We start from the raw sequence: 142,007 nt of genomic DNA on the forward strand, positions 1-142,007 counted from the left end.
GAAGAAAAAAAAGTCCCTTCTTCTGTGTTCCCTGGAAAACACAGCGGTGGGGTAGCTCCGGTCAGGCAGCCCTGGTTGGGCACCTCTGGCACGGCAGCCCCAGAACCTCCCAGGTGGCACAGGAGTGGGGAGAGCTGAACCAGCAGGAGAGAAGGGGGCCACGGCAGAGTGGATATTTAATGTCCTCTTAGGCACATTTTAAAAAATAAATTTTTTTTTTCACCTGGGGAGTAATATGCACATCGTATAAAACATCAGAGGACAGCAAAGGCCTGTGGTGAGCAACAGCAGGCCCGACCTCAGTCACCGCTGCCCTCAGTGCCCTCTGCTGAAGCGACCACTCTCCTCCCTTTTGGCCATTTACCTCCGTGGTTCTGAATTACGTCTATATTGCTCTTTTCTTTAGTCATATCAGATGTTATTGGCAGACTGTTGTGAGACGTGAGCATGCGGCTCACACGCCTCCTGGCCCTCACATGTAGTGTAGACATGTCACAAATTGTTAAGTCCCTATCTAATGCTTGCATTGACATACAAATGCCCTTCTTTGCTAAGCCTTATTGGTGATACTATGATGGCATTTTCTTTGAGTTTTTTCTCCCCGCTGGAAATAACTACCTTGGTTTTTTTTTCATTCATTTATTCAGTTAGTTATTTATTTAGAGGCAGGGTCTCACTCTGTTGCCCAGGCTGGAGTGCAGTGGCGTCATCATAGCTCACTGCAACCTCCAGCTCCTGGCCTCAAGTGATCTTCCTGCCTTGGCCTCCGAAAGTGCTAGGAGGATTATAGGCCACTGCTCCTGGCCCCTGATTTTGTGGATTTCTAGCTTTTAATATTCCTTTACTAAGAATTTGGCAGGATTTCTGGAGGTGAAGTATGTGTGTGTGATCCACCCACTATGTTCAACTAGGAGTCTGACTACTTCATTGTTTCTTTCAGATAGAATTTAATGAGCAGATTCATTATTTTTGTTCAGCACTTAGCTCTTTTACTTGTTTGTCCTCAACAGTATCGATCCTTCCCATTAGTTCCGAGCAGCTTGCTGATGGGTGTCCGGGGAGTGCATTGTCAAGAACATGTGAAATGTCCTGGGAGGCCTGTTTGTGGTACTAAGTCCTTCAGTGTCTCCTCTGAAGAAGAGCATTTATTCTTTAAGCACCTCCCAAACCTAAAACCGACTGCAGATGGACCCCATGCCAAGACATCTTCCAGGTGGGCAGCTGGTGAGCAGAGGCGCTGGGGGCCCTGTCCCACCCAACTGCCTCTGCAGCTGTTGGCAGTAGTCGCTTCCTCAGCAAGCAGGGAGCCCCTAGCAGGACAAGACCATTCCTGCCAAGGATGACCATGTGGTATGAGACTACTAGACATCTAAGTGTCTACTTTTGTGATAGTTAGGTTTTAATAAACACAGCAAAGGCAGAGAAATCCTAAGAAATGTTGCCCTTAAATGCTTTTGATATCTCAGTTGCACAGTGAGAAATCCTAACTTTCACTCAAAACACACCCCTGCCGTACAGCCTTTGGTTTTCTTTCCTTCCCTTGGAAGCACTTGTTCCTAGGACCCTAGAACTTCAGTTTCATACAGCTATACCCCATTATCACATAGCATGAAATTTCTTAGATTTCTTTTCCTGGGGAGCTATAGTAGAATTAAACACTATTGCATGTGTTGTACTACAACTGTCTGCCTTCCTGGTCCCAAAGTCTCTAGCGGATTTTATGTCTCATTTTTTTTTTGAGTCCCTAGTTCTGAGCACATGGCTGAGCATACAGTAGGTAAATGCTTGGCAGAAAAATAAGGAAAATAGAGGCTGGGGGCTATACCTATGTTCTCGGTAAATCAGGGTGGACTAAGAGAAAGCAAATCTGGGGACTGCCATTTAGTAGCACATAACTCAGACAACTCCGTGCCTGACTAGGGGCCTCTGTTTTTTTTTTTATTTTAACTGTTTTTGTTCTGCTCTCTAAGGAAGAAAAGGGACCTCTGTTTTCTCATCTGTAAAAGAACACAGCAGGTGTTGGAGATAGTAGGTATCTGAGGTCCTCCTGGCTATAAAAGTTAAAATAGTCTTGATAAACTTAGGTAAGTAGTATTTTAGTAAATATAAAAAAATCTAAATGAGGCTGGGCATGGTGGCTCATGCTTGTAATCCCAGAACTTTGGGAAGCTGAGGTGGGAGACTTGCTTGAGCCTAGGAGTTTGAGACCAGCCTGGGTAACATGGTGAGACCTGGTCTCTACCAAAAAAAAAAAAAAAATCAGCCAGGCATGGTGGCACCCGCCTGTAGTCCCAGCTACTCGGGAGACTGAAGTGGGAGGATCACTTGAGCCCAGGAGTTGGAAGTTGCTGTGAGCTAATGATGACCCCACCCCGTTGCACTCTATCTGGGGCAACAGAGCAAGACTCTGTCTCAAAAAAAAAAACAAAACCCCAAAGAACTAAGTATCACTATACACAGTCCCATGAAATATAAATAATTTGGGCCCAGAGAATTTATAAAAAGGCAAACATAGATGAAGAAAACATACAACAAGTAATGTAACAGAAAATAATAATAGTTTAAAGTAAGCTTTGGGGACCCCACTAGTTTTTGGCCAGCCCTCTCAGTCTGTTTCACACTGCCACCTTTTCCTTATTCTAACCGAATACATTACCATGGAAATGGCTGTAAACCTCGCCAGACTAGAGGAATCGTGTCAGAGTGACGCAGAAGGTATTTACCTGGCCCGTTGTATCCTCAGTAGGCAAGCAGTGGCTGTTTTTTTTTAAGGTATTTTCCATTTCCATGATATCAAACTTTACTTAGTTAACTCTATGGGATTATAAACATTAGTTGTAATTACCAAAAACTAATAGAGTCTCATAAACATTTGAACAATGCAGACAGGTATAAAATGAAAATATCAAACCAGGGATTTTCTACACAAATGTAGTATGTAAGTACACCTAATTTACAGAAACCAGATCACTAAATCATTCTGTCCAGGAACTCATTTATTTCACCCAGAAGCACTCCCGAGGGACAGATTCACAGCAGGTGCAGACGAGGCTGACTGGCAGGCGGCAGCAGGCGGAGGCCGCCATGTCGTGAACATGCCTGGAGAAGCCATGGGAGCCAGGGACATGCTCCAGCCCGGAAGGCCCTGAAACGGCCGGTGGTTGTGTGATCCTGGGGTGCAGCCCTGGGCCCCACACGGGAAACTGTCCATCTGCAGAGATGGGGAAGAAGCCAGTGGCCCGAGCACGGAGGCCGAGCCCCAAGGGAAGCTGCTCTGGGAGGTCACAGTGCTCGGTGCCCCGTTTCGAGCAGCATGCTCTCCAGGTGCAGCTTGCTGTCACTCTCCACGTAGGGCTGGTGCAGCCACATGGACAAGTAGCTCAGGGTGAGGTCGTGGTCCGAGCAGTGTGCAAGCTCTTCAGCCACGGTGCGCTTCAGGAGCAGCTCCTTCCTGTACATGTCAGAGAGCTTGCGGGAAACCTCGTCTGGAACAGACATTAGTTTGCCCTTCATACGAATTCAAGAAAGTACTCGGATGAACCACATTTTTAAAAGCTCCTCATTAAAAACCAGAATCAGCTACAGGACCGAGAAGAAGAAGGATGAGATGGGTGTTTATCACTCTAGCTGGTGCAGATGAGTACAGTTGAATAACATGGTAAGTAGGATGAAATTAAAAAGTAGATGTAACCTTTTATACTTAACTCTTAAGTGACTTGCGGTGATTGTAAGTAGGAGATTCGCTTCAGACTGACAATACTTCATAAACACATTCCACTAGATTTTTCCCTTTTCTCCCTTATTTAAAAAGTGAAGTCTCAAATCAACATCAAACAGCTTAGCCTTTCTCTGAACCAGTAAAGCTACAAGTAACCCTTTAAGAAGTATCTCATAGAGCTTATTTAAGTAATGACTTTCACTTTTCCCAGGAGTCTTCTTCCATGAGGTTGGCTTCAGTGACCTCAATTTATTTTTTAATTAAAACAAAGCAAAAAAAAAAAAAAAAGCAACAACAAAGAAAACCTTTCTTCCTAAAAAAAAAAAATTATAGATTTCTGCCTCCACTGAGGAGTGGAATTCATTCCACTCATAGGTTTTAGGTGGCCAATAATGGTAACTTGCTTCCTGGGTCTCTAATTATGTTTAATATTCTCTGCTGATGATTAGGTAATTAAAGCCAAGATGAAATGCTTATTTTAAGATGTCCCTGCCTCCCTTCCTCTCAATGGATACTTCTGCATTGAATTTCAAAGCCTTGTCAGCTTCTTAAAGTACCAGATCTAGATGATATTAAATGCTCTTGTAACGTCTACCCTGAGAAAGAACTACTTACAGAAATGGGTTGTGGGCCACGTGTGAAACAGAGGGGGCCGTTTACTCTCCTCCCCATGATGGTAATTTTCTAGTTCACAAATTCCCTTGGTAGTTGAAGACAGCTTTTCCATTTTCACCTGTATTTTGGTCTGAAAAGATATTAATTTGGAATATTAAAATATTATTGGCAATCTCCAGTCTCAGATTCAATAACTATTAAGATTTCAAAGCTAAGAAATGTAAGTCTGTTGGGACTAAAATTCCAGTAACTAAACACTGTTAACTCCATGCACAGCAAATTCCTAGGGAGATGGAGGCAGACGGTTGCCATGATTTCATCAATCTGGGCTACTTTGGTAATAAACGCCGGATTTCCAGTTCTGCCGAGTCCCACTTCACTGAGATTTGTAAGTGGCACTCATATTTTAGCCCCAAAGGCCTGGAGGAATCCCAGGGCAAGCTCTTGCTGCTTTTACTGAGTGAAAGATAGTAGAAAAGGCATTAAATGAGCTCGTTTCTGACTCTCTTTTAGTAACTATCTTTGAGTTTACTGAAACGTCCTTGAGCCTCAGTTTCCTTATTTATAAAATGGTATTAATAATAATGAAGAGCAGCCTAGGACACTCTACACAGGAAGGGAACAATGAGAGCCTGATGTTGAGGGTGCCTCAGCACGTGCCAGCCTCCATCCTAAGCCCTCAAACCATCCCTTGCGGGAGATGCTAACACCCTCCCCAGTGTACACATGAGGCAGCACAGAATGGGGGAATAAAGTGCTTGCTTTCACAGGACGGTGACAGATACAGTGAGTGAGTATTTACAAAGTGCATCACTGCAGTTATATAAGGACATGTTAAATAAATGGATGAAGTAACTAGGGTTTCAGATTTAAGTAGCATAGGTCTCCTAAGACCAAATTTCTAATTCATAAGTACAGATGGTTTTGTCTTTTTCTTTTCTTTCTTTCTTTCTTTCTTTTTTTTTTTTTGAGACAGAGTCTCACTCTGTTGCCCAGGCTGGAGTGAGTGCCGTGGCGTCAGCCTAGCTCACAGCAACCTCAAACTCCTGAGCTCAAGCGATCCTCCTGCCTCAGCCTCCCGAGTAGCTGGGACTACAGGCATGCGCCACCATGCCTGGCTAATTTTTTCTATATATTTTTAGTTGTTCAGCTAATTTCTTTCTATTTTTAGTAGAGACAAGGTCTCGCTCTTGCTCAGGCTGGTCTCAAACTCCTGAGCTCAAACGATCCACCCACCTCGGCCTCCCAGAGTGTCAGGATTACAGGCGTGAGCCACCGCGCCCGGCCAGTACAGATGATTTTGTGTACATGGGAGGCAACAAGAAATGATCTGTAGATCGTTGAGATCTTCATTCCTTACATGGGTCTTTCCAACCACCCTCTGATTACAGCTGAAGTGGCACTAAATTTAGTTAACATTAATTTTTAAAGGACTTTACTCCTTTCTCAAATCTTTTTAGGTTTGATATTTCACTTGGCCCAACCCCAGAGGGAGGACTCATTATTTCCGCTTTCCAGCTGGGAAAACTGCTCAAGGTTAAGCTAGGGAAGGATGAGGCCAGAACTTGATACCATGCCTTCTGCTCTCCCCTCTGAATCCCCCAGCAGCTCCCTATTGCCACCTAATTTTAAGAAAAGCTTATAAAGATCAGGAGAGCAAGGAAAATTCTGGAGGCTGGAGCCTAGGCTAGAGGTGTCATGCTCAATTCTGGAGCTGAGCCATCAATAAGGAGGCAGAGTGACGTACACGTGTGCAGCCCTGAACTGCACACGTATGAACAGCAGCCCACACTGCCATTTCAGCATCAGCAGTCTCCTCCCACAGCTAACACAGCCCACACTGTGAAATGTTAGTCCAGTTTAGGGAAAGGGGTGCATCAGACCCCCCAGTAAGATCAAACTCATGAAAGATACTTAAAGCCAAGTCTGGAAACCATTCTCTCTAAAGGCTGGAGGAAAATAGGAAAAATGGTATCCTTATAACATCAACTTTTGGATAGAACATAGAATGAGAACTTATTTCCAAACCACTTTAAAATAGAATACATTCACTGGAGCAGAGAACTTCTAAGCTGACAGCTAGCATACAGATCTTGGTGTCTAATGGGATTCTCCAATAAAAGGAACCAGGGCTCCTTGGAGAATGGCTGATCCTCAGACTTTAAGAAGTATCTTAGGCAGCAAACACATAAGATGAGCAAGAAGCATCTTTTAAAGCCATAAAGTAAGGAAATGTTCAAAAACAAAACAAACAAAACTGCACAATGAAGAGACTATGTCCAAAGGACATAGGAGCCAACAGAACTCTCAATGGCCAAGGGGGAACAATTTGAACAACAAAATAAAGTACTATTGAATTATAACCTGAGGTATAAAATAAATATTCATGGCTGGGTGCAGTGGTTCATGCCTATAATTCTAGCACTCTGGGAGGCTGAGGTGGGGGTACTGCTTGAAGCCAGAAATTTGAGAGCAGCCTGAGCGCAAGACCCCGTCTCCACAAAAAATTAAAAAATCAGCTGGATGTGGAGGTGCACACCTGGAGTCCCAGCTACTCGGGAGGCTGACGTGGGAGGATCCCTTCAGCCTAAGAGTTGGAGGCTGCTGTGAGCTGTGCTCACACCACTGCACTGTAGCCAGGGTAACAGAGCGAGACCCTGTCTCAAAAAAAAAAAAAAAAACCAAACCGAAAACCCCCAAACATTTCAGTCTCTTATGTGCTGTATTAGGGGTAGGCAAACTACTGCCCATGGCCCAAATCTGGCCCATGGCCTATATTTTTATGGCCTTTGAGCTAAGAATAGTTTTTACATTTTTAAATGGTTGAAAAAAATCAAAAGTATAATAATATTTTGTGACACATGAAAATTACATAAAATTCAAATTTCAGTGTCCATAACTAAGGTTTTACCAGAACACAGCACATGCATTCTCTCCTGTCTGACCTACGGCTGCTTTAGCCCTAACGGCAGGGCCGAGCAGTCACAACAGAGACTGCCTGGCCCACAAAGCCCACAGTATTTACTGTGTGGAGCCCTGGATGTGGGTGAAATTGCCCTGGACAAGGCACAGGACAGGAAGAGCGAGTGTCTAGGACTGCATCCGGGGCAACGTCAGGATTTGTAGGGTAAGCAGAGGACAAGACCACCAGAGGAGGCTGAGGAGAAGGAAAGAACAGCCAACGGTGTCAGATGCGGCTGATGGTCAAGCAAACCCCAGACAATCTCCATCAGAGTCAGCACAGTGGACCACAGGTGGTATTTAGCTCTCACCAGACCAGCCAAGGTGGCCTGCAACTCCTCACACAGCACCTCCAGTTCTTCACTGTATTCCGGATACAACTTTTCTTCATTTTCATCATCAGTTGGGCTGCGGCTCTCCAATTGTGCCTTGTCCTTACTCCTGGACAAAATAGAAAATAATGGCTAATAAATATACTCTTAAAGCTTGCCTCATTTTGTTATAATACATTCCAGAAAACTCAACATCCACATAATTATGCCAGATATTTCACATAAGCATGTTGTTTTATGTCATCATAATACAAATTTAATTATTATGTATGTGCACAATGACTATGTCCATTAGTCACTCAATTTTGTACTAGAATAAGTCCATTAAATTCAGACATGTAAGACTGAGTGTGGTAGCTCACACCTGTAATCCCAGAACTTTGGGAGGTTGAGGTAGGAGGACTGCTTGAGGCCAGGAGTTCAAGACCAGCCTGGGCAACATAGAGAGACCTTGTCTCTACAAAAAGTAGAAAAATTAGCCAGGCATGGTGACAAGCGCCTGTAGTCCCAGCTGCTTAGGAGGCTGAGGCAGGAGGATCGCTTGAGCCCAGGAGTTTGAGGCTGCTGTGAGCTACGATGACACGACAGCACTCTAGCCCGGGCAACAGAGTGAGACTCTATCTCATAAAACAAAAACAAAACCCTCCAAAATAATAAAAAAATAAAAATCAGAATAGTGGTCATCTACCAGGAGAAGGCAGGTATGGACGAGGGGGCGAGACTGGAGCTTCCAAGGCAATGCTGCATTTCTCGAGGGGAGAAGTGACTAGCAGGGGAAACGAGTGGGGCTGCGGGGGCAGCGTTCCATTTCCTGATCCACAGAGCAGTTACTTGGGTGTGTTCACATTGTGAAAAATCAAAGGCAAGCTGGAGGACACACACATTTCTGCCAATTCTGATTGGTGGGTTGGCTTTATTAGTCTTTGTACTCCCCCCATATATATTTTCAATTTCTCAAAGTTATAATTAAAAAAGTATACATCATCCAGCTTTCCTTTGTCTGCAGGCCTGAGTCTTCACTCCCTGGCCCTGTCTCCTGACTCTCTTCAACTTGCTCTCCTGTGAAATTCCCTCAAACACATCATGTACTTTTGGCTTCTGCTGCCTTTTCCTGGTGGGATCCTGCTCAGGAAGTTCCATGAAACAATTCTTACCCTCACTACATAAGATGCTCTTCAATATTTTCTGTTCTATTTCCATGTTTCATTTTTTCCCTTCTGTGTTGATTGTGGCCCCACTAGATTAATTTCATGCCCCATGGGTCACAGCCTTTAGTTTAAAAAACATATCCCTAGATTGTGAGCTCTCTGAGGAAGAGATCCATGCTTATTTATCTTTGTATACCCAGCACTGTGCTCTATGCCAAGGATGCCGCATGGCTGAATTTAATTCTAAAGGCTCTTTCATAATTCCTTTGCCTTTTTTTAAGAAGTAAAATGCAGCAGCATGAAGATGAAGTCCCATTTGCCTGGCGCTCCAATACTCATTCTTCCTAAAAGATACCAGTATCACGGATTGAGCCTGTATCCTTCCAATCTATTTTTATAATTTTATATACAGATATAACCACGACCAATATGTAATATAATTTTGTATTTAAAATGTACATACACAGCTCATACTTGCATGTGTCATTTTACCATTTGCTGTTTTTGCTTAATATTTTATTTTTTAATTTATTCATGTCAATAAATTCCCACACTAAAAGACTCCCCTGAAATTTCTGCCCAATCATTAACAGTGAAAACTCAGAGCATGAAGAACCTATAGGTACTTACAATAAACTGATTTTCAGGTTGGCAATATTATTTGCAGTGGTAAAACCTGCATCATTGAGGGTTTCCCATTTCAAGATTAAATTATGCCAATCGGCTGCATTGTCCTTAATTTTTCTTGCACTGACAGATAAGGCAGGTTTTCTGGGTGTTGCAATTTCAAGAGTCTTTGCTGATAGGGAGTAAAAGAAACATAATTATTATGGAATACATAATCACAGTTGGAGGGCAAACGTTGTAACTTTCAATAGTAAAGTTATCTGAAATGCTATATCAACTGGACAAATAAATGCTATAGAGGCTCAGAAGTCTTAATGAATGTGAAAGTTCCTGGAATAAGACAAAAAAGAATTTTTTTTACATTTTAAGATTCTCCAGATATAGTTGCATCCTTTTTCAGCTTAATGGGGCCACAAAGTTTTTACCTTAAGCAGTCTGACTCCTTTCAAAGATTAGAAATCAGGTAAAGTTGTGACTTTCTGCTAAAACTCTTCAATGGCTTCTATTCCCTTTCCTACAGCATAATCTAGCCCTGACTCCTCAGTAACCCCACTATCAGTCTCGGGCACTCTGATATGTTAAATTTGTTCAGAGCTCTGTGGCTAACGAGTTGTTGTCATTCCAAGGCACCAGAGATGCAGACACGATCATGATGTTGCCACTGCCCTGCCTGGAACTCAGGAGGAAGTCCAGACTCCTTCTAGTTGTCCATTCTCAACCCACACCATAGGCCCCTCCTCAATCTCCAGTTAAAGTGAACTACTGGCAGCTCTTCAAAAGCTGAGTTGCCTGAAGGTCTTTGCACATGCAGTTCCCTCTCCTTCCTTCCTCAGGCTGATGCCACCCATCCTCAAAGATTCACCTAGATTCCACCACCCACAGGAAGCAACCCCCAGACCACCAAGCGTCAACTCAGGATGTTTGTTCTCCCCCAGCCTCCTTGTGTACTTATTCCTTCTCTACTTAGCACTCCACATAGGCTTCTCATGGCCCACAGGATAAAGTCCCCGTGAGGAATCCAGGACACATAACAGCTGTATGGTTTAGAGTCTAGACTGTGAAGACCACATTGCCTGGGTCTGAATACCAGCTCTGCCAGCCGTGAGATCTTGCGCAAGTTAGTGAACCCCTTGGAGCCTCAACATTCTCATCTGTAAAATGGGGATAAAAATGTTAGTAGTATCTACTTCATAAGGTTGTTGAAATTGGATAATACATATGAAGCCGTGTGGGCCTGGCACGTGGCAGGCATCCAATATTTTACCCGTTATCTCAAGGTCCTCTACGACCTAAGCTCTGCCCATCACTTCTACGGCTTCCTCCTCTCCCACTTGTTTTCTATGCCTCAGCACTGGCTCTGTACAAGTCCTGACTCTGACTTGGAATGTTTTTCCTATAAGCATTTGGTCCCACTCACCTGGTTAACTCCTAATATTCTTGAGGGCTCCACTTTAACATATCACATTGATTTTTCATTCATTCTGTACTTAAACAACTATTTGCTTACTGCCTACAATATGCCAGGCATAGGAGAATGAAGTGACTGAATGCGACAGACCAGAATCATTTTCAAGGAACTTTCTTTCTAAAGGGAAAGCAGATAATTAATAATTAAATGACCACAATTAGCTCATATAATATATAAGGAAAAGGAAATGGGGCCTGTGTTAGCGTGACCCCCTGAGAAGGCATTATTTAGGTTGAGACCTGAATGATGAGAAGCCAGGAAAAGGAAAGGAGAGTCAGCAACATGGCCTTTAACATGAGATTGAGCTTGGTGAGTTCAAAAAATAGAAAAAAACACCTAGTGTGGCTAGAATGAAATGGATTGGGGGGGGGGGAGTAATGGGTGAGTAGATGATCAGAAAACTAGAACCTTACAGGCCAAGATAAGAAGTTTGGACTTTATTCTAAGTACAAAGGAGAGCACGCAATAGGCTTTGAGTAGGGCAGTGACATGATCTGATTTAGCTTTTTAAAAAGTCATTTCCGCAAAGAAGTCTTCCTGGATCCCCCAGGTTGGGTTAGCACTGGATAGACTAGATATCTGGTGTGGAACATCCTATAATTCTGATATCAAGACACTCACCAGTATACCGTATTTGCTTTAATACGTACATTCCCTGCTAGACTGTAAGTTCCACCAGGGTAGGGACTATTTCTTATTCCTTTTCAGACCTTCAGCACATACTAGGTGCTCAGTAAAATGTGTTAAATGGAGGAATAGCTCTTACTACCTGTTCTATAATTGTCTCAAGGTTTCTCTCCCCCAATAGGGGTTCATAAGGGCAGGATCTCATCTGATTCATGGTCAGTCTGCCTCATACTCGGCACATATGTAGGAAACAAAAACATAGCTCTGATTTTGAGAAACTTACAGGCTACTGGAGAAAGAGAGACCAATAAAGAGAGTCACAGACAGGGTACAGTGATGTATAGCACAGTGGCTAAGTTACTCATCCCCTCCAAACCTTGGCTCCCCATCTGCCCAATAAGGTTGACATATATTACTTCATAGGATCGCTGTGAGGCTTAAATGGGCTGAACCACGTACTCAGAACACTACTCAGCACACAGTGAGCACTCCCTGAATACCAGCTTTCATTACAAGCAGAATGGTCTGTGGCCAAGTAATTCTGATTGAGCGAGGTTCAGGGAAGGGTGGAGGAAGTGGGCACGCAAGGCTTGGCACCCAGTGAGTTCCGTTAATGCTAATTTACAGTGACGACAATGACAATCTGGGTGTCAGATCTGCTGACACTCTTTTGCATACATTATCTTGTTCAGTTGTCACTTCACGTGAAAAAACAGGCTTGGCAAAACTTTCCCCCGAGCTGACTGCAGCAAAACCTGTGCGGGGCTAGCGCCCTGGGCTGGCGCAAGGCACAAACCCCCATTTACTCCGGAGGGCTCCTGGGCTTCTCATTCAGCCTGCGGCCCAAGCCGTAAAGCTCACAGCCTCCCCTACCCGAGGAACCCACCCCTCTCACTCACCTTCCATGCGGTCCGCAGAGATCCCTGGAAGGAGACCCGAAGCCCCGCCTACTCACGCCGGAAGCGCGATGACGCAACTTCCGGACGCCCCGCCCGCTGCCACTTGTGGCTCTGCCGCTCTAGCCCCCGGCGGAGCCAGCTGAGGCTCTCCGGTGCCGGCCCCGTTGCCCAGGGAACGGGCTCCCGGCAGCCCCCGCGGCCCAGAGTCCATCCCCGCCTCCTCCGGCCCCGCGGGGCCGACGAGTCCGGAGGGGCTGTCGCGGGAGGTGAGTCCAGCGACGCCGCAGGCGGCCCCGATGCCCGGCCCCGCGCCCCTTTCTCGGCTTCCCAGCCGCCGGTCACTCCTCCTTCTGGCCACCCTTCCCTCGCCTCAGCCCCTCAGGGTCTGCACTGCCCGTTTCGCCCCCTTCCCCCCGGCCTGCCGTCTCGCCCGCGCGGAGTGGCGGAGACCAAATGCCGTAACAGGGAAAAGCCTGGCTCGCCGCCTGGCAGAAGCCGGCGGTCCGCAGAGCGGAGCAGTTATCTCCCACCCCTCCCGGCGTCGCTGGGTCTTCCCACACCATCCTTTGGGCCGCCGCCTTGCGCGCCCCGGCTGCCCTCGCTCCTCCCCATCTGCCCCACCCTGGCATCCCTTCTGCCGCTGGCCCCGTGGCTTCGGGCCCCTTCGTTTTAAGGTCGACGTTCTGTCCCCGACCCTCTCAGCCCCTGTCTCTACATCTGCCCACCAGCTCCTGGCAGCAGGCCTTGATTTACCCAGTAGGTGTTCAATAAGAACTTGTTAAATGAATAAGTGAGTCCTCTCTCAACGCTATTGTAATGCCTGGGAGGCAGAGTAGGCAGTGAGGGTTAAAGAACGGGATGCCCTGGAGTCAGACCCCGGGTCAGGTCCCAGTGCTGCCCCCTCACAGCTGTGTGTTCGAGGCAAATGCCACCACTTCACTAGCCTTGTTTCCTCACCAGTAAAATGGAGATGATAATAGTTTCTACCTCTGGCTTCGTGGGAGGATTAAATGGGTCAGTGCATGTAAAGTTAAGCACAGTGCCGGGCGCGCGGTACGTTTCAGTACATGATAGCCCCTACCATGATCACCTACATCTGTGCTAGCCTGTCTTCTTTCTCATTCCTCTAGTCCCTTCTTACACGTCTCTAACTTCTCATTAGTTTTCCTTCTTTACTTCCATTTCTCTTCCCTGCTGTGTGTTCTTCCTCTCTCAATGGGATTCAAGAATTTTATTCTGTTCTGTTGCTTCTGTTCCATTTGTTGACAGAATGTGGGGATACCACCCTGGGTGCACCCTTTTCTCATCTACTGGAGTGATCAGTTGCAGCTGGGGTTGACTGCCTCCTGGCAGCCAAGGTCTTGTAAACTTTAAGGAAGGAAATTCAGGGAAATCCTCAAACCCAGATCTCAGGGATGGGCAGAATCTGGGAATGAAGCCACTGTAGCATCTTATGGTCACCGGTGACTCCTGGTCTTTTAAGGGGCAAGACTTTTTGTACTTTCTCACACTCTAATTTGCCTTAATAAGCCTCTGATGTTGCTGTTTTTGGTAACCTGACTTACATCCCATGTTTGTCCATTCAGCAGGTAGTTATTTGGGGTCCATTGTGTGCCAGCCACTGCACCAGGCTGTAGGGATGCTGTGGTGGGCCGGACAGACCCAGCTGCTGCCCTCAGGGAGCTAATAATCTGGCCTTTGAGCTTTCAAATTGTGAACCAAGTGCAGATGTAGAGGATACTTGAGTTTTCAGGACCGACTTGGAAACCAGTGGTGGGGAAGATGGAATAAGGATAGTCCTCTTCTGGAGTGACCAGTAAGTAGCTTTCGTTAGGTTTAAGTTGTTTTGTAGCCATATTGTCTTTTTCTTTTCTTTTCTTTTCTTTTCTTTTTTTTTTTTCAAAGCAGGAGAGATTTGGATATACTGTCTTTTTCAGTAGAAGACAAGCTCCTACTGGATTTTTTCCCTTAGAAAAGTTACACTTCAAGTTTAAAGAGGATCTCATTTCATATTAGCCTCTTAGTTAATTTGAACAAAATGGCTACTGGAACTTAGTGGGGGGAAAAGGAAGGAAACAGGCATCAGGCAGAGCAGTTGACTGAACTTGGAAAGATGAGGAATAGATAAGGAAACAGTTATACACATAACAAAAAGCTCTGGCATCAAGGATGGAGAGATTTCTAGATATAGTGATGCAGGGAGAGCTTGCTAGAATCAGGAGGGAGTAGGTGATAGCTTTGTGAATTGCTAAGGTAGAAGTGAGCTATGGTTCAAATGGCATGTTCAATTTAAAATGAATGTATTCTTTGGACCTGGACATAAGATTTCCAGTGGATTTTTGCCACTATCTCATGTTTAGGGCTGTCATACTTAGGGAAATCTTGCACAGTGTTTTGAGAGAGATTAGTTCAACAAACATTTGTTGAGCATTGATTGTACTCTTTATTGATTGGTCTTCTGAAGCGCCACAGAGTTTATAGACTAGAAGGACACAGGCAAAGACTAGAAAGAGTCCACTGAAGGAGACAGAAAACAATAATGGTGGTGCTGTGATAACTGCCCTCATGGAGTTCTGTGCAAGCAGAGAAGGGCCAGCCAAGTGTCTGAGGGATCTGAAGGCTTCCTGGTGGAGAACGAGTTCTTACAGGGTATGTCTGGGGGATGTGGAAGAGTGGAAGGGGACTTCGCTCTGCAAAGACATACGGATCATAGTGTTTTCAGGGACGGTGGCAGAAAGCTCACTGCACTGGAGCAGAGCGTGGACGGAAGAGTGGCTCGAGATGAAGTTAGATCCAGACCACTTTGTGGAAATGTCCAGTTTCCACGCTTGTGTTAGACTTTAGCTTGTGAGCACTGGGGATGGAAACAGGGAAGTGACAGAATTTCATGTGGAAGATAGATGACTGCCTCGACCTCATTATGTTCTGCCACAAGAATTTAACACTTAAAATTAAGAATTAATAGATGTTGTAGCCAGACTTTAAAAATAGATTGTACATTAGGGATACTGATTATTGCTTCCTAGAGATTTTGGAGAGAATCCTTAAACCATTAGTGTTTTTAGAGCACTCTGGTAACATATGATCGTTGTACCTCTAAGTGGGTGATTTAAACTGTATTAGTCCTAGCTCCAGTTTCCAAAAACTGTCCATCAAGATGGCAGTTGCGTGTTACCTGTCAACGATTCACCTATTAAGGCTAAATGCCACCTTCCAGGTTTATGGGATTGGTGTAACTAATGGGGGAAGGAAGCATAAGGACTTGAAGAAGAATGTCATAGAGCAGTGTTTTATATTTTTAACTGAAATTTCATGACCAAGGAAGCATATCAGTTTTAAAGATTGGATTGAGAATATTCTTTTGTGCTAAGACCTGAAGTTTATAAATCTTTATTGAGCATCTACTCTGTGCCAAACATATCATTAGGTACTAGGAGTTACTTTGGTAAGCAAGAGAGAATTTGTGTTGCTTACATTCTCGTGGGAGACATGATTCTTAAACTGTTTAGCAAATAGAGTAATTAGAGGTTGTGATGAGGATTATGAAGGACACATGCTAGAGGGAAGAGGACTTAGGTGATCTGGTCAGGGAAGGCCTTTCTATGGTGGTGACATTTAAGCTGAGTCCCCAGGGTTGAGAAGAAGCCAGATATGAGAAGATCCTTCTGAGATCCTTCAACAGTCAGTTGAAACCTGAGGGGGAAAGAGTGGACCAGTGGAGCTCGAGCTTGGAGGACAAGTACAGAGGGGTAGAAATTCAAAAGGGAGTTGGGAAGGGTTTAGATCACATGGGGCCTTGTGGGCCACAGACAGAAGGCATTTGGTTTTTATTCTTGGAGCACAGGGGAACAGTGAGGAATTTTGAGCATAGTGGGTGGTATGGTCTGATTTCTCTTAGAAAGTGCTGATTCTTTTTATTTTTGGTAACAGCTTTATTGAGATATAATTCACATACCATACAATTCACTTATTTAAAATATACAGTTCAGTGGTTTTGAGTATACTCACAGTTATGCAACCATCACTATAGTCAATTTTAGAACTTTTTCATCACTCTAAAAGGAAACCCTATATCCTTTAGCAATCCACCCCTACCCACTTCATTTCCTGGCTCTAGGCAACCACTGATCTACTTTCAGTCTGTAGGTTTGCGTCTATTCCGGACATTTCCTGTAAATGGAATCATGTAATATGTGGTCTTTGGTGTCTAGTTGCTTTCACTTGGTAGTGTGTTCAAGGTTCATCTGTGTCATAGCATGAATTAGCACTTCACTCCTTTTTATTGCCAAACAATATCCCATTGTGTGGTAGACCACGTTTTATTTGTCCATTCATCACTTGACAGACAGCTGGGTGGTTTTTACTTTTTGACTATTATGAATAGAGATGTTATGAACATTTGTGGATAAGTTTTTGTGTAGACGTATGTAGTCATTTCTATTGGGTATATGCCTAGGGGTGGAATTGCTGGGTCATGTGGTAACTCTGTGTTTAACCTTTTGAGGAGCTGCCAGCCCGTTTTCCACAGTGGCTGCACCTCTTTATTTTCCACTAGTGATGCATCCAGTTTTCTCCATACCCTTGCTAACACTTGTTATCTGTGGGTTTTTTTTTTTAATATAGCCATCCTACTAGGTGTTAAGTGGTATTTCATTGTGGTTTTGATTTGCATTTCCCTGATGCTTAATGATATTGAGTGTTTCTTCATGTACTTATTGGCCATTGTGTATCTTCCTTGGAGAAATATCTCTTAGATCCTTGTCCATTTTAAAATTGTCTTTTTTTTTTTTTTTTTTTTTTTTTTTTTTAAGAGATAGGGTCTCACTGTGTTGCTCAGTCTGGCCTCAAATTCTTGGGCTCAACAGATCCTCCCAAGTAGCTGAGACTATAGGCGCATGCCACTGCACCTGGCTTTTAGAGTTGTCTTTTTATTATTTAATTTTAAGAGTTCTTTATATATTCTAGATAAAATCTCTCATCAGATATATGATTAGCAAGTATTTTTTTCCATTCTGTGGGTTGTCTTTTCACTTTCTTGATGGTGTCCTTTAGAGCACAGAAGTTTTTAATTTCAGTGAGGTCAGAGAGCTCGTTCTGATGGCTTTGGATGAGTGTGGGTTCTAGAGGCAGGTGTAGAAGCAGCAGGCAGTCACTGGAAGACCATAGCAGTGCAGGTGAGAGATGTGATGGCTTCCACTACGGCACGGCCATACAGTTGGTGAAAAGGGGCCAGGTGTGAGGTTGGTTTGGAGATAGGGATTGTTGTAGGGGTGAGGGAGACAGAGGAATCCAGGACGAATACTAGGATTTCAGCTTGAACACTTTTGATTCAAGGTTTCATTATGCTATTACCTTCTGCAGAATTGTGACCTGCTGGCATTTTAATACCTGCTGGCATTATTAGTAGCCTGGCACGGTGAGTCCTGTGCTCCCTCCTTACACGTTTTGAAGTTGCTTTTGGTAGGATTATCACTGGTTGTGCCAAGGAGATGGTTCCGGGGATTCTGACCTTCCATGATATCCATTAAAACCTCCTAAGCCACCACAAATAAACACATAAGGTAAGCCAGAAGAGTGTGCCTGCTTTGCAAATGCACTTTTGAGGCAAGTCCCCCGACTCCCTTCTAGCCAGACTGCAGTGTCAAAGCCTTTTCTGTACAGAGGTGATGGAGCTGTCAGTGAATGGTAGCAAATGAAGTGGATGAATTTTGGAAAGATAAATCTCATAATTTGACAGAACTACTTTGAGGAAAAAGATTTTTAAAGGCGGAGGTAACATTGGCTGACATTTATTTGTGAAGTGCTTAGTATTTCCACTTGCTTCCAAGAAGATCTCATCGGCTTAAGCAGATAAGAAAGCCAGAGACGGGAGTAGTGTGAAGCCCAGGAGGTGAGGGGCCGAGGCATGTTGTGATTAGAAGTTCAGTGTGGCTGGAGGTCTGGTTAGAGGTCCTGGGACCACAGGGCCCAGGAGAGGCCAGATCAGCAAGGTTCTTGTAAGCCAGGGACACTTGGGCTTTAGCCCAAGCAGGATGGCGACCACTGGAGGGTGTTAAGCAAGGGTGTGACAAGGTCAGCTTTGCACACCAGGAAAATCCCTGTTTGCCAAGTGGGCAAGAGGGGAGTGGGAGGCAGGCAGATGAGCTGACACCAGGAAGAGCTCCAAGTGAGAGGCCGTGGTGGCCTGAGCTAGGGGGTGGGCAACGGGATGTGTGCGAAGTGAGTCAGGGAGGAAAATGGATGGGCTTGATAATTGAATGGAGAGCTGGGGACATGGAAAGGAGAGAAGGAGCAATCGGGGCAATGCCCCTCCTCTGGCTGGGACAGCATGGCCCAGGCAGCTGGGTAGAAGATACAAAGATATAAAGCTAAGTGTTTTTAGACATTGTTCATTTACTCTGTGTAATACATCCATGGTGTAGGTTTCACTAAACCCATTTCAGATGGGTAAATGGAGATCTAGAGAGGTTACATCATTTTCCCAGTGTCCCCCACAGGTAGTTTTAGGATAGCATTGGGATTTGAACCCAGGTCTTTTTTGCTCTGTCATTAACCACTCCACTGTGCTGCTTTTCCTCAGTGAAAAGAAGGTTACTTTTATGGCAGTGGGTCTGAGACCTGGGGTAGGCTGGGGTGGAGCATGTGGGCTTATGTGAAAATTGGGTAAGGAGAGGGAGCGAAAAAGTCTTAGCAGGAATGTTTGTTGAGTCTAAACAGTTTTTCCTAAACCTAGCGTAGGCGGACAGTAAGGCAGTGGCTCTAGACTTCTTCAACCCGTCCCTAGACACTCCCTCCCCCTGTGGTAGAGTTTTGCTGGGAGTTGGCATCAGCCTGCTCCTTCCAGCTGGATATGAGTGAGGGGCAGCAAGCGTGGTGCGGAGCCAACAACACAGGGGCCCCTAAATAGGGAGGAGCCGCATCATGTGTGCCTGCTGTGGGCTCCTGTGCCTGGCCCCAAACTTGGCTTTCCTGACTTGTCTGGGTGCTGTGACTTACTGGCCTCTGGACATGCTTTGGAAAAACATGTTTGAGGCATAAATCGACATGACCATTCTGGAGGGCAATTTGGCAATATATTTTTTTAATGCAATATTTTCACCTCTTGAAATATACTGCAAAAATATGTTTGGATATGTGTCTGTTCTTTATGATGGTAAAATTAAAACATTTTGGTTGAGGAAATTTTGGTTTATATATTGTGGTTTATATATTATGGTTTATATATTATCTATATATAGCTATAGATATGTGTATACACACATACACAGTTTTTCTTTATGGTCACTAAAAATCACATCCTAGGAGAATAGTAACATGGAAAATGAGATTTATTAAGTGAAAAATTGTGTATGTGTGTATACACATATCTATAGCTATCTATATGTATAGTATATCTCTATGATGGGATTGTGAGTGACTTCTGTTTACTTCTTTGTACCTTTCTCTATTAACAAATTTTTGATAGTGAACATTTATAACTGTTGTAAAAAGAAAATTTTATTTAAATGAATTATGGCACATCGTGCGTGTGTGTGCGTGTGTGTGTGTACATGCACGCGTACACATGTGTGGCAAGGACCTGATGGTGAAAAGGAACAAAAGCTTAGTGACACCTAGAGGAGGAATATTCTAGGTGGAGGGAACAGCCAAACAAGGGCCGCTGGGTGAGAACGAGCTGGATGAATTTGATGAGAAGGGGACTGGTAAGTCAGTCAGTCATTCAGCTTTATAGAACTAGAAAACCCACAGTTCAAAGAGATTATACAGCCACCAGGCAAGAAGCTTTTACTAGAGGAGCTTGAAAGTCTCAGTAGAACCTGAAAAGCTAAAATATCCCTTCAGGTCTAATCAGGTCCAGAGAGCATCTGCCTGTACCTGTTGACTGTCACAGCTGTGACTGTGGTGCTGGCGAGTGTCCAGGACTTGGAGGGAAAAGACCTAGGTTCAAGTCTCAGCTGTGTGGTCTTGAGTGAGTCTCGTGACCCTCTGGCCCTCAGTACCTTCTAAAAGTTGGGGATGATGCCACCTACCTTATAGGGCAGGGTAAGGGTTCAGTGAGTGAGTGGGCACTTTGTTAAATATGACGTGCTGAGTAGGGATTGAGTATCTTCATCAAAGGCAGCTTTGCATCCAAAGTGCAGAGAGGTGTGGGTCTCCATGCGGCAGCTGTGAGGTACTGAGGAGGCTGCAGGCATCCAGTGGCCTGTTCTTCATTGGCTCATTAACTGCATCTGGGATTGGTTCACTGTTTTCCTAGTGTCTGTCCTGTTTCTCTCTTCCATATTCTATCCAGCCTGATGGGCTTCATGGTTCAGGATGTTTTCAGTGACGCCTTCTCTACACTCACTGTAATCCACACTGATCTCTCCTCTCCCTCTTCTCAAGGAGACCCAGAAATTAGCAACTAAGTACTTGTGTGTTTGTGTCTTCTCACTGTTTCATCTGCCTCCCTGTCTAGATGGTAAGCTACTTGAGAGTAAGAACTCTGTTTTTGTATTCTTTCCACTCCTCCATGGCATAGTATTTGCTACAATGTGAATTATAGGGGCCAGTACATATTGAAGTACATTTTGAATTTAAATGCTCAGAAGTGATCTTAATGATACCTTGTTTACTTTGATTAATTAAGCTCTAGCTAAAATTTTTACCTCCCTAAAAGTTCCATGTTCCCATTATGAAACATTACTTCTCTTTGACATTCTCTAGGCATTGAAAGAATTGTAATGTTTTGTTCTGTAGCCCCCATGTTTCCCTAGATGACAGAAACATTCCTTTTCCTGCCTGAAATCATCTCTGGAAAGCGTGGCCATGGCATCCATATCAGAGCCTGTTACATTCAGAGAGTTCTGCCCATTGTACTATCTCCTCAATGCCATTCCCACAAAGATCCAGAAGGGTTTCCGCTCTATGGTGGTCTACCTCACAGCCCTCGACACCAATGGGGACTACATTGCGGTGGGCAGCAGCATCGGCATGCTCTATCTGTACTGCCGGCACTTCAACCGCATGAGGAAGTACAACTTTGAGGTGAGCCTTACTTTTCTTTATACTTTGGTATACATGCACCATGGCTGATGTTTAACATGCTTGTGTTCTAGGATGTGATGATTTACTTCTGAATTGCTAGAATGTGGCCTTAATACGTCACCCAAACAACACTTTAAAACCATCTTTAACTGAGATGAAATATAACTAAAAACATTGGTGCTTTTAACTTTTTTTCCTGCCTCCAGAAATCTAGCATCACTTTATTCTTTTTCTTTTTTTCTTTTCTTTTTTTTTTTTTTTCTTAGAGACAGGATCTTGCTCTATTGCCCAGGATAGAGTGCTTTAAAAGGGAATATTTTGTGTTTAACACTTACTATTGATAGAAAACTCTGGAAGTAGGTTTTTTTTTCCTAAATGTTTTGTTTCTCAGAGTATCTTGACTGACTGACTTGAATAATCTCTAGTTATTCTCTTGAAATTATTATGAAAAGGGCATTTATGTGAATATTGGTTAATTGCCAGAATATGCACATCTTTTTTTTAAGCCAAAACATTTATTGTGTAACTAATTATTGAAATTCTTAAGATGAACTGGATGCTGCACCAGCTGTCCTCTTAGGTTCAGCTGTTGTTCCTTCACAGAATCCATGCCTGAATCTGCGGTGTACAATTTTTAGGTGCCTCATCTGACCAGTCCTGGTGGTAGTTCGTCTTTGAGCCTGGCACTCCACTTATACTTTCTCTTGCACTTGGCAGAGTAGCCACATTTGCCACAGGTGGACTTCTGAAGGTGGTAGGCCTCAGATCCACATTGGTGGTACAGTGTGTGCGTCTTATTGTGGCACTTTCCAAATGATGACATTCCCTTCGTCATCTCACTTCTGCAGCCAAGACCAAAGAGCCAGAATATGCATATCTTAAATGAGATCACTTCTGTAGCATTGGGCCCCTCACCAGTCTGTGTTCTGCACTGTTGTTGACTTGGGCATCTCTGTGTATTGCAGATATTGGTGGAGTCATTGTTTGACCATGGTATGGCTGACACCAAGTATTGATGAATTGCAATCTGATTCAGCCATTTAGTCAAGTTCTGCAGTTTATTGAGTACATGGCTTTTGTGAGAGACTCAAAGGCGACTGAGTTGCTTCTACCTTCTGCCTGTGGTTACTGGGCTTTTATGGACCAAAACAGGGCTTTTGTATTTAAGAGATATGTTTACAAATACTTATGTTTTAATCACTATTCAATGTCTGAACTTTTTAATTTAAGTCAATATTCAATGTTTTAACATTTTAATTTAAAAAGTTTTTCTTAACAAACATGAATGAGCTTCAGTGCTCATTTTAAAATGACAAAAATGGTTAGCACACATACGGCCCTTACAGTATGTGAGGCATTATTCTAAACTTTTACATATATTAGCTCATTCTGTCCTCACAAAACCTATATGAGATAGATGTTATTATCATCCCCATTTTTTTTTTTACAAGTTTGGGGGGGTGTCTGGAAGGGAAAGAAGATATCCCCATTTATGAGGGAGACAGGTGAGACACAGAAAGGATAAATGATTTGTCTAAGGTTGACAATTAGTAAACAGCAGCACCATCATCTCAACTTGGGTGGGCTGTCTCTAGGGTTAGAGTTGAATTAATATTTCTTGTATAAAAATTAGAATTACTGCTATTCCCTTTCTTTGAGTAATAGCTCATGGATTTAACTGATCAAATTCTTCAAACAGGAGAAAGAGGTGGGGGAGGGAGAGGGAAAAAAATTTTTTAAAAATACCCCAAACATTTAAAGCCATTACATAGTTAATCTTTAAAACTGTACTTATGAATTTAATGTATCTGAAATCTCTGAAATACTTTAAACACCACTTAACAATGGAGATTTGTGAATCCCCAACAGGGTAAACCAAAAAAATCCATGCTCAGAGAAATCTTAAACTGCAAAAGACAAATAAAAATCTTAAAAATATCCAGAGAAAAATGACATATTACCTGTAGGGAAACAATGATTTCGATGACTACACATTTCTCATCAGAAACCATGGAGGCTAGAAGACAGTAGCACAGTATTTTTAAAGTGCTGAAAGAATCGTCAACTCAGAATTCTTTACTCAGTGAAAGTGTCTATCACGAAATGTGAAATAAAGGTATTTTGGGGTGAAGGAAAATTAAGAGGATTCATTGCCAGCAGCCCTGCTCTAAGGTCATTGCTTGAAGAAATTCTTCAGACAAAAGGGAAGTTGGTACCTCAGGAATGAAGGAGGAACAATAGTAAATACCTGGGTAAATATAGTAGATTATTTTCCTCCTAATGAGTTCTTTAAAATATATTTGACAGTTGAGAGCAAAAATTATAACTGTTCGAGTTTTCAGCGTGTATAGATGTAGTAATATATAAAGTGAGTATAATATAAGGCAGGGAGAGTAAATCAACTTATAAGTTTGTACATTCTACTTGAAACAAGTAAGATTCGAAGTAGATTTTGAAAAATTAAGTATACATATACTGTATTCCCTAGAGCAACCAACCTAAAATGATTTATGATAAGTCAAAATGAAATTTTGAAAAATTTTCACACAACTCTCAGGAAAGCAGCAAAGGAAAAACAAAGGAAGGAAAACAAAAGGAACAAACAGAAAACAAATAAAATCATAGGCCTAAATCCAAACATACTAATAGTTATATTAAATGGAAATGATCTAAATATATTGATTAAAAGAAATTATCAAGGTGGATTAAAAAAACATGAACTAACCATATGTTGTCTATAAGAAATTCAATTCAAATATAATGATATATGTAGGTTGAAATTAAAAAGATGGAAAAACATACACTGTAGAAACGCTAATCAATAGAAAGTTGGAGTGGCTATATTAATATCAAGGTTGTCTTTTGAGCAAAAAAATAACTTGGAATAAAGAGAGACATTACGTAATAATAACAGGCTCAGTTCACTAAGAAGACATAGCAGTCCTAAATGTGTGTGCCTCTTAACAACAAAGCTTCACAAAACACTAAGCAAAAACTGACATGACCTAGAGAAGTAATAGACAAATCCACAATTATAGTTGGAGATTTCAATATTCCTCTCTCAGTAATAGTGGTAGTAGACATGAATCAATAAAAGTACAGAAGAACTGAACAACACTATCAACCAACTTGATCTAATTGACATTTATAGAACATTCCACCCAACAATAGCTGAATACATGTTCTTTATAAGCACACATAGAACATTCAACAATATAGATTATATCCTGAGTTATGAAACATACCTCAACAAATTTAAATTAGACCAGGCTTTCCAAGCCCCTGTGTTTTACTTTGTTTTGTTTTTTGACTTTTTAATTGAAATATAGTTTACATAAAATATACAAATCTTAAATTTGCAACATGATGAATTTGTATGTATGCGCCTGTGTAATCACCCAGGTCAAGATATAGAACATTTCCAGCACTCCAGAAGATTCTCTTGTGCTACCTCCCAATCAGTACTCCTCCCCAAGATAACTACTCTTCTGACTTCTAACATTATAGAGTAGTTTAGCTAGCTTCTTTGGTTTTAATTCACTATTAGGTAACCTCTGACATTAAAGTTTACTGTGCATTAGTGGAGTGTGGACTCCTTACTCAGGTAGGAATTACAACCAACTTCTCTTTTATAAGCACATGTGTCTCACTGATCACCATTTTATTGTCTTTTTTCGGATGTTATTTATTTATTTAATTTTTTAGAGATGGGGTCTTCCTGTATATCCCAGGCTGGCCTCAATCTCCTGGGCTCAAGTGATCCCCCCGCCTCAGCCTCCCGAGTAGCTGAGATTATAGGTAGGCACCACTGCACCCGATATACTGTCTTTTTTAAAGAACTATACAACTATTTTAAAAATTTCAGCCCCCAAACTAAAAAAACCTAAAATTAAAGAAACAGAGTTTCATGCTTCCCAGAATGAAACTACAAATTACACCTGACTGCTAATTTTACAGTTTTAACTAGACTTAGTTTTCTATATTTATTGAATGTGTCTTAGTCCATCTTTTGTTCCTATAACAGAATACCTGAGGCTGGTAATTTCTAAAGAGGTTTATTTGGCTCACAATTATTTGGAAAGTCCAAGATTGGGCAGCGGCATCTGGTGAGGGTCTCATGCTGTTTCCACTTCTGGTGGAAACTGGAAGGAGAGTGGGCATATGCAAAGAGGTCACATAGTAAGAGAGGACTCAAGAGAGGGAAACCAAGGAAGGTAGACTCTCTTTAACAACTTGCTCTTGGGAACTAATCCAGTCCTGTGAGAGTGAGAACTCACTTACCCCCAAGGGAGGGAGTTAATTTATTCATGAGGAGTCTGCCCCCTGGACCCAAATACCTCTCACTAGGTCCCACCTCCAAATTGCAACCTGAGTTTTGGTGGGAGCAAACCACATCCAAACCAAAGTGTGTGTGATGAGCCCCATGAGCTTTGAAGAAATGTGGTGTGATAGGACAGCCTCCACAGGGTGAACCAGAGTTTGGGGGAAGCCAGTGCAAATTACTGGACCCAGCAGACTAGAAGAGGACTCTGGAAAAACCCCATATAAAGATTTTTAGCTAGTTTTTCTTTACTGAAGGACCTTAAAAAAATGTATTTTACTGGCACAAAAATCCACACTTAAGCATTTTTTGAGCCAGCCCATTGTGTATAGAATCCAAAACTTATGATTGTGGAGAATCAAAGGAAGTATAAAATTTCTGTTTTGGAAAGAACACAGAATTTAGAGTTAGAATAGTAAAGTTTGAAGACAAAGCTAAATATCTATGTAGGACACATAGGAAAAGATTGGAGGAAGTGTCATCATAATTACTTTAGGTGGAGATTGAGAATGGGATTGGGTAAGAGAGGAAGTATGGAAGGAAAGTATCTTTTGTTTTAAAACTCTAAATACTGTGGAATTACTGGATTTTTTTGGTAATAAGAATATATTCATATATTACATGTCTAAACACAACACCACAAAGATGTGTTTTGAACCTTGGCTTCAGTTAAATATTTATGTTGTCATTTTTGTCATCAGATTGGACTGTGTCTTAGAATCATTGGTACAATCCGCATGTTTTACAGGTGAAGAAACAGTAAAGTTCCTCCAACAAGCCACAGATCTGGTGGCCTAATCAGTACACTGACTTCCAATAAGAGGAGGCAGGTCTTCCACGGAAATCTGTGGATTTAGAGGAAAATAAAAACCAGATTCGTGGTCTCTATGGAATGTCCAACGGAAAAGTTAAAGATGAGTCGACTAGTTTAGGGAAAATCTAAGATTTTATGGGAAGGTAAATAAAAATATAAGTTAGTTTACCCTCATAAATTCATGTATGGTATAGTTGAGGGATCATGTTTTTAAATGAAGTTATGTTCCTAAAGAAGAAAGCAGACCTTTTATGTGGTAAATATAGCCTTGCATGTGTTTTCAAGAATAGAGCTTTTGGAAACATTTTTTCCACAGAAGTTAGTGGGAGGGGGCAGATGGAAACACAAGAAATTCTTCCTACCTAGTGCCAAAAGCACTAAGAAAATGTTGCAAGGCGCTAATAACAAGTACAAAAATGTTATAAACTTGTTAAATTTATGGGTGTGACATATGTAAGCATAGGCCAGAAAGATAGCTCGACCTGAGTTTCTAATTTTCTGTTTTGAAGTTAAATATGTATCCCTCCTCTTAGCATTCAGCAAATTGTTGAAATTTGCCCTAACCACAGCATGATACTTGATGGTGGGATGCCAGTTTGCATTTCTGCAGCTTTTCCACACTTGCTCTGCCAGTGAATTCATTCAGCAAGTATTTATCGAGTGCATAGTATGTGCTCGGCCCATTTTAGTTCCTGGAGATGGAGTAGAGAGCACAGTAGGCAGTCTCTGGACGTGTGGAGCTTTGGGTCTAACAGGGAGAATCAGAGAAATACAAAAGAGAAGTCAACCAGATAGATAAACAAATAAACCACCGCAGTGATGGGAAGTGCTAAGGGAAAAACCAGAGAAGAGAATGAGGAGTACCAAGAGCGGTGGCTGCAGTCTTAAACAGAACTCCAGGGAAGGTCTGACCAAGACGCTGACAGTTAAAGACCTAAAGAGAGTGACCAGCATGCCATGGTGATAATGTCTGGGGCAGAATATTCCAGGAGGAAGGAAGGAAGGCCTTGAGCCTGAAACATGTCTGGGATATGTTTTAAAGTGATACAGAAATGAGAGTTTTTGTCTCACCTTAGCAGCCAAGGTGCATTTGCCCAGTGCCTTCCCTTGTTTTTCCCTATGGAAAACCCTTAGATTTAGTGATTAGGAGCCTGTGATGCCTACATTCTGGTTTGTTGGTAGCATTACAACATAGGGCTTCACTGGTGTCCTTAGTGTGGATTGTTCCATTCATTGGTTGCTGGGCATTTAGCTTTTGAATATTTTTAAACAGCAACTCACAGTAAAAAAACAAACAAACAAAAAAAACCAAAAAAATAAAAACCATTTTATTAGATGTCCATTGTCCCTGAATTTACCTAAGTTCAATTTAATTCCAACAGTTTTTTTTTTTAATGGCAAATGATAAAGCTGGTTTTAAAATGTTTATGAAACTGTAATGGGTAGAATAGTCAAGATACTAGGCATAAAGCAGCACCAGCTGGAAGAAGTTGCGCTGTTGGAGAACAGCATTTACAAAGCCTCAGTAATCCAGGGAGTGTGGTATTAGCACGAGAAAAGATAAATAGGCCATTGGAACAGATTAGAGAAGTCAGAAGACCCACAAGTATGTGGATACTTGAGTGATTGCAAATGCAGCACTAGAGTTTTTTCTAATAAATGATGTGGCACAGTTGGATATGAGTATAGTAGGAAAAATGAAACTGGATCCCTTAAAGTCACTTTATATGGTTATTTTGTCTCAACACTTTAAGTATCATACCACTGTCTTTTGACTTCTGCTGGCAGTCTGATTGGTTTCCATCGTGGGTAATTTGCCCAATCTCTCTTTTTAAGGTCTTTCCTAGGCCTAGGCTCTCAGCTCCTCTCTTTAACTCCAGTGGACATTCCCTACTCCATTTTCATCTACGGAGTTAAGAAAATTATTCCAGAAAAGCAGATGCCTTTGTTTAGCTTTCAGATCATTAAAAAGTTATATGAATATTGAAACATTAAACATTTGTTCTTTGTTAGTAAAAGAAGGAAAATAGTGAAATAATTCTTAAGAATTGAATTAATTCATATCTTATTTGATCTTCTTAAATATTTCACATCTATTAGTTATTTGGTATTCTAGCAGTTTCTACTGAAGTTTAAACTTTGACCTACTAAAAGAAGCTCATAAAGAAAGCCTTGTCAGACTTCACAGTTCCCATGAACCTGCTTACAAAGAACACTTTTTCCTGATGTGGTTTTGTCCTGCGTACAAAGGGAAAACTGCCTGCCAAGGACCTAAGAAGATTAGCTGAATGTTATCCTAATGGTGAGGTATTTGCCAGAAAACCATTCCTGGAACCTTTCAAATCAAAAGCCTTTTTTTCCTTAAATTTTTTGATTATTGGGTATCTGTTCAAGGAAGTTATGTTGCTGTAATAAGGGCAACAATAAATGCCCCCTCGGAAGTTAAAAGAGGGAAATCGGAGAGTTAAACTCGCAATAGTTGACATCAGAGATGAGCAGAGTCATCTTAAAGAGACAGAAGAATCGCTACTCAGACAGAATAAGACTGAACTCTCCCCATATCAAAAAAGAAGAGAATGTGACAGAAGGAAGAGAGTGTATAGTCTGCTGTGTAACTTGGGAAAACAAGATCAGACTGAATTGCTTGTGCAGTGGGAGAGGTTGCTTTGAGTGCCGTGGTCCTCCCTGGTGTGGCTGGCTCTGGGCAGAGATCTGTGTTTAGGTGACTCATGCAGTCGGACGCTTCCTGCGATCTAACACTTAGAGTGGTTTGATCAGAAATTGTGCCATGTTTGCCAAGCAGCTTTTGGACTAAAACACATAGATTGACCAGTGGGGGAAGAATATATAGGTTGTACCTATCTAGCATTCATTGCAAAATAATAATTTGGCTTTTTGGCTTAAACTACGATCTCTTGTGCATTAAATGATCATGAGACAACCTCCCTGGGCTGATCAACAACAGGACCACTAAAAAGATTCAGGATTTGAGTCAAGAAGGCTGAGGGCCAGACCCTTCTTGTGCTAATTCACCAGTGTGAATCTGTGTGCTCGGTAAAACTGTACACGATCGAGTTTAAGGACATGCGCACATGTGGTAAAGCTATGAATAAAAGCAAGGGAATAATTCTACTTTCAGGAGAGTGGTTGGGTGGGGTATGCAGTCAGGAGAGGCACACAAGAACTTCACACGTGCTGTTAATGGCCCCTTTCCCATGCTAGATGGGGATTCCATGGGTGCTCATTTTATAATTCTTTAAGCTGTACATGTTTTGTGTAGTCATGTATGTATGATCATATTTCATTACTTTAAAAAATGAAAACAGAGAATACCATAAAATGAGGCACTTTGTGTTTAGCCAGTGGGCATCCTAAAGGCAGTAACTTTGCCTGCCCCTGACCCCTTCTGCACCTGGCAGAGCTGACCGTGTCCTCCCTGTGACCCGCCTGTACATGGATATCTTTTTCTGTTTTTTTTTTTTTTTTTTTTTTTTTTTCTAACCGACTGAGCTAGCTGGACATACATGGATGTCAGTGTCAGCAATGCTTTGTTCTTATATCTGCTGGTGAATCTTGCTCCTTTTCCCAGACTGAAAGCAGCACCCTTGTTTGTGTCCCCCACACAAAGCATAGTGAAGCCACCCGTAAGCACTTAACTGTTCAACCCTACTTGAGTGCACATCTCATTTTAAACTTTGACAATTCTTTTAATAGGCTATTTGATGTTATTAAAGTTTATCTCTGTGTGTGGACTTCTGTGGAAAACAATACTAGATATTTTAATGACAGTGCAGTAAAAACCCATTTTTAAGTATGTTAAATGAAGGATTAGTTTTATGAAATAGAAATACTGCTAAAAAAGATATTAATGGTGGCTGGGTGCAGTGGCTCACCCCTGTAATCCTAGCACTCTGAGAGGCTGAGACAGGAGGATCGCTTGAGGTCAGGAGTTTGAGACCAGCCTGAGCAAGAGTGAGACCCCTTCTCTACTAAAAACAGGAAAAAAAAAAAAAAAGTAGCTGGGCGTGGCGGCACACCTGTAGTCCCAGCTACTCAGGAGGCTGAGGCAGGAGGATCACTTGAGCCCAGGAGTTTGGGATTGCCATGAGCTAGGCTGATGCTATGGCACTCTAGCCTGGGCAACATAGCGAGACTCTCAGATATAAAAATTAAAAAAAGATATTAATGGTGAATTTGAGCTTTGAGTGCTTGAGTATCCTAAGAGAGGTTTTGTGTATCCTGATTCATTCATAATAAATAACCATTAGGCATGGTGGCTCATGCCTGTAATCTCAACTCTTTGGGAGGCCGAGGCAGAATTGCTTGGGGCCAAGTGTTTGAGGCCAGCCTGGGCAACATAGCAAGACCCTCATCTCTACAAAAAATGTTTAAAAAATTAACAGGGTGCGATGGTATGTGCCTGTGGTTGGAGTTAATAGGGAGGTTGAGGCAGGAGGGAGGATCGCTTGAGCCTAGGAGTTTGAGGCTACAGTGAGCTATGATCACACCATTGTACTCCAGCCTGGGCAACAGAGCAAGACTGTCTCAAAAAACAAATAAACAAAAAACATAGAGCAAAAACTGACAGAACTAAAAAAAAAAAAAAAAATGCAAAATTTCAGTTGGAGATTTCAACACAGGTGGAAAACACCTGTGAGGGGAAAAGGAGAAGTAGTTGGAGGAGGCAGGTGTTTTCCAACTAGATACTTTCCTTGTCTAATTCCATCTTTAGGGCCTGCTTTTCAGTGGACACAAACTAATGTAATAATATCATTCAAGTTTTTCAGGTCTTCTGTAGTTTTACTGATATTTTTGTCTACTTGTTCTGTCAATTACTATGACAGGAGTATTGAAATCTCCAACTGAAATTTTGCATTTTTTTTTCGTTCTGTCAGTTTTTGCTTTATGTTTTTTGTTTGTTTGTTTTTTGAGACAGTCTTGCTCTGTTTCCCAGGCTAGAGTGCAGTGGAGTCATCCTAGCTCACAGCAACCTCAAACTCCTGGGATCGAGCAATCCTCTTGCTTCAGCCTCCAAAGTAGCTGGGACTACAGGCATGCACCACCACACGGGCTAATTTTTTTCTATTTTTAGTAGAGATGGGGGTCTCACTTTTGCTCAGGCTGGTCTTGAACTCCTGACCTTAAGCCATCTTCCTGCATCAGCCTCCCAGAGTGCTAGGATTACAGGCGTGAGCCACCAGGCCCACATGCTTTATGTATTTTTAAAATTTTGATAAAATATACATAACATAAAATTTCCCATTTTAACCATTTTTAAGTGTACATTTCAATGACATTAAGTACATTCAATATTGTTGTATTGCATCATGTATTTTAAAGCTCTGTTATTAGGTACCTACACATTTAGGAGTCTTATGTCTTCTTGTTGAATTGATCCTTTTATCACTAGCAAATTTCTCTTTTTATCTCTGGTAATATTCCTTGTCTACTTTATCTTTGTCTGGTATTAATATAACCATTCCTGCTTGTTTTTGTTTTTGAGACAGGGTCTCGCTATGTTGCCCAGGCTGGTCTCGAACTCCTGGCCTCAAGCAATCCTCCCACCCCAGCCCACAAAGTGTTGAGATTATAGGCATGCACCACCATGCTTGGTTGCTTTGGTCTTTCTCCATTCTCTTATTTTTACCTTATCTGTCCTTTTATATCTAAAGTACATTTCTTATATATAGTATCAAGTTGGGTCTTAACTTTTTTATCCAATTTGACAATCTCTGCTTCCTAATTGGAGTCTTTAGACCATTTATATTTATTGTAATTATTCATATGTTTGGGTTTAAGTCACAGTTTATTGACCTCAACACCATTGACATTTTGGCCTGAGTGTGCTGCCTATATATTGTAAGATGTTTAGCTGCAGCCTTGGCTTTTACCTAGTAGATGTCAGTATTATCTCCCAAGTTGTAACAACCTCCAGACTCTGTCAGATGTCCCATGGGGCCTCTACATCTCTTAAATTCTTCCTATTTTTTCTTTTCATCTCTCTTTGTTGCATAGTAGATGATTTCCTCATGTCTGTCATTTAGTTCAATACTTTTTTTTTTCAGCCTGTGACTAATTTACTATTCATTCCATCCAGTGAGATTTTAAATTCTCTTGGTTCTTTTCATTTCTATTTCTGATAGTAGCTTGTTCGTTGCTTACATGTCCATTTCCTTTTTTATTTTCTTAAGCATTTTAAGCATATTTCTTTTATGGTCTGCATCTGTTCAATCTAAATGAAATACTTGGGGGTTGTCAATGCTATTATTGCTTGTTTTAGTTGACTGTTCTTCGTGGGGCCTATTTCCTTGTGGTGATTTCTAGTTGTGAGCTATTTAGCTGATCCTAACATGTGAGAATCCTGAGGGACCTAGGTGGAGACTGTGTTCCATGTATGGGGTGAATGTTGGCCAGTGCCAGGTACCTTGGAGTGGCACCAACATAGAAGCACTTCAGATTAACTGTCTAGGTGGAGCTTCCTTTGAGTGGAAAGGGAGAGTAAAAAATTCAAAGTGATGCTGAATAGGGCAGGCCTGTGATTACAGATTCTCCGCAAAGATTCTTTTTTGTTCGGTTAGTCAATGCCTGAGATAAGACATATTTCCTTGTCAGCTCCATTTGCCAGCAAATTGATTTTTCCCTGGCTTACTCTTAGGGCTAGGGCCTCTGGGGTTCTGGCTTTTGTTGAGAATACTAGTTCCAGCTCCCGACCTCATCCACTCAGCTTGGAAAACCAAGACTCCAGGTGTTTGCCAGATAGTAGCAGGGTAGGGTGTAGCTTCAGGGCTGACTTTTCTGATTTGGCAGCATTCTTTTGTTTTTGGCTCCTGTGAATTTTCCTTACTTCCCTGAAAACTCAGCTATGCATTTAAAAGGTTGTGTTACGTATTTTACTCAGCATCTCTAGGTGTTTGCAGAGAGTTGTTTTTGGAATAGACTATTGTACTGTGCAAAGTTGAAGCCTCATATTCTGTTTCTATCTGAACTATAGTTAAGTGTTGATAATCTGATTCTTGGGATGTTTTGGTTCTTAGATTAAGAACCATGACATTTATTAATAATCATATTAAATGACATTAACTCAAGCCTAGCACACTGGTTTATTAAAAAGCACATGTACAAGCACTGCATATAGATACAGAGGTTTGCGGCCCACCTAAGTGATTATTTTTATTTTGGAAGTATTCGTTCAAAAAAATTATACAACCGTTTTGAACTTATGCTGTGACATAGCAAGATCTCTAGTAAATCATTTTAATTCCTGATTTGATGATTTGTATAATTACAGATTCCTAGGGAAAATATTTGCTTTCCAACATCCTGCTACCATGTCAAGACTCTGTATATCTAAAACATATTATGTCACCTTCTCCCTTCAAAGCAATGCCAACGAATGCTGCTGATGGTACCATCGATCTCGTGTTAGCCAACTCCAAATCATAAAAGTCCTTTTTGTTCTCCTTCCTCTTCACAAACCTACCAAACTATCCGTCAACAAGCCCCTTGGATTCACTCACAGAAAAGCCTAGAGCACAGAGAGCAGGGCCTCTGGAGAGAGCCGTACTTGTGTGTGAATCCTGACTCTTGATTCTCACTGGCTGTGCAACCTTAGACAAATTACTTAACCTCTCTGGAGCTCAGCCCCTTATTTGTAAAATGAGGGTGACCATAGCACCCCCCTAAATTGTCTGAGGATTCAGTAAAGCATGTAAAGCACTTAACATGGTGCCTGCCACAGGAGAACAATAAAGAAGAGCTGCTGTGCTAGTTTCCGTGTTACTGTTTTAACAAGGTGTTGACGAACCCTTCTTCATCACGGTTTTCCTGCCTTCATGCACATTCTATTTACTATTTTTCTAGACTAGGCCCTTACTTAACTCCAGCCTGAACTCTTGCCAAAGGTTCCCAGCTGGTCTTCCTGCCTGGCCCCACTCCCTCCATTCTCCCTCCTGCTCCTAATCATGGTTATCAGACACCTCTGATTAAGACACTGACAAAATCAGGAATCTTCAAGAGATCCCCTTTTCCTTCCTGTAGCTTAAGGTCCAAATCTCTTACCTTATACCATGATCTGGCACTAGATATATTTATAGCCCGTGAAAATACCCTGAAAGCTATAAAGTGCCAGATGAAAATGAGCTCCATCACTACCACCCCCACTCCCCACTCGCTGTGGGCGGCTCTTCCTGTGCCTGTCTCTTTGCTACAGCTAAACTGTAAGAGGGCTGGGGCTGTGACCTACTTTAGCTTGTATTGCTACAGCAACTCACTGGGTAACACAGAATGAGGAGGGTACTCGTACGTATTTGGCAGGTTGATTACTATATAAATTACTACGTCAGAGATTTGAATGGTTTACTGGAGATATTGCCATAACTGTCAAACAGTTGTGTACTTTTTCTGAATGAATACTTTCGAAATAAAAAAGGTAACTCAGGCAAGAAGCCTGAATGTGAGCAATGCTTATAAATGTGCTTTTTAATGAACTGACATATTAAGCTTAAGTCAATGCTATTTAATATTATTGCTATCTAAGGACCAGAACACACCAGGAATCAGTTTATAAGTCAATTTTAGGTGTATCATTTCATTAATCCTTTCAGCAGACCTATGAGGCAGGTAGATTCTGAACAAGTATCACTTTGCAATGGTTGAATGACTTGTCCACATTGAGATAGGTAGAGTAATGTAGAAGTTGTGTCCAGGATAGTTCTTCTGACTCCAGATTCCTGGTGACTTTGTGGGGAGGGGCGGAAATACCTCTCTTGTCAAAGCACCTTAATAAGAATTCGGTGTATTAGTACTTGATTAATCAGCATTTCCCTCATTAGTAATGAGGGTTTTTCAATTGTTTTTGTCATTTCAAAGATTAAAAACCTAGAAAGGAAGGAGAGGATTCTGGGAAGATGGTGGACTTGGAAGTACCAGTAATTTCTCTCTATACTTAGACCTGGTCTGTACCAAAAATAGAAAAATTAGCCAGGCGTGGTGGTGCACACCTGTAGTTCCAGCTACTCAGGAGGCTGAGGCAGGAGGACTGCTTGAGCCCAGGAATTTGAGGTTGCTGTGAGCCAGGCTGACGCCACAACACTCTAGCCTGGGCAACAGAGTGAGACTCTGTCTCAAAAAAATAAATAGATAGATAGACAGACCTGCCCTGAAAGAAATACTCAAGAGAGTCCTGCAGGGGGAAATGAGAGGACATTAGACAGTAACTCAAAGCCATATGAAGAAATGAAGATCTCAATAAAAGTATGTGGACAATTATAACAGCTAATATTATTGTAAGAATGGTTTGTAACTGTGCATCTTGTTTTCTACATGATTTAAGAAACTAAAACATTTTTTTTAGTTAGCTAAAAACTAGTGTTATTGTAACTTTGATTTATAAGTCCTCCCTCACCCCTTCCTTCCCCCCACCTGAGACAGGGTCTCTCTCTGTTACCCAGACTGAAGTGCAGTGTCGTGATCATAGCTCACTGTAACCTCCAACTCCTCCCTAAGCTGCCTGAGTAGCTAGGACTACAGTTGTGGGCCACCACACTTGACTAATTTTTTTTTCTTTCTTTTTTCCCTTTTCTTAAGAGATGGGGTTTTTTACCAATCTCAAGTGTGTGTGGCAAAAAAAAAAAAAAAGAGAGATGGGGTCTTGCTATATTTCCCAGGCTGGTCTCGAACTCCTGGGCTCATTTAGTCCTCCTGCCTTGGCATCCCAAAGTGCTGGGATTACAGTTGTGAGCCACCAAGCCTGGCCTATAAAGCCCTGTTTTGTTTTCTACATAATTTAAAAGAATTTCCAAAGCATTTAAAAAGAATTATTTACTTTATATTTTGGGGCATACAATTTGTAAAGATATAATTTTGTGACATAAACAACAAAAAAAGTTGAGGACTGAGGTACAAAGGAGCAGAGTTTTTGTATGTTATTGAAGTTAAGCTGGTATAAATTCAAATTAGTGTTATAACTTTAGGATGTTAAATGTAATCCCCATGGTAATGAAAAAGAAAATCCCTGTAAAATACACACAAAAGAAATTTAAATGTTTCAGTACAAAAAGCTAAACACAGAAGAAGACAGTAATGCCAAAAAGAGACAAAAAAGCTATAAGGCATATACAAAACAAATAGTAAAATGATAGAAATACGTACTCTCCTTATGAGTACTTTAAATGCGAATGGATTAAACTCTAATCAAAAGACCAAGGTTGTCAAAATGGATAAAAAAATAATCTAACTTTATACTGGGTACATAAGGCTCACTTTAGATCCAGAGACACAAATAGGTTGCAGGTGAAAAGATGGAAAAAGATATTCCATGCAAATAGTAACCAAAATAGATTGAGGTGGCTATACTAATATCACACAAAAGAGACTTTAAATCAAAAAGATTACAAGAGGCAAAGAAGGACATCAAATATTAATAAAAGACTCAATGCAGCAAGAAGACATAACAATTACAAACATTTAAATATCTAATAATGAGACCATCGAAACATATAAAGGAAGAATTTACAGAATTACAGGCAGAAATAAATATTTCTACAATAAAAGAAACTTTTCATATCCCCCGCCTCTGAATAATAGGTAGAAAATCCAGACAGAAGATAAATAATAAACTTAACACAATAACCAACTAGCTCTAACAGACATGTACAGAACCCTCTACCCAACAACGGTAACATACACGTTTTTCTCAAATGCACATGGAACATTTTTCAGGAGAGACCATATTAGGCCACAAATTAAGTCTCAACAGATTTAAAAAGATAGATATCACACAAAGTATCTTCTTTTCACAACCATAACAGGGTAAAGTTAGAAACAATAACAGAAGGGAAACTGGAAAATTCACAAATTCGTGTAAATTAAACAACACCCTCTTTAGTCAATGAAGAAATCAGAAGGTAAATTAGAAAATACTTAGAGATGAATGAGAATGAAAATGTAACATGCCAAAATTTATGGGATGCAGCCAGTTCAGTGCTGAGGGGAAAATTTATAGCTTTAAATGCATACATTAAAAAAAAATAAGAAAAGCCTCAAATTAGCAACCTAACTTTACAACATAAGGCACTAGAAAAGGAAAAAAATGAAACCCAGAGCTTCCAGAAGGAAGGAAATAATAAAGATTAGAACAGACGTAAATGAAATAGAGACTGGAAAACAATAGAGAAAAACAATGAAACCAGAAGTTGGATCTTTGAAAAGATCAGCAAAATTGACAAACATAGCCAGATGGACTAAGAAAAAATGAGAGGCTGGGCGTTGTGGTTCACACCTATAATCCTAGCACTTTGGAAGACTGAGGCAGGAGGATCACTTGAGGCTAGGAGTTGAGCATGAAAAAGAATAAAATACTTAGGAATTAACCCAGGAAGTGAAAGACTTGTACAATAAAAACTATAAAATATTGCTGAAAGAAATTAAAGAAGATAAAAATAAATGGAAACATGTTCATGGATTGGAAGACTTAGTTAGTGTTGTTAGGATGCCCATACTATCCAAAGCAATCTACAGATTCAATGCAGTCTCTATCAAACTCCCAAGGCCGTTTTTGTTTTTGTTTTTTGAAGAAATGTAAAAACCCATTCTAAAATTCATGTGTAATTTCAAGAGACCCTGAAAAGCCAAACCAGTCTTGAGAAAGAATAAAGCTGGAGATCTCACACTTCCTGAATTCAAAATTTACTGCAAAGCTATAGTAATCAAAACGGTGTGGTACTAGGCCGGGCGCGGTGGCTCACGCCTGTAATCCTAGCACTCTGGGAGGCCGAGGTGGGCGGATCGTTTGAGCTCAGGAGTTCGAGACCAGCCTGAGCAATGAGCGAGACCCCACCTCTACTAAAAATAGAAAGAAATTATATGGACAGCTAAAAATATATATAGAAAAAATTAGCCGGGCATGGTGGCGCATGCCTGTAGTCCCAGCTACTCGGGAGGCTGAGACAGGAGGATCGCTTGAGCTCAGGAGTTTGAGGTTGCTGTGAGCTAGGCTGACGCCACGGCACTCACTCTAGCCTGGGCAACAGAGTGAGACTCTGTCTCAAAAAAAAAAAAAAAAAACGGTGTGGTACTGATATAAAGATAGACATATAAACCAATGAAATAAATAGCTCAGAAATAAACCCTCTCATATACAATCAAATGATTTATTTTATTTTTTTATTTTTAGAGATGGGATCTTACTGTGTTGCCCAGGCTGGTCCCAAACTCCTGGGCTCAGGCGATCTTCCTGCCTCAGCCTCCATAGTAGCTGTGACTACAGGTGCACCCCACTACACCTAGTAAAAAAGCAGCCCACAGAATGGGAGAAGATATTTGGAAATCATATATCTGATAAGGAATTAATATCTAGACTATAAAGAGAACTCCTAAAACTCAACAATAACCAGAAAACCCAATTCAAAAGTGGGCAAAGGACTTGAATAGACATTTCTCCAGAAAAGATAAACAAATGGCCAACAAACACATGAAAAGATGCTCAATATCACCGATTATTAAGGAAATGCAAATTAAAACTATATCTCCCACCCATTAGGGTGGCTATTATCAAAGCGACAGGAAAGAACACGTGTTAGTGAGGATGTGAAAAATTGGAACTCTTGTGCACTGTTGGTGGGAATGTAAGATGATGTAGCCACTATGGAAAACAGTATGGTGGTACCTCAAAAAAATTAAAAATAGACTTACCATATGATCCCACAATTTTACTTTTGGGTATATACCCAAAAGAATCGAAAGCAGTCCTGGAGAACATTTAGGGGATTATTTAAAAAAAAAAAAAGATTGAAAGCAGGATCTCAAAGAAATATTTTTATAGAATTATTCACAATAGCTAAAATGGGGAAGTAACCCAAGTGTCCATAGACAGATGAATGGACAAAATGTGGTAAATACATACAAGGGAGTATTAGTCTTAAATAGGAAGAAAATTCTAACATACGCTACACCATGGATGAACCTTGAGGACATTGTGTTAAGTGAAATAAGTCAGAAAAAAGACAAATGCTGTATGGTTCCACTTGTATGAGGTACTTAGAATAGTCAAAATCACAGAGAGAAAGTAGAACGGTGGTTGGCAGGGGTTAGGGGGAGAGATGAAGAGGGAATTACTGTCGAATGGGTATAGAGTTTCAGTTTTACAAGATTAAATGAGTCCTGGAGATGGATGGTGGTGAAGGTTGTACAACATCATAAATGTATTGAATACCACTGAAGTGTATACCTAAAAAATGGTAATTTTATGTTGTGTGTATTTTACAATAATAAAAAACTGGGGGATGGGGACTCTAGAAAGGAAAAGGAGTTTTGTGTTGTTTTCTTAAACAGATTTATCTTTCTGACTTGTATACATTTCTAATCAGGAATATATGTGTGGGCTGTAGCTTGATGAAGTTTTTCACTCCTTTGGTAATGTCTTTTTTGTTTTACATTTCAAAGCCCACCTATTCGCTGGTGTGTAATGTTCTAAAAAAAAAAAGAAAGAAAGCCTACCTGGTTACAGATTCATATGTTTGAGTGTTTCCTCCTGCAGGGGAGGACGGAGCCCATCACTGTGGTGAAGCTGCTGAGCTGCTTCGACGACCTTGTGGCGGCAGGTACAGCCTCGGGCAGGGTCGCAGTGTTTCAACTTGTGTCCTCCTTGCCAGGGAGAAATAAGCAGGTAAGAACTCATCATTTTAGCACTTTTTGACTTCTTGGCAAATTCCTTATGGATTTTAAAATGAGAAATCCTCATCTGCCTTGAAAATGTGTGCTCAGAAAAGCTTAACATTGTGCTGTTTATAATCAGATAACATTTTTGTTCCTGGTTGGACACTTGGCATAAAACACATATGGGTAATTTCAGTTTGGCTTAATACTCTCTTGGTGTGTTCTCTGTGGGTTTTGAGGGTGAATAAACAGATGGAACCTCATGCAGACTTCTGCATGGAAGGCAAGATTGGGAAAACCGGTTCTTCCTTAAATAGGAGTGATTGTGTATTACCTTGCCACATGCTCCAGCTCACAGCATTTATCCTTTTCTTTTCCATGTGTATATTTTTATCGTTTATTCATAGCTTCGGAGGTTTGATGTCACTGGTATTCACAAAAATAGCATTACAGCTCTGGCTTGGAGCCCCAATGGAATGAAATTATTCTCTGGAGATGACAAAGGGAAAATTGTTTATTCTTCTCTGGATCTGGACCAGGTAAAATTATTTTCAGAAATATTGTTGGCTCTTGCCTTCTTACATTTGGAAAAATCATATTCATAATTGTATTTTTAGTTAGCTTATATTCTCGATCATAGTCCCTTTATAATCTCAATTGTTATTTGTAACATTGTCTTTCTTTTTTAATCTTTTTAAATTTATTTTTATTTATTTATTTATTTATTTTTAGAGACGGGGTCTCGCTCTGTCACCCAGGCTGGAGTGCAGTGGCACGATCATAGCTCATGGTAGCCTCAAACTCCTGGGCTCAAGCAATCCTCCCCAGTAGTGAGGACTATAGGCACATGCCACTGTGCCCAGCTAACATTTTCTTTCAAGGACTTTTCTAATGTTTTGTAAGCTCCTACTTTTGTGACTAAAAAGTTGGCCTACTGGAACGTTTACTTTTTTCATTCTGTTGTATATTACTACTACTTTAAAAAGAAGCTGTAATTGTTCCTAATTCCTTGAAAGGTTAGTAGGAGTGATGCCAGGCATTTGCCAATCATAACTGTGGACAAAGGTCCGTGATTTCAGTGGATGGAGAACTCACCACTAGCCACACCAGGCCTGTGTGAGGTGATCCCGTGTGACAGTGACAAGGGAAAAGGTTAGCAGCAGCACGGTGCTCAGCCCCCACCTTGTAAGGATTTCATTCAATCCTTACCACAGCGCTTGGAGCTATGTGTTCTTATTCCCAAGCAGATGACAAAGAAACTGGAACTCCAAGAGCTCCCGTAACGAGCCAGCAGTGCAAGCTCACACCTGGCAGGGCTCACTTTCAAACCAAGGATCTGCTCCAAAGCCCACGCCTTTTGCACTGCATGTGTGGCTTTATGATTGCCTGTGTTTTCTTTGTTTTTTCATGTTTCTGCCAGCTGGACTGAACTCCTTGGTGGCATGATCCTTTCTTTTTCTCCTTTTTAGCCTTCATTCTTTGTGCATTGTAAGAATTCAGCAATTATTAGCTTAGTGAATTTCAGTGCTTCCAATCCAAGACTGACCTATTCAAATATTCTCTAGCAGTGGATCTCAAACTTTCTAGTCTCAGGACCCCTTTACGCTGTTAGAAAGAGGACCCCACAGAGCTTTTGTTTGTGTGGGTTATATCTAACAAGTACACTGTGTTAGAAATTAAAACTGTGGCCAGGCGCGGTGGCTCACGCCTGTAATCCTAGCACTCTGGTAGGCCAAGGCGGGTGGATTGCTCAAGGTCAGGAGTTCGAGACCAGCCTGAACAAGAGTGAGACCCTGTCTCTACTAAAAATAGAAAGAAATTATCTGGCCAACTAAAATATATATAGAAAAAATTAGCCGGGCATGGTGGCACATGCCTGTAGTCCCAGCTACTCAGAAGGCTGAGGCAGGAGGATCGCTTGAGCCCAGGAGTTTGAGGTTGCCGTGAGCTAGGCTGATGTCATGGCACTCGCTCTAGCCCGGGCAACAGAGCGAGACTCTGTCTCAAAAAAAAAAAAAAAGAAAAGAAAAAGAAAAAAGAAATTAAAACCGTGAGGTGGCTTTGTGGCATAATGGATAGCGCATTGGACTTCTAGAGGCTGGAGGCATTCAAAGAAATTAAAACTGAGAAATTTTAAAATATTAATTTTATTTTGAAATAATAACATACCCATTATATGTTAACATAAATAACATTTTTGTGAAAATATTTTCAAAACAAGTGAGATGAGTGGCATGGCTTTATATTTTTACAAATCTCTTTACTATTTGGCTTAATAGAAGACAATTGGATTCTGCCTTCAATCCGTTGAAATACATTGGTTTAAGTATATGAAGAAAATCTGTCTTCATACAGACATGTAGTTGGAAATGGGAGGAGTATTTTGATAGGCTTTTCAGATAATTGTGACTATTCTTGTTTAATAGTATCCTCAAGTTGACAAATGGTAGTTTCTTTAAAGGTCACAGTGTGGAATCTGAAACCATAGGGATGTATTTTTCATACTCTGTTACATTAAAATTAATTTTACCCATGCATGATTTTGTAGCATTTCTTATTGGCCATTTGGAAAATACTGGTTCACAGTGATGCAGTGCTTCCAAGTATTCACACATTTTATTATACAATATCAAAAAACCACCTTTGTCAATATCATCAGCATTCTGATCACAAAAGTCTTTAGCTATTGAGAATCTTTTTTTTTTTTTCTTCCCCCAAGGTAGAATCTCACTCTGTCATCCAGGCTAGAGGGCAATGGCGTCATCAGAGCTCACTGCAGCTTCAGACTTCTGGGCTCAAAATGATTCTCCTGCCTCAGCCTCCTGAGTAGCTGGGACTACAGGCGTGTACCATGCCGCCTGGCTAATTTTTCTATTTTTAGTAGAGACCAGGCCTTGCTCTTGCTCAGGCTGGTCTTGAACTCCTGAGCTCAAGTGATCCTCACACCTCGGCTTCCCAGAGTGCTGGGATTACAGGCGTGAGCCACTGCGCCTGGCCTGCTATTGAGGATCTTGTCAAGTTCACAGGGACAGATACAAGTTTTCAAAATTCTAATCTTCACTTGAAATCAGCAAATACTATCACTTGTTTTCCCTGAAGTGACAAGCTCGCTTTTTGGTTTTTTGGTTTTTTTCAGAAAATGCCTGCCAAATACCCAAGTTTGAATAATTATAGTATTTCAAGTAAAAATGGTGTTCTGTGAAACAAGCAGCTGGCTCAGCTCATAGTTCTAACAATTGCGTGTTTCTCCTTGAGAGACACGGTGTACTTCAGTGTGCAGCAGAAGGGCTGTGCGCCCTTGTGTCAACTTAGAGTACAAAAGTACCTGTCCGTAAGGGTCAAGATTTGGTGAAATTATAATTTTTCTGTGCCAAAGCCTGTCTCAGATATATGCATGTTTTTGCTGTGAATGCGTGGTGGCGAAGGGTACGATGACAGCTAGTAGAGTTTGGTGCTGCTGCCTCAATTTGGGCGAGATTCCAAGTAACTGTACCCACCTTGGCTCTTGCACCATCACTGCAAAAGTCAGCCCAGTGAGAAAGGCAGATAACGTCTTTGAAGTATTATGAAAATGGTTTTGACCTGGAAGATGACTTGAAAGGGTCTTAGGGACCCTCCCGGCTTGTGGACTTTGAGAACTGCTGCTCCTTAGGAAAATGTTTTGTTAAGGTTATTAAGGGTCCAAATGTCCTTGTATTTTCCTGCTGCCACAGATGTAGTTATTGCCACGCTTCTTCCCCCTCGCCCCACCCCCGCCCGACCCTGGGGGCAGGCTGGAGAGGAGACAGGGGGAAGGCTGCTCACGCACCACCCTCAGGAAACGGAGGAAAAATCAGAATCCGAAAACATTGTTCATAATTTTTTATCCAAATTGTCTGATAATTTTTTAAAAGACATAAGTACTTAATGAGATTTATCAAAAAGACATGGGATGATGCATATTTTTTGCAAAATATAGCATAATAAAATCCTGTCACGAGCTAAGTGAAAAACTGAAAAGCTACATTCTGAATAACTTCAGGTGAGGGGGGATCTGCGATGTTTTGGTGTAACGGAAATTTCTCCACGTTGATTGTGGTGGTGTGGTTACCTGACTACAGATTTGTCAAAATTCATAGAATTGTATACCTAAAAAAGGGTGAATTTTACTAAATATAAATTTTACCAATAAATCTGATAGATGCTCCTGCTTTCCCCCAAAAAAGGTCTGTAATGTTGTAGCAAATCTTAAAACCAATTGATGAAACTGCTTCAGGGGAAGAGTAAACTCAGATCAGATTTTTGACACTATGAAACATAGTTTGGGTTAGCAGTAAAATACCTTCCATAATTTTATTTTGTGTTTATATGTACAAAATACCATTTTGTATTAATACCATTTGAATTTCTTTGACCCTTTCAGTTGGCAAAGATGTAATATCCTCAAAACTGCTTTGAACTCTTTGTGAGGGGAGAGTATAATATGAACTTAGAGAGCTAATCATTGTCACAATAAGTTTACAGAAGGTCCCATTCAGTTGTGTTTTATAATAGAATAGATAATACACACAGAATGACATTTCTGTTTAGATCTTTATGGATTCTTCTTTAAACTATCTACTGAGAACATTTTAAAAGAAATTTTATAGATTTTTTTTGAGACACAGTCTCACTCTGTTGCCCGGGCTAGAGTGCCATGGCATCAGCCTAGCTCACAGCAACCTCAACCTCAAACTCCTGGGCTCAAGCGATCCTTCTGCCTCAGCCTCCCGAGTAGCTGGGACTACAGGTGTGTATCACCATGCCCGGCTAATTTTTTATATATATATATTTTTTAGTTGTCCAGCTAATTTCTTTGTATTTTTTTAGTAGAGACGAGGTCTCGCTCTTGCTTAGGCTGGTCTCGAACTCCTGAGCTCGAACGATCCACCTGCCTCGGCCTCCCAGAGTGCTAGGATTACAGGCATGAGCCACCGCGCCCGGCCAGTTTTACGGATTTTTAAATGTTTGTCAAACTGATATAGCATGAGATAGATTAACATCGACTGTTTTCTCATTAGTAAGGACTTTCCCAAATAATCTTATTGCAGTAAGTTGACACTGAATCTGAGGAGAATTAAAGCATACATTTTAAGGTGTGAGTTGACCTAGATACAACTAGCAGAAAGGATGCTCACTAGCCGTCCGGGCAGTCGTGTTCCTTTAACTGAGCGTTGATGTCGGGCATGACTGGACTCTCCCTGACAGGGCGTCTGTAACTCCCACTTGGTGTTAGAGGAGCCTTCTTCCATTGTGCAGCTGGATTATAGCCAGAAAGTGCTGCTCGTCTCTACTTTGCAGAGAAGTCTGCTTTTTTACACTGAAGAAAAATCTGTCAAGCAAATTGGAACACAACCAAGGAAAAGGTAAGCTTCGCAAGTCTTCCAGTTTGGCCTGAAGTTGGACCTTGTTGCAAAATGTGCCTTGAATTTTCCTGGATTTCCCATTTTCCAGATGCAGGCCCACAGCAGCTCTAAGCCGGGGGTCCTGGTGGGGTCCCGTGCCTGCTTTGGACACCTCCCAGCATCACACAGGAAGCGTGAGTTCCTCTGATTGAGGAGCTGCAGGAAGCTGCGGGTGCAGCCACTCTGCCTCAGAGCGCCCGTGGTCTGTGGAGAAGCCTGGGGGAGCTGGTCTTTGTCCTGCCCTGTGCAGGCACCCCCCCACATGGCCCTGGTGAGGAGTCAGGGTGTATGCTCGCTCCCTGTTCAGCGAGTGTTTACCAAGTGTCTCTGTGGACTGTGGCGGGCTCGGGGATGACGTGGTAAACACAGATCTGAGCCCTCCGTTGTGGAAACTGAAATGCAGACAGACCACTTGTTAACAGTTGCGTTAGCTGCTTGGAGCAGCACACAAGATGCTGTATGAGTTTAAACAGGCTTCTATCCAGCCGAGGGTTGGAGGAGACGGCCCGAAGGCATGGGGCCTGCAGGGTGAGTGGGATTAGCCAAGGAAGGGGACGGTTCCACTTGAGATTCTCCCTCCTTTGACCTCCTTTGACCACCATAGCAGCTGGGTGGAAAACGGCCACTGGAACACCTGGGTGACCTGTAATGCATGGTCTCCACCCCAGCCCATAAGACATGCCTGAGAACTCTGCAGGGGATGGGGTGAGGAAGGGGGTAGGTAGAGCGGTAGAGCTAACCTGTCCTTATCCTGAGAAGAGGGGACAAGGAGTGAAGATGGGGGTGGTGGGAGGCAGCGAGGGCAGCATCGGCACAGATCATTGGTTGATCAACCCGCAAGCATTGCTTATAGATTGGCGGGGGGAAGGGGAGGAGTTCCCATCTCATGTCTCCCGGTGAAGGGCACTGTTGCCTGCAGAGAATCCGTGCAGGGCAGCAGATGGTCAAGGCGCATGCAGAGGGTTTGAGGCTGGCTCTGGGGAGAGTGAGAGCAGGCGACTTGGAAACGTGGTGAGATTGGCAGGCATGGACGAGAGCCCGAGGCTGGTGGTGCCATCGGTGACAGGCCACTGGGGAGGGTTGGGGGAGGCCAGACGGGTGGAGACAGCTGCTGTGGTAGTACTCCCCACCCACTACTCTGTGTCCCGTGCTTTGCAGCAGCACAGTAGAAGTTTATTCTCTTGTCTGCATGGCAGCCCTTCAGCTGTTAAAAGACACTCTCATATCTCCCCTTCGGCTTCTGTTTTCCATGCTGAATACTTTCTTAATTCCATCAACAACCTGGCCTTTTTATAACAGTAATCTCCCCGTTGGCCCCTGGGCAACTCAGTGGGGTGTGTAGCTTGGGCATGGTGGTTCTGCAGAACTTAGTTCTGACGTTCCTTCTGCGATATCCTACTCTTCTGTCTGGCGTTTTGTCCTGGTTCGTCTGTCAGTGTCTTACTCCACTGTCTTTTTGGAAGGAAGGCAGAGTGTAAACAGAGAGACCTTTCATGTGGGTCACGCACCCAACAGTCCCTTAACTGGCTTCTGTTCATAATTTTTGCGTGGAGACCTGAGCAATTTCTGTGAACCTCTCCTGGTATGTTTGTGTGGTCAAGTGTTTTGGCAACATTGATTAAAAGCATGCTCTATGCTAGGAAACTGTCCCAGATACAGAAACAAATAAATATGACCCCTTTCTCAGAAGGAGGGTTATTTTATTGAGCCTTAGAGAAATGGGGGTTAACATGGAATAAATGGAAATCTTTTAAACTTTCCATTAAAGGCTTGCCTTTCTGCTGTTACTATGTTAGATGGTAGTTACACGTCTGGGCCTGGAAGCAGGGCTTCCCTCAGCGAGTGTTTCGTGAGCGGCTGCTAGGCAGGCACACGCAGGGGCACAGCAGCGAGCGAGAAGACCACCTGGGACGAGGCCCTGCCCTCAGACGTGATGGGAGAGGCAGTCCGTCAGCAAGATAAGTGGACAGGCCGCAATCAATGCTAAAAGGAGCCAGGGTGGGGCACTGGAAAGTTGCTAGGTTTGGGGGCAGGGCGTTTCTTTGGGAGGGAAGGTGAGGAAAGGCCTCCATGGGGCAGTGGTAGTTAAGCTGGAGCCTACAGCCTGGGGGAGCTGGTGGAAGGGCATTCCAGGCTCAGGGAGCTGCACATGCCAAGGCCCCAGGGTGGGCCAGCACCTGGATATTGAAGGAGCCAGAAGTGGGCTGGCGCACTGGTATAAAATGAGGTTGGAGAGGAAGGTATAGGCCAGCTTGGGAGGGGGTGCTGTGACTTGATTTATTTTAGGTGCCATGGAATGCTACTGTAGGGCTTCAGGCAGGAGAATAACAATCTGAACTTGGCCTGGCGCGGTGGCTCACACCTGTAATCCTAGCACTCTGGGAGGCCGAGGCGGGTGGATCGCTCGAGGTCAGGAGTTCGAGACCAGCCTGAGCAAGAGCGAGACCCCGTCTCTACTAAAAATAGAAAGAAATTATATGGACAACTAAAAATCTATATAGAAAAAATTAGCCGGGCATAGTGGCGCATGCCTGTAGTCCCAGCTACTCGGGAGGCTGAGGCAGTAGGATCGCTTAAGCTGAGGAGTCTGAGGTTGCTGTGAGCTAAGCTGACGCCACGGCATTCACTCTAGCCTGGGCAACAAAGTGAGACTCTGTCTCAAAAAAAAAAAAAAAAAACAATCTGAACTGTGTTCCAGAGCCTACCCTAGTTCTGTGTAGAAAATTAATTTTAGAGGGGCAAGAGGTGACCAGGAGGGGGCCATTGCGGGGGCCCAGGGGAGCAGGTCGGAGGCCGCACTAGGACATCATCCAAGAGGAGAGGGGTAGCTGGAGGGAGAAGCAGTTCGGAGATTGAAAGGACAGGGCTGGATAATGGATTGGATGTAGTGGACAGGGGGAAGGAAAGAATAGAATACGATTTCCGTGCTCTTGGCTAAAGCAGTTCGATAGATGGGGCAGCCATTGACTAAAACGGGAGAGACAGGCCAGGTCGGGGAGACCAAGGTGGGCGTCAGTTCTGATTTGGATGTGCTGAGTCTGAGAAGCCTGGTCGGCAGCCACGTGGGGATGGCAATAAGGAGTTACATGTGCAGATCTTGGCCAGAGAAGAAAGTTAGGTCATCAGACACAGGCGACGCTGACACCCCTGCACATGGCTGAGTCCACCTAGGCCGTGCGTGTTCATCCAGCACTGGATTCTCCGCAGCAAGTCTCTGCCCTTCACCTGGGAGACAGCTGCACAGCCGGCACCCTCTGCTCTGCGGGAGCGCATGAAACAGGCACAGCGTGTTCGGTAGTGACAAGCCAGGGGCCAGAGAGGAGGGAGCAGGGGACACAGAGGTCTCTTTCAATAGGAAAGCAGGTAAGGCTCCTGAGGGGTGGCCTGAGCTGATCCTGAAGAAGAGCTTGGAGAGAAGCCCTTGATGGGGAGGGACCCAAACACCGAGTGCCCGCGAGTCTGAGCAGCAGGGCCGGGTGAGTGGTGCAGAGGACGGGTTGGGGAGGCCCCTCCATAGGCTGTGTGGGCCCTGCTCAGGGGGCTGCTTTATTCTGGTGCTGTGGCCAGCCGCAAGAGGGTTTTGACCGGGGAAGGTCACTCTGGCTGCTGTTTGGAAACATGCCAGAGGGGCCAAGAGTGGCGGCTCAGGGGGCCAGTGTTGGGCTCCAGGTGATCAAGGTGAGAGATGGTGGGGTCCCTGTGAGGCAGGTGGGGTAGGTGGTGGGATTGTGTCCAAAACAGAGCAGACACGTTGGCTGCCACGTTGGCTCTGGGCAACGAGAGACATGAGTCTGAGGTGGTTCCTAGGTTGGTGACCTGCACAGCTGCATAAGTGGAGATGCTGTTTATTAACACGGAGAAGCCTGGGCAGGGGGAAGTTATTTGTTATGTGTTGGGGCGTGAGAGGGAGAAGGAGATAAAACAGTCTTCTGTGGACCCGTAAAATCCCCTTCCTCCCAGTGGAGAGCTGGCGTGGGCCGGTGGACGGCCAGTGTGGAGCTCGCTGCTCACTGGGGGCGCTGTGCCCTGGGCCGTCAGGGTGTGGACAGAGGGCACTGCTAGGGCAGGGGGGCGGGAGTTGGGTGGTTAGCGGAGTGAGGCGTCAGAGGCCACGGGGAGGGACAGAGTGGCTGTTGGGCCCTGAGGGACAGGATTAGACAGGCTTTTGGATTGGACAGCATGGAAGCCATTCATGATCTCCCTTGTGAAGAGCAGGGCCGAGGAATCAGAGGGGCTGAAAGAGGAGTGAACAGTGAATATAGACATCTTCTTGGAGGGATGTTTTTTGTACAAGGGAACACAGGAAGAGGTGGTGCCCAGAGGGGAACGTGTAGCCCTGTGGGAGTTTGGGAAGAGGACTGTGTGGCGCCACGTTGTGTGTCGCGGGCAGGACAGCAGAGGTGGTGCAGACTGCAGGTCATGGCCTCAGTGGAGCCCTCTCAGGGAGGAGTCAGCCTCTGGCCAGGATGTTCTTGCAGAGGAAGGGCGAGGCAGCAGAGCGTGGCAGGACAGGTGTGGGCAGGTAGGGAGACTTGGAGGTAGAAGATGAGAGGGTCTTCTTATCAAGTGTGTGAGCCTCCTTAGACCAGACAGTGTGTATGTTACTTCCGGAAAACCTCAAGGCCCGGGCCATCCCCACCTGTGCATTGTAAGGCTGCTCCCTGTGCTCTCCTCCGTGTTTGTGGGGCACTATTTCATGTGTCAGATCCCTCTCCACACCCATTACTGGGTCTCCTGCAGTCCTGTCCTCAGGGAAGTCCTCTGTGGCAGTAGCACATTGCACACTGCAGCCAGCGTAATAGGTGTGGAGCCTGCATCTGTGTCAGAGCTGGACCAAGTTCTGGAACAATGTCCCCGCCATGTCCATTTTGCTGGCCTGTGGGCACTTGACTATTGAGATCACTGTCAGGGCTTCTTTGAATCCTTCCTCTCGCCCGCCTTAGACTGTCATGCTCCCATTTTGGGCTCTGTATGTATCATACATTATGCATAAAATTAGAAAACACTATTTTATGGTTAGAATTTTCAGCCAGAAAACACTCATTTCATACTAATGTGGCCTACAAAAGGAATTAAAATTTTTTGTTTTTGTTCTTTGAGATAGGATCTCACTATGTTGGCAGGCTGACCTCAGACTCCTGGCCTTGTGCAGTCCTCCCACCTTAGCCTCCTAAAGAGCTGGGACCATAGGTGTGCATCACTGTACCTGGCTTTAAAGTATTTTCTTAAATCACGAATGATTTTTCTGGAAATCTTCTCCATCAAAATTAAGAAGCTATATTAATTTTTTTTATGATTTAAGAATCCTGAAAAGCTTAGACCTTAAAAGTTAGAGTTTTAGTGTCAAATTCAAATGATATTAGGAAGTGCTACCAAATCACACTGCAAGTAGACTGTGGCTGAGTTGGGCTCTAGGACAGTTTTCCCCTGGCTCTAGCAGGTTCTTCCCAGCTCAACTGCCTTCTCCCAACCCACTCACCAGCCATCCCAGGACCCTGCTCCTTCTGGCAACAGTCCAGTCATGTTCAAGGCCTCACCTTCTTCTCATGCCCAGTCTGATATATCACCTTGGCCTGAACTCCTTGAGCAGCTCTTTGTGCCTCAGATGTGGCACTTCCCAGATGATGTTACAATTGTTCATGTGCATGTCTGCTTTGCTGCGCTATAAGACAAGGCGAGGACCTCATCCTGTTTATATTTTATATTACCCACAGCACCAAACATGGTGTCTCACAGCATGTAGGAACTCAAACTTAAATGTTGGTTAAAATGAATGCTTTAGTTACATAAGGTGAACAAATCAAAGTGGAAGCAATAAGAGATTTTTAAGAAATCTTATAAATAGAAGGAGAACAGATTTAAAAATTGGATCACCAAAAGAAATTGATTTGACAGGAAAGGCAGGAGGAAGAGGTTATGGGCTGCCTTGCTAGAATCCTTTAAGTTGGACTTCTCCAGAACAGACCCACCAAAGGCAGCAATCAAATATGATGCTGATTATAGAGTTGTCCATGAAGATCTACAATGTCAAAACATTCTTGGTTAGACCTAACGATCTTTGTTTCAAAGCTGAATTTGATATATGATACCCTCCTTGGACTCTATCCAGAGGGATTTTGTTAGTGAGGTCCCAGAGGGACCTAGTGAGATGCTGACATGCAGAGAAACTCTCCAAATAACTATCTGCATGACCGTGTTGGGTGAGCCCTAGGGGTGGCCCTCGGGAGGGTTAGGTGTGCTGCTGTGTGCAGGGAGTTAAGAGAGAGGCACAGCACACGTTGTGTCAAGCATGTGGTGGTGACGTAGGTGAAGCTGCCTGTAGCCTTGTTCAGGGCAGTTGAGCATTTGTAGGGACTTACAGTGTCACAGGCATTGCTTTTTGTGCTTCAGTTCAGCCTTTGAGATGGGAGTTATTATGCTGGGTTTACAGATTAGGAAACTGACATCTAGAAAGGTTAAGTAACTCCATATACCACATACCTCTTCTTTTTTTTGAGATAGGGTCTTGCTTTATTGCCTGGGCTAGAGTGCCATGGCATCAGCCTAGCTCACAGCAACCTCAAACTCCTAGGCTCAAGCGATCCTCCTGCCTCAGCCTCCCAAGTAGCTGGGACTACAGGTGTGCAACACCATGCCTGGCTAATTTTTCTATTTTTAGTTTCCCAGCTAATTTCTTTCTATTTTTAGTAGAGACCGGATCTCACACTTGCTGAGGCTGGTCTTGAACTCCTGACCTCAAGCGATCCTCCTCCTCGGCCTCCCAAAGTGCTAGGATTATAGGCGTGAGCCGCCTGGCCCTGACCACATACCTCTTAAATGTCAAGACTGGACATCGAGCCAGGCCTCCCTCTAAAGCCAATACTCTTTCTACTGTTCACAGTCTGAGAAATATTTGGAAGAAAAAAATCAGCAAAGCTTAAGATTGAACTGAAACTCTTAAATTTGAACTCTGGTAGAAGTCTGAGAGTTGGCAAAGATATGTAATAAAGAGAACTCAGGTTGCTGATGGGAGTGTAGCTTGGCATAATCACATTAGAAAAAAGTTTGAATTTGTTTTCTAAACTTAAATATATTACTAACAACCCAAAAATTCTACTCCTGAAATATCCTTTGCAAATTTACATCTGTGTGCTGGGAGGTATGTACAACAATCCTCATAACACTATTGTTTAAAATAGTAAAAAAAAAAAAAAAAAAAAGGTAATAATTCAAATCCCACCCACAAGAAAATGAATAAATAAATTGTGGAGTATAGTAAGTCTTTACTTAATGTCATCAATAGGTTCTTGGAAACTGCGGCCTTAAGTGAAATGACATACAATGAAACTGATTTTTGTCCCCATCAGTGTAATATCGAAACAATGTTGAAGGAAACGATGTTATCCCAGGACCTGCTTTAGGTCATTTTACTTACAGTCACGGCTTCCAAGAACCTATGGACGACATTAAGTGAGGATGACATACTGTACTATAGAGCAGTGAAAATGAACAAGCACTGTAGTTTCTTTTTATCAACAAGGAAAAATCTGGCTGGGCGCAATGGCTCAAGCCTATAATCCTAGCACTCTGGGAGGCCGAGGCGGGTGGATTGTTTGAGCTCAGGAGTTCGAGACCAGCCTGAGCAAGAGCGAGACCCCATCTCTACCAAAAATAGAAAGAAATTAGCTGGACAACTAAAAATTTATAGAAAAAAAAATTAGCCGGGCATGGTGGCGCATGCCTGTAGTCCCAGCTACTCGGGAGGCTGAGGCAGGAGGATTGCCTGAGCCCAGGAGTTTGAGGTTGCTGTGAGCTAGGCTGACGCCACAGCACTCTAGCCTGGACAACAGAGTGAGACTCTGTCTCAAAAAAAGGGAAGGAAAAACAAGGAAAAATCTTAGAAACATAATGTTAAGGGCCAAAAAGCAAGTTGCAAAAGTATATACAATTAGCATCTTTTTTTTTAATAAAAACAAATGATAAACAATACTAAGTTATATAGTGTTTAGGGATACATAGCGTAATTTAACTGTGCGGAGTTCAATCCGGTAGTTACATGTGGGGCAGGAGGGGGCAGGAAGTACTAGGAGCAGGAGAGAGCATCAGTAGGGTGGCTAGTGATTTATTTCCTAAGTTGGGGGATGGATTCCTGGGTGTCTGTTTCATTATTAGGCTTCATAACTACATGTACATATATATATGTTTATACACAGTCATGCACTGTGTAACCATATACCAATCAACAGTGGGCCACATATACGACAATCCCATGAGATTATAATGGTTATAGTGGAGCTGAAAAATTCCTTTTGCCTATTGACATCATAGCTGTTATAATGTCCCAGCACCATGCATTACCTTTTCTGTGTTTAAATATGTGTAAATACACAAATGCCTCCTATTGTGTTACAGTTGCCTACAGTATTCAGTACAGCAACATGCTGCACAGGTTTGCAGCCTGGGAGCAACAGGCCACACCGTACGGGCTAGGTGTGTAGGAGGCTCTGCCAGCTAGGTTTGTGTAAGTGCACTCTGGGATTTCACAAAAGGATGAAATTGCCTAACGATGCATTTCTCAGAACATATCCTCACTGTTAAGTGAGCCTGACTCTTTATATAACATTCTTTTGCTCCTGTCAGATACTTCTTAATTTAAAAAAAAAATCAAGCTTGGGAACTGGAAGGGAAATTGGAGCCTTTGATGGTTTTAGAGAAATTCTGAATGGGCAACAACATAGATGGGTTGTTGTGACTCTGGACGTGAAGCTCATTCTTTCAGGACACTGGAGTGAGCACAGCAGTCAGATGTCAGAAGGAAGAGAACTTCAGAGCAGGGAGAGGATGGACAGACCTGGATTCATCACCTTCTCCGCAGTTTCCTCTGCTCTAAAATGGGAGTTGTAATATAGTCATGCAGCTTCATGCCTGGGATGTGTTCTGAGAAATGCATCGTTAGGTGATTTCATCACTGTGTGAACACCGTAGAGCAGCGGTCCCCAACCTTTTTGGGACCCAGGGACCAGTTTCATGGAAGACAGTGTTTGCACAGATGGGGCTGGGGGGGAGGCGGAGCTCAGGCAGTGATGCGATGATGCCAGTGATGGGGAGTGGCTGTAAATACAGATGCAGCTTCACCCACCTGCCCACCACTCACCTCCTGTGCGCCACCCCCATCCGCTAAGTTTCATGGAAGACAATTTTTCTGGGAGGCAGGGGTGACGGAGCTCTGTGGCCCGGTCCCTAACGGGCCGTGCACCAGTACTGGTCCGCAGCCCTGAGGTTGGAGACCGCAGCCGTGCATTTGTGCATTTACACAAACCTAGATGGCAGAGCCTGAGACACATCCATTGCTCCCAGGCTAACCTGCACCACATGTTACTATACTGAATGCTATAGGCAGTTGTAGCACAGTAGTATTTGTATTAATATATCTAAACATAGAAAAGGTACAGTGAAAATACGATATTCTAAGGTATTGGGACTGCCGTCGTATATGCAGTCTGTCCTTAACCAAAACATCATATGTGTCACATGACTACTTGCCCCATGTGCTTGTCTTGAGGGTTCACCGGGAGAGTGGAGATAAAGTGTCACATGCAGCACTTTGCTGCGGGTACTCAGTGAATGGTCCCCATGGAACCAAAGCATGTGCTCAGTGGGGTGCACACTTGTGAGGGTGTGCGAGGGCCTCTGTGGGTACAGCGATGACAGTGTGGTTTAATTACCAAAAACTCAAACACCGGAAAGGATGAAAAATCAGTTCCTTAGGTTTAGCCAAAAAATTCTTATCGTAGTTAATACCAGAGTTGGCAACTATATCACTTTAAATCAGTCCCTGTCTGTTTTTTTCTTTCTTTCTCTCTTCTAATTTTAGTACTGGGAAATTTGGTGCTTGTTTTATACCAGGACTCTGTAAGCAAAGTGATCTAACCTTGTACGCGTCACGGCCTGGTCTCCGTCTGTGGAAAGCTGATGTCCGTGGAACTGTTCAAGCCACATTTATCTTAAAAGATGTTTTTGCTGGAGGAATCAAACCTTTTGAACTGTACCCGCGTTTGGAACCCTCAGACAGAGGAGGTTGCAGTTTGCCTGAGAAGCACCTGGGGCTGGTTTCCTGTTTCTTTCAAGAAGGCTGGGTATTGAGTTGGAATGAATATAGTATCTACCTCCTAGACACCGTCAACCAGGTAAGTGAAGGGATCACACCACACTCTTGGTGTCTGTAGGCGAGAGAGCGTTCATCTACAGACTGTCCTGCCTCAGGGCTCTCAGAATGACGAAAGGAGCAGTTTTGATTCTAATGCTTTACTTTTTCTTTTGGTCCAGTCAAGGGAATCAAAGGAAGATTTGGTAATTTTTGTAGATTTGAAAAAATAATTTGGTTTTGTTCACAATCCTATCCTCTACCAAGAAATTATGTGTTCTTTAGAATCTGTTTGGGTCATGTTTTCTCTGACTATTCCTCCTTTTATGGAGCCATATCATTTTGCCTTTTTTGTTTCACTTTTACTTGATGACATATCTTGGGCAAGTTTCCAGCATCATTAAGTAAGCAACAATTTCTGCTTAAATCAGGATGATAGCAGATTACCATTAGAGAAGGATTTAGGAACTTTATTTATTTATTTTTAGGAGACAGGGTCTTGTTATGTTGCCCAGGCTGGGCTTCAACTCGTGGGCTCAGGTGATCCTCCTACCTCAGCCTCCCAAGCAGCTGGGACTACAGATGCACACCACTGGACCTAGCTCAGATTTAGGGACTTTATACAAAGCTGTTCAGTTCTAGTTTCTCCTTGTGTTAAGAGCAGAGCTTTTGCTCTTTTTAAAATAATCTCCCTGCCTCATCCTCCCCACTCCTCACTGCCAGACTCTGGACCAGCCCTGTCCTGCTCATGTTCCTCTCTCGAACTCAGCAGGCCTCTGACAGACACTCTCTTCTTTCATAAGAGAACCTGACTATAGAAAGTAAAGGGTTTTCTTATTTGGTATGTGTCAGCAGAAAAGAAATTTATATGCATTTCATTGAAGCCTTCTTAATTATTATTATCAGCCATGCCTAGTAATACTGGTTTGGTAGAAAGAAAAATGACCTGATAGAGCAGAACCAGACTAGACTCTTCTAGCCTAGTTCTGCCTTTAACTAGGACTCTCTGATCTGCCTGAACTTGATTTCCTTGTCTGTAAAGTAGGGTGAGGGTAGGGGAAAGTATTAGATTAGGGTATCACCAAGTGCCTTTTGGCCTTGAGTTTGTTTCTTTTATAAGGGATATTTTGAAAGACATTTTGTACTCTTTCCCCAGTACAGAGAACTTTTCTTCTTTCCCTGGATACTTTTTGAACTTATGTGTGCTTATTAATTAGTGATGTCAAGATACTTTGTAATTGTATATCAGTTCTTTCATCTGAACATTTACTTGATGCTTCACCCAGTAGGTGTAATTAACTTCATTTTATAGGCAGAGAAGTGGAGACAGAGGGACTGTCCAAGACCAGACATTGCCGACCATCATGAGAGTCTGGACTGCCCTCAGCAGCGTGATTGGCAGCTTTCAGAAACTAATCTCATGTTTCCAGCTATTCGTCAGGGTTTTTTAAAAATTAGCAATAAACTTAGATACTCTTTATCGTCTACATTGAACTGGTCTCTTATTTGCACTATTGACTGAAAAGCAAGAACTTCTTTAAGTCAGTGTGGGCTCAGGGTGTCCTGTGTGTTGTTGCCATTTGCTGTCATATGATGCTGGGGGATCCTCTCTCCCTTTATTATTCATGCAAAAACAACAAGTGGCAGCGCACACCGGCCTCTCCCGCAGGAGCACGTATGGCAGGGGAATCCAGACGTGTCCGCACGTTATTCTTGTCTGGGAGTGACGTGCCAAATGGAGGTTCAGATAAAGTGCTATGAGCTACTGGAGAGCCCTGGGCATTGCCATGAGGGCAAGCTTGTCAGGGACTGCTTCTCGAAGAGCTGGCACCTGGGCCTAACTGGAACTCCCCAGTGAACAGGTACAAGAAAGGAATTCAAGCAGAGAGAAAAGCACATGCCAGACACACGAGCATGGAGGACAGGACTGGGTTTGGCCTGTGTACCTGAAGCAGGGACAAGGACAAGGGTGACAGGGGGACTGCAGACAGCAGAGGTCCCACCCTACCAAGGGGGACTCTCAGACCCCCTACTCACCTGTCAGGTATTATCTAACGTTGGACTGATTTACTCCAAGAATTTTCCAAAAGTAGTTGTAACAAAGTACAGTTATCATTTGACTTATTTGGATTCTTACGCATCTTTTTTATGCTTTGAACTGTTACTATTGTCTGATTTTGTGATTTTATTTTTTGACAGGCCACAATTGCTGGTTTGGAAGGAGCAGGTGATATTGTGTCTGTTTCCTGCACAGAAAATGAAATATTTTTCTTAAAGGGAGATAGGAACATTATAAGAATTTCGAGCAGGCCTGAAGGATTAACATCAATAGGTTTGTATTCATTATGTGTGTGATGGGAATATTGCACTCCGTTGTATGTAAGTGCAGGTTTTAATTTGTAAAACTTACCGCTATTTTGCTAAACTATTGCAACTTTATTTAAACAAGGAAGATTTGGAGGGTTTCTTATGATTCTTACAATACATTTCTTGAAAATTACTGACTTTAAGGCTTTCATCAGACAGAGTCTCATATTTGGTGGAGTTGCTTTCATGGGTATGGAAGATGGGGAGGTTGGGAATCAGGAAGGAGAAATCAGAAACTGCTTTACTGATTCCTAATGCTGTGTCTGAGTAAATAGGACTAATACTCCAAAAGAGATAGATTTGTGTAAGATTTTAGAAGATTTAAATCTGTCATCTAGGATGCACTTTTTACCCTTAACACAGTTCTTGTAGGATTTTTTTCTGTGCCTTTTTTTTTTTTTTTTTTTAAGAGCTGGGGTCTAGCTGAGCAACACAACCAGACCCTGTCTTTAAAAAAAAAATTATCTGGGCATGGTGGAGCATGCCTGTAGTCCCAGCTACTTGGGAGGCTGAGGCAAGAAGATTGCTTGAGCCCAGGAGTTCAAGGCTGCAGTGGGATATGATTGTGCCACTGCACTCCAGCCTGAGTGACACAGTGAGACCCCATCTTTAAAAAAGAGAGAGAGAACTAAGGTCTGACGTGTTGCTCAGGCTGGTCTTGAAGTCCTGGGCTCACGGCATCCCCCCACCTTAGACTCCTGAGTATCGGGTGCATGCCACTGTACCCTATGAGATTCTCTATGCTTTTGACTTTTTTTTTTTTATAATTTGTAGAAGCTCAAACTTTAATGAGCAGAGAATCTTCGTAGGTATTCTTGCGTACACATCCATGGTACTGGCTCCTGATGGTGGTGACAACAGCTGCGCAGGCCCTTCATCCTTCTCCTTATTGATGCCATTTATCTCAACTTATGGAGGGCAAGTTGGGATGAATATTCCAAAATCATAGTTTTTATAACAAAAGAAAAGGCTCTGACTTTTGAATTTATGAGCGGGGACCCCTAAGGCAATGTGATCAAGAGGCAGTGTGAGTTGCAGAAAGAGGAGTGGCTTGGAGCCCCTGCGCTAAGCCCTCGGCCACTGCTGTCCAGTAGAGCCTCCGCGGTGCTGAAAGTGCTCTGCAGCTGCACTGTCTCGTGGGTGGTCACCGTCCACACGTGGCCTGGGTACTTGCAGTGTGGCAAGTGCTACTGAGGAACTGAATTGTAAATTGTCTTTAATTTCAATTAATGTGGATTTAAATAGCTATATATGGTTAGTGGCTGCCGAATTGGACAGCATACCTGTAGATGGCCACTAACTTGTGTAATCTTCAACAAGTCACTTCATAGCAGAGTCCTGCTCCCCCGCAGTCCCCGGTGCACGCTCTGGTAGCCCACAGTCTGTCCGTCATGGACAACCCCCCCAGAATGTGGGCACACAAGGGCAGGAATTCCTGTGTCTTACTGACTGCCATATCCCAGCACCTGGAACTGTGTCTGGCATACAGTGGGTATTCGGTAATGGAAGGACGGCTGAGTGGAGCAGAGTGGGCTACAGTCTTGTGCTGAGGGTACTGTAGCTGGACCTGTGCTGGCTGTAGTGACCTCATGGTGTTTGTTGAGAGAAGGGTGAGTCCACTGCCTTGGGAAACTCACCGGCTCTGTGTCTTGGGGACAGAGTGCAGGAACTCATGTTCCACAGCCTGATCCTTGCTCCACTCTGCTTGCATTGGTGCTGACTTTGTTAATGCACTTCTCTGCCTTGAGTTTGTTCTAGTGGAAAATTACCTTTCCCTCCTTGAATTTCAAGAAATTTAGTTATAGAAACACATCTATTTTTCAAATACCTTTTGAGTAATATTGAAGTATATTCAAGTCACAGTCTTAAGTATGCAGTATAACTAAACCTGCTTTTTATACACAGGCATCTGTCCTTTATAAAGAATTTGTAAATTAAAGTGAGAAATGATGTATTCTTGGTGGTATTCCCTTACTATTGAGTTATTTACATAAGACAGATGTGGCAAATTATTTTACTGATTTTGATACATGAGTTTCCTGGAGAACAAAAACTATTTATTTGAATCTTTTGTGCAGTTCTTTTAGTTTTGCAGGTTTCTATGAATTAGAATCATTCAGCTCTTTAGCAGGCTGGAGCCTCAGTTCGCTCTGTGACAGCTGGTATTCAGGGCTAGTAAACCTGAATAAGTGCACAGTGACTTTCTCTTGGATGACCAGTGGTAAAACTGAACTCTTCTTTCTCAGTGAGAGATGGCCTGGAAGTGTCCGGATGTTCAGATCAAGTCCACATGCAGAGTGTAGAGAAGCCGCCAGGGGCCACAGTTTCTGAGACAAGGCTCAGAGGCTCTTCTGTGACCAGCTCCGTGCCCAGCGAGCCACGGAGCAGGAGCAGCTCTCTCAACTCCACCGACAGCAGCTCCGGGCTCCAGGCACCCCCTGAGCCAGGCAAGGGCAGCCAGCCCTCCTCGCAGAGATTCAGCGTCATTAGCTCTGAAGACTTTGATCAGGAGCTTGTTGTGAAACCTATCAAAGTGAAAAAGAAGAAGAAAAAGAAGTCAGGTACGCTCTGTAGCTAAGCACACGCTGACTGGTGCGGCTCACTTGGGGGCAGTCTTGCCAAGTTCTCTGGGAGTGGTGCTTCTCACTGAGGCTGCTTCTCACTGAATTAGTGCTGGCCCATTGGTTAGAAAGCAGAGAAGGTCTTCAGAAAACAAATGCATTCCTTCCCCAAAGGAGTTGGGAATGCTGAGAAATAGTTCACACACTAACAGAAAATACATCCACACACACACCTCTGCAAGGTTTAAGCGATGACAGACCGTCCTCCTATGTACTCACTATACCTCCAAGTGCATCCTTCTGTGTACTCAGCACACCACTTAAAGGGACTGGGTTTTTTATTTTTCCATATTTAAATTAAAATGTTGGTTTGTCTATGCATACCATTTATTAAACCAGAGAGTCTGTGAACATGGGTGTAAAGTCATAGAAATACGAAGATAATTAGAGCTGGTATATACATGAGGTGAGATCTTTTACATTTAGTGTTGGCTATGTTTCCAAATACGGGATTTAATATTGAAATTTTTTTAACTTTTTACTTGTTGATGCCTATTATGCCTCTCTAGCTAAAGATCACTGCAATATTGAAGGAAGGTTTTATCAGATCCCTAAGCATTTTAATAATTTTAAAGAATTGGTCTGTAATCCAGTTGAGCGTCTCACTTTGTTCCATTGTTTTTCTTAGCATTTCTCGAGTGAGGCGTCAGAGCCCATTGGTGTGTACGATGTTTGCAGACATATAAACTATCTCTGTTTTGGAATAATTTGTACTTGAGAGTTTTATTCTTCACCCACAAAATATCCTTCATTTAAAATATTTTTTTAATTTGTTTTTAAGTTAATTTCTTACTGTTTATGTAGAGTCATACCTTATTTTGAATGTTCTTATTTTAAATTAGAAGGTGGAAGCAGGAGCACCTGTCACAGTTCCCTCGAATCAACTCCCTGCTCCGAGTTTCCTGGTGACAGTCCCCAGTTTCTGAGCACAGACCTGCTCTCCATGACCTCAAGCGTTCTGGGCAGTAGTGTGGACCAGTTGAGCACGGAGTCTCCCGACCAGGAAAGCAACTTCAGTGGTGAGGTGAATGGTATTTTGCAGGAAAATATTGACCCTGAAACATTTAGTGTCCTGGCGGTACCTGACTCTGCTCCTGACTTACTGGATGAAGAAGATCACGTTAGGATTGAAATTCCACGCTGTAACCACATACACGAGCTAGAGCCGCTCGATGGAATGTTGAGTTTACCCTTGCTCCCCAGGGGAGGTGTGGAAGGTAGTGATGTTACAGGCCTGGAAGAGGAGCCTTGTCCTGCGGATGACGGACCAAATAGCAAACAGTTACCCTTCCAAGAACAGGACCACTCTGCTCAGCAACATGAGGGTGAGGACATGGAGCCCAATGACCCCCAAAGCATTTTTTCAGAAGCCCCCCTCCTGGACTCACTCGTGGTGCCTTCCAGCCTCAGCTGGGTCCCAAGTGCTGAGCAGTGGCTGCCTGGGACCAGCGCTGACAAAGGCAGTGCCGAGGAGCCCATCCAAGAGCAGGATGTCCTAACCGAGGTGGGGGCCCCTGGCCACCTCAGCTCAAACCCCTGGCATACTGTCACTGACAGTGACACAGGTCAGAAAGAAACGTCCACTTCTGAGTGTGACTTGGGGAGAGTGGGAGGACAGTTGACTCCGATCTCTGCGTTGGCGGCCAGCACCCACGAGCCTTGGCTTGACCACCCCTCACGGGATCAGATGTTGACATCCAGTGACGAGGAGGACATCTACGCTCACGGGCTTCCTTCTTCAGCCTCAGAGACGAGTGTGACAGAGCTCGGAGCCAGTCGCTCCGCACAGGACCTGAGCCAGCCAGGTGCAGATGACACGGGGCTGCTCAAGTCAGACCAGGTATGTGGTCTCTGGCAGTGGGAATATGTCTAAGGCTTCTTTCTTAATTAAGGGGAATCATAGGCAAGACTGATTATTTTCCTTTTCATGGAAAGAAATTATATTCTCACTGCAAAAGCTATAGGCCAAATATGTTTTTTGTGTGTGTTTGGTTTTTATTTTTAGAGTCAGGGTCTCGTTCTGTTGCCCAGGCTAGAGTGCAATGGTGCAATCATAGCTCACTGCAGCCTTGAATTCCTGGGCTTGAGCAATCCTCCACTTCAGCCTCCCAAGTAGCTAGGAGTATAGGTGCACAGCACCACACCCAGCTAATTTTTTAAAAAATTTTTTGTGGAGACGGAGACCACTATCCACTTTACCAACAAAAGGAGCAGCTTGCTGTTTGTGCTGACCCCGCAAGTTCCGGCCAGTGTAGGTACTTAGCGCTAGTCATCTTAGGCAAGGGCTGACTTGGCCTGGGGCCATATCCGAAAAATCAGTGGCAGGGGACTGTCCACTGGTGGAGTGGAGAAATCACTGACCAGTTTGAAGGCAGAGACGCCTAGCTTTCTCCTCAGATGGACACTTCCAAGGAACTGTCAGCAAGAACAGGGCTATTTCCAGAACTGCTGTCTCCTCCACCTCCGAGCTGCAGCCCCACAGCTCCTCTGAAAGCTATGCAGGAGCCACGTTTGGGGTATCTGGTCTTCGCTGGGTCCACCCAGTCCATATCACTAGGAGACAATTATTGACTGTTCCTGGACATTTTATATTAAAGACAAATATTTTTTAAAGTGCTTAGTTTTCTTAGCAAGTAGTTATTATTAGATGTATTTGGCTTCAGAAGTATGTATTTTGACATTTCCTACTGGTCGTCGACGTGAGACGTGGATTATGACTGCCTCACCGCCAGATCTCTCTCCCCAGTGTCCCTCTGGGTTCTCTCAGGACTGACAGTGTATGAAACTCGGTCAGCTCTCACCATGTGCAGGTGCCTCGCTCAGCACTTCAAAAGTTCAACTCGTTTACTTCTCTAAAAACAACAACAAATCTATGAAACTATAGAGTGTTGTCCCCATTTTACAGAGAGGAAATTGAGGCTCAGAACATTTCAGTGCCTTGTGAAGGTCACTTAGCAAGCGAGGGGCAGAGCGGGCCCCAGACCCCCTCTCGTACTCTGTGCTGTTGTGCCTCAGAAGTGAAGCATACTGCTTGCTTCTTTTGAGACAAAATGCCAGGAGGGTGGGCTTTTTATTCAGTCATCCTGCATTCATCTTTTCAACCCAGTGGTTCTTGAGTGCACTCGGCTGTCAGGCTCTGTGCTTGTGCTGGGGATTCCACCCTGCACATGGCAGCCAGCTGTAGGTCCTGTCTTTGTGAGCCGTGGAGTCTCTCAGGAGGGCCAGATACATGTCCAGATCTCGCAGCTGAGTGGGACTCAGGCAAGGGTGCTGAGCAAAGTGAAGCTGATGACAGGCATCAGCCAGGCAGACTGTGAGGTGGGGTACTGGGATTCTAGGCCAGAAATTCAGAGAAGCCCTTACTCAAGGGGGAAGGGATTCTGGCCCTTTGAGGAGCTCCCCCCACCAAAAAAAAAAAAAAAACTTCTGGCCGGGCGCGGTGGCTCACGCCTGTAATCCTAGCACTCTGGGAGGCCGAGGTGGGCGGATCCTTTGAGCTCAGGAGTTCGAGACCAGCCTGAGCAAGAGCGAGACCCCATCTCTACTAAAAATAGAAAGAAATTATATGGACAGCTAAAAATATATATAGAAAAAATTAGCCGGGCATGGTGGTGCATGCCTGTAGTCCCAACTACTCGGGAGGCTGAGACAGGAGGATCCCTTGAGCTCAGGAGTTTGAGGTTGCTGTGAGCTGATGCCACGGCACTCACTCTAGCCTGGGCAACAAAGTGAGACTCTGTCTCAAAAAAAAAAAAAAAACTTCTTCCCCTCCTCACCCCCTCCAGAGAGCTAGAAAGCCAAGAAATTTTGTGGGATTTTTTTTTGAGGGTGGGGTAATAAGGCTTGCCATGGTGAGCAGGGCTGGATTGAGAAGGGTTGGACACCCTTCTCTTTGAAGCGGTTAACTTCTATATGGGTATTTGTGCAAATACATTGATTTCCTTTGCATTTTTAGAAAATTATTAAAGTACAAAGACTTTATTTAGCTTTGAATTTTAAAAGAATCCTAGCAACAAAACCTTAGTCTGCAAAATTCAGACAGTGTCTCAGCCAAACCTCCAGCAGCAGCCTTTCCCACACTCTGTGCCATGCGACTAATTGTAACAGTGCTCGAAAAATATGGTGAAAAAAGATAGTGGTAGTGCTGCTTCCCCAGTGAGTCGATAATGATCAGACTACAGAGCATTGACTTGCATGCAGATATTGAAGAGCACACCTCTTTGTGTAAAGTGAGGTATACCCATAGAATAAAACCAGATCCTGTGTAATGCAATACAGTGCTCCAAGTAATACTTTAGGAAGGGTGTTGTAATAGGACAGGTGTTATCCAGGGATGGTGTGGGGTCTTTACCAAGGGGACAGCAGCTCCCATTTCAGAATGTTTCTACAAGAGGGGTGTCCAAAGAAAGCAGGGGCGGGTTCAGCATGGCTTCCAAAAAGATTCTTTCAGCTGTATCATTTCATGATACTCTGGTCACTTCTCTTGTTGACAATGAATGTGGCTTGTCCACTGCCATAGAACTCACCAGGCTGTGTCCTTGTTAGTTTGCAGAAAGCTGGATGGGCTACTCGGGTCCCGGCTATGGCATACTCAGCTTGGCGGTCTCCGAGAAGTATATTTGGTGCCTGGACTACAAAGGTGGCCTGTTCTGCAGTGCACTGCCATGCGCTGGGCTGCGCTGGCAGAAGTTTGAAGATGCCGTCCAGCAGGTGGCAGTCTCACCTTCAGGTTGGCCTCCCGGCTCCTTGATTCCCAGCTCTAGGTGCAGACATCTTAGCACGTGACTTCCCTGCACCCTGGTTAGGTTTCCACGCTATGCATTTAGAAGACTTGGCTCTTGCCAGAGGTTTGAGGGGATTTTCTCCAAAGAACATGAATTGCTTCATTTGACATCAATTCATGGTGTAAATGAGTATTCAGTTTGAGTTTTTGTTTCTTTGTTAATTGCAGTGGTAACCCATGCACATACTTTTCTAAGCTATACAAAAAGTATGAATTTTGAGGGATTTTTTTAGGGCTATTAGTATACTAACTCCTTATAAAAATAAAAAGTGTTTCTGTCTCTCAGGGTTGCTTTATAGTAATAAACTAATGAAGATGTGCCCGTGGATATGTTGGATATATTCCAATTATCTGGCTTCCTTTTTAGAAATTCCTTTTTAATGAGCTGTCTGCTTTGAGTGAATAATCTACTCCCTGACTGTAAAAAGAAAGTCCACGCATTCTTTCATGCCATTTTTAGGCAATTGGAGCCGACATTTCCTGAATGAGGTTCTACTAGGCTGAAAGTCCTCCCTTATCTGCATGGAATCATTTGCTCATTTGTTTTGGCCACTTGTGTACCCATTCTGGTGGAGTTTTTGTTTTTTGTTGTTTTCCTTTGTTTTTTGCCTTGAGGTAACCTGGCTTATTGTAAGGAGCTTGGAGTAGAAGTCAGACGAAGCCAAGTCTATGCTTTGGACCTGTCCTCTATAACTTTACTGTGTTTCAGGATGAATTTCCCCTAACTCTCCCTGGTCTTTGTCATTATTGAAAATATTAGTTTGTTCAGAGTTGTTTTAACTCTTTTCTCGTTTCTGTCATGTGCCTTCGGGTTCCTCTCCCTAGCCATTTAGAAACATTGGTTCTTTCCTGATTGTATTAATTACTTTGTATTTCCAAACCATTCTGTCCCTTGTTGGGCTACTTGGAACTTTCCATCTCCATGAGGTTAATGTGCTCAGCTGAGACGTCCTTCAGGGCCCAGGGCCCATGTCTTTGTTGGGCATCAGAGCCCTGGTGCCTGGGTGCCTCGTGCATAGATGCTGACAGACGCTCTAGTCCAGCCCAGCTGCACTCTGGGGCTTCCCTGGTGGTTCCTCGCCCTTGCCCTTGGCAGCCTGGCCACAGCCTCTGTCTACAGTGCCTTCCTGTCTTCCTTTACTCCTTCCCTATGCTCCTTTCTGAGTGAAAACAGGCCCACCCAGCTCAAATGTGTCCTTTTCGTGCATCTTTTCCATTTAGCTGTCCAGAAATGCTCCCTCCTTTTGAGTCCCCAGAGGACTTTTCCAGCCTCTCCTAGGGCACTAGTTGTGCCTCAGAACGTTCATTTGGGTGCATATCTCACCACACCTGATAACGTCATCATTGCTCTTCTTCCCGAGTGAGAGTGCCGGTGGTGCCAGCTCCGTGTGCTGTGTCGCTGGTGTGTTCTCAGCTCCAGTCTGTGGAACAGCCTGTAAGGTAGAGATGGGCCCCACTTCACAGATGGGGAAAGTGAGGCTTGGAGACATTCAGTGATGTGATGCCCAAAGGTGGTGGCCTGGGCGTCAGATCAGTTGGGGGTTCAGCAACAGGTTGTGTCTTAGAAATCTCTGTTCCCACAGAGTGAAGCTTTTCCTGTAGATGATTCTAATATTTATTGGACAGTGAAGAGAATTTTTATTTCCACAGGAGCCCTTCTCTGGAAGATCGAACAGAAATCTAACCGAGCTTTTGCATGTGGAAAGGTCACCATCAAGGGGAAGCGGCACTGGTACGAGGCCCTGCCCCAGGCGGTGTTTGTGGCCCTGAGTGACGACACGGCCTGGATCATCAGGACGAGCGGGGACCTGTACCTGCAGACAGGTGAGAGGCTGCGCTCGCGGCCGCCAGCCCAGGTATCCCTGCCTCTGCTGCACCCTGCTTTGGCAGTGACATACTTACAGCAGTCACAACAGCTAAGAGGCGAAAAATCAATTTACATTAAAACACTTCTGGAAAGAGAGTATTTGCCGTTTGGAATGTGTTAGCAGTTTCCTGCTACTGACACAAATTTAACCTGGGACAAATGTGGGGCAAGAATTAACTGGATTAATCAGTGAGCTACAGAAACAGGATTTTATTATCCTGTGACTAACCATTGCATATCACTTACCCTGCAATATCAATCCTAAGAGGAAAGAATACAGAGAAGTGACATTAGAATCATTTCCTTCTTTAAGCTTAAGTGGCCACATTTTTTTCAACCAGGTCAAAGCCTAGTTCTTACACACTTATTTACATGTGGGTCAGGAAAAAACAAGAAGAAATAATTTTCTCTAAATAGCAGTTCAGCTTGTCCTAGGAAACTGCCCGTAGGGAAGTCTTTAGCTGCTGAAAGTGGCACAGTGGGACTTGTTTATTAAAAGTAAACTGTGATGAGAGTCAGTGTTCATGTACTGTCAGCAAAATGGAAAGTGGTTTTCCACCAGCAAAGTGATTTGTTAGTGCATGGACAGGATCGTGGGGCAGGAGTTCTTTTTGATTGATAAGAGGCCATGTTGGATTTATGCAAAGATGAATCTTCTAACCATTTCATGTTGCTGATTCTGAGAGAATGTTTTCATCTCTGTTATGAACTGTCAGCTGAGAATGATTCTGTTGATGAGACTGAAAGCCCGTGTACATCTGGCTCTCTCCCAAATGTGTGAGAACCTTGAGCCCTAAGGGGCCATGTGCTAGCCCAGGCCTCTCCATGCTAGCTCCTGTGTCTTCCTTTAAGTGAAAATGGCTCTGGTGAGGCATGTGCACATCTAGCCTCCAGGACATTTGGGTTTTGGTCATGGTGGGGAAAGGGTGCTTCTGGCCTCGGGGTGAGGAGTGGGTGACCTCTTAACCAGTGGTGTCAGAGGAATCACCAGGGTGGCGGTTTCAGATGAGCCCAGCCCCACCCAGACCTACTGGATTAGAGTCTCTGGGGATTGGCCCAGGAATTTATATTTAAGTCCTGCAGGTGAGCCCCTCCTAGTTTAGTGCAATGAAGTAGACCCCAAAGGCTGTGATACCATAGGGTGCTTTTGTCATTAGGGAGCAAATTTGAGTACTGAGACCTAATTACGGGCTAAGGAATACGGGGTTTTTGGTGACAGCTGCTCTGCCAGCTCCCTGAGGAGTGGCCTTCGAGCTCGTTTAGATGCATTTTACTGACAGGCCGCAAAGAGGCAAAGGGATGGAGAGTCGGGGACCCTGAGCTCTGGCCCTGCCACAGCCTTGCAGTGTGATGGACCTCAGACATCATCTGGGAAGTTCAGGGTTATCATTTTAGCAGCAGAAGCCTGCCCCAGGTCAGAGCAGATGGAAGGGTTGCTGTGTTGGAGCTCTCTCTACAGGGATGGCCGGAGGCCTCAAATCTCTCAGGTCTAGCAGTGGCTGAGACCCTCTGCTCTCTGAGGTTATGAGGGGCACCACCAAGGGCAGGAGAGTGGCTCTGGGGGCTGCGCTGCTCTGGCCTGCAACTGCTCTCCTACTCTTGGCTTTCGTCGTCTTCTGTCAGTACTAATCTACTCTGGGACAGCAGAGAATTCTAAATTGTTATGCCTTCAGCTTTCAGAGCGTCCGGAACTACTTCTGATGGATGTTATATTTAGGCAACATTTAACCATGTTATGTTGACTAAACTTTAAGAAGAAAAAACACTTATGAAAGAACATAAAATACCAAAAAAGAATAACAAGCCAACAACAGAGTCAAAATGAGGTGCAAAGTCCTGATTGTGTGTCTTTGGGGGGCTTCTTCCCACCTTCCTGGCAGGTCTCAGCGTGGATCGCCCCTGCGCCAGGGCCGTAAAGGTTGACTGTCCCTACCCGCTGTCCCAGATCACAGCCCGAAACAGCGTGGTGTGGGCGCTGACGGAGCAGAGGGCCCTCCTGTACCGGGAGGGCGTGAGCAGCTTCTGTCCAGAAGGGGAGCAGTGGAAGTGTGACATCGTCAGGTACCAGCCAGGGGGCAGGGACTTCCACGGCATCTTGTTTGTTCCTGTCATTGCTCTTGTCAGCTTGGCTCTCCGTAAGGCACAGTGTGAGCCCGGTCCTGGGCAAAGCCAGGCCCCTGAAGTTTCCGTGATAATAGTGCTCTCTTGAATTCAGAGCCGATTCCAGCAGCCTGATCTTGGAGACGCTCTGTCTGCCTCTCACCGCCAGCCTGGGTTTGGGGTCAGAGCTCAGTTTCAAAAAATGTTGCTGCCCTCCACGTGACCCAGGGCATCACAGAGTCATGAGTCTCTCCTGACAGGCTCTATTCAGAACTGCCCACTGTCAGATAGTTTCTGTTTAGAGTCTGCGGTGGCTTAGGTCCAAATATTTTTCTTTATTTTCATCCTAGTCAATTAAAATTGATCTCTAAACTGTAATATATTAGGCTACTTTTTACCATTCAATATTTTAGTTACAGAACTGCCATCAAATGATTTTACTAATGTGGAAGTATTAGTAATCCTTAGAAAAACTAGATTAGGATATTCTTGGTTTGAATTCAGCAACCCAGTAGACTTTTAGTGAATACCTATTGGAGCCAGCATGATACTAGGGGCTGGGTGTGCCAAGACGGGACTCAGTTCTGCCCTCATTATTCCCTAGTCTACAGGGAGCCACATGCACAGAGAGGCACCAGGTAGTATAGATGGTCCTAAATGAGAGTGTCTGGAGCACACAGCGCGGAGGGAGATGTGGACTCTGCTGCAGAGGTCGGGAAGGCAGCATGCAGAATGGACCCTCAGCAGAGCCTCGAGGCTGACGAGGACTTGGCCAGATGAAAGGAGGGGAAGGACATACCCAGCAGAGAGGGCAGCATCTGCACAACCCAGCCTGGCATGTTGGGGGAGTTTGCAGTTGCTCCCTTGGTGAAGGAGGAAGTAGAGCGATGGCACTCATAGGCCTTGGGTTCCTTTTGTGCCTTCTCACTTTTGTCTTAGGTTGTTTTCTCATGAGAGAGTTCCCTACCATTCTGGGTCATCACTGTGTCTTTCAGAAGCTACCACACATTTAGACAATTTATATTGCACAGTAATTTGACTCACACTCAAAATTCCTTTCTGGGCACTTGATGATCTGCTCCTTGTGAGTCAAGTTTCATTTCTTCTCCCACGCCACAGCCCCCAAGAGACGCTCAGTGCGGCCAATCTTAGACTCGCTGGGCACGCTGCGTGTGGGTGCTGACTCCCATGTTCTCTTCCTTGTTTTCAGTGAAAGGCAAGCGTTAGAGCCTGTCTGCATAACTCTTGGGGATCAGCAGACTCTCTGGGCCCTGGACATCCACGGAAACCTGTGGTTTAGAACTGGCATTGTTTCCAAGAAGCCCCAAGGAGATGACGACCATTGGTGGCAAGTAGGTGTTCAGCTCCGGGGCCACAGACCGGTGGTCTCCCTGACTTGGGGGTGGGGGTCAGCTCCCCCTTTTCACACCCTTCTCCTTTCTTTAAACACATTGAATTAAATCAACAGTATTCACTTTTACCACTTGATGGATTAGACTTTCCTGTGTTTGGGTACAATAGAAACATCAAAGACTTTTTAACGTAGGAAATAATTTGCAAAGCTCTCTTTGCTTAAGTAATACTGACTTTATTTATTTATTTATTTTGCTCTTGTTTAGAAATTTATCATTATAAGCTAAATAAATCTAGTGACATCCATTTGAAGATGTAGGTAATAATGATGTTTAATTCTGAACAAATGTGCTAAGAAAAGAAACTACACAATAGGTTTGAAAACCCAACCCACAATTAAAATTCAGCTGTCTCTGCGTGTTTGAAAGGCCTCTAAGTAAATGTTATTTCAGCAAAGAAAGGAGAATTTTCCCACATGCTCCCAGAAAAGGAAATGCTTTGAGAAATAAGAGGAGGGTATAATCAAGCTAACTTCATGTGATTTGGTCCCTGCCAGGGTGGCCTAGAGTGGATTTTCCGTGGTGTCTCTATTTTCCCCTCTGTGGTTCCATTAGTGTTAGCGTAGCCCCCACGATCTCCCACTGTGGCAGGTGAGGTTACACTGACAGTCAACAGTTGTGAAATATGTGATGTCTCTTGAGTATTATGTCTTTGTTGGTTCAGATTTTATTGTCACCTTGGACTTGCCTTGTTGAAAGTTTGTCTTGCATTGGCTATTCTTAGGTCTTTCAGACAAGAATGTGGAAAAATAAGTTGTATTTGCTTTTTTATGAATATGTATATTATATACATATGTCTCTAATTCGATATACTAGGTAACATTCGATAAAGTTATATAAATGATTTTAAAATACCTTTGTGGGCCGGGCGCGGTGGCTCACGCCTGTAATCCTAGCACTCTGGGAGGCCGAGGCGGGTGGATTGCTCAAGGTCAGGAGTTCGAGACCAGCCTGAGCGAGACCCCGTCTCTACTAAAAATAGAACGACATTATATGGACAACTAAAAATCTATATATAGAAAAAATTAGCCGGGCATAGTGGCGCATGCCTGTAGTCCCAGCTACTCGGGAGGCTGAGGCAGGAGGATCGCTTAAGCCGAGGAGTCTGAGGTTGCTGTGAGCTAAGCTGACGCCACGGCACTCACTCTAGCCTGGGCAACAAAGTGAGACTCTGTCTCAACAACAAAAAAAAAAATACCTTTGTGTATCTACAACCATATATATACATACACACATAGACATATACATCTATGTGTATATATGTACACTAAATTCTGTTTTTAAGTAGCATGAAGAAAACTAGATACCATTTTATCATAATATTCAGAACATTACCTTTGGAGAAATTTGACAGAACTATCTTTCAGGTACTTGGAAGCAGATTTATTTTAAATACAGGAAGATTGATTTATTTGTAGTGCTAAAGCCAGTGTTATGTTTGACTGCAAAAACCTTTCTTTTCTTTCTTTGTCTTAATTTTTGTCCTGCTTATCTGCACATCTTGGGTGCTCGGACTGAGTCTGTCACAGACTTTGTGACGGGCCTTGGCGGAGTCACAGCTCGGTCGCGGTGAGCTGCGTGCTGGGGTGGTGCATGGCCGAGGACATGCGGAGCTCCTGAGCTGGCTGTCGCATGTGGCATGCTGCAAGTCTCCAAGAGGCCCTGCAGTGTGCCCGAGTCCCCAGAGTTCATTTCTCTGGCACTCAGCCTGGCTGGGACCCCCATGAGAGTGCAAAACGGGCTCCAGGCTCTGCAGTGAGGTCTGGGGGCCCGATGAGGTCAAAGCCGTTGGCATGAACTTCAGTTAGGGCAGTGGCTCACAGTCACTGTGAATCCTTCCACAGTCAGCAGTGGTCAGGGCAGTGTTTGTACCCGTGATACAGTACTGACTTGTACAATACTTTCCTTTTTGTTTGTTTTTACTTATTATAAATTAGGTTCCCCATGATAAGGGATGTCACTTTCACTCAGCATTTCATCGTTTGGGACCTGGGAATACAGCCTGCATGGGGCTGTCCTAGGCATACAGCATTTATGCTAGTGATGTTCTCTACGATCAAATCCAGTAGTGCAGAAATGTGAGTGAAAGTCCTGCAGAATCAGATTTTTGACTCATCTTACAAGAACTTTCTTACCATCAGAGCTGCCCAACAAGGGAGAAGTTTACCTCAGGGGGAGGTGGTTGTCTGGAGAAATGTCTCCGGAGGTGTTTATGCAGATGCTTTTAAGTGATGTTATAAAGGCGGTTGATGCGTCTGAGCTAGGGTTAGATTCTAGATGCCCAGGATGGTCCTATTTTAATGCTGTTGGCCTGACATAATTATTGGTAGTCCCAGTTCAGATCATAAATTAGTTCATCACCCTATTTACCATACCTTTTTAAACCCATATTATGATTCTAAGTATTATATACTGTTGTCCATTGGAAATGCCTGAATTTAAAAGCAAAATTATTCCTACTCTGATTAGAATAAAAGACTTCTTTGAAGGGGCATAAGGGGGTGATATTTAGTCGCAAAAATAACACATGCTTTTGTAACAGGTCCATATAAGTATAAATACAAAAGTGTGTAAAGTAAAATGTTAACGTTTTCTTCCATTCCTTTAAATCCAACCCTCAGAAGGAGTTATAGTTTGCAATTTGGTGGTATCCTACTACACTTTTTTTTGGTCTTTTTGTAAACGCACCTGTGCACATTTGTGTTTGGGTATTTGGTCATCTTGTTACTAGACATTCAGAAGTATGGAGGTGAACTAGAACCCTCCCTCGAAGGCAGAGCGTAGGCACTTGCGACCACACTGACAGCAGGGTTTTTGTTCATCTCCTCCTTCCAGGTGAGCATCACAGACTATGTGGTGTTCGACCAGTGCAGCTTATTCCAGACAATAATCCACGCCACACACTCAGTGGCCACAGCGGCTCAAGCACCTGTAGAAAAGGTAGCAGATAAACTGCGCATGGCATTTTGGTCTCAGCAGCTTCAGTGCCAGCCGAGCCTTCTAGGAGTCAATAACAGCGGCGTCTGGATCTCCTCGGGCAAGAATGAATTCCATGTCGCTAAAGGAAGTCTCCTTGGTGGGTGAATTGCTTTAATTTTCACGTTGGCTTAATAGGCAGCTTCACTTTAAAGCCAACATTTAAAGAAAAGCTTTAAGATAACTTGAAAGGATAATTTAGCGTTCATGGTGTGAAGTGTCTATAATGGAGGTGCTCTGATGCTCTGTGATTAGTTTTTCCCTTTTTTGTTAATCTGTCATTCCTAAAACTTGGATCCCGTTGTCCAGGTAGTATGTTTCCCCTGGAAACCTATTATGATATAAGAAAAGCAAATGGAGCTCATTTTTGTGTTAATAATTTCACATTTTAAATGGAAAAATTCATCCAAACCTAAAGAGCCTAATAAGAGAGAACAGTCTATTTCCCAGAGGGAAAATTATTGCCACTGTTAAAAATACAAGGCTTTGCCCAGGTCTTTGAATGTAGGTGTGAATCCACATGTCCTGGGGGTTCCTTTCTGGGAGTGAACCCCTGCTCTGTGAATTCTCTCCAAACTCCCCTAACCCTGGGCAAGATGTGTCTGCGTGGTCAGGGAGGGAGGAATGGCGGGCTGTGTGGGCTCATACTGCTTAATCGAAGGACTCTCTAGAATTAGGAGCAAGAGGGCTTGAAGGCCACCTGTAGTCTGGAACTAAAGCTCTGAAGCGTTTTTGTCTTTTTCTTTCTTCAACACACCCTTCCTATTTCTTCTTTTCAGGCACTTACTGGAATAATGTCGTTCCCCGTGGGACAGCTTCTGCTACAAAATGGGCCTTCGTCTTGGCTTCTGCTGCTCCCACAAAGGAAGGTTGGTTGGTCTTAGTGTGGTTGGGAAATTGAGCGTATGGGTTGGCAGTTGAAAAAGGTCAAACCCCAGTCTGACCGTGGTCTAGCTGGCGATGGAGGTGCTGCTCGGATCTCTGAGACTAAAGACATGGTGGTATCACCGGCCAGAAGCCCTTACTGGCTGAGCCAAAGGCCCCAAAGCTGGATAGGCCTGGCCAGGAGATCCCCGGAGAGGGATCTGGCCTGGTGAAGCTGAGGGTGTCCTTCTGAAGGAGGGATTGTACAGCGTGGCCACTGGGGCTGGCAGCAGGTGACTTCCTGCTGTGTGGCGCATTGCAGGGGCCACAGCTTCTTTGGGCACCTTCCGATTCCCCTTGTGAATTTTTCTGTCACCTCCTAGGAACCTCTTTCCATCTTATTCACAGTCTTTGGCTGGCTGGCCGTGAGTCCCCCGTTTGTTCCCCCACTAGGCAGACCTTCCCTGCGGGGGGTACTCCCACAGACTCGCACTCTGGGCAGAGCTCACAGTCCCTCACGGAGCATGGGGTTTGGAGCCAGGAGAGGCAGCACTGCCACCCAGTTAGCTGGGAGCCAGGCAGTCAGGTGACCTCTCTGGGAAGTAGCTGTACCTCCTCCCAGGATTGCACTGAGGATTAAATGGGAACACACCATGAAGTCTCTGGTTAAGAGAAAGCAGTTTGGTGAGTTCAAGCCATTAGTCCCACTAGGATGTGGATGACTTGGTCAGTACAATAAATTCTTACTCTCTAGATTGTTCTGATCACAATTCTGAAATCTGACCATTTCTGAAAATAGTAAGTTATTTCCTGGGTTTGACATAAATTAATTTGGCAGCAGAACTTGGCCTGAGCTGATGTGGGGTTACTTACAGGCTTTCTTTCTTCTTTCTTTTTTTTTTTTTTTTGATTTGAGACAGTCTTACTCTGTCGCCCAGGCTACAGTACTGTGGCATCAGCCTAGCGCACAGCAACCTCAAACTCCTGGGCTAAGCAATCCTCCTGCCTCAGCCTCCCACAGAGTAGCTGGGACTGCAGGCATGCGCCACCATGCCCAGCTGATATGGTCTCTTTTTAGTAGAGACGGGGTCTCGCTCTTGCTCACGCTGTTCTCAAACTCCTGACCGCAAACAATCCGCCCACCTCGGCCTCCCAGAGGGCTAGGATTACAGGTGTGAGCCGCTGCGCCTGGCCTACAGTCTTTCTTTATCCCGTTGATGGTGACTCTGCGCATGTGCTGCTACAGGAATATTACTGCACTTCACTGGGTGGAGCTGTCTGGTTCCTCCATGGCTGTTATATAAATCTGTGGCATACCCATTACCTTAGGTGTTCAAAATCAAGAAAGAAGTGTGAATTCCAATACATATCTGGCCACAGATTGTAGATAATACTTTAGACAATACTGCAAGGTTTTAATTTCCCCAAGGATTATTTGTATCTTAACTAGAACCTGTTAAACCTAAAGGGCTCTATAAAAATAGAGGGAATGAAAGGCTGTAATTTTGAGGCAAGGATGGCAAGAGAAGGGTTTCCAGTCTCCTAAGCCTTCGGCTGCCGATCCACCCCGTCAGCCCATCACCAGAACAAGGAAAGCTCCTTGGTGCCGTCCTTCTGAGGACTTGCTCCCTCCACAGGACTGATTCAATAGTCCTTTCCTCTTAGTGAAATTTAACATTCTCTATTAAAAATGCTCCGGTGCCTTTGTTCAAGTTAAAGACTTCCCAGTCCGTTATAAATGGGAGGTCAGAGCCAGTAGGCCAACATTGTAGCCTTCATAAAATCTTATAAGCCCTGCTTTCTTTCCGTTTCTTTAAAATATTTCAGGCGTGTTTCTTGTTAACCAGCTGGTCATGGTGTTTCCCTCTGCCTTCTGACTGAAAGTGCATAGAATGCTCCTGCGGTGTGGGTTTGGGTGAGTGAGTGGGCTGGTGTCTGTGGCCAGGTGTCGGGTGTCTTCCTGGAGGCAAAGGCCGCCTTATGCGTTTAGGGCGGGTAGCTCGGTACGGACAGAGCACATCGATGACAAACGTGAACTTTTCCACAGGAAGCTCCTTGTGGCTGTGCCAGAGCAGCAAGGACCTGTGCAGCGTCAGCGCCCAGAGCGTGCAGTCCCGCCCCTCCACGGTGCAGCTGCCTCCCGACACGGAGATGAGGGCCTACGCCGCCTGCCAGGACGCGCTGTGGGCCCTGGACAGCCTGGGCCAGGTGTTTATCAGGACGCTCTCCAAGAGCTGCCCCACGGGCATGCACTGGACCCGGCTGGACCTCTCCCAACTAGGTATGGCTGCCATGTGAGTATGCTGCCAGTGTCCTGAGTGCCCCCAGACCACAGCAGGGCAAGGCGTCGGACAAAACTGCCCAGGCCTGTGTTCAGCGTGTGAGTTCTTGGATGATGTTTGCAGGTTGCTGGACTTCAGGAGATCACTTGGCCACTTTTCCAGGTTCAGTGGGCCTCTTGGTTTGGTCAGCAGCCTCCGTTCTTTAACCCCTTACGGTTTGCAGGGTGTTCAGAACCTGAGGAGGGGGAGCATATACCCACATGAAGTTGCCACCAAGAACTGCTTGAAATAATGCTGTTGACACAGCCGCCTCCGTCAGTCTGAATGTGGGACAAAGCTTTGTGACCTTTAAATCTGAAAAAATGGATGTGCCCTATGCCAGGATCGGTGCCACGTTTGTCTGTCTCCTCAGCACAGTGAGTGCGGGTGGCAGTTCTCCGCCCAGAAGAGCTCATGTGCATCCAGCTGCTGCTTTTCTCCAAATCTCCCCTCAAGAGTTAAGTAGGCTAAGAAGTATGTTGCTATTTGTAAATAACTTATTCCTATTCCAAGAAATAATAAAATAAGCCCACAACATTAGATTATTCTCTGAATAAATTCTTGATCAACCAGCAGCTTAGGTGTGGTTTGTCTAGAGGCGGAGGCTGTGCAGGTGGTTCCCAGGGGTCAGGTGAGCCTTGGACTTTCATTAGTACTGACTCAGGAATGCTTACCTGCTGCAAGGTTTCCCATTTTTCAAACTGACAACCAGCATTTTCTTGGTTATGTGGTGGACTTGAATTGTACAAGCATTTAATGTTTGAGAACTCAACCACGTGTACTCATCAGAAAAAAAAAGAGAGAAGAAAGCAAGCAAGTAGAGAAGGAGGGCCGGTTGGCTCTGTCCTCCCCAGCCCCTGGCTGCATCACAGTGTCTGTGCGCTCCCTGCAGACAGGGGCCTCTCTCCACTCCCTAGAGTGCGCATTGCCCCAGACAAGCCTGAGCCAGGCCGGCAGCGCACAGCACCCTCAGCCCCAGGGCTCGCACAGTGCTGGGTAGACGTCGCAATCTGTTGTCTGACGAGGCCTCCGAAACTAATCTAGCTCAACTGAAAAAGCAAGTTAGTTCCCAAATAAAGTAGCAAACTCTGAGCACAGTGGTTCACTCCTGTAATCCCAGCACTTTGGGAGGCCGATGCAGGAGGATAGCTTGAGCCTAGTAGTTTGAGACCAGCCTGGGCAACATAGCAAAACCCCATCTCTACAAAAAACTTTAAAAACTAGCCAGGCATGGTGGCATGGAGCTGTAGTCCCAGCTATTCAGGAGGCTGAGGCAGGAGGATCACTTGAGCCCAGGAGTTTGAGGCTACAGTGAGCTATGATCACATCATTGCACTCTAGCTGGGCAACAATGAGACCCGCTTCTCTTCAACAACAACAAAAAAAGCAAGCTCTGTTCCAAAGCTAGGAATTTTCTAGGGCAATTTTGATTATGCTTTGGGCCTACTTGTCACCTTCTACCTGAGAACATTTGCCCTCCCCACCCCATTACTGACAGTGACTGACCAGAGGGGGCTGAGGCTGGGAGTGGTCTGAACACTGATGCTGGTTGACCCTGCTGCCTGCCCTGGGAAGCCTCATTTATTAAGAGTTCAGGGACCCCTACTGGTCCTGAGCCTTTCTCAGCAGCGCCCCCTCAGAGGAGCTGGGAGATGCAGCTAGTTCCTTCTGGGAGTGAAATGGCCAGGGCATGGAATGTTCTCCCACTCCTGAATCTTGAGCACTGTGAGAGGCTATGCTCATTTGCACGACTTTGGTGAGAAGCAGAGCTGTTTCCCTGGCCCCAGCCCCTCTGAGGAGAGCATTGCACAGCAGTGGGGTACAAAGTGAATGGGCATCGTGCCGCGTTCCACACTGCTGGAGCCAGTTCTGCCTGGGCCTCCTGTCTCCTGCACAGCTCGTGTCTCCCAGCTGGCTCAATCCAGTTCTCCCAGCGTGGGCTAGCTGGCTAGAGTGGCACAGGTCTCTGAGGTGTGCATTTTGGCTTCACTGGGAAGGTAGCCATTCTTTTTAGGGGAGAAACTGGCTTCAGTGCAATTGAGTCTTAGTTTAGGAGTGAGAGGAAGCAGGAACAGAGCCATCCTAAGCCCCAGGTGCACTTTGGCCCTCAGCGGTCAGTAGATGCTTACTGAGGGCATGGGTACCTGAGCAGAGGAGAGGCCCGGGAGTCCTGGTTGCCATGGATGAGCAGATTTTCACTGAGCCCCACCTCTCCTGCCTACAAAATTGTTAGTAAATCAAATCCAGCCAAGCCTCAAATGGATCACACGGGCAATGCATGCCCGATGGTCACAGGCAGAGGCACAGGTACTCGTGGCAGAGGCAGGACAGAGCAGTGCCAGCTGTGCCTGGAGATCTGGGCCCTGGGCAGGCTCTGAGACCTTGGGCAAGCTGCCTATTACCTTTAACCTCAGCTTTCTAGTGGGAACAGAAATCCCCAGCCCTATGCCCCCAAGATGAGGCAGGTAAGCATCTTGTCTGAGTGTCAGCTATCTCCAGGCAGTGCAGCATTCTGAAAGCTGTGACACAGCCTGTTGGGGGCACTCTCAAGCCATCATTAGCTGCATAAATCCCCGGGCTGGTGGGGGAGCGCTTGCTTGGGTTGCCCCAGTTTGTGCCACAGGGAGGCCGATTTTGTCATCACTTGTTAAAGCACTGCTTCTCTTCGTGGGATTTTGTTTATTTATCTGGGTTATCTGGTTGATACTGAAATGATGGATTAAGACTCCTCTCCCCATTTTCTGAGGCTCCTGAGAGAATGCGGCAAGCCCAGAGTGGGTGGGCTTTGTGTTGGGGCAGGGGAGCTGGCCTGCACTGTGTCAGCGCTTGGGTGGCTGACGGCAGGCCAGGGACACCAGGTGTTCTATTATCCAGGTGTGGTCTGTGTGGCCTGGGGGCCATGCAGGTGGTTCAAAAGGCTTTTTTTAAAATATATATATATAATTATATATTTAAATTAGGGAATACAGATTTTGAGTTCAGGTGTGTGCTGTCTGCCCAGGACCCGGAGTGTCAGGCGGTGTGCGTGGAGTGGGTATTGAGTGGAGTCATCTGGCTACCATTAATGCTGCCTGGATGGCTTACTGGGATTACTTGGGGTGCCTCATTGCTGTTTCAGAAATCAGCAATAAGGGTGCTCATAGCAATGAATGGAAGCACAGCCTGTTCAAGACTGTGGTTCTGCATTTGAGGATTTTGTCCAGTATCACACTTATCCTTCTCCAGATGTGCTCTTTTTCCTTACATCACCCCTCCGCTCCCTCTGAATTCTGCAGGAAAGGGCAGACAGAGTCTGCAGTTTCTGCCTCTCTGCTCTCCAGTCCGGTCAGCAGTGTGTCTTCCCTACCTGAAAGGGTCTTCTGTGCTATCTAGTCCTCTCCTTCCTTCCCACCACTGCCAGGTGGAGTTCCCTCCTCAGGAACCTGCTCTTCTGTAGTAGCTGCTTCCTGGCACCAGGTGTGTCTGCCTCCCACCACTGTTGCCAGAGCTGTCTTCCTCAATCACAGCTCAGGTGGTATTGCCCTCAATGTTAAGTGGCTCCACATTGCCACTAGAATAAAGCTCCAGTCTTTGGCGTGGTGCCCAGGGCCTTGCAACCTGGCCCAGCCTGCCATTCCCAGGCCTCATGGGCAGGGGCTGCAGCCACCCCCAGCCGTTGCTCTTCCTAGATATGCCTTGCACTTCCATGCTTGCTGTTGGCTTCTCCTCCTGTGGTCTAGAACTTCCTTCCCTGGGTTTTCCTTTGATCTTCAGTCAGTGTCCCCATCGTGACACTTCTCCACTGTGTTCCTGGAGCACTCTGCTTCTGCCTGCTACAACAGTCATTTCAGTTTGACTCGTGTTATTTTCATCAGATGTTTACACAGGGAGGGTGTAGGGGCTTTGCAGGCAGGGACCAAATGCTTGGCCACAGTTCGTGCCCAGTAGGATTTTTATGTGTCAGGGAAAGTCAGTATTATTTGCAACTCCATTTCTAAGTAATCCTGGGATATGAGTTTGGATCCTTTATTTGGCCCCGTTACTTATAATCAAAAATAAAACTGCCTAACATGCAGGTGCAAGTTGCCATCACACACCGCCCGGTGGGTGCCGTGACTCCCATCCCTTCGGGAGGTGTCTTGGCTCTTGCTCCCAGTTGCCGTCAGCCTGCTCAGGGCATTAGGCAGAAGACATTAGGTTTATAAAAGCTGTTCAGAGGTGCATTTACACCTGTTCTTCTCTTCAGCCCTGGTCTTTTCTTTACAAGCGTTCTGACATTGAAAACATAAAAACCAAAAAGCCCATCTTCCTGGTGACGTAACTAGCAATGAGCAGCCCTTGCTGGCAGCATGATCCGTGCTCCCTCAGGGGCAGTGCTGACCTTGGGCAGCACCAGGTCACTGAAAAGTCTGGAACGTCGTCAGTCTTCTCTAAACTGCAAGCAGAAATTTCAATTTCAAGGATGTCTTCCTGTAATCCCAGCACTCTGGGAGGCCAAGGCGGGAGGATCATTTGAGCTCAGGAGTTCAAGACCAGCCTGAGCAAGAGCAAGACCCCATCTCCACCAAAAATAGAAAGAAATTAGCCGGACAACTAAAAATATATATAGAAAAAAATAGCCAGGTGTGGTGGTGCATGCCTGTAGTCTCAGCTACTCGGCAGGCTGAGGAAGGAGGATCGCTTGAGCCCAGGAATTTGAGGTTGCTGTGAGCTAGACTGATGCCACGGCACTCTAACCCAGGCAACAGAGTGAGACTGTGTCTCAGGGAAAAAAAAAAAAAAGGATGTCTTTAGTGAAGTATCCAGTGATGAACATGATTTTTGCCTTTAATTTTTTTTTAAGATGCAGCATCTCTCTTCTTTCTGCCCCTGTACAAATTACCAAGTCAGTTGCTGCTTTAAGATTAAATTAAAAGAATTCTTAAATTAAATAGCTGGTTATTGAACCTAATTGTAGAGACTGAATATGAAATTTACAGTGATTTATTATTATACAATCCTACTTTTTGGAGGAAAATTTGCATCACTTAGCAGATATTTAAGATGCTCATAACATTTCCCAGTACACATAAATATGCATTATGTCAGGCACTGGAATATTTAGCAAACTAATGCAATTTTTAATTTAATTCATCAGGTCACAGTATTTAATAAGGAAACATATAGTGTCAGTTTATTCCTTTAGGTAACAAATAGGATTATATTATGCAGTAATTTATGCAGAAAAGTGTTTTATAAATAGTAAAACATAAATAAATACCATTTTTGTTCTAAAATATACGTTTAAAAAGTAATCCGCGCCAGGCACAGTGGCCCATGCCTGTAATCCTAGCACTCTGGGAGTCCAAGGCAGGAGGATCGCTTGAGCTCAGGAGTTTGAGACCAGCCTGAGCAAGAGCGAAACCCCGTCTCTATAAAAAAAATAGAAAAATTAGCGGGGTGTGGTGGCGCATACCTGTAGTCCCAGCTACTCAGGAGACTGATGCAGGAGGATCACTTGAGCCTAGGAGTTTGAGGTTGCTGTGAGCTAGACTTGAAACCACAGCACTCTAGCTCAAAGCTAAAAAAAAAAAAAAAAAAGATCATCATAAAGGAAAAATGTCTGCTTTGTTGAATAAACTAAAAACTTTTTTGGGGGGGCTTTTCCTCAAAACTTTTTTTTTTTTCTTTTTTTGAGACAGAGTCTCTCTCTGTCACTCTGGCTAGAGTGCAAGAGGCCTCATCATAGCTCACTGCAACCTCAAACTCCCAGGCTCAAGCAATCCTCCTACCTCAGCCTCTCAGCCTCCCAAGTAGCTAGGACTACAGGCGTATGCCACTGCGCCTGGCTAATATTTTCTATTTTTAGTAAAGATGGGGTCTTGCTCTTGCTCAAGCTGGTCGCAGACTCCTGAGCTCAAGCAATCATCCTGCCTTGGCCTCCCAGAGTGCTAGGATTATAGGCGGAAGCCACTGCGCCCAGCCTAATAACTCTTTTTAATGGAAAGAAAAGAAAAAGAAAAAGATCAGGCAGGAAAATTTCAGTGTGTCTATGTTAGGCTGGGTGATGCTTTAGTAACAAGCCCCTGACACCAGCGACTTCACACAGCGAGCAGTGGTTCCCTGCTCCCATGAAGTCAACTCTGCTGTGTGGGTCCTCTGGGTGCCGGTCCTCCAGGTAGCAACTTCCTGATCTGCCTGCTTTGCTCTCTGGCTCCACCGTCTTGCTCCCTGCAACAGGGAGAGAGCTGAGAAGGCCCTGTGCTGGCTCTCTGATACTTCAGTTTGGAAGCAGCAGATCACCTGTGCTCACAGCCCATCACCAGAACTGGTCATGGGGCCCCATTGAACTCCGAGGGAATGTGAGGGAGCCAGGGAGTGTTCAGGGGGGCAGCCATCTCTGACACCATGTCCTGACCATCTCCTCTGTATTACAGATTCATGGACCTTACGCTTTCTGGCAGCCTGATTGAGACTGTCTGTGGGGTAAAAGACTGCCCTCAATTAAACTGTTCCATCTTTGGCCTGCCTCTTCAATTCTGAATAAGCAGGTTCATAACTGAAGCATATATTCTAGCAGCCTTTTGTGTTTCTAAAGGATGTTCACCTTGCAATATGAGCTGCCTGTTCTGTTGGCAGTGTCGTTATTTACTGCTAACTCTGAGCTGCTGGCCCAGTGTGTTTTTGTCACCGTGTGACTCTATTAACATGAGCACCGCTGCCTGGAGTTCCTCTTACAGCAGACCGAAGACTCTAATGTAAAGTAATTTTTTAATTCGCGTTTGTTTCTCAGCTACTTCTGGAGTTTACTGCTGAAGGTAATTTATTTTGACTGGTACAGATCTTTTCATACGTAATATTAGAATTCCAGAGAGTTCTTTTGTTTTTTTTTTTAAGATTTATTTTCTAGGAGCGTATGTTTCGAGTTGCCCTGAATATACTACTCCCTCTAGGGAGTTCTGTTTAAACTCCCCAGTAAGACATTCTGTACAAGATCAAGGAAGGAAAAAAATACTGGTAGGATGGAAGCTTAGTAGGTGCTGACAGCAGGTTGGAGAAAGAATTCTCACACAGTGATTAGGATACACAGAAGTAAAAGTTTGTTTATTTCCGAGAGAGAGAGAGAGAGAGAGAGAGAGAGAGAGGAGGAAGAGGAAAGAGTGGCCACGGCACACAGAGGAAGGAGTGAAAGTGCTGGGCAGCAGAGGGAAAGTTGCTTGGTGTTTTTAAAGGGTAAAAATGTTTTTTCCCCTCTGCTTCAGCAGACTGATAACAGAAGTGGTGGCAAGATGTCAGGGAGTTCTTTATTTTTTCCTTTTCTCTGTGAGACTGGGTTATCTGAGTCCTTGAAATCTGGTTTTTTGGCAGGAACTGAGGCAGAGAGCTAGAGTGGGAAGTTCACACCCTACTGTCCTCTTAGGGCTCTTAAAGGCTGAGAAAGAACTCTTAGAGATAATGAGTTAGGCCACAGGTGTTTTAGTTAAACAAAGGGTAGCTGTGCTGTGAGTTTATTTCCCTTACTTTCTGTTAGATAAGTTATTAGTAAGGCCACCTTTCGAGTACAATTAATTTTAGTATAAAAGAAATCATCATGTTTAGGAAATGTGCAAAGGAATAATGATAATTTTTTGTATAGTGGTACATTGGTAGTTTTAAGCTGATGTCATAACTGGAGGCACATGGTGAGATTTCCACACAGCAGAATCATGCCTGCATGCTTTGGTGCACTCACATGGGCTGTCATCTGACACCAGTGTCACCTGTGTGAAGGCAGCACCTCTGGATTATATGCACAAGCACCCACCCAGCCTTGTGGGGGCGCCTTACCCCACGCCCCTTCCTCAGGCAGCACCATCGGCTAATGTAACGGCATACCATTTTGAAAATCAAAATGACCCATCCAAATTAGAAACTTCTCATCAAAAAACACTGTTCAATAAATGAAAAAGCAAGCCACAGACTAGATTCACAATACGTGCATCTGACAAAAGACTTTTATCCAGAGGATGCAAAGAACTCTTGCTCAGCAGGCAGAAGACAATTCATTTTAAAATGGGCAAAAGGCTTGAACAGGTACTTCACAAAAGACGTATACAAATGCCCCGTAAGCACAAGAAGAGATTTTCAGCATCATTCCTTAGCAAGGCAATGCCAGTTAAAGCCATGACAAGATACTGCATCACACCTCCTGGTTGCGGGGAAGGTGCCCGTGCTGAGTGCCAGGGAGGGTGTGGCAGCCAGGTGCTGCCGTGGGGTGGAGCCCAGTACAGCCGTGGGAGAAACGGGAAGTTTCTTTAAAAGCAAGACAGATGTCTGCCCTATGGCCCAGCAGTTCCACTCCCAGGTATTTATTGAAGAAAAATAACACAAGTTCACAAAGCCTTCCACAAGAATGGTTGTAACAGCTTTACTCCTAATAGCAAAAAGTAGAAATGGCCCAAATGTCCATGAGCAGGTGAACGGATAGACTAAGTGTGGCGTCCACATGCAGCGGATACACTCAGCAGTGGGAAGGAATGACGCCACAGATGAGTCTCATCACACTGTGCTGCGTGAAGGAAGCCAGGCACAACAGCATGCTTGTGATTCTGTCACCTGTGCTGACAGAACTCAGTCTGGTGGTTGCCTCAGGGTAGAGGGCATTGACTGGAAGGGACTTGAAGGAACTTTCAGGGGCGATAAAGACGTTCAAACCTGGACTTGAGCACTGCAGATCTGTGCTTTGTGCTGCATATAGTGTCTTGGAAGTCAGAGGTAGCTGAGCCACCCATTCGTCCTGGCTTAGCCGCCTTCTAGCCGTTTGATGTTGGGCAAATCTCTTCATGGCTGAGTCCCAGTGGCCTATGTGTGAACTGGGATGGTGATAAACATGTGTCACTGTTGTGAAGTTTGAAATGAGGACACAAAAGACTTGGCTGAGAGCCTGTCTTCCAGCAGCTGTCCAGTAACTATTGACTGTTGCTCTTTTTGCCAAATAGACTATTATCAAATGTGATTTCTTTTGTTAAGAGGCACTTCCCATTTCCTTTCCTCTTACAATCAGTTTAATTAACAAAGGGAAATATAAAAATTAAAAATGAAGATTCTTTGAGGGACTTAGATAATCTTAATTCTAATTCAGATCAAGATGATCTGTAAATATGAGTTCCCTCTTCCCAAATCGAGAATTTGCTGGCAATATTCACAGGTCTGATGAAGCTGATGGTGGGACCCACATTGAGACATTGCTCCCAGAGCTTGGTGGTTCGGGACACTGTGCTGGCAGCACCGGGACTACTTTGCTTATATCCTAGAAGGGGCACCATGTGGTGCCCGGCAGGTAGCAGGGCAGCCAGAGGCCTTCATAGCTCTCCTGAGTTACGATGTTCTCAAGCCCAGCCAGGCCCACACACCCGACGTGGCTGCACTGGAACAGAGAGATGACTCGGCATCAGAGTTCAACAGAAAGTGCAGCCTCATCTCTTTCTTTGAAATATAAAATCAAAGTTCATAGATTAAATGAAAGATTAGTCATCATACAAAGGTAATCACAGCGTGTGTACTTTTCCTTTATTTGTCTACAGGAGCCGTAAGACTGACGAGCTTGGCATGTGGAAATCAGCACATCTGGGCCTGTGATTCCAGGGGTGGAGTTTACTTCCGTGTAGGGACCCAGCCTCTAAATCCCAGTCTGATGCTTCCTGCCTGGATAATGATTGAGCCACCTGTCCAGGTAAGCATACATTAACTGGCAGGAACTTGCTCCTCAGTGAGACAGAAGCTGTTGGGATGCTGTTACTGGGGAAGGGGATTACAACTGCCTCTAGAGACCACCCAGCAGATGGAGGGGAGGGACGCCCCCAGGGTCGACACACTCTCCGTCTCTGGCATCTTTAGCTGGGAATTTGATGCTTGTGAAATTGAGAGTTGAACAGATTATTAAATATTATCTGAGCCAACACTTAAGTTTTTTCCCTTTCCAAATAAAAATATTTGGTTTTTGACTTTTTCCAAAATGAATATTTTTTTTGAAAAGTCAATACCCAAAAGTATAAAGAAGAAAGTAAAAGTCACTTACAATCTAGTCATGGAGATACTCTATCATCAGCATTTTCAGAGTGCCTTTCCTGGTTTATTGAAGAAATTCTGTTTCCTGTCCACTTACCCCTGACCAACTCCGGCCGTATTTCAGTTGACAATGTATTCTAACGTGGGGTATTTTTGTTTCCTTGGCTGTTCCACCACCCAAATCACAAGCAGAAGTCTGATTTTAGAGGGCTATTTAGTTACCCTGAAAGATCTAGTAGGCTTGGTTCCTGTGCTAAGTGTATTTCTGTTAAAATTTCTAATTAGGGGCTATGATTTAGGGTGTTACTTGCTCAGACCCCTGCTGGTCCCCATCTTGTGACTTTGTTGGAAAAGACATGAAGCTGCCATGTGCGGAGGCAGGTGCAGGGGGAGTGGTTGGTCCCTGAACAGAGAGCCCTTAAGGAGAGGCAGGAAAGAAATCAAGAGTTTGGGTAGGCCGGGTGCGGTGGCTCACGCTTGTAATCCTAGCACTCTGGGAGGCCAAGGCAGGAGGATCGCTCGAGGTCAGGAGTTCGAGACCAGCCTGAGCAAGAGCGAGACCCTGTCTCTACTAAAAATAGAAAGAAATGATTTTGGACAGCTAAAAAATATATAGAGAGAAAAAATTAGCTGGGCATGGTGGTGCATGCCTGTAGTCCCAGCTACTCGGGAGGCTGAGGCAGTAGGATCTCTTGAGCCCAGGAGTTTGAGGTTGCTGTGAGGTAGGCTGACGCCACAGCACTCTAGCCCAGGGAACAAAGCGACACTCTGTCTCAAAAAAAAAAAAAAAAAGTTTGGGTAAATGCCTTTGTTTGTTTGTGAGTATCTGCATTCTGAGCATTGTGAGCCCACAGCAATGAAGTAGCTGGGGTAGAGGACAAGGTGCAAGGCTGGTTACAAGGACACTAGTGCTGCCTGTCAGATGTGGGTGGTGTGCTGAGATCAGGAGTCTGGTCCCGAGTTCTGTGGTGGCCATGTGTTAGCGTCAGGGCCACAGGGAGCCTTCATGTCCTCGTGGGGTAGCTTTTCTCCCTTCATAGGGCTATGGGGACAGTAATGTCTGTGACAGCATTTGGTGAACCATAAAGCACTGTGCAAACATGAGGTTATACATAATGAATTGTGACACATGCCCCATTTTTCCTCTGCACACAGGGGCATGCTAACAGTGGCACAGTGGGAGCAGTCCACCCTGCAGGGGGAATGTTTATCACTGACACTGTTCGGCACACCTGGTGTCCAGCGATAATGAAAAGCAAGTTGACTTACAGTTAGTTTCATTATTGTTCTTAAACTCTTGTTGCCTGCAGCCAGGTGGACTCCTTTGGTACATCGTTGTTAACATGTTCCTTCTTTTTCTTCTGACAGCTTTATATTATTTCTTTGAAGAGTTATAATCCACATACCATAAAATTTACCCTTTTACAACGTACAACTCAGTGGTTTTTAGTATATTCACAAAGTTGTGCAACAATCTCCATTATCCAATTCCAGAAGATTTTCGTCATTCCCAGTAAAACTCGTCACCCATTAGTGGTCACTCCCTTTTCTCACAGAACCTCCAACCCCTCAGCCCATGGCAGCCACTGATCTTCCTACTTCTATGGCTTTGCCTATCCTGGACATTTTATATAAATGGTATCAAATAGTATGTGGCCTTTTTTGTCTAACATTTTCACTTAGTATCGTGTTTTCAGAGTCCACGTTGTAGCACGAATCAGTTCTTCATTCCTTTTTTGACTGAACAACATGCTGTTGTATGGATAGACCACATTTTGTTTATCCGTGTATCAGTTGATGGAAATCTGAATTGTTTCTGCTTGTTGGCTACTATGAATAATGCTGCTGTGAATATTTGTGTACAAGTCTTTGTGAGGATGTATGGTTTCAGTCCTATTGGATATATACGTATAAGTGGAATTGCAGGGTCGTATGTTGATTATATATTTAACTTTTTTTTTTAAACAAGGTCTGGCTCTGTTGCCTGGGATAGAGTGCAGTGGTATTCATCATAGCTCACTGCATATCACACTCCTGGGTTCAAGTGATTCTCCTGCCTGAGCCTTCCAAGTAGGTGGGACTGCAGGCATAGGCCACCACGCACAGCTAATTTTTCTCCCATTCTGTGCATTGCCTTTTCACTTTCTCTGTGATGTCAGGCTGGAGTGCAGTGGCACAATTCATAGCACAATGTAACTTCCAACTCCTGGGCTCAAGCAATCCTCCTGCCTCAGCCTTTTGAGTAGCTGGGACTACAGGGATACGCTACCACACTGGTTAATTTTTTAATTTTCTGTAGAGGTAGGGTCTTACTATGTTGCCCAGGCTGGTCTCAAACTCCTGAGCTCAAGCGATCCTCCCACCTTGGCCTTGTAGAGTGCTGGGATTACAGGTATGAGCCATTGTGTCTGGCCTGGGATGTCCTTTGATGCACAAAAAGTTTTGATTTTGGCCGGGCGTGGTAGCTCACACCTGTAATCCTAGCACTCTGGGAGGCCGAGGCGGGAGGATCTCTCAAGGTCAGGAGTTCAAGACCAGCCTGAGCAAGAGTGAGACCCCATCTCTACTAAAATTAGAAAGAAATTAGCTGGACAACTAAAAATATATAGAAAAAATTAGCCGGGCTTGGTGGCATATGCCTATAGTCCCAGCTACTTGGGAGGCTGAGGCAGAAGGATTGCTTGAGCCCAGGAGTCTGAGGTTTCTGTGAGCTAGGCTGACGCCACGGCACTCTAGCCAGGGCAACAGAGCGAGATGCTGTCTCAAAAAAAAAAAAAAGTTTTGATTTTGATGAAGTCCAACTTATCTGTTTTTTCTTTGGTTGCCTGTGCTTTTGGTGTCATACCTAAGAACTGTTGCCTAATCCAAGGTCGTGAAGATTTACACCTGTGTTTTTTTTTTTGTTTTTTTAAGACAGAGTCTCGCTCTGTTGCCCGGGCTAGAGTGCCATGGCGTCAGCCTAGCTCACAGCAACTTCAGACTCCTGGCCTTAAGCAGTCCTTCTGCCTCAGCCTCCCAAGTAGCTGAGACTACAGGCATGTGCCACCATGCCCGGGTAATTTTTTTCTATGTATATTTTTAGCTGTCCAGATCATTTCTTTCTATTTTTAGTAGAGACAGGGTCTCGCTTTTGCTAAGGCTGGTCTCGAACTCCTGACCTCGAGTGATCCTCCTGCTGCGGCCTCCCAGAGTGCTAGGATTACAGGTGTGAGCCACCGCACCCGGCCTTACACCTGTGTTTTCTTTTAGGGGTTTTATAGTTTTGACTCTTACATTTAAGTGCTTCATCCATTTTGAGTAAAGTTTTGTAGATAATATGAGGTAGGTGTCCAAATGCAGTCTTTTACGTGTGGATATCCAGTTTGACAAGCACCGTTTATTGAAAAGACTATTCTTTCCCCCATTAGATTATCTTCACACCCTTGTCAAAATCAATTGATAATAAATATAAGAGTTTATTACTGGACTCTCGGTTCTAGTCCAATGATCTGTATACCCTTTTTACTTGTTTCCTTTTTTTTCTTTCCTTTTTTTATTTTAATAGATTTAGGGGCTACCAATTGGATTCCATTACGTGTACATGCTGTATAGTGGTGTGTATCTATTCTTATACCACACTGTCCTGATGACTTAGCTTTGTCATAAATTTTGAAAGCCGGAAGAAAAAGTCCTCAACTTTTTCTTTATCAAGATTGTTTTGGCTGTCTGGATTCCCTCCTATACCCATGTGACTTTTAGGATAAGTTTGTCAATTTCTGCAAAAATGCCAACTGGAATTTTGGTACGAATTGTGTTGAATCGGTAGATCAATTTGGGAAGTATTGCCATCTTACCAGTATTAACTCTTCCAGTCTGTGAACATGGGGTGTCTTTCCATTTATTTAGATCTTGTTTAAGTTCATATATTTATGGAGTCTTATATGTTGAACCACATTTTTACTCCTGGGATAAATCCTACGTGGTCATGGTGTGTAATCCTTTGTAATGTTGCTGGATTTGGTTGCTAGTATTTTGTTGAGGATTTTTATGTCTGTATTCATGAGACACATTGGTCTTTGCTTTTCTTTTCTTATCCTGTCTTTGTCTGGTTTTGGTATCAGGGTAATGCCGTCCTCATAGAATGCATTGGGAAGAGTCTGTGAAGGACTGATACTGATTACTTTCTAAGCATTTGTTAGAATTCATCAGCCATAAACTAAACTCATGTACCCATGTAGGCCTGGGCTTTTCTTTGTGGAAAGTTTTTGTTTCTTCTTTTTTTTACATACAACTCAAATTTCTCTGATGTGGGAAGTTTTTTGACTACCAGCTCAATCTCCTTACTATAGGTCTGTTGAAACTTTTCTATTTCTTCTTTTTTTTTTTTTTTTTTTTTTGAGACAGAGTCTCGCTCTGTTGCCCGGGCTAGAGTGAGTGCCGTGGCGTCAGTTTAGCTCACAGCAACCTCAAACTCCTGGGCTTAAGCGATCCTACTGCCTCAGCCTCCCGAGTAGCTGGGACTACAGGCATGCGCCACCATGCCCGGCTAATTTTTTCTATATATATTTTTAGCTGTCCATATAATTTCTTTCTATTTTTAGTAGAGATGGGGTCTCGCTCTTGCTCAGGCTGGTCTCGAACTCCTGAGCTCAAACGATCCGCCCACCTCGGCCTCCCAGAGTGCTAGGATTACAGGCGTGAGCCACCGCGCCCGGCCTCTATTTCTTCTTGATTCAATTTTTGTAGCTTATATCTTTCTAGGAATTTGTTCATTTTTTCTATCTTAGCATCTAATTTCTTGACATCCAGTTATTGATAGTATTCTCTTGTAGTCCTTTTTATTTCCATAGGGTTGGTTGTAGTGTCCCCTCTTTCATTTCTAATTTTAATAATTTGAATGTTCTCTCTCTCTCTCTTTTTTTTTTTTTTTCCTGTAGAGACCAGATCTTGCTATGTTGCTCAGGCTGGTCTCAAAGTCCTGGCCTCAAGCAATCCTCCTGCCTCGACCTCCCAAAGCTCTCTTTTGACTTAACCAGTGTAACTAAATGTTTGTTAATTTTATTGATCTTTTCAAAACACCTCCTTTTGGTTTTGTTGATTTTCCTCTATTGTTTTCCTTTTCTCTGGTTCATTTCCGCTCTAATCTCTATTATTTCTTCCACACACTCTCCTGCACAGTGCTTTGCTCGATAGTGATGGGCCTCTGACAGCTCCAAGCAGTGTTTGTCACAATTACCATGTGCCTACAGAAGACCTGCAGTGATACTGGGCTGTAAAGTTTTAGGGTCCCCACGGGGAGCTGGGCCGGGCTGGGGTCAATAAGGGGACGCTGAGTGAAGAGCAAGGTTTGCAGGAGCGCTGTGGCGAAGAATGTTGTCGAGGGGCTGAGTGCACAGGCCTTGCCTCATCCTTCACCAGTGGGCCACAGGCCAGGATGCGGGAGAGTGGGGCTGGCAGCAAGTGGCCAGGGCTGGCGGTGCCTCTGCTGCTGCACCCTTACAACTACGGGACCACACGGGCACCTGGCAGCGGGATTACAGTGAGCACTGTGTGAAACCACAACTCCTGTCCCTATCTCCATATGGATTCTAGAATAACCTCTGGGAAGCAAAGCTAGAATGGAGGAAGAAAGCTTTACTTAGAGTGCTCTATTGACTGTGGTGATCAACAGCTTTGCCCAGAAAAATGGCTAAAATAGAACAAATTCACATGAAAGGACCTCAAAGCTGTGCTCTGAATAAAGTAGTGATTGCTCAATGGGCTGTTAAACATTAACTATTTCCGGTAGTTCTGCTGAATAGAGGCACATTTTCTCATTCAGTTAGCTTTTACCGTGCTACAGAAGAAATTCATTTTGCCATGGATTCTGTAGATACAAAATACTTTTCAAATTGGTTCCTGTGGGGGAAAAAAAGCTTTGCATGTGCACAGGCCTTTGCACTGTGCTTTTCCCAGCACTGCCCTTTCCTTAACCCTTCTTTTACCACGAGAAGTGGAAAAGTCAGGGAGAGTTCTCCCTGCCTTACTCAGAACAGTTGAGCAGCTTGTCCAGCATCAGGCTAGCATTGGACCAAGCCCAGGTGGGGACCCAAGCCTGCCAACTGCCAGGCACCGCCCCTCCGGGCTCCCCGTGGTCTGAGGAGGGCACGCTTCTCCCCAGGCTTTGGGGATTATATAGTTTGCTGAAATCAGAAGTGATGACAGGGCCAGACACAGTGGTTCACACCTATAATCCTGACACTCTGGGAGGCCAAGGCAGGAGGATTGCTTGAGGCCAGGAGTTCAAGACCAGCCTGAGCAAGAGCAAGACCTCGTCTCTATTTATTAAAAAAAAAAAAAAAAAAAAAAGTGATGACAGGCTCTGCTCTGGGACACTCACTTTGTGCCAGGCTAAATGCCTTAAGCACATCTTTCCCTCTAATCCTCACAATAACCCAGAAAGTGGCTATTCCTGTCCCCATCTGACAGATGAGAAAACCCCAGCTCAGAGGTTAAGAAAGTTGCCTGAGGCCTCACAGCTAGCAGGTCAGGGAGCTGGGATACAGACCCAGGTGTGTGACGTCCCAACTTGGCCCCTCTGTGGCTCTCGGGCCCAAGGCTTGAGTCAGGACAATAACTGCCAGAGCCACAGTGGAGCACTGTACTGTGGCGATGTGTCAGGGATTGGTGACCTTACACATGGGTATTTTAGGATGAAGTCTATGAAAATCTTTAAATTGCAGAGGGTCCAAAAAAAAGAGCAAGAGATGAGAATTCATTAATTTGGAAAGTCAGGAAGATTTAGTTGAATCCAGGTATTAGAAAGTAAATGGGATTTACATATTTTGATTACAATTGACATATTTCTACTTCATTTACTCTTCAACTTCAACTTCCTTGTCTGCATATAGGATGCATTTGTAATTGAAACAGAAATGGAAGCAGGGAATGAATGCTAAGGACACATGAAGTGAAGCAACAGAAATCTTCTAAAATTAGCAAAAGCTTCTCATTTATTTTTGTTTCTTGTGCTTTCCTCTGATAAAACCTCTTTTCTGTAGTAGTTTTGGGGTGACATTTTAACAATTTATTCAAAACAAATGACTGAGTCTTCAGACTTATTAACATTTGGAAGGATTTGTTGAAAATATTTATAGTTGTCTTTTGCATCTTAAGAGTTTGACGTTTGCTGTTTCAGCTAGAGAGTTTCTGTCCATCTTAGAGGCACCTCCGAAGCTAGCCCAGATGATGATGTGATGGTTCAGGTGCTGTGGGCCCGTTTACTTGAATAAAGGAGGTGAGAGCCCGGCTGCCCGCACCCCAGTCTGGCCTACTTCTTCTTCCAGGCCATCCTGCCTGGCGCCGCGGACACTCTGCAGAGCAGAGCCCACTCTGTCCTAACCCCTGTGCTCCTGCCTCATGTGGTGGGAGGGCCCAGCCTCCAGCCATCTCGTCCCACATGGACTGGCACCCTTGGTTCTCCATGGATCACTGACTCTGCCTGAATTATAGGCTTGGCCTGAAAAAGAAACTTGGAAAACCAAGACTAATATAATTGGCAAATAGCCAAACTAACATTTTAAAAATTATTTTAAATTCAGCTGCTTTAGGTATTTTTAGCTATATGAAGAAGAAAAAAGAAAACATTAAGAAGATGTGACCAGGCACAGTGGTTCATGCCTTGTAATCCAGCACTTTGGGAGGCCAAGGCAGGGGAATTGCTTGAGGACAGGAATTCAAGACCAGCCTAAGCAACATAGTTTCTACAAAATAAAAAATAAATTAGCCAGGTGTGGTGGCACATGCCTATAGTCCCAGCTACTCAGGAGGCTGAGATAGGAGCATCACTTGAGCCCAGGAGCTTGAAGTTGCAGTGAGCTATGATGATGCCACTGCACTCCAGCCTGGGTGACACAGCAAGACCCTGTCTCAAAAACAACAAAAAGGATGGTGAGAGTGCCGTACGACAGTCCTCATAGAGCTGCAGGCAGGGATGTAACGTGATGGGATTTTACACATCAAGATCTTTAGAAAAGTTCACACCTGAAAACAGGAAGCTTTTATTAGAGAAGTACTCGTGTTGGAGAAGACCCCACCACCACCTAAGCTAGGCCTTTCATTGAATCATCAAGACAGAAACCAGGTAAAGGAATTTGATTCTCTTTACTCCTGATCACAGACAGTGCTGAGCAGGGCTCGATGCTCCTCTTCCTCCGTCCACCCTTCTGGTGAACGTGGGATTACTTCAGATGTCTGTGTTCCCACCCAGCTGGGATCCCACTCGCACCCCAAGACGCAGATAGCCAGGGGGAGGGGCACCCACAGCCCAAAACCAAACTCTGTGGGTACAATTGAGCACCTGCTTCTAAGAGTTTTGGGGTGTTCTGACACCTCCTAGTCCCTCCTGAAATAAACATGGGCCGTGGGGATGCTTAAATCAGATCTTTCTTCCCTCATTTGGGACACCATGGGTTAAATCTGTCTCCATTTCCTGATGAAAAACACCAGCTAGCAAGTCAGCCTCATTTTTGGACACACATTTCTCAAAGGAATTTCCCCGACACAACATGTCCTCCTTGCAGCAGTGGGACTACGTGTCTTCTGGGACCAGGGGCACAGAGCTTCATGTGTCAGAGCAGTAGACAGAAGTGCCATTTGAGAGTCCCACTTTTTTCTTTGTCTTTTTTTATTAAATTTTAATTTTTTATATAGCAAAATGCTGTTTATTTTGAGCATCTAGGTGCAGATGGGTGGAGGCCAAAAAAGGCGTCCACCTAGAGTCCCACTTTTTAATAAGAGAAAGAAAAAAGTTACTAAGTACATGGTCAATGTCTAGGAAGTCTGCTCGTTCTGAAGGGTCTGTTACCAGGGGTTTACTGTAAAGGGGGTGGATTAAATTATGGCACTTTGATTCGGTGAAATACTCCACAACTCTTACGCATTACTTCACAGAGGAGCGTTTATTCCCATGGAGAGATGTTCACAGTATGTTAAGTAGAAGCCTCAGTTACATACACCATGTTGGATATGATTCTAGTTTGGTGTAAAGAATACTATATACATGCTGAAAAAGTCTGGTATATTTACAGCAAATGTTAAAGTAGTTATATTGGGTGGTGCTGTTATGGCTGTGTGTTTTTTTTTTTTTTTCTTTTAGTTGACCTCCATTTTCTTACTGTCTTATAATGAACTTATTGTGGAATAAGTAGTTCACAAGTCTGAATAACCTACTAAACTAAGAATCAGTCTTGGGAGATAATCAGAAATGTCCCCAAAGCTATTCAGCGTTGTATTATTTATAATAGTGAAATGTGATTCTGTCATAATCATGCAGCGAAATGCATGTGGTGAAGAGCAGACGTGGCACCCACCCTCGTGGTGAAGAGTCCACTTCGCAAATTATTACAATTACGGATATTATAAATAATTGAGAACGTACTCTGAAAGGCCATTTAAAATCATGTTTGGAGAATATTGATAAGGAGAGCTGTTCGAGTGGATTTAGTGGCTTTGGAGTGGGCCTTTGCCACTTAGCAAACCCTGTACCGCGCCCTCCCGTGCTTGGCCTCCTCGTGGGAAGAAGGGAGTGATCTCCCGGCTGCCGCCAGGATGAAGCGATGTGTGTGCAGCACCCAGAGCCCTGCCCGAGTCTCCGCATGCCCCCAGTGAGGGGTGTCTGTTGTCATTGTGCTCAGAGTACTCTGAAATGGTGTCTGTGGTGCGGTTTCAATTTTATAAAACAAAACGATAAAATCCTACTAAAAACCTAGAAGAAACTACAACAAAGATTATGATTTTTAGTCAAGGGATTATGAGATGTTATAAAACTTGTCTCTGTTTTCCATATTTTCCCATAATGGGCAGGAGATTTTTTTTTATAATCAGGGAGGAAAATATGTATATTTCACAAAGGACCTGTCTTGTGTGGGTCAGTGTGCAATCCCTCTGCTCCAGGGCACTTCTCTGACCTCCGCGGCCCATATAAATCTGAGCCCCCTATAGTCATCCTCCCCCTTCTTCCACCCCATACAAAGAATTTTAGAGCTAGAAGGAGACTTTGGGAAAGGCATAACCGAGCCACCTCATCTGCAGGCTGGAGAAAGCAAGGCCCTGGTCTCAGTGTGGTCAGTGGTCTTGCCAGGACTCCATAGCCACTCGTCCTTAAGGTCTACGGTGCAGAGGGCAGTGGTGCAAGAATAGCCCCATCCAGGGGACACTCAAAGACTGCCGTAGACACAAACACACACATAAACCATTGGCTCTTAAAGCAAAAATTCTGGCCCCTGTGTTTCTAGAACTGTGGCCAGAGCACTGCGGGAGCTGGCCAGGGGCGGGAAGTGCTGCCAGAGTCTTGAGGTGGTCAGGAGGCTCTCACAGAGGTGGTACTGGTGCAGGAACTCGAAAGGTGAGTAGGAGGGTGGCAGGCAGGCAGGACAGAGGACATTCCAAGCAGAGGGAGCAGGAGGCATGGACACTGACCAGAAGGCACCCTTGCCCCAGGGTGCACGAGGGGACTGTATCAGGAGGCCTGGGCTAAGGCATGACATTGCTATCTTGACACTGGTACGGGACCACTGAAGAGCTTGCAGCCAGGCCAGGTGGCCTTGTTAGACTGTGTTTGAGGAAGGAGCCTGTGACACAGTTCTCTGTGACTAGCCAGGAGGCCTTCTGTTGGGCAGCTCACATCTACCCAAAATGCTCCATATACTCAGGAACATCTTGCCTCAGTTAGGGAGCAAAATCAGCCCCGTACAAAATGCAGCTCTGGCCCTGCTGACCAGAGCTTAAAAGCAAGACTCTGAAGGATCAAACTGCTTCTAAGTAATAGCAGCTCAGAGCAAAGCATAAGAATATTTATAAATTACAGAAATATCCAGCACCAACAAGGTAAAATTCACATTGTCTGGCATCCAGTCAAAACTTACCAAGAAAAGCAGCAGAAAAATATGACCTACATTGAAGGGGGGAATAATCTAGCAATAGAAGCTGACCCGAAAATGACACAGATGGTAAAATTCAGACATGACATTAAAATAGTTGTTATTTTATGTGTTCAAGAAGCTAGGGGAAAGATCGAGCATGTTAAGTAGAAAAATGGAGGATATAAAAAACTCAGATTTCTAGGCATAAAAATGACAAAGTCTGAGCTGAAAAATACACTGGATGAGATTGATGGCAGAGTAGACATTGCAGAAGAAAAGGTGAGTGATCTTGAAGACACAGCCACGTGATACCCATCCATATGGAAGCGCAGAGAGAAGAAAGACGGTAAAGCATTCAGAGTATCAGCGAGCATGGACCACCTCGATTGGCCTCACATAAATGAAATAAATCAAAGTACTGAAGGAAAAGAGAAGAATGGCAGGAAAAAAATTTGAAGAAATACTGCTGAAAGTTGTCCAAACTTGTTGAAATAATTATGCTGAGTCAAGAAGCCAGATAAAGAAAGGATACATACTCTATCATTTATTTATATTAAATTTTAGAAAATGCCAACTCAGATCAGTGGTTGCTTGGGGGTGGGGGATGGGGGATTTCAAGGGGCGATGTGGCGATGGCCTCGTGAGCAGATGCACGTGTCAGAACTCATTGAATTGTGCACTTTAAGTGCCTGCAATTTAATGTATGTCAGTTATACCTCTGTAGAGCTGTTGTTAGTATTTATCAAGCTGTAAAAAAAATTTAAATGAACACAGTAGGGTTCCCTACATTGTGTTGGGCGTTGCAGAGGGAACAGAAGTGAGTGAAGCTATCTCTGGAGTTAAGACAAATAACCAGAAGAGGGGTGGGAGGTTATGGAAGCACCCGGAACAAACACAGGTGCCAAGGGTCCCGGCTCTGGTTTCTGTCAGACTCAGGGACCAGCAAGTAAGTAGATTTGGCCCAGTGTTTCTGAGTAGGAAAAGTGCAGCTCCCTGGTGCTTTGGACAGGACAGTCGTTGTTGGGGACCCTCCTGAGCACTGGGAGACATGAGCTTCTAAATAAACCCCAGTGGTGAACCTCTGGGAGCACAGGATGCAGGAAGGGTGTTGTGAGAAAGAGAAGATTCGGATGTCCTTTGGGTCACCTTTGGAGGATCTTGACTTCTGGCCTGAAGAGTATGGCCAATTACACAGGCAGCAGGTGTCATTGACGGCTCTTCGGCAGGGCTCAGCAGGACCCGGGTGAGAAAGGTTTGCAGCGTTGGCGATGCGCGTCTGTGAGATTTGTGGCCGGGGTGGAGTGGATGTGGGGAAGCTGACAGGAAATGTTTTGGTCAAGGGAAGCCGATCCATACTGGGATCCAGGCCTGGGTCTGTGATCTCATTAGTCCCCCTCGCTGACTGGACCAGTTACCTGCACATGTGCCTCTTAGCTGTTGGTCACCCTGGTCAGACCTCACCGAGCCAGCATTGCTTGTATCCTTGATGCCACAAGAGACTGACTTCCGGGCTGGTCTGGATGTAGGTGCCTTGGACAGAGCAGTGGAGAGGTGGCATGTGGCCCTCCCTGCGGTAGGGGAGCAGCCGCAGGCCGCACCCCTGCCAACCAGGACTGTTCCCATGGGTAGCGGAACTTGAACTGACAATTCCTTTTTTGCATATGAGACCCAGTGACCTTGGAATTGTTGCCTTAAACTGACTGACTCTTTATTTCCCTGTCAGTAAAGTCAAGGATCAGATCTACATTAGGACCATCTGAGGAACTTGTTGACAATAACAGTGTCCCGGCCTCAGCCCCTCCCCTGGAGATAAGAACTCAGCAGGTCTGGGGTGGGGCCCAGGCACCTTGGTTGGTTTTTATTTTTAATCAGTCATACATGAAAGTCTGTAGGTTGACATGTCAGCCGGCCCCCACCCAACTCCCCTCTCTAGAGAACTACTTTGAATTCTTTTAGCAACATATCTCTCCATAACTGCTTTAGGAGCTGTTTTTGATCCTCCTAGCCCTAGATATTTCGAGTTGACTCTTCCCTGGAAGAGAAGGACATAGAGCTTTTGCATCACCCCACCCACCACCACCACCACCACACGCCTGCCATCCCGTAGCTGCAGCATGCCCAGCCCGGCCGTGCTATCAGCAGGCGGCTCTGCAAAGCTGGGGCAGGAGATCAACCACGCTTGCATTTTTTTTATCTGTGTGACTCTATTTTCCCTGGACTTGATGACCATCTTTTTTGTTCATCTAGTTTTCTAGGTGCGGTTTTACATGTTCAACCCCAAACTCTGTCTCAGTCGTCTCTCCCCGTGTTTGGACACGCCAGGCGCCCTCGCCATTTCTTGCAAGGATCTCTCCTGGACCCTGTTGGGCAGTGCCAGCCTGGCCTGTGGCCCTCTCTGCCTGGGGCCCAGCAGTCATCCTGGGGTCAACCCCTCCTGTTGGAGCCTCTCTTTCATGGATGCCGGGTCTTCCTCTTTCTGTGTTTGTTTTGGTGGAGTTTATCCTCCAGTTGGCTCCTGAGGAAGCGTTTGTGGTGGGTGAACTTTTGGAGAGATTACATGTCTGAAAGTCTTTAATCTGTGTTCAGCCTTAACCTTGGCTGCCTATAGCAGTCTAGGTTGGAAATCATTTTCCTTTAGAAGTTTGGAGGTCCTCTTCCGTCTCCCGGCTTCCAGTATTGCTGTTGAGAAGCCTCAGACATTCTGACGCCTGATCCTGGGTATTTGACCTGTTTTTTCCTCTCGAGAAGTTTGTAAGATCTCTTTATTCCCCGTGTTCTAGGAACAGATGCATAGCGGTGTGCCTTGGTGAGGGCCTGTTCCCATCCTTTCTGCTGGGAGCTCACACCCTCTGTTCTGGGAGAGGTCCTGTCCCTCTGCTGGTGACCCCCTTCTGCCTCTGCCCCTCCTGTCTTCCGTCTGCTCCTGCTGGGATCCTTCCTTTCATGTCGTAGACTTCCTGAGCTGGCCTCTGCCTCTCCCTTTTCTCTCCTGTTTCTGTCTCTTTGTGCTTTTATCCTACTTTCTAGAAGACATTTTCAACTTTATTTCCCCCAGTCCTGCTATCAGATTATTTCCATGATCACATCTTTAATTTCTGAAAATTCTGGTTGTTGTTTTATGGTTGTAAAGTCTTCTCTTGTCTACCTGAGGATGTTTTTGAAGTTTCTTCTCCCTGCATGGTTTCCATGTCCCCCAAGTTGCCTGTTTTCTGTCAATCTCTTTTGCCTTCTCCACGGCAGAGGCTTTCTTTAGACGTTAGGGATCCCTGGTTATAAGGGTGAGGCACAAGAGGGCTGATTGGAAGCCTGAGAGCGTGCGTGGTCCTTGTGCTGTGCAGTCTCTGGACAGCGATCTGGCTGGGCTGTTAGGTGGAGCTGTGGAGCTGGCCCTCCAGCAGCTGTGCTGCCTGCAAATGAAGGGATAAGACCCCCCCAAGATGGTGTCTAATGGTGTCAGACAGAACCAGTTCCATTTTAAGAAAAATTAAATAGTTTTTGCTACTTCCTTTAATTTTTTCCCATGTTGCCTTTTTTTCCTTCTACCACCATTTGAACTTCTGCTGGTTTTGAGCTCTTTTCTCCTTCAAAACCTATTCCTAGGGAATACGATCCTTCTCTAGCATATTGGACTCTAAGCTTTTCTTTCATTCTGGAAGGCTCTGCTTCCTAGAGAAGGACCACGGGGTGCAGATGAGATGCCCTCACCTCTGCAGCTGTCCTTTAACAACTGTATGCAGCCTTCAACAACTGTATACCCAGTGACTAAAACAAAGTCCCAGGGAAGCCTGTGCCAGACTGACACACGTGTGTCCCGGTGACACTATGAGCAGCAGGGAGGTCTGCACAGGGCCCTTCCTGGTGCTTGACTGTGACCCTGGGGTAGCAGAGTCCAAAGATCATCTCGGGGACCTTTCCCTTCTGACCTTCACTCATCGGAAGGCCAGCCCAGAACAGGAGCAGTGGTGGAACAGGGCCTCAGGGCTATGGGATAAGCTATCAGAGAACACCTGGGGCGAGTACCCCTGGGATCCAGGTATTGTGGTCTCACAGCATGCGGGAGCCCTGTTGGTGACCACAGGCACAGCCATCCCGGACTGTATCAGTGACAGGGTCTACAGGGATGGACAGGAAGAATGGTCACAGGTGGCTTTGCCAGGCCTTGCTCTCCAAGGATAGAACGTGACAGCCAGCCAGGAAACCTACTTCTGAGTGTTTTTCTTTAGCACATCCCCCTACAATGAGCAGAGGCCGTTTCTTGCTGGATTCTCAAGTCATGCCTCAGACCAGATGCAGAGTCCTAGGCAAGAGCTGGAGCCAGTGCAGAAGGATCTAGCTTTGCAGTCGGCCAACTAGAGGAAGAAAGAAGCAGAGAAGCATCTCTCCTGCCCAGAACCCAGCGTCTGGAGCCCTTCTTGGGTAGGCCACCAGTTTTCAGACATTGTTAGCCATGGAACCCATTCTTCAAATAAAACCTGTACTTAAGCCACATGTGTGCAACATGTAACAACAAAGCTGCTCCCACGACACTATGCAGGATGCCTTCCGCAGGGGCCCTGAGGCAGCTCTGCAAAGCTGGGCTCTGCAGGTCGTCAGGCCAGTGAGGACCAAGGACTTGGCAGAGCAGGCCCCTGAGCAGCCCGGACCCACCTCCCGCCAGGGTCGGAGTCCAGGAGCCTCGTAGGTCGCCTGGCTCCCTGGCTCCCGAGAGGAGGGTAGCCACCCGGCTCTTCCCAGTGCGTCAGCCCTTGCCTGAAAATCTACTGTCACTTTCATCACAGGTCTGTTAACACTGGCATCTGGTTTTCAAGCTTATCTGAAATTAGAAGGAATAGACCAGAAGCACAAGAGGGTCTGCTACAGGGAAAAAAAGAACTAAAAAGACCACACAAAAGTCAGAAAGTACGACCACCACAGGGCCATGTGACAAAGGACCCAACAAACCCATAAACCTTAGTGGCCCCTGAGGGCTTCACTGACCCACAGCAGCACCTTGGAGCACAGTGGGGACCGTGAATCCTCAAGAGAAAACAAAGTTCAGGATGTGCCAAATTTTAAGTGGATTAAAGGTAAAAACAGAGTGTGGGAGGGGGCAGAGATAACTTTGGAGGGAAAAGTAAAGTCGATCGAGAAGGCATGACAGGTCACTTCGATGACCACGACTCACTTGGGTTAGGGCATTTCCAGACAGCGTCCTGCCCAGGGTGACTTGTGCTGCCGCTGTGAAGCCTCTTGATTAACCCACTTGGTGTTCCTGAAATGTTCCTGCCGAATTCTACCCAGGTTCACATGAGGTCCGTACGGAAATGATCTGTCTAGGCAAACATTTCATTTGGCTGTGGAATTTTCCATATGTTTTTTATTTCAACCTGGGTTTACTCACGTTCTGGCTGAGGGACATGCGTGAGTGACCGTGTGCGGTGCACACGTGTGCACGTGCTCACTGAAACTCCTTATGGTAAAGACGCAGCTATTACAAGTTTGAAGAACTCCGGTCTGCACCCCGCCACCCGCATTCTAGGCTCAGCTCTGGCCCTGGGCGCACCCCTTCACCTCACGCAGAGCATGAGAGAGTTGAACTCCCCTGGTCTCCCAGGTCTCCTTCAGGCCAAAATGGTCTCTGTGAGCCCTTGAAAAGAGTTTTTGTTAGTAAGAGGCATTGTTTTCTCTTGAGCCTGTTGTAAGTTCTACTCTCCTTCCTCTCCAAGTTACCGTTTTGGACTTACCCCGGCCTTGCCATTCTGTAGTTCTGTGGTCCCCCAACCCCCAGGCCGCAGACCAGTGCCCGTCTGTGGCCTGATAGGGACGGGGCCACAGAGCTCCACCCCCTTCACCCTGTCCATGGAAAAATTGTCAAAATTGTCTTCCAGGAAACTTAGGAACCGGGGGCCACACAGCAGGCGGTGAGTGGAGGCGAGCAAGGGAAGCTGCTTCCATGTTCACAGCCGCTCCCCATCACTCGCATCACTGCCTGAGCTGCACCTCCCCACCCCCGAACCCCGTCTGTGGAAAGATTGTCTCCATGAAGCTTAGGAGCCCTGGGGGGCTGCACAGCAGGCGGCGAGCTCAAGCAGAGCTTCATCAGTGTTTGCAGCTGCTCCCCATGGCTCACATCACCTCAGCATCCCCCCACCCCCGCCAGGAAACCAGTCCCTGGTGCCAAAGAGGTTGGGGACTGCTGCTGTAGTTTGCCGATTTCATTCACATTTGAGCAGTGACTCTGTGAAAACCCACGACACTTGGAGCTCCAAGGGTGGTGAAAATGAGAAGCAGGTCGATTCCCTGTGAGCCCAGCCCAGCGGCCTAGAGTGAGTGAGGTGTGGTAGGCAGCGACGCCTGGTGGGAGGAGCCTGGACAGGGACGCCTTGGGCTGGTAGGCGGGGCAGCCAGGTACCTGGTGTGGATGTCAATGACATTGGAAGCCCCAGATAGGGTGGTTCTCTGTGGGGAGACCAGGTGGGAGGCCCCTGGAGCAGTCCAGGCGGCCCGTGCTGAGGGGCTGGCTCCTGTGGGTTCTTCACTCACTGAGTGAATGAAGGACCTACTGTGCACCAGGCACCGTGTGCACACGGGGTGAGGCAGGCATAGTCCTGAGCTTGTGAAGCTTGCAGTCTGGTAAAAATGGAGAGAAATGGACCCTAGTGAAAATCGCAGGGTGAGTGGGGCTGGGACGACTTCTGGGCTGTGCACTTTTGCACTAGCGAAGGTGCCGGTGTGAGGCCTACAAGTGAGCTGCAGCAGGAACCTCGGCTGCAGTCTTCCCAGTGTCTGCACTACCCGACTCGATTCCCCAAGGAGCGTGTGGTCTGACCACAGTAATCCAGTGGCTGTAGTCGGACGGAATTTTTCTTGGGCGAATATACTAGATGAGGACATTGGAGTCATATTTAACAAGTACTGTCTACTGACTCAAAAACAAGTTTGCCTTGATCCCAGGAAACAACCTGTCGTATTTCTAGCTCACGTTATTTATCTAAATGACAAAGTATTTTCCCCATACCTGACTACTGAGATAAATCCCTTAACCTGAGAACAGTCCCGACAGGCCCCCAACTAGGTGGGTGCACACAGCACCAGGACCCTCCTCTGCAGTTTGGGAATAGTCTGTCATGTGAAGACTTCACCTAACTTGAACTTTATGTCATGTTGGGGTCTCAAAAGATTCTGTCTAGGCCAGGCATGGTGGCTCACGCCTGTAATCCTAGCACTCTGGGAGGCCAAGGCGGGCCGATCGTTTGAGCTCAGGAGTTCGAGACCAGCCTAAGCAAGAGCAAGACCCTGTCTCTACTAAAAAAAAAATAGAAAGAAGTTAGCTGGACAACTAAAAATCTATATAGAAAAAATTAGCCGGGCATGGTGGCGTATGCCTATAGTCCCAGCTACTCGGGAGGCTGAGGCAGGAGGATTGTTGGAGCCCAGGAGTTGGAGGTTGCAATGAGCTATGATGACCCCACTGCACCCTTTACTGTTTTTTGTTTGTTTTGGTTTTTTTTTTCTTTTATTCCCTGCTCCTCCATGGGTTGGACCCACTGCACTCTAGCTGGGGCAACAGAGTGACAAAAAAACCAAAAACACCTACCTGCCTACCGGCTCACTTCCATGTGCACACAACTCACATTCCCCTCCCTCTGTCCCTCCTCTTCTCTCTCTCTCTCAGCCCACCAAGACTTTACATAATTTTTTAGCATTTCCAAATTATTTTTAAATTTTTTTTGGAGACAGAGTCTTGCTCTGTCACCTAGGCTGGAGTGCAGTGGCATCATCTCATAGCTCACTGCAGCCTCCAAATCCTGGGCTCAAGTGATCCTCCTGCCTCAGCCTCCTGAGTAGCTGGGACTACAGGCTCATGCCAGGACGCCTGGCTAGTTTTTTGATTTTAGTAGAAATGGGGTCTCGCTCTTGCTCAGGCTGGTCTCGAACTCCTGAGCTCAAGTGATCCTCTCGCCTCAGCCTCCCAGAGTGCTAGAATTACAGGCATGAGCCACCGCACCCAGCCTATTTTTAAATCTTACATGCTCTATTTACTCCATTTTATAAATTGCATCTTTGATTTCTTTTTTCATTTTTATGAAGTTTTGAGTGTGAATAAGCCAGATTTCTTTTTGTAATTGAGATTTTTATTGAGATAATTATAGATTCATAGATATAGTCGCGAGAGATCCAGAGCACCCTTTGCCCAGTTTCCCACAATGGTAACTGCAAAACTAGTACTGTCACAACCACCCAGGCTTGTCTACTTATTTTTAAATTGTGACAAAATACACATAACATAAAATTTGCCACTAGTGACACTTAGTATTACACATTCACAATGTTGTACAGCCATCTTCACTGTCCACTTCCAGATTTTCATTGTCCCAAAAAGAAACCCTCTACTTCTCATTCTCCCCTCCCGGCCCCTGGCCACCGCTCATCTGCTTTCTCTCCCTGCGGATTTTCCTCTTCCGGACGTTTCATGTAGATGGAATCATACTGCATGTGGCCTGAGTGATGCCTGCTCTGTCTGAAAGCCCCTGGCTGTGTCTGGGTTTCGTCTGGTTAAATGAGGGTTTTTTGGCCCCCGCCTTTCTGGTCCAGACTGGAAGACAGGGAACTGCTCTTGCACACAGCCGATAACCAGAGGGCACCAGGCCCAGGAGGAAGGTTCTCGGTGCCTTCAGAGAAAGGCCCACAAATATACACTGACTGTTTTGGTGGCGGCACTTACATCGGTGCATCTGGAAAAATAAACAGTGGTCAGAACAAAAAAGCAAACCCAAAGGTGACAGTTACCCAAAAATATCTGAGTTTGTTAAATACAGCAGAGGTACGTTGAGGCTGCTAATGACTCATGTCATGGCGACAAGAACAGCACAGCATGGCCACCTGTTGACCACAAGCAGAACCTGTTGTTGCTTATTTTAAGTAAACACACGGGACAGAATTCCCTGCTCCCAGGTCCTGGGCTGTTTCCCACTGGGAACTCCTCTGAGACCTGTAGGAAACGCCTGTTCTCCGGAGGAAGATGAAGAAGCCATTTGCTTTGAGGTCCAGGGGTTTTCATTGTTTCTGACTTAATAGAAAACCGTCCCTCCCAGGGGTCCGGCCGGGCCTGGTCCCGAAGCCCTCACAGGCATCACCTAAGGATGATGATACCCAGGGAGGGCAGGGCTGCCAGGCGGGCTAGGACTGGCCTCTCTGTGACCCACCCACCCAGCCCAGAGGGCAGCCAGCAAGGCAGCCCCCAGTGTGCCAACTTTTCAAGCGTTTGTTTTGTCTCTTGAAGAAAACATCAGTTCGTTTCAGCTGAGGCACATCCCAGTCTTCACTTTCCCTGGTTCTTTTAGCAGCCAGAGTGCCATGCGCCCCACAGTGACTTGGTGCCTGCTCTGAAAGGGTCCCACTCACGCAGAGCGTCCCCCTGCCAGGGTCCAATGGGCCCCTCTTAGGACCTCCACCCCTCCCTGCCGTTTGCACCCACCCTCCCCGCAGCCCGTCCTCACAGCCCCCACAGGGGTCCTGTAACCACACGCACTAGTTCATGTCTCTCCTCTTTCCGAAGCCTTCTGCTGGCTTCCCACCTCACTCAGCATGGAATCACACTTCCTCCCTCAGCCTGCGGCCCACCCTCAGGCCCCGAGGCCCCTCTGGCCTCACCCCGCCTTGCTGCACCCCTGTGCCAGCCTCGGCCTGTGCATGTGCTGGGCCTGCCTGGCCAGTTCTTCCCTTGGTGTCAGCGGGACCACTCTCCCCTACTCAAGGTCAGGGTCAGGGTGTTCCTCCAGCCCTTCTCTCCCTGGTACACGATATGACATTGGTTTGTCTGGGCCAAGCGCCACCCTCCCAGCTCTGCGAGGGCAGGGACAGTGTTTAGTTTGCAGTTGAGGTTTCCCCGACACGTAGTACAGGGCCCACTGAAGGTGCTCAGTGCTTGTTGAACAGATGAGTTCATGGCTCCAAACAGGTGTCCAGGAGACAGCTGATGTGAGAGCTTGGGCTGCGTGAGCCCCAGCTGTGGGGAGGATGGCTGGGTGTTCCCTGGAACCCAGTCTGAGAAATGCTGGGTAAAGGCATGCCGCAGGATGATATCCTTGGTTAGACAGACGTGTCCATAGGAATGCCTTGCTTTTCCTCTTATCGTGAGCATTAATTGGAGTTCCTCTGTGCTTTTCTTCAGACCATTCCCACGCTCCTGTCCCTTGAGACTTGGCCTGGGCCCCTCCCTCTTCCTGAGGCCGTCCCCAGCCTGTCTGCAGCCAGACATCCCGAGGAGGGCCTGAGGGGGGTGCCTGTGTTCTTGCAGAGTGAAGCCTCTGTCTGTGGACAGGTCAGACCCGGACAGGCCGGGATCTGGTGTCAGGAGTGTAGCCGGGGGCCAGGGGCACGGGCAGGGTCTGGGCTGTGGCCCTTTGCTGCTTGACTGGGTGCTGGTTACACAGGTGCGTGAGAATTTGGAGACCCATCAGCCTGCACGCTTAGGATGTGTGTACCTTTTCAATGTATGTTTTCCTTAAAACGTTTTTCTTTTTATTGGACAAGAGCAAGTGAGGAGCTGGGGACTCGCGGATGCTTCAGAGGGAAGCAGGTGGCCGTGGCTCATCTCCAGGTGTTTCCTCAGCACCCTGAGCCCGCAAGCGAGCAGACGTGGCTTCCGCCTGCAGGGAGACCCCTGCGACACAGGTTCCCCCCCAGGACTGGGCAGGCCACTTGAGTGGGCTCATGAGGCGGGTAGGAGCTTGCCAGGTGAGCATGGCACGCAGGGCGTGTGTGCCAGCACGAATGACTGGCCGAGGAGGCGGGACCTTAGGTGACGATGAGCCCGGCTTGGAATTCCCACTGTATTCTATTCTAGAGGCTTCTAGCAGGAAGGGGTGGGGTCCAACGGGTCCTGGCTAAGGCTGAGGAGGGGTGGAGGCTCACGCAGGGGCAGAGGCTGGAGGGAGAGCCACGGGAGGCTGGGAAGTTTCATCTTTCAGAGACATTTCCGAAGTGATGTTAAGAGAAGAGAGAAGGGGCGCAGGAGCCTGGGCCTGGCCGTGGGGTGGCCGTCCTCCGCCTCCTCACTGCCTTCCCAGCTTGCATCTCGTGCTCTGCCCTGTGGTGACTCCACTGCCATCTTGCCTGTTCCCCCCCAATCAAGTCCACCTTCTCTGTCTTTCCAGTTCCTGCTGTCTGTAACACGCTACTCCAAAAGCTAGTGGCGTCAGACAACGGTTTGTTACTGCTCTACCTCATGACCCAGGGTCGGGACGGCGGGCAGAGTCCCTCTGTGCTTTTATTCGGCACAGACCCTGGGCATGCCTCTCCTCCTCCCGCTCCCTCCACGCAGCCTCGCTGAGTGGGGAGGGACAGTGGGAGCTCCTCACAGCCTCCCTGGGCTCTGAGAGGGACAGCAGGCCCTGCCACTGCATTGCTGTGCTCTGTTGGCCTAAGAAGTCACAGTTCAGACTCCAGAGAACAGGCTGTGGGCCTCGTCCTCAGTGGGGCCAAAAAATCCGCATCTATGATCTACCACAGTGGTCGTGTGAAAGCAGAGGATGCTCTTAGTGTTTACTTCCTTGAAGGTTTTCAATGTGTCTCGGTTCAGAGAGCCTGTGGGATCCAACTGTGTCTCGCAGGTGGACACCACAACCCGAGGACTCAGTGATTTGTTCTCTTTTCACATAAGAGGTGGCGCCTCTTGTTCAGCGTGGTGCCGAGCACATGGTCAATGCTCAGGGGGTGTGGGGGCACTGGGGCAGCCCCTCACAACACCACCATGCTGGGGGGCTGGCATCCCTGTCCTCTCTGCTTGGCCCCTGCTGTGTAGCGTAATCACAGGGCCCCTCCACCAGCCCTCCATCCTCCATAGAATGGGGGCCTGGCCTAGGGCAGCCCTTCCCGGGATCTGTGCCACTGAACCCCAAGTCCACGGAAAGGAAATGGATGTAGTATGTAGAAGTGGGGTTCCATGACCACCAAGTGTAAATTAAACAAAGCTAAGCAGGTATCTGCTGCTCGGAGGGGAACGCAGCAAATGAAAATGCACCAGCGCATCTGATTCTAGTACAGCCAGCACCACCCTCCCCCAGAGCCAGGACTTGGGGGCAGGCCAGGTGCTCTCTGGGTGGACTTCAGCTGGCCTGCCCACCCTCCTGGGCTGCTCTGCCGCCTGTGGCCCTGGTGGCTGCCCCGGCCTCCCCATCCTCCAGGTAGAGTGGATGTAGGTGCTGCTCACTTTGAACTCGATGGTGCTTCTAGGGGTTGGTGTTTGGACGTGACCCTGGAAGTGTGTCAGTTTGGCCCGCTGAGCCCAGCAGTGGCCTTGGGAGGACTGGACGTTCCTTAGAGGGCCGAGAGGCAGACACAGCAGATGCCAGCTTGGGGGTTCCCAGGGGCAATAATGGGTGGAGACGCGCCGCCCTCCTCGCTGCTCTGTCTCTGTTCATGCTCCATGTCCTGACTGATGGGACTGACTGGCCCTGGCACTGAGGAGCAGGGACTTGGTGCCCCCCGGGAGGGCGCTTCATGTTTGCTCATCTGGCCTCAGGTAGGAAGCCTCTGCCCAGGCGTCGCTGGGCGAGGAGTGCAGGCAGCCCAGCAGGGGCGGGGACCCCCTCAGCCCAAGGGCCCTGAGAGCGGCAGGTGTGTGACACCAGCATTATTCATGGCAGCCCCAAGAGGGAGCTGACTGGGGTCCACTGGGTGTCCCACCTGGGCCAGGCAAGGCTGACAGGAGGGCAGAGCCCCAGACCACAGAGGCATCAGGGACAACTGTGAGGTCCAGAAAAGCAGGCAGCATCAGGAAGTGGGGGACAGGCTGGCCCTTAGGGCTCAGGTCATTCACCATCACCGCCGGTGACCAGAGGCCCAGACCCTCCAGGCAGCTGTGCCCTCTCTGGCACGGAGGCCACCTCTGGTGAGGGCTGGACAGCCCTGAGACACTGGAGCTGGTCAGTAGACAGCAAACAGGACACTGAAGGGACTTACTCCCGTCCTGTGACAAACGGACAGGAGACCAGGAGACGCTGAGTGTGGACAGACTGCCCGAGGACCAGGCTAGGCCGGCCAGCACTGTGCCCACCCTCACCCTGCATTTCTTCATTCTCCTTTCATCTGGACACCTGGCCCTTGGACTGAATCTAAATTTTATAGCACAAATCCTTTTATATAATGGGGTGCAGCAGAGAAAGATGAAGCTTTTCTTGCCTCCTTTGGTGCTTAAAGAAAAACAATCTTGAAATCAAAAGGCCGCAGGTTCCCCGCCCCTGCTTGGCCTTTCCGTGTCTCTGGCTGGAGTTTGGGCTGGTTGTGCGGTGGGCCGCCCTCAGCCTGCTTTCTGCGGCATTCTGAGGACGATGCGACGAGCGCTTTCTTCCCTGTGCAACCGAGGACAGGGCCACGTCGACTTCCCCCTCCCGGCCCACGTCAGGCGTGTGCTGCCCACGGCTCACCTCGGTTCCCCGAACCTCCCGTTCTTCGTCGCATCACCCAGCCCCTCCTTCCCTGAGCAAAGTCCCTTCCTGCTTCCAGCCCGCTGGGGTCACCTTGGTCAGCGTCCATTCCAGCCCCAACGACCAGATGCTGTGGGCGCTCGACAGCCGGTACAACGTGCACGTTCGGGCTGGGATCACCGAGGAGATGCCTGTGGGGACCGACTGGGAGCACGTGCCAGGTAGGAACCCGCAGACAGACGTCCACCAGCAGTGGCCACCAGCCCCGGGTGCCACTGCGCTCTCTGTCCCTACTTCCCAGCCCTGCTGCTGCACAGCACCTGCTTCTCCCAGCAGCCACAGCTTCTGTGACTGGGGGTTTGGTTTCTACTGAGACAGATGACAAACATCTAATATCCAGACATTGGTGGGCTTAGCCCTGGTAGCTGACTTAGAAATGTCCGTGCACATTGAGAAATACCTGATTTTCAGCTGGTTGGGTGAACCCCAGCCATCCAACTTTGCGCTTTTGTGGGACAACGGTTTTCACACTGCCCAGACCTTTGGTCTTGGTGGCTTTGCTGGACCTGCCGACCAGGCATCCTTTCCCTCGCGCCTGCTCTAGGCCCAGCCCAGGGCAGGGCACTGTGTCATCACAGGGACATTCTGTGGATGGGTGCAGTGTCAGAGAGCACGGGTTCTTGGGAAGTGGTGGTCCGGCGTCCGCGGTGGGAGCTGAGGAGGGTGCCCCGTCTGCCCGCAGGGCTGCAGGCCTGCCAGCTGGCGCTGAGCACCAGAACCGTGTGGGCCCGCTGTCCAAACGGTGATCTCGCTCGACGGTATGGCATCACAGACAAAAACCCCGCTGGAGACTACTGGAAGAAAATTCCTGGAAACGTGTCGTGTTTCACAGGCAGGTGCCGGGGCTCGGTGGGCTAGAGGCTATGGTGTTCCCCGGGGGTCCTCAGGGCCTCTCGGAGAGGCTGTTCCCAAAGTGAGCACGGAGGCCAATGCCCTCCCTGCAGGAGCCCAGCCCAGGTTCCCCCATGAGGGAAGGGACCCGGTCACCAGGCTCTGCCGGAGTCTCCTGGGACAAGGACAGGGTACTGTGACACCTGATTTGAAGCTGAGGGAATGGAGCACAGACTGGGGGAGTGGCTTGTCCAGGGCCCCACAGTGAGACTGTGGCCAAGCGCAGACCCAGACTGAGCCTCCTGGCCCCATCTATGCCCTTCCCCCTGGACTACATGACTGACAGGTGTGTGGTTGGCTCTTGTCCCCGCAGTGACTGCGTCAGATGAGCTGTGGGCAGTGGGACCCCCCGGCTACCTCCTCCAGCGGCTGACAAAGACGTTCAGCCACTCGCACGTCGCCCAGAAGAGCAGCCAGGCCACCACCCCCCACCCCGAGGACCTGGAGGACGAATGGGAGGTCATCTGAAGGAGCCCCGGGGGCAGGAGGGAGCCAGGCTCCAGTAGTGGACCCTGTGAGTTTCTGAGTCACTCCCTGGTGGACATGCCACATTGGCCCTTGTCCAGACACCTCTGGCCAGGTTGGACACCAAGTACTTGCTTTCATCCATGTTTGTTTTGTCTCCTTCCAAAAGGCACAGCCTCCGCCAACGACTGGAGCTGTTGCTGCAGCAGCAGCACTTTGAACTCTCGCCAAGGTTGTCTGCGGGGGGTGGGGGACAGCGGCCGCTGCCCGGTTGCATGCACTGCCGTTACCGTGTGCCGCAGTCCTGTTCTCGCCAACAAACAACTCCGGGTTCCCTTGGCGGGAGATGACTCCGGAAGCCTCCGATGGGCAGGATGAACCAGAGCCAGGAGTGGGGGACACACCCGAGGGGTCGGTCCAGGGACTGTTTCCACGTTCGTAGCCCCAGGGTAAATGGAGTGAAAGTCAGCACCCTGCAGCCCGGGGTGCGCTCAGTGATGGCTCCGTCTCCGTCACGGGGTCCCCCCAGGATGCAGGTTCCAGGAAACAACCCACACCAGACACTGCAGATGGGACACCAGGGCCAGGTTTGGGAGGTGGGCACTGGCTGTGCCAGGATGGAGAACACGCACACACGCAGGCACACACATGCCACACATGCCAACCCTCGCCACCCACGCATAGGGCAGGCTGCTCACCTCCTGGAGAACACGCTTCAGCCAGAACAACAAAGGCCAGTGGATGCAAATGGAACGTGGAAGTGCGCGTCTGTGGGGAGACGGCACAGCAGGGTGCTGGGCAGACGTGGGGGACCTTAACCACGGTAGCTACCGTAGAAATGTCTTAGGAATGACATTTAACGCTGCTGGCAGATATCATAAAACCAGACACCTCCTCAGAGGATGAATCTACTAATTATTGCCTTTTTTGTTTGTTATATTACAAACCTGCATAAGATACCTCATTTGAAATCAAATCTTACAAATTTAGAAGAGAAATGTATTTTCTGAAAACAGTGGAGGGCCTTTAGCCCCTTCCCGTGGTTTATCCCAAGCCTGTACCGTCCTTGCCTGCAGCTTCAGAGGGGTGGGTGTGCCCAGCCTGTCCCTTGCAGGGTGGTCACGGGACCCGCCAGCCGGCTCCAGGGGGCAGCCTGGACCTTCGGCAGACGTTTGGGGTGACACTCCCAGCAGGGTGAAACCAAGGTCTGCTGTGGACGGTGGCGGTGGCCCATCGGCCTCAGTCCTTGGGGTCCCCGGCAGCACCCACTCTGCCCTCCGGCATCTGAGCTTCGGGACAAGGCCGCCCAAGCCCCTGCTCTTCCCTCCTGACGCAGCTTCCCGGCGGGGCTCCAGGCTGGCGGCTTTTCTTAGCCTGACCTGGCCCAGGCCCAGTTACTTGATGCCTGTGTTTTACTAAGCGAGAATGTCAGGGACCCCCCCCCACCCCGGCCACAGGTGGAGAGCAATAAAATATGTTCTCTGACAGGACCCAGCCAGCCATGAAGATGGAGGTTTTCCAAGTCTAAATGAGGACAAGATGCTGAAATCCCAGATCTTACTTCACACTTCACTTTTGTAGAGCTCTTTTTTAAAAGTTTGGTGACAGCAGAGGCTGCCCCAGGCTGGGCTGCTCTCTCCTGTGTCTGTCGTGCCTTGCCCGGCTCCTCACGAATGGCAACGCTCTCTTACACCCATGGGACCCCAGTGCAATTACACCCACAGCTAGTTGATACTCTCACACTACTTGTAGCTTCAGTGCTTTGTACAACCTTCTTTCTGGTTTTAATTTTTAGTTGTGCTTTGAAACAGTGCAATAAACTAGACTTTTGTCAAACCCGGTCAAGTCTGATGCTTGAGCCCTGAGAAGGTGCCCTCAGCAGACACAAGGGCTGTGCTGGGGAGAATCTGCCAAGAGAGCGCATCGGCACACCTGAGCGCCTCGCAGGTCACTGCCGAGATCGCACCAGTTTGCTCAGGTGGCTGTTACCGGGGAACGGCCACCGCAGAGCTGGCTACACCCCTCAGTAACCCCTGTGGGGGACACCTGAGCTGAGGCTGGGGCTGTCTCCTCACAGCTGTGCGCAGGCTTTGGAGGGGTCCAGGCTCCTGCTTCTGTGTCTCCAGCCAACAAACGTAAGAAGTGCCCTACTGGAAACTAGCACGCAAAAAAGACCATATCCAGAACAGCAGCAGGACGCACAGCACACCGGGAAATGACCTTAACAAGAAATGTCAGACTATGTCAAGAATGGTGAGGCTCGGCTGGGCGTAGTGGCTCACGGCTGTAATCCCAGCACTCTGGGAGGCCGAGGTGGGAGGATAACTGGAACTCAGGAGTTCGAGAACAGCCTGAGCAAGAACGAGACCCCGTCTCTACTAAAAATAGAAAAATTAGCCGGGCATAGTGGTGCATGCCTGTAGTCCCAGCTACTTGGGAGGCTGAGGCAGGAGGATCGCTCGAGCCCAGGAATTGGAGGTTGCAGTGAGCTGTGATGATGCCACTGCACTCTAGCCTGGGTGACAGAGCAAGACTTTGTCTCGGGAAAAAAAAAAAAAAAAATGGCGAAGCTTTACGGAAGACATAAAAGAAAACTTGAATAAAGGAAGATACGTTTCACATTCCTGGATGGAAGACTAAATATGTTGTACGAAGACATTCTTTTCCAAAGGAATTTGCAGGTTTAACTCAATTTTAGTCAGAATCCCCACTGGAATTTCTTTTGTTGTGAGGAGGCAGGGAGTAATTCACAAGATAACATTAGTGCCCAAGAATGGCCCTGGGCTGTGCCAGAGGCAGTCTTCTTCATGGCTGCACCTCCTGCTCACTGGAGCCCTGCCACGTAAATATTGTTAGCCTCAAAGAGACTCAGAGAGGTTAAGCAACTTGCTCAAAGTCACACAGGAAGCACTGGGATTGGAACCCAGTTCTGTGGAACCGAAACCTGTGCTGTTTGATGCCACCTCATTGTCCCCTGCCAGTCCAGGGAAAAGAAACAGGTGAGAATTGCTAAGAGTGATGGCCCCTAGGAGCCCCAGCAGGGCCAGTGTATCGAGTATGATGGGGGCCAAGACCATTGAAGGGCCGGGGGCACCAGGCAGCCCAGCAGGGTCCACAGGGAGTTACTGTAAAGAGGAGGCATCACACGCTTGGGAGGGAGAGAGATGATTTCACAACTGATGTGGGCCACAGCATAAAATGGATTAAGGAATCTCCAAGCTAGCGGGGGAACCGTACCTGATTTCTGGATGGCAAAGGTTTTCTAAACTCAACAGCGATGGGAAGAGCCACAGAGGAAAATAGGGTATAGATTTGACTTCTTCAAAATGTAAAAATACTGTAAATGGAAAACCCCACATAAAATCAAAAAGCAAAATTGCAGCTAATGTGAATTGATGTTGAATATTTACCTTAAAAACTTGTACAAACCAGTAAGAGAACACTTGAGAGTCGAATATGGGTGACAGAGATGCAAGCACACTTCCTAACAGCAGAAAGACCACGGGCCCGGCCCCCAGGGCAGAGGTGCGAGAGGGGCGGGTGGGGACCCCGACGGCACAGCGCTGCTGAGAGCACCAGACCGTCCACGAGCCCCACTTCTGCGAAGCTGTCCTCAAGCACACATCCTGCGTCAGGGCAGAGCATACAGCACAGCCTTGTTTATCTTCAGGAAACGCTGAAGTCAACCTGGTATTCGGAGCAGTGATGTTGAAACAGCACGCAGCTGTCACCACGCTGGGGCAGCAGGTGCCACGGCACCGTGCAGGATCTTACTGTGTCGCTGCAGAGCTTCTTGGGCGTGTCATGGTAAGATGGTTTTGTAGGAAATCACATATATAAAAAAAGAGAAAAGGGAGATAATGCAAATGTTGAAGGCTATTCATGTACTCTTGGTAGGTTTGAAATTTTTCATAATTCCAGGAGGGGTAGAAAGAAACAAGTTCTCTACTTGTCACAAGAAGCTGGTCACAGTGGTTACCTGTAGTTTATGCCTTTTTGTGTCTTTTGAATTTTGAGCCATGTAAATGTATTATTTATTCCAAAAATAAAATTTACATTTTAAAAATTCAGTTGTCTCTAACATTAACTCTTTTCTCTTTTCTTTCTTTTTTTTATATAAAGAAAAGAAATTTTTTTTTTTTTGAGCCAGAGTCTCACTCTGTTGCCCAGGCAGGAGTGCCGTGGCATCAGCCTAGCTCAGAGCAACCTCAAACTCCTGGGCTCAAGCGATCCTCCTTCCTCAGCCTCCCGAGTAGCTGGGACTACAGGCATGTGCCACCATGCCCGGCTAATTTTTTCTGTATATATTTTTAGTTGTCCATATGATTTCTTTCTATTTTTAGTAGAGATGGGGTCTCGCTCTTTCTCAGGCTGGTCTCAAACTTCTGAGCTCAAACGATCCTCCCGCCTTGGCCTCCCAGAGTGCTAGGATTACAGGCGTGAGCCACCGCGCCCAGCCAGAAATTTATTTCTTACAGTTCTGGAAGCTGGGAAGTCCAAGGTTGAGGGACCCACACCTGATGAGGGCCTTCTTGCTGCACCACCCCATGGCGGACAGTGGCAAGGCAAGAGAGCGCACGAGAATCTTTTTTGGTTTTTTTTGAGACAGGATCTTGCTGTGTTGCCCAGTCTGGAGTGCAGTGGCCATTCACAGGCATGATTATAGTGTACTACAGCCTATAACTCCTGGGCTCAAGTGATCCTCCTACCTCAGCCTCTGGAGTAGCGGGGACTACAGACACGCGCCACCACGTCCAGCTACTAACATTAAGTCTTTTTATTATCTATATATCTATATTATCAACACTAGTGGAGTCAAATATCACAAAACAAACACCAAATACTTGTTAAAAATAATATTTACAGAAATGTTTTACAATATGGGGAAATGCTCATATTACAGTAAGTTTAAAAATGCTAAACTGTAAATGATCTAATTTCATATATGTAAAAATATACGTAGAAAAAAATTTATGTATGTACATAGAAAAAAACGGAAGAAAAACACACCAAAATGCTAGCAGTGGTTGTATGTGGATAAAGAAGTTAGTCGGCCCCTTTGTTCGTGAGCGTTTATGGCCCTGCCTCAAGAAGCCACATGAAGAGGGGTCGCAGGCCAGTCGATGTTCTACGCAGGGCCCTCCCGCACCCTGCCCCGGACTTCTCTGCACAGTCCAAGTGTTCTACAGTGAGCATGAATTTTACAAACAGAAGGAAATTCTTTTAAAATAGAAATCTGTCCCTATCTTGATTGGGGTGATGGTTTTGCGTGTGTAGACATTTTTCGTTAAGCCATCAGAGCACACACTTAAAGCCTGTGCTGTTATTATGTGTGAGTTACACCTCAGCTTTAAAAAGCATCAGGGCAGAACCAGCTCTGCACAGGGGCAGGGCTCAATGCCAGTTACTTGCCTTGAAACGAGCTCAGGTGTGGGGTGGTCTGTAACTGAGCCTTCCCGCCTTCCTGACTTCCAGGAAGCCTCCTGGGCTGAGTAGGATTTGAGGTAACTTAGTTAACTGCTCTTAACACAGAGTTTTAAAGTTGGCGAAGAAATCGGAAAGAAGGAAGTCACCGCAGGAAAATCCCTGGTGAAGGTGGTATGCGAAGCAGGCACAGCCAGCCCCAGGCAGAAGCAGATGCCTCAGGATCTTGTCACCAAAGCCAAAGGAGGGGGCAGGGCTCAGTCCCCCGCCCTCATGGCACCTTGCCCAGGTCACCGACAGCACAGACTCTCCTACCAGGCACCTTTCAGGTGTCAGCACGAGGCCTTGGGAGGTGAGTGCACTTTCTCAGTGCTGGTTCTTGGAGAGTCCAAGTGTGGCTCAGCCTTCACTGTCCTCTCTAACAGGGGCACAGAGATTCTGGCTCCTGAATTCCTAACGGGGGGTTAGGGCTCAGGGCCCTTGGGAACACTGGGCACCCGGGTGGATGTGGGGGAAGGGGCAGAACTGGCCACCGCCAGGTTTTCTTTAGAAATTAACTGGCAGAATTAATGAACCGAACAAATGAACCAACATGCTTCACCCCAGAAAAAAATGAGTCTTGTTCTTAATGTTCTGGGTAGAGTGGTTGCCTTTGAGAAGCTGTCAGGGCCACCTGCCAACAGCTGAGAGTTGAGTTGCTGTCTGCCAAGGGACACCTGCACTGGGTCTGCCCCGTGTCCTGCCAGCTCATGGCTAGGGCGATAACTATGTCTGGGGCCGCACCATGGTCCTCGCTGCCCTTCCTGGGGCCACAGGGCTGAGGGGACTGATACGCCTGACTCGGGGTCCCACCCTACCTCCCTTCCTCCCTCCAGCCAGCAGCAGCCACCAGATAACCCAAGGCTCTGCTTATCTGCCTTGTGCCTTCCTCTAGGCCCTCTGCTCCCACCAATGCAGGAAGCGGGGGCCGAGCCAGGCCTCACCGAGACACAGTGGAAGGTGTGCCAGGAACCTGGCATTGCTCTGCTGCCATAGGGTTATGGGACACTGGCCTGACCTCTGGCCACATGGGGCCTCTGCTTCCTCCGATCCCCCTGTCCCCCGCTCCATCCCACCCACTCAAACCAATGACATCAGGGGCCAATGGCCCAGGCAGCCCTCCTGCTGTGGTGCCCACAGTTCTTCCAGTGGCCCCACCTTGCACTTCAGGACCAGCCCAGGTGTCTCTTCTTGATCACCTGTGGGGTCTCCTCCTAGGGCTGCCTGGCCAGGCAGGGAACTCCAGGGACAAGCAGCTCCCTCACCCCTGGACCAACTCCTGGTCTAGGGGGCTCAAAGGAGCTGTTGTCCAACTGCAGGTCTGGAAGGGAAGTGGAGGGGCCCAACCCTGGGCCTTGGGCCTGGGGGTGCTGACCCCACAGAGACAGAGCCGGGCTGGGGAGATGTGAGGACATCTGCACACCAAGGCCCCCCGCTAGCTGCCCAGGATTTCTAGGCAGACGCTGCTGTGGCATCGGGGCCCTGCAGGCTCCCCAATGCCTCCCCAGCCCCAGCCCCGGGAACCACTGTGCTCCCCTAGGCCACTCCACTTCCGTTTCCTCCAAAGGAAGGAAGGGAATCTGTCCCTCATCCCCATGATATCCCTGATCTGAGGACGTGGAATCTTCTAGAGGACAGAGGCCCCTGACACCCCTAGGCTGGGGTTTGGAAAGATGTTAGTATCCACTGCCTGAAGTGCAAAGGTTCAGAGAGGCTATTTAACTGGCCCAGGACACACAGCAGGAGGGAAGTGGAGCCCTCATTCCTGCCTGGAGTCTAGGCTCAGTCAGGAGGCTGAGCACTCCCCCCCATCCTCCCCTTCCTCCCACCCCGCGCTTCCCAAGAAAGGGAGTCACATCTTTATCAGGGTGGGTAGGGTGCGTGAAGATGGTTCGAAACCTCTTGAAAGGAAGAACCCTGATGGGACAACTAAGGCCCAGGGCAGAGTCCAAGGTCACCCTGAAAGAGGCTGGCAGGTCCAGGCCCCTGCCCCACCCTCTCTTGTGTAGCCCAGCACCCTGGACCCTTGCACCCCCAGGCATGCTCCCCTCAGGGACGCTGGGGATGGGGTGGGCAGGGGGTGCCCCCCAGCCAGGCTAGTCTTTTTTTTTTTCTTTTTTTTCGAGACAGGGTCTCACCCAGGCTGAAGTGCAGTGGCGCCATCATAGCTCACCACAGCCTCAAACTCCTGGGCTGAAGCAGTCCTCCCGCCTCAGCCTCCCGAGTAGCTGAGACTACAGGCGCGTGTCACCACGCCTGGCTCAGGCTGGCCACTCTTCATCAGCAGACCTTTACCCCTCTGCTCCTGGCAGGACATCACGGCCTCCAGCCCACGCTGGTGCAGGTTCAATTTCACCACCCAGCAGAATTCCCAGGCAGTGCTGCCTGGCCACCTTCCCTGGTCCTAAGGCTCCTCAGGGCATGGACCCAGTGTCTCCGCCAGGCCCCTTCGTCCTGAAGGATCATGGTGTGTTCATTAACAAGTCTCTATATTCAGAACCTTCCTGAAGAAAACAGCTCTCCAGGCTGAGGCAAGAAGCCTGTCCACAGGGTGACGCAGCCACCCCACAGTCACCCATGGGCACCACCTAACACCCACTGCAGGCCAGCCAGGAAGCCCACCCAGCTCCGGGGCTGGACAGAGGGTGGACCTAGAAGGCACATCTAACCCCACTGAGGGGCGTGCAGCCAACAGGCAGGGGCCGGGGCTGAAACCACTGCAACAGCAAAGGTGAGAGAGGCAGGAGCCTCAGGACCTGGTGTCTGCTGGGGTCGGGTGGGGGGGGATAAAAGAGGGTGACAGGGACAAATCGGGAGTGGCTGGGAGCTACAGTAATACCCCAGTTTGGGGTGGGGGCACAAGGAGGTACAGCTTGGGTCATGCCTCTCCCCAACCCCAGCAGGCCTGCCCTGCCCTCCCTGGCCCAGAGAGTCAAGTCCAAGCCCCTCCCGGGAGTTTGCAAGGTCCTAAATGCTGATCGAGCACAACGCCTGTCAGAACCTTGCCGGGCATGTCCTCTTGGCCTCCAGACCTTTGCTCATGCTGTTCCCCTGCGCCTGCACAACTGCTGCTCAGCTCAGCTGTAACTCCCACTGGGATGCCCTCCCCGAGGTTCTACATCAGGGTGGGAGGCTGCTCCTCACCCCTTTGCAGAGCTGGGCAGTGAGCCGGAAGCCGGGCCCAGAAAACCTACCGCATGGAGCCCACCGGACCGCCTGGCCCAGCCCCCAATGCAAGCGACAGATGAGGCAGAGATTCTGCTGTAGAGGGATCAATATATGTAAAGTGCCTGGTACAACGCTCTGAAAAACAGTTTTGTCCCAAAATCCAGCGCTTAGGGTGCCCCCAGGTCTAGCCCTTGCCCGTGAGGTCCAACGGCTGCAGGAAGGGAGGCAGCGGCAGCTCGTCCAGGGCCTCAGGGAAGCGGCCGGGCGAAATGGCGGTGACCAGCACCTGCATGGCACGCGCGAAGAGCGAGGGCGGCGCCAGGCCCGCCAGCCACTGGAACTTGTCCTCACCCAGTAGACGCTGCCAGCGCTGCCGGTCGCCCAGCAGCTCGTGGCGAGCTGGGCTGGCGACGCCCGCCGGGGTGTACAGCGCCAGCAGGTCGAGAAGCAGCAAGCGTCGCTGGCGTGGCTCCCCGGGAGTGGCAGCTGGGTTCCCGGTGGCAGCGGAGGTCCCGGGGGCAGTGGCACCGGCATCTCGACCCAGCTGGCGCAGCAGCAGCTCGAGCGGCGTGAGGCCGCCACCGTCACGCAGGCCAGGAGAGGCACCGTGGCCGAGCAGCAGGAAGAGACACTCAGGGCGCGCCAGCTCGCAGGCAACGTGCAGCGAAGTGCCACCGCCCTCCACACGGCTGCAGCCACGCCTGTCGAGCAAGCGCGCGCGCTCCTCGGCCGGGAAGTCGCGCACGGTGCGCAGGATGCGGCGCAGGATGCCCACGCGATTGTAGCGCACCGCCAGCGCCACGTGCGGCCCCGGCGCCGCGCAGCAGCGGAAGCCCGCGCTGGGCGGCGCGAGTGCCCGCCGCGGGAACGTGGCCAGCAGGTAGTGCGCGTACGCCTGGTGATCGTGCACGAGCGCGTAGAGCAGCGCCTCGGATGGCGAGTAGGCGGCGGCGCGCCCGCGCTCGTCCCAGTGGAAGGCCTCGCTGGCACGCATGTCCTCCAGCAGCCACACCGGCAGCAGGTCGCGCACCGCCTGGTAAAAGGCGAACGACGACTTGCGGCACTGCTTCTGCGCCCGTGAGCGCGCTGCACCCGAGCCCTCGGGCCTGCCGTCCGCGCCGCCCCCGGGCCGCCGCGCGTCCCACGGCATGCTGGCGGCCGGGCTCCTCCTGGCCTCACGGCATGGGCCCCGCGACGGCACACCTGCGGGAGGGGGCCTCGATGAGGGACGGGCTGCGGGCTTTGGCCACCCCCCTCGACCTGGGAAATGGGGCAGGAGAGGGGCCGCCCATCCACCCCTCACATGGCCCCACCGGGTCCCCTCTGACTGGGACCCTCGCACCTCCCTCCAGCCTCAGCCAGGCCCTTCCAGTCACCCACAGTTCCATCCTCTCCTACGTCCAGAATCACTGCCGCCATCCCTGATCTAGCTGCACCTGATCCCCTCCCTGAAACTGCCCTGCCCTCTGGCACCTCTGTTAGAGATGCCCTTCCCTGCCCTACCCCTCTCCAGCCAAGGACCCGCCGAAGAGCTTCTCCCAACTGGACGAGGTCTCTCCAACCCCAAATAAAGTCCAGGCGGAGGGTAGGAAAGCTGGGGCCCACATCTCAAACTGAGCCAAATCCATTCTCCAGCCCAAGTTCCCACCCCTCAGTCCCACCTCGACCCTGACCCTGACCTCTGATGACCCCTGACCACTGCCTCTCCCCAGGCCAGAGGCGTGATCTATCTAGACTCAGACCTACCTGATTCCTGCACCTCGACCACCGAGTTCTGTGGCTGTGGGTCTATCGCTTTGCCTCGAGAAGCCTCATCTTCCTCATCTGTAAGAAAGGGGCGTGGTGTGGACGACCTCTGGCTGTGCGCTCGGCAGGAGCGGTCGGGGGAGTGGCTCCAGCCCTCCATCCACAAACATGTTTGCTGCATGTCAGCACCCCTAGCTCCTGGGAGGAGGCAGGAGGGTGAAGTCAGCCTAGGGGCCGGCGCGCACGGGGCTCTACAGCCTGCAGTCCCCCGCAGGTCTGCTGCCTCTGTTGAGCCCCCCAACTACCTGAGGAAGCAGGTGCTGCCATCCCATTTTCCAGCAGGCGACAAGCTTGTCCAAGGTCAGTCATCAAGTTACAGTAGAACCGGGCCTAGAATCCAGGTCTCCTGCGTCCCATTTTGGGCCCATTCCAGATGTAGCGGGGGCACTCAAGCCACAGGGAGCCCAGCTTGAGCCTTGACCCTGTCCTCTGAGCCCCCAGTCCCAGCCTGCACCCAGGCTTCTGACCCCAGCTCCGGCCCAAGCTCCCTACTGCCTTCCCAAGGGTAAGCCCTTGGTCACAAAGGGCCTGGGACAGCGGACAGGCCGCGTCCACACACACTGGGTCACTGTTAGCGGCTGTAAATGAGTTACAGAGATGGGCATGGCAGGGGTGGGCTGCAGCCCCAGCGCCCTTTGGGGCAACACCGTGACTGGGCTCCTTCCCCCAGCCTGGGCTCCGCGCCCCAGGTGCACCCTGCGTGGGCCCCCGTGGGGCGCCCGGCGGGTTACGTAAAGTTCGGCCGCCCCACGTCACTGGGCAGAGTCACGGCCGCGGTTCCGTGAACGGGGGGGTTGGGCCACACAGGGCAGCGCCGCGCCGCGTGTCAGCTCCTCTGCGTCCCCTCCCGGGGGGCACAGCCCGACCTCGAGCCGCGACCGGTCGCGGGGGCGAGCCTGGGTGTCTGCGGTTGGTGGCCTGAGCGGCCAGGGCTGCACCTGCGGGGGCGCGCGCCGAGGGGCAGGGGGCGGCGCCCGGCGGGGGCCGCGTGCCGAGCGGCGGGGGAAGGGGGCTCACCGTGGGGGCGGCGGAACTGCGGGCTGGAGCGCGCGCCGTCCCCGCAAGCGAAGGTCCCACGGCGGACGGACGGGGAAAGCCGCCGCCTCCCGCGCCCGCCGCAGCCGCGCTCTGAGCCGCCGCGGCCGGGTCGCTGGGCGGCGGTGCCGGGGCCGGCGGCGGGCGGCGGGCGGCGCAGTGCGGCCGGGGCCGGGCAGGACCGCGGGACGGTCCGCGGCCGCCATTGGCCCGCGCCGCCGGCCCCCGCCGCCGCCCATTGGTCGCCGCGCTGCACCATTGTTACGTCACCGGCCGGCGGGCGGGGCGCACAGCTGGACCCACGGAAAACTTCGGAGAAACTTGAGGGAGCGCGAGGTGGGGGAACAGGCGAGGAGGGGCGGTGCCTCGACGGGGCGGGAGGCAGGGCCGGGCCCCGAGGTGGGTAGGGCGGGGCTCCCGGAACTCGATCTTTGAGCGAGGAAAAGCTCCGGGCTTCGGGCTGCGCGCTCGGGCGCTTTCGGGCTCGGAGCTCCGGGAGGCCCGGGCCAGGGAGGGCGTCTGGGCCCGCGCTCGCGGTACCGCCGCTCAGGGGGATTCTGGTTACGCACAGAGGAGCCCGGGTTTCCACCGTGTGTAGCTTAACTCGTGGCCACACGGGTCGCGGTCCAGGTCTCCTCTGCCCTGACCTTCCGTGACCTTGGGAAAAACCTCCTTCCTGTTTTCCCATCTGCATGTGGGAGGGTCAGGGGGTAGGAGCTGCAACTCCTAAGGTCTCCCACCACGTTCTGCCCGACCCTGGCCGAGCCGCTGCTTCAAGCTGACCCTTCCAAGAGATGGATGGATGGATGAAGACAGCTATTTTTTTCTTATTTTGAGAGTAGGTGTCACTCTGTTGCCCAGACTAGAGTGCAGTGGCATCCTCATAGCTTATGGCAGCCTCAAACTCCTGGGCTCAGGTGATCCTCTGGCCACAGCCTCCCAAGTAGCTGGGACTATAGGCCAGCACCATCACACCTGGCTAATTTTTGTCTTTTTTGTAGAGATGGGGACTTGCTATGTTGCCCAGGCTGGTCTCCAACTCCTGGCCTCAAGCAGTCCTCCTAAGTGGGCCTCCCAAGGTGCTGAGATTACAAGCATGGGCCACCACAATGGCTTAGATAGCTATTTATGAGCACCCACTTTGCCATTCTCTGTCTAAACACACCTGATTTACTTCTTTTTACAACCACCACTAGCGGTGGGAATTATGACCCAGGGCATCTCCAGGAAATCAGCACTCAGGGAAGTGGCCTCCAAGTGAGGAGCTGCCAGGAAGGAAGCCAGGGGCTCTCCCTTCTGTTCTGCAGACATTTGTAGTGGATTGGGCTCAGCCCCCTCACAAGAGGCCCAAGGTTTGGGGTCACTACGTAGGGGCTCAGGAGGCTGGAGTCAGTCTGTCGGGTGTCCATTCCCAGAACATTAATTTATGCACTCATACCCAGTGGCTGGGAGTTCCAGGCCCATTTTACAGATGTTGACATTGAGAGCCAGAGAGAAGCAATGACTGCCCAGCCAAGGCCCCACCCATCCTCCCAGATGGGCCCGTCTACCTGGAGCCCCCCCATTCTCTGAGGCCGGGCAGCCAGGCACGGTCTCTGGGTGGAACTCCCCATGTTCCATGCGGAGGCTCTTTCTGGTTCCCTCCCCCAAACGCTGTCTCCCATTTCCAGAACTATCTCACCCAGGGAGAGGATGCAGCCTCCATCCAGATATGTCCCTCTGCCTCTGCCCAAGTGGGAGAGGGCCTGGCCCAAGGTGCACACCTCTGCACCTACCCTGGCTCCTCTATGCCCCCACCCCCAGCCAGTCGGGGCCAGGGTTGGGGGACCAGTCCGGGTCAAAGTCTCTCCTGCGCCTTATGAACTGACCCAGGCAGGCCCCTTCTCCCAGCCCGGTGAGTGTCCAGTCCCAGACACACACATGCACACACAAGCTGGCCCTGCTGCAGAACTGTGCCCTGAGAGGCTGGGTGGGCAGCCCCAGAAGGTAGACAAGGCTGTGAGGTGCAGAGAGGGGACAGAGCTGGCCACCATTCATGCACACCCTGACCCAAGCTGCCATACGTGTACCCTCAAGGGGGCATGCTAAGACCCAGCAGCCCTGTCCACCTCAGTGCATGGGACTTGCCATACCGTCCCTCTCAGGAGGTCTATGGAACTAGCAGATTTACAGAAACCAGGTCATCAGCCAGGGGTCGAGGGTACAGAGGGTGCTAGGCTTGGAATCTGAGCCTGCCTTTGCCTCAGCTTTCCACGAGTCTCCTACCTGCTCTAGGCCTCAGTTTCCCTAGGGTTTCGCCCAGCTTTCCGGCTTTGGATGTCTCTGAGTATGAGGGTTGGGGAGCAAAGGTCCTGGAATCAACATTCAGCCTTTGGGAGCTCCCAGGTCCCAGGTGGGCTCCCTGTGGCTCAAGGCTGGCCTGCCCCCCTTCCCCCATTCAGTTCTGAGAGCTGGAGCTGAGACTGGTCCATCTCCGTGGCTACCCGTGGGCCAAAGGTAAAAGGGCCTCCGGAGATGCCAGGGTGTGCATTTGGCCTTAAGGCAGGTGCCTGCCTTCCCCCCTGGCTTTGCCCTCCTCGCTGGCGATTCCAGAGGCCTCTTTCTGGTAGTCAATTCTGCTGCTGTTTCTCCACTGCTTAGAAGCTGCCTGTGGACATGGACGTAGCCAGAAAGACCAGGGTGGGGGCGGGGGTGGCATTTCTGGCAGAGGGCACAGCTGGAGCAAAGGTCAGGAGCGTGGTGGAGAAAGACTGCAGAGGTCAGGTGGCAGGGCCAGGTCCCACAGGGCCTCGAACGCCGGTGAGAAGCTTGGACATTCTCCTAAGGACCGGCGGGTGGGGATGGAGAGGTTGGAAGTTATTTAGTTAGTGAGCTATTTCGAGCTTATGTACAAAAATAATCATGAATGCCTGGGAGCCACGACCCAGTTTAAGAAATAACACCTGGGTGAACCTGAAGTCCTGTGTGCCAGTCCTCCAGTCCACGTGGGTCTTTCCCGTGGTGCCAGTGGCGGCTGACGTTGTGACACTCTCCATCATGGTGCCAGACAGGCTTGCCTCGCACCCCAGCATCTTGCCTTTTCCTCCCAAGGTCACTTTTAGTTCCATCCTTGGGGGTACCCGCCGCTTTGGATCACAGTCATCCTCTCTGCTGTGGAGTCCTTGCTGGTGAAAGCTGTCCCCTATGCAGGGAATGAGTGTGGCCTCCAGGGGGCAGTGGCAAGGTCTGTGCCGAGGGCAGCAGGGCCAGGGCTGGTCATGCCCCTCCACCGTGGCTTCACAGGCGGTGTTGCTGCTCTGAAGCTGCCTAGGGGACAGTGTGAACAGCCATGAAAGGGCAGCATCCTTGAGAAAAGGGAGTGGGTGGAGCACGATTTCCAGAGACATCTAGGAGGCTCCGACGTTGGGGGCGCCAGGGGATCTTGCCATCTTGGGATGGGATTTGACCTTGCACTCTGCATTGCACCTGCTGGGACCCAGCCCAAAGCACACCTCCTTCCTCCAGCCCCCCCTCTGGGGGAGCTTGTCCCATGAGGGTGGGCTCTGTGTGTGCCCAGCATAGTCAGGACAGAGAGATGGGGGCTGTGGGTGCAGGGGGTGGACCCAGGCAGCGGCGGGCTCTCACCAGAGGAGCTGTGCGGTTGCCTTAGGTTTCTTCTGGCTGCCTCTGGCCGCTGAGAACTGCAAGGGAGAGGGGAGGTCCAAGAGTGGCCAAATCTACATTTGTCCCAACTGGCCACTGCCTTGTCCTCGGGACAAGGGCCCAGGGGCAGCAAGGGGCACCTCTCTGACCACCAGGGTGCAGGTGTGAACAGAAGGGTCTGGGATGCCTCCCAGGTGTCTGGGGAAGCTGAGGTGCAGGGGCTGGGGGGAGCCAAGAGGCTTCCGAGGTGCTCTGAGGTGAGGACCTCAGAGGTCAAAAGGGCACAGGGTTCCTGGAAGCCACAGCGTCCCAAGGGCGGGGGAGTGGTCAGCTGGGACACATGCGGATTTGGCAACAAGTAGGTCATGGTGCCCTTTAGGAAAGGTCATGGAGTGTGGGGCGAAGCCCATTTGGAGAGGAGGATTCAGGAGCACAGGGGGAGAGGGACGGAGAGAGCTGTGACAGGAGCAGAGGAAGGGGCAGGAGGTGGAGGGCAAGCAGGGTTAAAGAATGAAAGCGTGGACTAACACGTGTGTGCACACATGTGCATGCATGCATGTGCACGCGTGAGTGTGGGTGAGCCGATGACCTGGAGGAGGCAGCAGGGGGGCCACCCCACGTGAGGGCTGCCCTCAGCTGGGGGATGGGCGGTTCTTGGGGGGCAGAATGGGGCACAGATGCAGGTGAGGGCACAGGTCAAGTTGAGTGGAGAACCCTGGTGGTTTCTGTTTTCACGGTCACCTGCTGAGAGAGGGAAGGGGTGGCGGATGCCAGGGGGCTGGAGGAGAGGGGATGCTCCCTGACCCGAGCCCCTGCTGGCCCCAGCAAGGCCTGCGGAGTCTGTCGTCAGAGCAGGGATGTGTGGCGGGTGGCTGGCCTGGAGCACAGTGCAGGGCGTGTGCTGAGTGCAGAGGGAGGCAGGCGGCAGCTTCCTCAGGGAGGGGCTGGCGCCCGACATGCTGGTTCTACCCAGTCAGCTGCTCCCCAGCCGTGGGGCTTGGGCTGAGTAACTCCACCTGTCTGAGCCCCAGTCACTTATCTGTGCAATGAGTCATGTGGACGTTCGGATGTCAGAAGGAAGGTGTTCCAGGTAGCAAGACCAGCAAGGCCAGAACGGGAAGTGGCCAGGACCAGGTGAGAGGTTGGCTGTCCCACTGCCCATCCCACCTCATGCAGGTCCTGCCCTCCCACCTGGCCGGACCAGGCCAAAGCTCACCTGGCCCTTAAGGATCGGCACCTGCACCATGAGCCACTTCCCCCCACCCCGCCCCGCCCCCAAGGCAGGCTGGGCTTGTCCCCACCTCCTCCCCATCTCACCCAGCTGGTCTTCCAGAGCTCAGGCTGTCATGCCAGGACGGACCAAAGACAGGACAAAACTAGGTACAGACAAGGGACATCCCAGAAGCCAAAGGGTCCAACATACATAGCAAAGGAGTAACATGCTGAGTGCACAAAGAGCCCCTGCAACCTAGTTAGACAACCCAGGAGGAAAACGGGCAAGGGGTGTGGACAGGGCGTTCACATGTGGGCCAAGAAACACAGGAAGGGATTCAGCCTCGCCAGGAATCAGCAAATGTACAAACTCTTATTTTGCCTGTTGGCAAAACCAAGTAGGCCGATAACAGCCTGTGCTGACAAGGTCAGGACGCAGGCACTAACCCCCGGCTGCGGAAGGGCCCTCCAGCAGGGGAGATGCTCATGCTCTTGGGCTCAGCCATTCCCTGCGGAGGCACCTAACCCCAGGGAAATCCTTGCCCACGGGCCAAGTTACAGATACGACGCTTGCTGCCGTGGTTTTTGGTCGCTTGCTTAATTCTTTAATGTTTCATAAAAGAATTCAGAGTGAATTTTACATCTCATCTCTAACTCTTTCATCATTAAGCCTTTGAAGAGAATACTGGTGACTGCCAAGTACTAAGGAGGTAGGGTGACTGCTGCATTTTTAATAATGAAAACTGGAAACCACCTAGGCGACCATCAACAGGGGTACAGCTAAAATAGTCACGAATGATCCTTCCCACTTTTTGCTGCACAGAAGCGGGCTCCTGCTCTCCTGTGGGGCCCACTGGGGCACTCGGTGTGAGCCTGGGGACCATTTCCCTCACATGCTGAGACTGTGCTCTTGGCCCCCAGGGGGGCACAGTCTCAATGACCTGTCTCTGGGTCCCTGTAGGATCCCTGCATCCAGCCATGCCTGAGGACCTGGCCTTTCCCATTCATGAGTTGACAAATTATCTTTTTTGCTTAGTCCCTTTGGAAATGGGTCCGTCACTTAAAAAAGTCTTAACTAACTAGGGGATTTAGCCAGGATAGTCTCTGTCATCACAGCATACTTATGACAGTGTCCCTTTCCCTTGCAACAGGTCTTGATTTAGAAGGTAAATGATAAGGCCACCATGCACGTGCCAACTATCGTAAGGCCACAGGCAAGAACTCAGAGCCCAGGTTTCCTCATCTGTCCAGTAGAGATAACAGTGACATCTGCTGTCTCCTCTAAGGACACAGCCATGCTTGGCATGAAGCTTGCTCTAATAACTGAGCTGCTAGGATGATTTTTTAAATAATATTTGAACATAAAATATTAAAAGAAAAATCATACATATTATTTCAAAAACACTAGAAGTCACATGCTGATCTATTGAAGGCAGTAGCCCGGGGAGGGAATCTAGGAGGAGGAGGAAGGGGCCCTTTTAGTTTTTATTCCCTGTACTTTCTATATGTTTTTTTTTTTTTTTTGAGACAGAGTCTCACTCTGTTGCCCAGGCTAGAATGAGTGCCGTGGCGTCAGCCCAGCTCACAGCAACCTCAAACTCCTGAGCTCAAGCGATCCTCCTGTCTCAGCCTCCCCAGTAGCTGGGACTACAGGCATGCACCACCATGCCCAGCTAATTTTTTCTATATATATATTTTTAGCTGTCCATATCATTTCTTTCTATTTTTTTTTTTTAAGTAGAGATGGGGTCTCGCTCTTGCTCAGGCTGGTCTCGAACTCCTGAGCTCAAATGATCCGCCCACCTCGGCCTCCCAGAGTGCTAGGATTACAGGCGTGAGCCACCGCGCCCGGCCGTATATGGTTTGAAGCTTTCGAAAGGGAAATGTTACTTGTGTGATTAAGGTAGGCTTTTTTCCCTTTATTTTTGTGTTTTTTGTTTTTCGTTTCTTTATAAATTTCTTTGTTGGATCTGGGACTCTTATAAGGTAGGCTTTTAAAGGGGCAGGTCCCGTTGGCAAATGCTGTCTCATGGTCATTACCTCATTGGCCTGTCCAGTGGGCTGGGTCCAGTTGGCAGCCCCACTTTACAGGTAGGGAGGCTGAGGCTCAGAGAAGGGAAAAAGGCCCTGTAAGTTCCATGGCATCCCCAGAAGGGATGGCTTCGGTTTCATGAGTTCCTAGCAACCCCAGTGGGTTCTGGACTCTGCAGAAGCTGATGAAAGCTGTGGCCCCTCCTCCCACGCACAAGATGGGGGAACTGGGAGGCAGGCTGGGAGGGTGGGCTGGGCTCCTCCAGCCCTGGCCTGGGAGTTGGTTGCCAGCCAGCACTTCTGAGCAGACTCGCCCGTTAATTTATTCACCAAACAGGCTCTTGGAGTCAGTTCTGAGGACCAGAGGTGAGTGGGCAGGGGAGGCTTCCTGGAGGAGGGGACCACTTGAGATAAGGAGGAGTAACCGCCACCCCTCCTCGCTGCCCCATCCCACCTCTCAGGTCCAGCTTCGGCCTCCTGCAGCCCAAGGGATCCTGCCCAATCCAAAGTCAGACCCGTCCGTTTTCCTAAAAGCCCTCCCTGGCTGCCCACTTCACACTAAAGCCCCTACCCTGCCTCAAGGCCAGACCCTTCGCTTGCCGCTGGCAACCTTGGCCTTCAGGCCTCAGGACCCTGGCACGTGCGGTCCTGGCTGCCTGGAATGCGCTTCCCCAGAAGCCTGCGTAGCCTCCCTTCAGGTGTCACCTGGCTGCAGGAGTTCCCCGGTGTCCTGCCAGATGGAGGTTTCTCCTGTCAGCCCACAGGGTGGGGCCTGCCTGTCCCTGCCTGGGGGGTGCCCCATAAACGCTGGTGACTAAGTGGAGTAAGAGTTACTCAGGCCAGTGGGTGGGGCCAGAGCGCGCTGGGGGTGGGAGGAGGGGCAGGGATGGCCGGGGGAGCCCGGGGAGCCCCGGGGAGCCGGGCGTCCTCTCGCGCCGGGCGCTGGGAGCAGCGAGCCGAGCTTCTTCCCGGGCTGCCCCGGAAGCTCGGCCGCTAGGGCGCCCTGGGCACGAGGGAGGGACCGGCGGCGCAGCCACGGCCTGGGCCCAGGACAGACCGGGCGCCTGCCGCGGACGCCAGCTCCGGCGCCCTCTCCCTGACCCTCCCGGCACCTCGAGGCTGGACTCCCGCCCGGCCGGGTGGCCTTCAGTGCGTCCCGCGCCCTCAGGGCTGGGAAATGTCCTGCGGGCAGGGCCTGGGCGTGGGGAGGGCCGGACACAGGCTCCGGCCTCAGGCCCTGGCCCCCGCACCTCCCCGACTGAGCACCCCCCTTATTTCCCTCTGTCCCCTTGGGGGCTGTGCTAGATAAACAGCTGTCATTTGCAGTGAAGTGAGTCCGAGGGGGAAACTGAGGCCCAGGTCGCACAGTTCAGACGAGTCCTAACGGGTATCAGCGGCCCCTGAGTGTGCAAGTACACACCCCCCATCGAGAGCCCCAACAACCGATGGGGCCTGAATCCCTGTGTCCTCGCAACTGCTTTCCCTCAGGTGACACTAGGGGCATCTGAGGCTTGGGGAGACCGAGCCACTCAGCGAGGGCCCACAGCAGGGGAAGGGAGGGGCGGGGACGTCGACTCGGCTCATCGGCCACCGCGCCGCGGAGAGTTTACAGGGGCTGGGTGACCCTTGATCCTCGGCGCTGCCCCGGGGAGGAGCGAGCGGGGCCCCGGCCTCAGTGTCCCCACGCCCGCGGCGGGCCCGCGGGCAGCCAGGCGAATGGAGCCCCAACCAGGCGTCCCGGCCCAGCGCGGCCCGACACCGCCCCCTGGCGGCCGAGGTCGTCATCGCAGCCCGCGGCCTCCGCTGGGGCCCCACGAGGGTGCTGGACCCGCACACCCGAGTCGCCAGGGGTGCGGGACGGCCAGATGACCTGCTCGGGCGGCGGGGTCCTCCGGCTGGGGCCCCACCCGCGGACACCCCAGCCCGCAAGCCTCTCGCCTTGCGGCCTCCGCAGGCCCTTCCCCCTCTCCTCCCCAGGAAGTGGCCGCAACCGCGCCCGCCCCTGCCCTCCTCTCCCCTCCTCTCTCCTCCCCTGCCTTCCCCGGCGTCCGCGGAGCCGCCGGCGCCGGGAGCCGAGCGCGGCTCTCCTGGGCGGAGGAGGTTGTGCGGCGCCTCAGTTTCCCGGCCTTCCAAGTGGGGTCGAGGGCTGCTCCCACCCCAGCCCCGTCGGGGGACGGCCCCAAGGCCCCCAACCTCTGCCTCTGCCCGTCCGCGGCCTGCGGGCGAGCGACGGTGGCCCCTGGCGATGCGGCCCGTCCGGGCGAGCCCTCTGAGCAGCCCCCTCCGCCCCTCGGAAGGCAAACCTGTTCCGTCCACCTGGGAGGCCGAGCGCCCCGCAAGCCCCCTCCTGCAAGCGTCCTGTCACTTCCCTCGCTCTCCCCAGGTGTGTCTTCGGGGCTGAGGCTTCCGCACATCCTAGCCGTGTTAAGATGCAGACATTGAGACCACAGTGGCCTGAGGAGCCGGCCATGGGCACCCAGCTGCGGGGAGGGGCCGGGCCCAGCCTTCAGTAGGAGCCGCCAGCTACCTCCACCCAGTAACCCCCATGGCATGGCCAGCAGGACCCCCCTGAGGATCCAGTGCTGTCCAGGTAGGGGCACTGGGGAACCCCACGGAGCCATCCCTAACCTCTGCCCCTTGTCCAGCAGGGAGCTGAGGCCCTGGAGGTGTGTGGAGGCCCTGCCAGGAGTCACTAAAGTCATGTGCTTTCCCTGTTGCCCACTGTGAAGGGAGCAGGTGACTGGGCTGGGAGGCGGCAGGGAGGCCTGGGGGGGATTAGGCACACTGCCCGCCCTTCAAGAGTGCTGGACATGCAGGGGAGGCACGTGGAGGGGTAGAGGGGCTGCATGTGGCTGTGCCAATGGCATGCCCACAGGTGTATCAGTTACCTACTGCTGTGTAACAAAAAAACTCCACAACGCTGACTTGAAACAGCAAAGATTTATTATTTCTCATGATTCTCTGGATTGACTGGGCCATTCTGCTCCATGTGGTGTCAGCAGGGATCACTTATACAGCTGCAACTATCTGGAGGCTCAAGTAGAGGGAAATGTCCAAGGTGGCTCCACCTATGTGGCTGGAGTTCATGCTGGCTGCTGGCTGGGAGCTCAGCTGTCATCCCAGGTACCTTGGTTCTCCTTTGCTCTGCTTCTCCACATGGCTAACATGCACTTCCTCCCAGCATGGCAGCTGGGTTCCATTGAGGACAAGCCCCAGTGTGCAAGAGCTTATCAAACCTCTGCTTCCATCATGTTTCTAATACTTCGTTGGTCAAAACAAGTAACACGGTCAAGCCCAGAGTCAATGTGGAATGAGACGTCACACAGGCATGAATACCAGGAAGCCAGGTTCACTGTGGGCCACCAGCGTTACAGCCTACCATAGGGGAGTGGGAACAGGCAGTAGACAGCAGATCTTCCAGGACCAGGATAAGCACCGAAGGCTCCTGGAGGATGAGATCAGCAAAAGAGGGGCTGGGAACCCTTCTCCCTGCTGCTCGCCATCCTCAGGGCCAGGGGAGGCTGGGGGGTGGCCAACCACTAAGTCAAGATGAAAACGGGAAAAAGTTCTGATTGGAGAGCAGCTCCCTGGGGACAGTAAGAACAGGGTGATGTGCTAGTGTGATGGGGTGTCAGAGAGCGGTGGCTGCTGTAGAGCAGCCGGTCAGGGAGGGCCTCAGGGCAGAGGGGTGAACTTTAGGCTGAGCTCTGACCGCAGAAGGAGCCAGGCTTGGGAAGGGTGGTGGTGGGGAGTGGGAGGTGAATTCCAGGGGGAGGGAACAGCTTGTGCAAGGACCGTCAGGTGGGAATGAGCTTGGCACATTTGAGGATGAGGGAGATGACCAGTGCGGCGCAGTGAAATGGGCAAGGGGTGAGATGGGCAGGGCCAGACCACGGAGGACAATGAGGTTGGACTTTTTCCAAGTGCCATGTGATGCCACCCGAGGAACAACATGACCCAATGCAACGTATATGTACGGAGCACATACTATATGCCAGGCACTGCTCTAAGCATGTGGGACTCTTGATGAACAAAACAGACATCCTGCCCTCCTGGAGTGTGATTTGATTTGAGAATTTTAAAAAGCCACTGCTGAAAGGAGATAAAAGTGGGCTAAAGGGTGCCTGAGTGGGAGGAGAAAAAACAGAGGCGGCAGAACTCTCAGGCCTAGGAAGTCGGAAGGAGTGAGGGGCATGAAGAAGGTAAATTCAAGAATGAGCTTGGGAGAAAATCTTTGTGAGCTTGGGTTAGGCAAGGCGTTCCTAGTTACAACACTGAAATCATTGTTTATGAAAGAAAAAACTGACAAATTAGAATTTTTCAAAATTAAAAACATTTGCACTTCAAAAGATACCATTGATAAAATGAAATGATAAGCCACAGACTGAGAGAAAATATTTGCTAATCATATACCCAGAATATATCAAGAATTCTTAAAACGTAAGGCACACAACCTAATATTGTTTAAAGTGGCAAAATATCTGAACAGACACTTCACCAAAAAAGTTACACAAATGGCCAATAAGCACATGAAAACATGTTCAATATTAGTCATTAGGGAAATGCATGTTAAAAACACAATGAAACACCACTACACACCTATCAGAATGTCTAACATTTTTTTAAAAACCGAACATACCAACTGTTGATGAAGATGTGGAGCAACTGGAACAGAGTGTAAAACGATGCAATGACTTTGGCAAACAGTTTGGCAATTTCTTAAACTTACCATATGATTCAGCAATTCCACTCCTAGGTATCTACCCAAGAGAAATGAAAACATATTCTCTACACAAAGACCTGCACATGAACATTCATAGCAACATTATTCATAATACCTCAAAAATGGAAACAGTTACATATCCACTAACTGGTGAATAGATGAATAACGTGTAGTATATCCACACAATGGAAAATTATTCAACAACAAAAGGAAACTACTGATGCAGACCACAACACAGATAAACCTTAAAAACATTATGTTGGCTGGGTGCTGTGGCTCATGCCTGTAATCCTAGTACTTTGGCCTGCTGTGTGGCAGGATCACTTGAGGTCAGGAGTTCGAGACCAGCCTGACCAACATAGGGGGACCCTGTCTGCAGAAAAAGTGCCAGAAAAATTAGCTGGGTATCATGGCACGTGCCTGTAGTGCCAGCTACTCGGGAGGCTGAGGCAGGAGGATCGCTTGAGCCCAGGAGTTTGTGGTTGCTGTGAGCTATGATGACACCACTGCACTCTAGCCTGGGTAACAGAGCGAGACGGTCTCAAAAAAAAAAACATTGTGATAAAGGAGAGAATGACCACATATTATAGGATTCTATGTACATGAACTATGCAGAAAAGGCAAGTCTATAGATACAGAAAGCAGATCAGTGGTTGCCTGGGGCTAGGGGTAGGGGCAGGGATTGACTGCAAACAGGCTCCAGGTGGTGGAAATTTTCTAAAATTGGATTGTGGAGGTGGGTGCACAACTCTCTACATTTACTAAAAATCAAGGTGTACCTTTACAACTGGATGGATAAAACTCTTTTAAAAAAAAGAGTTTAGGCTAGGCCTTTAGATAGGCTGTGGCTCAGCTGAGATCCAGCTAGTGCTAGGGGCAGGCTGAGCCTTCCAGGTTTCAGCCCCCAATCCCCTGGGTTACGTTGAGCGGTTGAGTCTGGGCCCTGGGTGACCACCTTGTGTTCCACCCACTGCGGTAGGAGCCTGGATGACGCTGTGCCTTCTGAGTTGTTGAGAGAAAACGCTGCGTGAGGGAATGAGGCCTCTTTTGGATGATAAATGCTCCAAATCACAAGGAGTTCAGCCCCCGAGTCTGAATTCTCTCAAACTAGGGAATCGGCTTATTTCCAATAACAAGCTCCAGGCCCAGGAGAGGCGCAGCGCAGCGCGCAGGTGGAGCAGACAATTAGTGCGGGCAACCGGGGACGCTGCCCACTGGGAGGGAAGCTCTGCCAGGAAAGGCAAGGCGGGTGTGCGCCAGCCCCTCCCCCCTGGCTCTGGGGGACACAGAGCCCTGACTTGAGCCTGGAACCAAAGGGCAGGGGCCCAGCAGAAATAGAAGATTGAAAATGGAAAGAAAGGGTGGGGGCACCAACAGAGCCCTGCGCTCAGACTGGAAGAGCGGCGCAGAGGGTCCTGGAGTGCCAACGGGACTAGGACTTGGGGCGAGTTTAGAAAAAACACAGGCGCGGAAGTCCCCACTGTCGGGTCTCCCAGAGTGACAAAGGGGAGCGGGCGCGGCTGCCCAGGAGAGAGCGCAGCATCTGAGAGCCCCCACACCAACTCCGCAAGCCCCAGTTAGAGGGCACGGGCGGGGTGCTGGGGGGTCTCCGCCCAAGGACTGTTCCCGCCACCTCCCAGCCTCGGTTATCATCAAGTTTGGGGTTGGGGTGGGGGTATCAACGTCCTCAGACCTCGACCCTCACCCTCCGGCCTGCCAGGTCCCGCCCCGCAGCCCCCCCATCAGACCGCCAGGGGGGCCGTTGCTAAGTCTTCCAATGCCCAGGCCCCACCTTAGACCAGTGGGACCCCGCGGGCCACAGCCCCTGCGCAGACCCCCGGGGGCCCAGCTCTCCCCACCACGGATTGGACCAGGCAGGCACACCTGACCAAGGGGAGCCCAAGCCATAGGCTGGCCTGGTGAAAGCAGAGCCAATCAGATGCTTCCTTGGGACCTGCTGTTCTCCGAGGGTCGCGGTGGGATCCTCCACCTGTCGGCCAGAGGCCCTCGGTGCACGAGCTGGGGCCGGAGGAAGGAGGGCGAGTAGGCTGGAGGCTGAGGACCATGGAAAGGGACAGCCCTAGGCTCAGCCTTCGCTCGACGCAGCATAGACTTTCTCGCACCAAAGTCATTCCCACTGGCTCCAAGTGACTTTCACCCTGTCCCCCAGCAACGCTGAATGCTGGTCCGTAAGTCACCATTATCCCTTCAGCCGCACCCTGAGCACTCACAGGTGGGATGTTTGATGTACTCTTTGCGCTAATATGCATTGTGTCAAACTGAATTCAGTACCATCAAAAGAATGTTCCTCCATCTGTACCCTCACGCTCAGAGCAGCATTATTCACAGTAGTCAAAAGGTGGCAGCAACCCACGTGTGCACAGATGAATGGATAAACAAAATGTGGTATAGACATACAATGGAATATTATTCAACCTTCAAAAGGAAGGAGATTCTGGCCAGGTGCAGTGGCTCACGCCTGTAATCTCAGCACGTTGAGAGGCCAAGGTGGGAGGATCGCTTCGCTTGTGCCCGGGAGTCTGAGGCTGCAGTGAGCTACAATTACATCACTGCATGCTAGCCTGGGTGACAGTGAGACCTTGTCTCAAAAAAAAAAAAAAAAAAAAGGAAATTCTGACAGACAACATGGATGAACCTTGAGGACTTTATGCAGAATGAAATGAGCTAGTCACTAAGAGACTAATACTGGATGATTCCACTTACATTCGCTATCTGGAGCAGTCAAATTCATGGAGACAGGAAATGGAATGGTGGTCGCCAGAGGCGGAGGGGAGGAGCACGGAGACTGATCGTTTAATGAACATGGAGCTTCGGTTTGGGAAGATCAAACTGCATGCCTGAATGGTTAAAATGGTAAATATTATGCTATGTGGATTTTACCATATCTTGTAAAAAAAGTTCCTCTGTACACCCTGGAACTCATCTTTCACAGGAATCCACAAAGCAACCAACCCAGCCTGTGGGGTGCATGACCAGAAGCGTTTGTCACCTGGGTGGGCTCCCTGTGGGCCTGGCCAGGGCAAAGTACCTAGTCAGGGTGGCCTCACCCCGCCAGACCCTGAGACTCATGGGTGAAATTGGGGCGTTTTACTCACCTGCAAGAGACACCACAGACGCAGGAGGGAACACTCCCATGGGATCTGGGTGGCTAGGCAGGCCCTCCTGCTGGGCCAGCTCAGTCCCAAGGCCCGGGGAGCCTGGACGTCAGGGCAACAGGAGGGGCACAGGTGTTGCGTGGGTCAGTTGGATCTGCTCCTCTTGGCAACCCTGGAGAGAAGGCCCCCGGCGGGGCGGCAGACCCTGCCGAGACCTCCTCTTCCCAGCAGTGTCAGGTGGAGGATGGCACTGCTCATGCTGGCCTTGGTAGCTCTGCGTCCCAGCCTCCCAAGCCTGCCCAAGCCAGCTTCTGTGGGGCACTGGCTCCCTATGCGAGTGAAGCCCTCCGATGGAGTCTCTTTAAGGTTGTCGAGGGCCCACTCTGCCAGGGAAGGAAACACCATGCCGACCACCGCCCCACTCCCATACCCAGGTTGGCCTCACTGGGGAGGGAAAGCAGAGAGGAAATGGAGGCTCAGAGAAATCAAGTGACATGCCCAGAGCCACACAGCTGGTGGCATCAGAGCCACAACTGGAACCCAGGCGTTCTGCTGGCAAAACTCATGCTCTCCCCAAAATTTTGCTTCTCAAGGAGGAGCACGAGTGTGCCTGGGGAGTGCAGGGGCATGCTAGGGTGAGGAGAGGCCCGGGACAGACTCGGAACAGCTTCCAGAGCAGCAGGCTTATCAGACATTTGGGGCGGGAGTTGCGGAACTGCATAAATGCCTAAAACCTGTTTGCGTTACGCAAACTCTGCCACGTTCGAGGCGCAGAGCATGACACGTGGATCTTCCACAGCCGGGTTGTTTTGTGCTATAGCAGCAGCCTCCACAGTTAAGGAAACCGAGGTGGAAATCGTCGAGAGGTCTGTGTTCCATCTGCCACCCGGGGAGAAAGCACGATCCCTTTGTGACATACTTCCTGATGACTCACTTGAACAAAAGGATGGGTCCCCTGGAACACAGTCAGCTAGGCTGGGAGGCTGTGGCAGCCCCTGGCCTACTATCTTATTTCTCTATTTTTTTTTTGTTTTTTTTAGACAGACAGAGTCTCACTCTGTCACCCAGGCTGGAGTGCAGTGGCATCATCATAGCTCACTGCAACCTCAAATTCCTGGGCTCACGGGATCCTCCTGCCTCAGCCTCCTCAATAGCTGGGACTATGGACTACAGGTGTGCACTACCACATCCAGCTAATTTTTTAAAAACATTTTTCATAGAGAGGGGTGTCTCACTACGTGGTCTCGAACTCCTGACCTCAAGCAATCCTGCCACCTTGACATCTCTAAGTGCTGGGCTTATAGGTGTGAGTCTGTGCCCAGTCCACTGGTCTCTTATCTCTGAGCCACGGAGCAGTGGGGAGGAGGCCGGCAGGGCAGGGGGCAGGGCGCCCAGTGGGCAGCACAGGAGGAAAGGTGGAGTTCATTTGCTTCATGCTGATGGAGGCGGAGACTGAAGGGGCCTGGTGAGGGGCTGCGGCCCAGGCCCCTCATGCTCCCCTGGCCTTGACCCCGACTCCAGCTGCCCAGGCATTGCCAGGCAGTGTCCTGGAGAAAAATGGGACCTACTGCTTCTCACGCCTGTCCTCAAGGGATGGGGCAGGCTTGGGGAGGCTGCTGGTGTGCTTTGAGTCCCTGGAGCCAAAGATACCCACAGGTGACAGAGCCACCCTCCCCCACCCCCTGGTCCCAGGGATAATGGCTGTTGGTGCCTCCCAGGCTGAGTCACTGCAGCTGGGGACCTGGGTCCTGCCACCCTGGGGTGAGGGGGGGCAGCAGGAAGGTGTTCTGAGAAGGCAGCCCTGGCGGATGCCTAGGGACTGTGGGACCCCCCAGGGGAGGCCAATGGGTAAAACTCCCATCCCCCTCCTTCCAACTGGAGCTCTCTATTTTAAAAGTGATGTTGTTGTTGAGCGTCTGAGTAAGATTTCATGTGAAAAGGGGCTAAGCTACCAAAAATCATCTGGGGCCCTGCATCCTCCATGAGGTGTTGCGTCTGCTCTGCCTCCTGAGAAAAGAAACTCTGGAAGAGCAAAAAGGGCACCAGACTCAGGGACTAACAGACCCAACAGGAAACCCGAAATAGCAGCAGCTTAGACAGGATGGACGCTTACTTTTGTCTCATAGCCAAGATGTTTAGGGTTGGTCAGGGCTTGTAGGGCAAGTGGTGTCACAGTGTCAGGACCCTGGGCTCCGTCTATACTGTGGCTCTGCCAAGCACTCTTCATTTCCAAGGTCACTTTGTGGTCAAAATGGCTGCTGGAGCTCCAGCCATTCTAGATGCACCAGGAAGGAGAAAGGGGAGTAGGATATGCCTTGCCCTTTAAGGACTCTTTCTGAAATCAGACACACTCTGGCACATCAAAGCCAAAAATTAGTCACATGGCCACACCTGTGTGTAAGGGAGGCTGGGAAATGTCTTAATTCCAGGCAGCAAATCGAAGTTTCTATTCTCTTGGATCATTGGAGGAGGCGGGGGTGGGGACAGGAACCTGGAGGAGAGTGAGCAGTGTCTGCCATGACCGCTGGCCAGCTGCGTGCCCCTGGGCACATCCTCACCTCACTGAGCTCTGTCTCTGAAATTGGGGGTGAAGCAAGATCCTCTCCAAGGCCCTCCCTACCTTGACTTTTTGAGCCCCTGCAGCAGGGAGCCCAGGCAGGCCGAACACAAGAATAGAAACTGCTCCCGTGTAAAAGTTGCCTGTTCCAAAATTTACAGATTTGCAAAAGCATAAAACCTGATTATTGATTTTTCAACCTGAAAACTGATTAATACAGCCTTGAAGTCTTCATCAGGGGATGAGCTGGGACGTGCCTGGAATCGAAGCAAGCCCTCGGCCACTCCGCCCCTTCCGGGGAGCCGCTTGCAGTTCTCACCCCTCTGAGGGCCTGGGAGGCAGGCCTGGGCCGGGCTGGCTGGAAGGGCAGGAACTCTGAACTTCAGGGGGCCCGGTTGTGACGGAGGGGGGCACGCGGGCAGCAGGGCCCATAGCAAACGCCTATGAGGGCATGCAAACACCCTGGCAGCCAGGCAC

At 47.9% G+C, this 142,007-nt stretch overlaps 3 protein-coding genes and 1 pseudogene across 6 annotated transcripts; 1 reads left to right on the plus strand and 3 right to left on the minus strand.

The window, feature by feature from the left end:
* Nucleotides 1–2,984: 2,984 nt before the first annotated feature.
* On the minus strand, nt 2,985–12,441 carry CINP (cyclin dependent kinase 2 interacting protein). The gene is made up of 5 exons (XM_069465314.1): nt 12,396–12,441; nt 9,405–9,573; nt 7,606–7,735; nt 4,334–4,463; nt 2,985–3,485 (listed from the first exon to the last, which is right to left on the minus strand). The coding sequence occupies exons 1-5, from the start codon at nt 12,400–12,402 to the stop codon at nt 3,283–3,285; spliced, it is 639 nt and encodes a 212-aa protein (XP_069321415.1). The 5' UTR covers nt 12,403–12,441; the 3' UTR covers nt 2,985–3,282.
* Nucleotides 12,442–12,496: 55 nt separating this feature from the next.
* TECPR2 (tectonin beta-propeller repeat containing 2) lies at nt 12,497–114,667 on the plus strand. The gene is made up of 20 exons (XM_069490105.1): nt 12,497–12,661; nt 21,135–21,422; nt 40,092–40,220; nt 40,618–40,749; nt 45,437–45,594; nt 55,487–55,799; nt 57,956–58,088; nt 60,370–60,684; nt 61,587–62,584; nt 65,290–65,473; nt 67,178–67,351; nt 69,275–69,455; nt 70,705–70,846; nt 73,742–73,982; nt 74,662–74,751; nt 76,794–77,027; nt 86,589–86,737; nt 111,441–111,582; nt 112,104–112,253; nt 112,626–114,667. The coding sequence occupies exons 2-20, from the start codon at nt 21,204–21,206 to the stop codon at nt 112,778–112,780; spliced, it is 4,239 nt and encodes a 1,412-aa protein (XP_069346206.1). The 5' UTR covers nt 12,497–12,661; nt 21,135–21,203; the 3' UTR covers nt 112,781–114,667.
* Nucleotides 21,965–22,257, minus strand: LOC138380852 (large ribosomal subunit protein eL37 pseudogene; annotated as a pseudogene).
* A 6,837-nt stretch (nt 114,668–121,504) lies between the features above and the next one.
* Nucleotides 121,505–124,385, minus strand: ANKRD9 (ankyrin repeat domain 9). 4 transcript variants are annotated; one of them, XM_069465318.1, is made up of 3 exons: nt 124,232–124,385; nt 123,155–123,232; nt 121,505–122,611 (listed from the first exon to the last, which is right to left on the minus strand). In XM_069465318.1, exon 3 carries the CDS (start codon nt 122,556–122,558, stop codon nt 121,593–121,595), a length of 966 nt encoding a protein of 321 aa, XP_069321419.1. In that variant the 5' UTR covers nt 122,559–122,611; nt 123,155–123,232; nt 124,232–124,385; the 3' UTR covers nt 121,505–121,592. The 4 variants fall into 4 exon arrangements, with proteins under 4 accessions (XP_069321419.1, XP_069321417.1, XP_069321418.1 ...); XM_069465316.1 differs by having other exon boundaries at nt 123,155–123,352; XM_069465317.1 differs by lacking the exon at nt 124,232–124,385 and adding an exon at nt 123,460–124,219.
* Between the last annotated feature and the right edge of the window lie 17,622 nt (nt 124,386–142,007).

This window comes from Eulemur rufifrons, chromosome 2, assembly GCF_041146395.1.
Source record: "Eulemur rufifrons isolate Redbay chromosome 2, OSU_ERuf_1, whole genome shotgun sequence".
In the NCBI taxonomy this organism is placed as follows: domain Eukaryota; kingdom Metazoa; phylum Chordata; class Mammalia; order Primates; family Lemuridae; genus Eulemur; species Eulemur rufifrons.

Coding starts and splice junctions, on each gene's coding strand:
- CINP (XM_069465314.1), bottom strand. Junction 4,464..7,605: donor AGGCCACCTTGGCTGGTCTG/GTGAGAGCTAAA, acceptor ATATCTTTTCAG/ACCAAAATACAGGTGAAAAT. Junction 3,486..4,333: donor GTGGCCCACAACCCATTTCT/GTAAGTAGTTCT, acceptor TGTCTGTTCCAG/ACGAGGTTTCCCGCAAGCTC.
- TECPR2 (XM_069490105.1), top strand. CDS start 21,204: ATGGCATCCATATCAGAGCCTGTTACATTCAGAGAGTTCTGCCCATTG. Junction 58,089..60,369: donor TGAAGGATTAACATCAATAG/GTTTGTATTCAT, acceptor CTTCTTTCTCAG/TGAGAGATGGCCTGGAAGTG. Junction 70,847..73,741: donor ATGACGACCATTGGTGGCAA/GTAGGTGTTCAG, acceptor TCCTCCTTCCAG/GTGAGCATCACAGACTATGT.
- ANKRD9 (XM_069465315.1), bottom strand. CDS start 123,523: ATGACTGACCTTGGACAAGCTTGTCGCCTGCTGGAAAATGGGATGGCA. Junction 123,353..123,459: donor GGCAGCACCTGCTTCCTCAG/GTAGTTGGGGGG, acceptor GCCTCCTCCCAG/GAGCTAGGGGTGCTGACATG. Junction 122,612..123,154: donor GGTCGAGGTGCAGGAATCAG/GTAGGTCTGAGT, acceptor CCCCTCCCGCAG/GTGTGCCGTCGCGGGGCCCA.